At 39.3% G+C, this 123,483-nt stretch overlaps 8 protein-coding genes across 15 annotated transcripts; 6 read left to right on the top strand and 2 right to left on the bottom strand.

The window, feature by feature from the left end:
• Window positions 1–6,480: 6,480 nt before the first annotated feature.
• Window positions 6,481–10,602, top strand: hspb7 (heat shock protein family, member 7 (cardiovascular)). Its single transcript, XM_075476284.1, has 3 exons — window positions 6,481–6,854; window positions 9,754–9,878; window positions 10,008–10,602. Exons 1-3 carry the CDS (start codon window positions 6,689–6,691, stop codon window positions 10,185–10,187), a joined length of 471 nt encoding a protein of 156 aa, XP_075332399.1. The 5' UTR covers window positions 6,481–6,688; the 3' UTR covers window positions 10,188–10,602.
• Window positions 10,603–12,124: 1,522 nt separating this feature from the next.
• Window positions 12,125–20,787, top strand: zbtb17 (zinc finger and BTB domain containing 17). Of its 3 annotated transcripts, none has more exons than XM_075476282.1 (15): window positions 12,125–12,232; window positions 14,221–14,473; window positions 14,578–14,748; window positions 15,119–15,424; window positions 15,778–15,867; window positions 16,093–16,409; window positions 16,553–16,695; window positions 16,802–17,102; window positions 17,202–17,289; window positions 17,937–18,053; window positions 18,170–18,290; window positions 18,613–18,743; window positions 18,874–19,137; window positions 19,279–19,368; window positions 19,565–20,787. In XM_075476282.1, the coding sequence occupies exons 2-15, from the start codon at window positions 14,269–14,271 to the stop codon at window positions 19,981–19,983; spliced, it is 2,763 nt and encodes a 920-aa protein (XP_075332397.1). In that variant the 5' UTR covers window positions 12,125–12,232; window positions 14,221–14,268; the 3' UTR covers window positions 19,984–20,787. The 3 variants fall into 3 exon arrangements, with proteins under 3 accessions (XP_075332397.1, XP_075332398.1, XP_075332396.1); XM_075476283.1 differs by having other exon boundaries at window positions 12,133–12,308; window positions 15,122–15,424; XM_075476281.1 differs by having other exon boundaries at window positions 12,133–12,308.
• A 382-nt stretch (window positions 20,788–21,169) lies between these two features.
• On the top strand, window positions 21,170–27,567 carry ddost (dolichyl-diphosphooligosaccharide--protein glycosyltransferase subunit (non-catalytic)). The gene is made up of 11 exons (XM_075476280.1): window positions 21,170–21,423; window positions 21,902–22,012; window positions 22,118–22,204; window positions 22,307–22,410; window positions 23,609–23,703; window positions 23,983–24,076; window positions 25,547–25,695; window positions 26,130–26,277; window positions 26,405–26,525; window positions 26,613–26,719; window positions 26,951–27,567. Exons 1-11 carry the CDS (start codon window positions 21,189–21,191, stop codon window positions 27,098–27,100), a joined length of 1,401 nt encoding a protein of 466 aa, XP_075332395.1. The 5' UTR covers window positions 21,170–21,188; the 3' UTR covers window positions 27,101–27,567.
• A 448-nt stretch (window positions 27,568–28,015) lies between these two features.
• plekhm2 (pleckstrin homology domain containing, family M (with RUN domain) member 2) lies at window positions 28,016–42,446 on the top strand. Of its 2 annotated transcripts, XM_075476278.1 has the most exons (21): window positions 28,016–28,105; window positions 28,494–28,560; window positions 30,179–30,285; window positions 31,168–31,277; window positions 31,385–31,484; window positions 31,629–31,716; window positions 31,806–31,980; window positions 32,723–32,782; window positions 34,391–34,667; window positions 34,749–35,519; window positions 35,596–35,665; window positions 36,212–36,302; window positions 36,600–36,664; window positions 36,926–37,014; window positions 37,222–37,354; window positions 37,963–38,153; window positions 38,670–38,735; window positions 38,859–39,018; window positions 39,428–39,607; window positions 40,193–40,309; window positions 40,441–42,446. In XM_075476278.1, the coding sequence occupies exons 2-21, from the start codon at window positions 28,501–28,503 to the stop codon at window positions 40,576–40,578; spliced, it is 3,048 nt and encodes a 1,015-aa protein (XP_075332393.1). In that variant the 5' UTR covers window positions 28,016–28,105; window positions 28,494–28,500; the 3' UTR covers window positions 40,579–42,446. The 2 variants fall into 2 exon arrangements, with proteins under 2 accessions (XP_075332393.1, XP_075332394.1); XM_075476279.1 differs by lacking the exons at window positions 28,016–28,105; window positions 32,723–32,782 and having other exon boundaries at window positions 28,404–28,560.
• Window positions 42,447–45,574: 3,128 nt separating this feature from the next.
• On the top strand, window positions 45,575–63,651 carry ano11 (anoctamin 11). The gene is made up of 24 exons (XM_075476277.1): window positions 45,575–45,948; window positions 46,100–46,245; window positions 46,799–46,925; window positions 47,031–47,224; window positions 47,318–47,425; window positions 48,374–48,510; window positions 48,600–48,657; window positions 48,727–48,837; window positions 48,918–49,083; window positions 49,723–49,813; window positions 52,096–52,192; window positions 52,293–52,436; window positions 52,722–52,859; window positions 54,315–54,413; window positions 54,604–54,706; window positions 56,542–56,653; window positions 56,748–56,802; window positions 56,951–57,048; window positions 57,369–57,505; window positions 57,597–57,802; window positions 57,899–58,035; window positions 59,231–59,321; window positions 59,766–59,949; window positions 62,593–63,651. The coding sequence occupies exons 2-24, from the start codon at window positions 46,114–46,116 to the stop codon at window positions 62,622–62,624; spliced, it is 2,757 nt and encodes a 918-aa protein (XP_075332392.1). The 5' UTR covers window positions 45,575–45,948; window positions 46,100–46,113; the 3' UTR covers window positions 62,625–63,651.
• Window positions 63,652–65,239: 1,588 nt separating this feature from the next.
• arhgef19 (Rho guanine nucleotide exchange factor (GEF) 19) lies at window positions 65,240–86,743 on the top strand. Of its 2 annotated transcripts, none has more exons than XM_075476276.1 (16): window positions 65,240–65,693; window positions 79,468–80,170; window positions 80,256–80,747; window positions 81,339–81,471; window positions 81,553–81,638; window positions 81,746–82,002; window positions 82,852–83,012; window positions 83,114–83,266; window positions 83,545–83,674; window positions 83,876–83,950; window positions 84,039–84,128; window positions 84,229–84,392; window positions 85,649–85,807; window positions 85,896–85,969; window positions 86,057–86,161; window positions 86,284–86,743. In XM_075476276.1, the coding sequence occupies exons 2-16, from the start codon at window positions 79,489–79,491 to the stop codon at window positions 86,436–86,438; spliced, it is 2,916 nt and encodes a 971-aa protein (XP_075332391.1). In that variant the 5' UTR covers window positions 65,240–65,693; window positions 79,468–79,488; the 3' UTR covers window positions 86,439–86,743. The 2 variants fall into 2 exon arrangements, with proteins under 2 accessions (XP_075332391.1, XP_075332390.1); XM_075476275.1 differs by having other exon boundaries at window positions 65,241–65,693; window positions 85,890–85,969.
• A 1,386-nt stretch (window positions 86,744–88,129) lies between these two features.
• Window positions 88,130–98,446, bottom strand: LOC142390657 (putative pleckstrin homology domain-containing family N member 1). 3 transcript variants are annotated; one of them, XM_075476274.1, is made up of 11 exons: window positions 97,869–98,446; window positions 95,765–95,891; window positions 94,961–95,107; window positions 94,665–94,751; window positions 92,937–93,024; window positions 92,708–92,844; window positions 92,462–92,611; window positions 90,968–91,054; window positions 90,673–90,748; window positions 90,473–90,549; window positions 88,130–88,575 (listed from the first exon to the last, which is right to left on the bottom strand). In XM_075476274.1, the coding sequence occupies exons 1-11, from the start codon at window positions 97,961–97,963 to the stop codon at window positions 88,444–88,446; spliced, it is 1,203 nt and encodes a 400-aa protein (XP_075332389.1). In that variant the 5' UTR covers window positions 97,964–98,446; the 3' UTR covers window positions 88,130–88,443. The 3 variants fall into 3 exon arrangements, with proteins under 3 accessions (XP_075332389.1, XP_075332386.1, XP_075332388.1); XM_075476271.1 differs by having other exon boundaries at window positions 95,759–95,891; window positions 97,869–98,445; XM_075476273.1 differs by having other exon boundaries at window positions 92,465–92,611; window positions 95,759–95,891; window positions 97,869–98,443.
• Window positions 98,447–98,901: 455 nt separating this feature from the next.
• On the bottom strand, window positions 98,902–122,222 carry ttll10 (tubulin tyrosine ligase-like family, member 10). 2 transcript variants are annotated; one of them, XM_075476269.1, is made up of 13 exons: window positions 121,900–122,222; window positions 108,800–108,900; window positions 107,967–108,276; window positions 107,608–107,734; window positions 107,266–107,384; window positions 107,014–107,134; window positions 105,451–105,536; window positions 103,833–104,019; window positions 103,219–103,390; window positions 101,808–101,948; window positions 100,656–100,772; window positions 100,487–100,580; window positions 98,902–99,638 (listed from the first exon to the last, which is right to left on the bottom strand). In XM_075476269.1, the coding sequence occupies exons 3-13, from the start codon at window positions 108,265–108,267 to the stop codon at window positions 99,118–99,120; spliced, it is 1,986 nt and encodes a 661-aa protein (XP_075332384.1). In that variant the 5' UTR covers window positions 108,268–108,276; window positions 108,800–108,900; window positions 121,900–122,222; the 3' UTR covers window positions 98,902–99,117. The 2 variants fall into 2 exon arrangements, with proteins under 2 accessions (XP_075332384.1, XP_075332385.1); XM_075476270.1 differs by lacking the exons at window positions 108,800–108,900; window positions 121,900–122,222 and having other exon boundaries at window positions 107,967–108,316.
• Window positions 122,223–123,483: the final 1,261 nt, after the last annotated feature.

Genomic DNA, 123,483 nt, shown 5'->3' with positions numbered 1-123,483 from the left:
GAAAAAAACATTTTCATGAAGCACAGCTGTTGATACATTTTTGTTGATACCATCAGAAGCAATACTAATGTAGACATTAGGGATTAATTAAGTATAACCATAGCACTGATCATATACTTAGAAAGCTATTATTATATGAAGTCAAGTCCAGATATTGTGGCCTATACGGCTAGTATTCACCATTTTCTTGTTCTCAAAAAATCTCTTGATAGAAATGTCTTCAGGTATCTTAAAATCTCTTTTTGTTAAAAAGGACCTCTCGTCTCCACCATCGCCCCCCAGTCTTTGCTTGCTCATGATTGGGGATTGAATTGATTTTTTAGCTTCTTGAGCAACAAACTGTCATTAGGTGCATTATACTACAATAGATTTGGCAAATTTGGATTTAATTTGATCTTAATGAATTGAATTGAATCAGATTATATTCTGATTAAAGTGATTTGGATTGTAATTGGATTTAATTTGATTTGTTTTAACTGCTCCCGCCTGCTTGAGCGTTTGCATTTGGACGGTGCTGTCCTTTGTACCCACCCGTGATGAAAGTTGTAGGCAATAGAGAGCAAAGAATGAGCCTAAACCTCATTTTTCACATGTTTATTCTGTAGACACATGTTTTTTTTTTCTAGCTAGCCTTATTTTCTTGGTTTGGTAAGCATTTTGCTGCAAATCTTTGGTACTGCTGATTGGTAGAGTAATTTGATATGACTCAAAATACTGGTCTACAGTGTTATTAGTGGTCAAGTCCTGCAGGTTACCTTGAACAGCTTCAGAAAGAAAAGGCTAGTCGAAAGATAACTGCAAAGTTGTAATATTATTAAACAAGCTTCAGAGACAAGGTAGGGAATTACAGGTTTTATCATGATTATCTGTCCTCTGCTATTGCTATAAGTGTGATTCTCTTTTACAGATCAGATTGTGACGAATGGAGGACGTTGCTCTGACCTTCCTGCCAGTGTTTGACTTCAAAGATCCTCTTTTTAAAAAGTCCCTCGGAGGCAGAAATGACATTTAAATAGAGCAAAGTGTCAGAGAACCTGTAGATCTTTGACACTTTGCAGGAAATCAAGGTTTAGCTCTGGTAACCTGTGGAAGGTTAGGGAAATAATTGTTCATATCCTGAATCAAACACACAGATGCATACACACACATGTGTACACGCACAGACTTTATATAAGCCATTAGTTAATGTTTATATTCCTCAGCTATTTCTCCGATTTGTGCTTTCAATTAGCACCTGTGTTATTTTTAGAGATTTAAAGTCTGCATGCTGTGAGTATCAAGCACACCATCTCTCACACATGCTTATATACACATACACAAACACACCAAATGCTTTTGTGAGTGGCAAACTTGTTTCCATGGGAACAGCACACAGAGACAACTGGAGAGTCAGATGACAATTATTTTTGAGGACCTGAGAAGTTTCCCCTCTGGCAAATAAGATAACAAGTTCATGAAATGATGTAACACACGTTCCAAATCCCAAAGTAGACGTTTGAAAATAAAGATTAACCTGTACTTAAGAGCAAAAAGTCCCAAATTTGATGTCCCAGAAACTTTATAAAAGTCCACATGCAACACAAATTTGATCTGTAATAGTTCTTCAGAAATATTTCAATGAACCAAAATGGAAGCAAATTCTAAAAATCACAATTTGCTGCATATTTGCTGTAATATGAGTAACTATTAAAATATAGTATGAACACCGTAAATACATATACATGTACAGTATATGTCAAATAATAGATTTTTTAAGAGAGTGACTTTTTATAGAGTAGTGTTAATACCATAAAGGTTTTAATGATACACTATTTATTGCCACATAAGCTGTCATCTGTGCCATCTCAGTCTATCTGTTGGTAATCTTATGCTGAATCACATCTGCAACTGCAATCACAAATAATCTGCACACATTGACATTATGGGGACATGTCTTCACTATGGGAACAAATAGCAAGTCTGTACAAACAAGGAATGTATACCCAGATTCCCACCAAAAAAGGGGAGCAGGTGGTGGGCCAAGCAATGAGTAAACAATATGATGAGGTGCAGCAGAGCTTGAAACAACACTTATTTGGTGCAATAGATGAGGTTAGATTGGAGCCCTGCAGTGTCTGAGCTGTTCGTTTTCTTCTCTGACAAAAAGAAAGTCTCTGTAACGTGAGTTATTACACTTTAAAGGGAAAATAAATCACATGTCAGTATTTGTAATCATTGGGAGGGAACATTGGTGTTCAAGCAAGCTGGAGAGTGAAATGAAAATTAGAGCAAAGGATCACAGTACACAAGTACAAAGCTGTGAATATGAAAAAAAAGCAGTAAATCCAAAAAATGAAGCCATTTGCCAATTGTTCCACCGTGGTGAAGTTCTACAGCACAAATTAATATGTCAATACCTCCTAACAACTGTTTAAGAAGGTGTGCATTGCAGATTTTATGCTAAAATGCAACTGCCCACCTCTTTTCTTTGCCAGTGTAAATGTAACTGAGCTCTACCTGTTCAAACAGCAGGCAGACCAACAGCCTTTTGACTCAGGCAGACAACAGAGGGGAGAGAAGATTAGAGAAGCCGTCCAGAATCCCACCAGAATCTGGTCCACAGCACAAAACTTTGCAGTTTAATGATAAAGGTGCAAAAGTTTTACTTTAAAAAAAAAAAAAAAATTGTTTTACTCTCTGTTTTTGTACTTCTGACAATGATTATAACTCCATAAAGTAACTTTATGAAATAGTAGTTGGCTGTTGCATCACACTAAATAGGCATAAACATTGCACATTTGGAGGTCAGAGGGGTTGTAGGCATTACAGTCAGGCATTACACACCTGACTGCCCAGTGGCAGAGCCTAAATTGATTCCTATCTTTTCTACTGTTGCCTTCAAATACCTTTACTTTTAAATGTCATTTTTGTATTCAGTCATTTAATTTCCTTGCCCTTTTCACTTAATGTTTTTTCCCTTCTCTCATTACAAACTACTTCATTAAGTTTAGGTATTAAAAACAAGATGGTTGAGGTTAGGTATTAAAAGTACTTGGTTAACTGGATGAAGCCTCGCACAAACAAGGACGTTTGATATGTTGCCATCTCAGAATTTCTAACCACGGACTGTGACACTGCTTCGTTTTGGGGTTGTGGACAAACGTTCCTGTTCCATATTTTTGCGGTAAGACAGGCAGTTTTATGGAAGATGGAAAAATAAGAGGGAGAGAGGGGAGAGGCAGGGTCTCTGCAGAAAAATGCCCCACCACTCACTTTTATCACGACTGTGGATTGCGAGAGACCCTTTTTGAAAGATGTATTTGTTGTTTTTGAAGTAAAATATGTCACATTCTATGGTGAAGAAATGTTTCCTATTTACTTTTGGAAATGTGCTGGCAACACAAGCAGCCATACACTGAACCAAGGTCATAATGGTAACCATTTTGTTTCATTTGCTTAAGTTTAAAAAGTTATATGCGCAAACAGTTTAATTTATCAGACACCTAGATCAGACACTTTTCCATATTTCCACGTATCTTTGGTCACTTTTGCCAGTCAAATAATTTGTTAGCATGAAGTTAATATATTTTTTCTTTAGTTACCTCTTCCTGGGATGTTGCCTGGCTTGCCAGTGAAAGAAGTGCAGATGCTTTAAATCTGTTTGAGTAGGATACCTAATTGGACTGTACCAAGTTCTTCAAGCAGAACAGGGAAGGTTTGGGTTTTTCCAGTGCGTTTTTGATTTTTTTCTTTTCTTTTTACCTTTGACTAAGGTAGTCCTGTTTGTTTTGGGTTTTTTTTTTGGGGGGGGGGGGGGGGGGGGTTGTCATAAATTACTACTTAACAAGGTACTGATCAGTTTTGGTGTTAGTTTAGTTTATTTAAGTGGTTCATTTATTTTCCCGCCCTGTGATGGACTGGCGACCTGTCCAGGATGTACCCCGTCTCTCGCCGATGACCGCTGTTGGATTAAGCGGGTACAGAAAATGAACGGATGGATAGAGTTTATTTTCCAATTATGTGTTTGAATGGCTTGATCAGCCAGTACATATGCTCCCCTCATGTCTCAGTTTGGTTGATCAATTAGTGCTTGAGTTTGCTTTGTTGGTGCCTGAGTTGAAGTTTGTATTGTTGATTTCTTCTATAGGTCCAAATATGATTGTCATAGAACTTCATTTTCTTTTGGTTTGTCAAAAAAATTAGAAATGTATTCTATAATCGCCGTGTCTCTCTGTCTCCACAGTCCCTGACAAAACACTGTTTAGGTTAAGTTTAGCACATAAGATGGAGAAAAATCATTTCTAAAACGAAGAATCAAAAGAAGAAGCCGAACTGGATCAGTGAATCTGATCCAGTAGGAATCCATGTCGTCTCACCCCTGAGTCAACTCTATTCCTGTGTGTTTGTGTTTGCATTCCATTTGTGCCCACACACAGTAATACACACAGTCATATGTCATAAACGTCAGAGGAACGGAAACTTACTCTAACCCTAGTTACAGTAAGTACCAACCTAACCACAGGAAAAGCATGTATCCTGGTTTTAACCTCATGCAGTAGGTATGTGTTCATTTCCATTCACTTGACCTACATGTAGAAATGCCTTAAGGTGGAAGTCATGCTAGATTTCTGATTGAAGATGTGAAGCTATGATCTGTTGAGCTTCCTAACATAAGCCTCTGAGATTTGGAGCTTCTTTAAATCTCATGTTAATATGCTTACTTACATTACTCCCAATTGCTCTTTTCTTAATAAAATTAACCTAGAAAGAGCAAGAAAAAGAGCAAAGAACTAACATATCTGTTTAGATTAAATTCAACCCAATTTATGTTCTTACTAATTTCAAATTTGTATAACTTAAAAACATTCAGTATCATTTGAGCAAGACAAATTGTAAATATTATTTTTAAGTTTCTTTGTCTGAACTGGTATCCCACCTTTAAAAAAAACTTTTAAATGACAGCTTAATTTAAGGCTGCAACAATGCTGCCTGTCTCTGTTGCCTCTGCAGTGCTTTCCAGCCCCCCACCTCCCTTCCTCTTTCATTTTTCCGCTTTGCGTGATTATCTCCTGCCATCGCCCCATCTGACAAGCTGTCATCTTTCCCAAGCTTTTGACATTTCTCCATAGGTGCTCATCTGATTCCTCCTAGTGGAGCTACATGCCCTGGAAGTAGCCTGGTCTTAAGCTTTATATATTGTTAATACTACATGGTTGATTGATTTTGAGGATCTCATCATTTGCATTATCCCAGAAAATGGTCTTGATGGCAGCTCCATTAGATGTGCACAACACTATAGCCAACGTGAACCAACAATATTACTGTTACCAGGGAGCTGAGGAGGTTCTGTGTACTTCCTAACTGGGAGGTGCTGAGTTGCTGGGCTGGATTTAGACCTTAAGTAGGGGACTATGTGCTCTGAAGTGATAAGACTGGAATCAAATAATACTCTGTGGTGTAATTTGTAACATACAGTGATCTTTTGAACATCAAAATAAAATAGGCTTACCATTGACTGCAAACTGCTGTCACTTTTGGGATGATTATAATGGCAGTTATTTAATTAGGCTCTGGTGAAAATAGCTAATAAATCAATAGGTATTTTGTCCATATCTAAATTAAAAAGCACCTACTGTTGACTGAAATGAAAAAGCAGAAGTGAAATACACAACATTATGGAGCCCACAAATGGATTTAAATGGATTAGCTATCAGCGGCTTTAATTAGAGAGAAGAGCAGTGAGTGTTTTCTTATCACGATGGGCTGTGCTGTCCGTGCAGTTATTAATAGCCACAAAGCAATGTCACCACTAAGTCCCCTGTCCCTCCTCATGGCTTTGTTTTCATGCACATTCTTTCCATCTTTGTTTTGCTCTTAACTTATCCTCAGAGATATGAGGTAAGGTTCCTTTTTCACTTTCCAGTTCGTTTTCTCACTTCATCCAACCCAGCAGGAGGAAAGAGAATTTGATCCTTTCAGATCATTTGGTCCTAATGTTCTGTGCTTAATATATAAGGGATTGAATTAATAAACTAACGAGGGGAACAAAAATCCTCTCCAATGAGATCAGACCATGTTGTGAAAACAGTGGGCTTGATGTCTTTTAATGGTCGAACCATGTGAGGATCCAGTTTCAGGTCAAAGACATACTGAATATTAAGAAAGCTGAAGAAACACACTGATGGAGTGATGGAGCACTGTGGGAATTAAAGGGGGGACAGGAAAGCTATTTAAGGGATGGTGTGTTTGAAACGACAACTGCTGTGCCCCCCACCCCCCTGTTCTTTTTCTACCACTCTCTGTCAAATCCTACTCTCCCTCCCTCTCTTAACCTAAGGCCCTTCATTGCGCAGAACTTTTCCAACCACAGACTCTCCTCTACATCCCTCTGTAGGTCTTATGATAAAAATAGAACACTATTCCCCTTTTCCAATGAGCTGTGACACACGTGCCACCTCCCAAACATGCATGAGGCTGTACAGAATATAAAGGCCATGTGGGAGCGGCTGCAGGAGAGAGGGCCAATAAGCGGGGTTCTCATAAAACAATAAAAAAAGAAATAGAAAAGGAGAGATTTTTTTAAAAACAGCTGTGTGAATGATTCAAGCCTTTGGAAGACTCCCAGGGCCACAAAAAGAATCATCTCTCTCCGCCTGCCTCTTCTCTTCCTTTACTCCTCCTCTGCCTTACTCAGCACTTGCAACCATCCATGAGTGTGACCAACTCCTCAGCTTATCGATCGGAGCGTAGTTTCCACCAGACTTCATCCTCTACTTCGTCCTCTGGTAACCCATACATGGAGAAGAGCCGGGGACTGTTTGCCGAGGACTTTGGCTCCTTCATGAGGCCCGGGAGCGACACTTTGGGTTTTTCCAGTAAGTTGAAAGCTTTGGAACTCATTTTGTAAACAAGAGGGTATGAATTGATGACAGAAGCATTTTTAAAGAGACAGCTTTATACATCTAGTTGGAAGCAGTTTGAGTACTGTGTGCTTTTTTTCTTCTTCTTCCATAAAGTGGTGATAAAATATTTCAGAAGGGACATTTTAGAAGAAGAAGACAACAAGCAGGACTGAGTCTATGAGGCAGACGGATTCTGGTGGGGTTGATTTGTTAAGATAAATGTTCTCAAAAACAAGACCGTAACCATGGTGCAGTAGATGAACAGAAAACTGTACAGTATACACAAGAGAACACGCTTACTTACAGATTACTGAACCACCTTTGCGTTTAAAGTACATAGTGAGATCATGAGACATTTCACTTTACAGTGCCTGATTCATCCTCTGGCTCCGTAATATGTCCAGTTGGTGTGAACTGCTCTGTATCACTTCACCTTTGGTGCACACAGAAGTGTCAATGTCTAACATGTGACCTTTAAATAGACTCACAGGCTGTGTTGGGGGCAGAGCAGAATTGTTTTAGACCCATGACTGGTATACCTTCAGGAAGAGTGCTGCTAAAGCGAAATCAACACACATACACATGCCGGCAAGCCGGGAATGTTGGCCTTACTGCCAGCAGTCTGACTTCACACACTGAGTATCTGTGATGACACCTGCATTAGGAATGATCAAATGGTTGCCCGGTGACCAGTGCACACACACAGAGTAGGAATGATGTCACTAATGAAACTGACTAGCATATGTGAAGTCGGAGCACACACACTCACAACGCCACACTGGAAATGTTTGTCAGGTACTGCCACAAAGTCTAGTCAGAGAATCCACTGCGACATCTCGAACAGCAAAGAAATCAGACAAGTCTGAGTTTTGTTGTGATAATGTATATAGTTTAATATTCACAAGTAATGTAATGCCTCTAAGCAACCTCATTTCCACATGTGGCAGGCAGCTGCTTCCAGGGGCAAAACTCTGAACAACCGAGGTAGACATAGAAGGGGGAGGAGGGAGACAAAAGCTCTTTTCATTCTGCCCGTTCAAGGCGGGATGAATGTGTCTTTGTTGTAAAACGCCGCCCTGTTTTTAAGGTACAGGGGCAGAATCAGGGATTGGAACTGATGTGACTGTGAGTTGGCAGTTACAGAAGTACATAGATGAATTGCAGTATTCTTGAGAGACAGCAGGAATAGTGGAACATGCCTGTCCAACCAACACTGTTGTCACTCAGTTGATTGGTGCTGACTTGCCCCTAGAAGCCTACGCTATACGGCTTTAAGCTGCTGCTGTTTGGTCTTTTGCGCACCTACATAGTGTGAAAAGGGCTAAAATTAGCACCTGACTGTAGTAATGAATGGCTATGAATTGAATTGAATTGAAATTAAAGAGGACATACATTTTCTAAGCAGTTGGGGACCAAAACGGAGCTAAAAGGAAAGTAAGTGTCATAGTTACATCAATGTATAAAAACAATGTCCAATAAATGACCATCCCACTGGCTTTTTTAACTGTTGAAATTGTAGTGTCACTTTAATATTTTGATCTTTCTACTGTCCCAAGTGTCCAATAAATCGTCATAACCTCAAAGGATTAGGTCTAACACAGGTGTTAAATAGTAAAAGTTCACTTGGATCCGCGTGATGTAAAATATGTCGTCAAAGGGTGTTTGAGAGTGTACGTTCCAGTTTGTTATGACTATACGCTTTATCAATAGTGCACATGCACAGCTCACCTCTTTCCGTCAATGATGATCTACTCTGCTTGTATAAAACAGGGTTTTTCAATTTGACTATAAGCTGATGTTAAAACAACAACAATTACACGTGGTGTAGCAAATAGGCTATAATAGGCCCTCACCAGTCATATCTTTCCCTGATTCATCCCTCCATTACTACATGTCAGTCATGATGGAGCAACCAACCAGCTGGTCCCCTTATACAACAACACATGCATGTGCAGAATACGTGAATGATTACATGTAAACATGTTCATGTGCATGCTCGTATAGAAAGACACTATTTATTAAAGCACCAAAATGCTGATATGGATAACAGTTGTTTGATAAGCAAAGTGTGAACTTTCTTTAATGTTGTATATAGTTAGTTGGGGAGCTGTCTCTTAACTATAGCCACAAACTTATGAAATAATTCAGAAGTGTAATAGCAATTCAATGACAATTCATGTTCATATTCCAAAATATGTAGCCATTAATACTTGCAGCATGCAAATGTGTTTCATCCATTTTACTCTTTTTTTAGGATAAAAAGTTGGTTGTTTGAAAACAAGGAAGTGAGGATCACATTTCTCCCTATTTTTATATTAAAAATAATCTCTCTTGAAAAGGCACTCGGTGCTCAACAGATCATTTTTCACAGTGTAGCAATGACTCTGCACATGACTGTGACTGGAGTCAAACTACTTCAGAGCTATCGATATATTATTTACTCTTTCAATCTGAAGGTATAACAGCATGTTTAGATGTAGATTATTTTGCTGATCTTTACAAACTCCAAAACACTGACGATGGAAGATTAATTCAAAATGTTTTAAGTCTTTTTACACCAGAATCTGTGATGTGTCAGTTGCTTTTCATGACATGATTTAATGAAATCAACATAATTGTAAATCTTCCTGTGACATGATGCATCCTTTTAAAATCAGCGAGCACGTATGGGTAAGTTGAAACCAATTCAAAATGAAACATCAAATGCAACTATTTCAATATTGCTTTGACAAATGTGCAATTTCACACTGAAGTACAAGAAAAAAATACTCAGCAGCAAGAAGTGTAAATAAAAATTCAAGGAAAATGAACTGGCTAAGATATTTAGATATACTGAACTGTACTTTCCTTTTTTGTCTTGTGGTGGTTTCAGGCGGAGCTGGAAATATCAAAACTCTTGACGATTCCTACCAGTTCACAGTCGATGTGAGGGACTTCTCTCCTGAGGATGTGATCGTCACCACATCCAACAACCAGATAGAAGTTCATGCAGAGAAGGTGGGCAGTGTTCCTCTTAATCAGAAATATGAACACATTGTAGATTCTTTAATGTGAGCAGAAGGACCTCGAATCAGTCCTCCTCAGTAACAAATCATCCAGTAATCTATGATAGTCTCTCTGTTGCAGTTAGCCCAGGATGGTTCGGTGATGAACACTTTCACCCACAAGTGCCAACTACCTGAGGATGTGGACCCCACCTCAGTGACATCCTCACTGGGTGCAGAGGGGACCCTAACAGTCCGGGCACGGAGACACCCAGCAAAACATGAGCTCGTACAGACCTTCCGCACGGAGATCAAAATCTAGAGAGGGACCAGCTCTCTCACAAACCCCACACTTCTTGTGTTTTTCATGTTACTCAATGTATTTCTTGTCTTCGCTGTAATCATCGTGTCAGCCTCTGCTCTATAAAACACGTCCACATCCACCTTCACTGACAGCAACATGGCCTGTTGCTGCTCATTTATGTTTTGAGTTGGTTCATTTATTCTCTATCTCTAACACACACATTGAATAATCAGTTTCCTATTTCACTCCTGTCCTCAACACATTTCCAAAACTGATAAATCGCTTTGATAAAAATTGGTTCTCATTAATCATAATTTATTACATATTGTTACTTGTGTGAATGAACTGACATTTTATGACATTAAACACGATTGACAGTAAATATCCTGTTCTGTCAAACTCTTTTGAAGAATAAATCACCAAATTAATTGTACTCATTGTGGGCTTGGAGTTTGAGGGGAGAGCTTTTCTGATAAATCAGAGTGTGAAAATATTAACAATAGGATGAGGATTAATTTTGGTTTGGATTGATTTTTATGTTAATTTTAGGTCTTTAACCAGAACACATTTATGTGTTTTATAATCCAGTGCTGTATCTCTAGCCATTTTGACTTTCATGAGGATGGTGACGGCTGCATTAGGGTGACTGTGACCCCAATACCAAAATTGTTATCTATACATTATGATTTATTGATACATCCATTTTTTTTCTTTATACCTGCTTTATACAGTTCACAGTCCTTCACAGGAAGAAGGAAAACATGCAAACTCCCCACAGAAAGCCCCCTGCTGACCAAAACTGTCTTCATTTTACATGCTCGTCAATTATATATGAAGATTGTTTTTCAACACATATTTGGATAAAATCCCAGATGTGACCATCACAAGGCACACTACTGTCGACATAAATAAGAAACAAGGTTAGCATTCAGTTTGAGGACACAAAGTGCATTTATTCAATCTTGGAACCATGTCCTCCTTACATTGAAAATAATTTCAAAGAAACAACTTAAGTAACATTTTTAAAGTCAGTGTATTTGTGCCACGCTGTGATGTGACTTCAGCTCAGCAGGAAGTGCAGTCATCTGCCAAGAAGAGGATTGGTGGGTCGATTTCCTGCTTCCCCACACCACGTGTAAAAGTGACTTTGGGCAAGACACTGAATCCCATGTTGCCTCTGATGCATTCACTGGTATGTGAATGAGTGTGATAAGAAAAAAAGCCCAGCATAACCTCTAACAGTGAATACAATAAGTGCTGAATGAGTGTGTGTGAATGGGTGACTGTGACGAAGGTGTTTTGAGTGTTCGACTAGACCAGAAAAACCCTCTATAAATACAGTCAGTTTACCAGTCATGCTGTAGCCTTTTATGAGTTTCAAAAGACACTGGTCTTGTGTAATTTGTTTAAATCCCTTCTTATGTTGCGTAACACTCACATTCACATATTTATATGCAAAGATCAAAATCTAGGATTTGGTATAAAAAAAAAAGAAGAAAAAAATAGAAAAAATAAAGATTATTGCAGTTAATTCATTGAATAAATAGCCATATGTACAATATTTTTGAAGAACGTATTTTTTTTTATTTGTTTTTTTATTAAATCATGTACAAAATACATGGCTTACGTCATCTTACATTTTAAAGGAGCAGGTGCATATGAAGAATGCAGAACAGAAAACGTGAAAATAAAATCTTCATAAAATAAATAAAGACAAAATAATGTTTCCTAGGGGTTTTGTCGCAAATCGTATTTTTCAAACAAACTAAACAGTTTCATAGCATTTTTACTTTTTATAATATTAAGGGCTTTGGTAAAGGAAAGAAAATCTTCATGAAATACTGAAGAACATGAAATATAGGTTCCTGGTCGTGTGTTTTATTAACTCGGGCTGCTGGCGCCACCTTGCGGCCATCTTCGGCTCCAACATGTGTTCATACTGCGCATGCTCCGTTGATACATCCGGCTGGTCCCTATCAATCGATCAGAGAGAGGAAGATGGCGGCGGATGGAGTCAGCGGGGCAGGATCGATCACCGAAAAACTCGATTGGGTTGGTTTCTCGTAAGTGAGTCAGAAACTACGTAACACCGCGTTATCAAGCTTTGTTAACCCGGTGCAAGGAAGCGACAACGAGCAGGTAATTATGGAGGTGGTTTGTGTAAAAATGGCGCTTCCTTTGGAGCTATTGAGCGAGCTAGTTGTGAAAACAACAAGAGATGAAGACAGGCCCGAGTCGCCTGTCCGCCATCTTGTCCCCCCACTTCATGCATGTAGGCACGCTAAATTAATCCCTGATAACAAAGCTACAAGGATGGAGGAATTGTAATCGATGCATTGCACTGTCAAACCTCGGTGCCAAAACTTGTATAAAACTTTAAGTTTCATTAACTAAAGATGTGCATGACCACCAGGACATACGTGAAGCGTAATATATTGTTACTGTTGTTGAATCTGACAGCTCGAGGAGTCGTTAGCCAACATTACATTTCTTTATATCATGTTGCATCGCATTTCGCTGGCAGAGTTTCCGAATTAATGTAGTTTTTATTTTGTTGTTAAAGTGACACTTTGGCTGAAAATCTTTTCGTGTTGTGGGTGTTTATTGATGCATTGTTTACCTAAAGAATAGAGGCCTACTATCCAGCTACATGGTCAGACTGCTGTCATAAACAAACCTAAAAAGAAAAGAAAAAGAAAACACGTACTGTTAATTAAGCACTGGTTACACAACCCAAGCTTTTACCCACGAAGTATTGCTACTTGTAGATTATCCTGGTTATAGAATAATTTATAAACAGTTGGCACATACTCACTGGTGGTAATATCAATTGCTGAATGAAGTAACTTTATCTTTCATAAACTTTTTACAGTGCTGAATTAAAACAAGGACAAATGTGTGTTTCTTTTTTTAGCTTGTTAAGTGCCAATTTGATCAAATCTTTGGAAAAAGATGATGGTTTGTTGCATATAAATGGGAGACACTCCAACTAAAATTTAATGATGAAATAGATGTTAGTTATGATTATTTGTAGATTTGTAGATTTTTTAATGAGACAAATCATTATTTTTGTTTTTTTTGCATTTTCTGGCTGAAAAGCCGATATTTTGGGTCGCATAATGCCAAATAGCAGTGGGCTCTTCAACAGTGCGGACACTTTTGTGTCTTTTCCACAGTTTATGCCTGGATACCACCCACTCTCAGGGATCTGTGGACAGTTTTGTCGACTTCATTGTTAGGTTTTAACTAACACTCGTCATTTAACTGCGAGTCTTCGAAATAGGTGCCCTGTGAGTAAAGTAAAGCACAGGTGGACACCAGTAATGCTGTGAAAGTGTAATAGACTATGTATGATGCACTAAACCCCTGTTGTGCTACAGCGTAGGGTTTGAACACCTATATAAATTGAATATTTCAGTCTCTTTATTGAATTAACAAATGCAAAAAAATAAGTTTTATTTTGCACTGACATTGTGCAGAAGAGTGTGCAGATTGTAGAGGGGAAATTAATAGATTCATAGATACTGTTTCTTAGTTAGAAACGCAGTTTGCAGGAAAAGAAAAACTTGAAAGGATCAGAAAGTTTGGCTGGTGGTGTAATTATATTAAGGTTAAACGATATGGACTTTACTGGAAACTCACATTATATATGAAAAACCTTGCATGGTTTACTGGCTTAGAAAACCATATAAATTCAAGATTTTCTGACTTTTGGTTGAAGTAGCCTAAGCAATACCAAACAGGGACAATATGTAAGTAAGTAAGTAAGTAAATGTTTATTTTTTATAGCACATTTACAAGTGGCAGAGCCGCACCAAAGTGCTTTACAGTAAAAAAAAAAAAAGAGCTAAAAATAAAAATATGAATCAATCACAGTATGCACAGATGAGGGTTTAATTAGTTGAATTCATGTGGTGAGATCACCTTGAAATTTAAGTAGTTTGAACTGACTGAACAATATACTTTTTAGACCCCCCCCCCCACCCCCCTTTCAATTTGGGCTGCTGAAAAAGCTAAAATAAGGAATCCTTTCTTGTACTTTAACTCACAGAGCCCGTGCCTGCTAGCTTTGCACACCGTCTTGTAACCCTTCAGGACGATGGAGTTCCCATGGCACAGCGCAGAGGTTCTGGAGCAACTTAACCGGCAGCGCAGGCAGGGCCTGCTGTGTGACTGCACTTTTGTTGTGGATGGTGTGGACTTCAAGGCCCACAAAGCCGTGCTGGCAGCCTGCAGCGTTTACTTCCGCACTTTATTTCTGGATCAGAAGGATGTAGTGCATCTGGACATCAGTAATGCAGCAGGTGGGATCTGGTTGAGCTGCAATAATTTTCCTGTTCCAGTGCTCTCTTTTTTTGCTTTTTTTGCTTTCTAACCAAATCTGATGTCTTGCTGGTTACTGTTACAGGTTTGGGTCAAGTCCTGGATTTCATGTACACTGCCAAGCTGAGTCTGAATTCACAGAATATTGAAGACGTGTTGTCTGTTGCCCACTTTCTTCAGATGCAAGAAGTCATAAATGCATGCTCTGCATACCAGTCAATGTCAAATTCGGCCCTCGCACTGGATTTTGCAGTTGGTAAGTCAGCTCTACAAATATGTTTATGGCCTTTTTTTCCGCGTAGTGCTGCAGTGAATACTCAGACTAATTAGCTTTTGCAATCAATGCATCATCTCTGACTTAAAAAATAATTTTTGGGGAAAATGTCTTGAATGTTTATTTTCTTTTTTTTTAGTTCATTGTGATATTGAACCTTTTTTATATTGGTGAAGTTATTAATAAATTGTACATTTCTGCAGAATTGTTTTACTTTGGTTGTTTATTAATTATATATAAATGGCAAAAATGTGATTATATTCTGTGTTGTAATCAAAGTGTGAAATATTAAATACAGAAACTGTCCACCATGTTCTTTTGTTTTAAATTCAGCTGTCTTTCTTTGACAAAGCAGATGAAAAAACAAGTGAAAAAGAGCAGAAAGAGGACATTGAAAATCACCTGTCAGAAGTTGCAGCACAAGCAGAAGAGCGTCCTCCCACCACTTCCGTGGAAGAGTCCAAACCAAGTCAGGACATCTCTGCGGACACACAACAAACTGTTTCTCAGCCCAACTTCTCCAGAACGCACCCGGGTCGCGGACGACCCCCCAAAACCACTCTGCTTTCTGCTCAAAAGAAAATATCAGTGAAGAAGGATACTGAAACTGCTGCACCCAGATTTAAGGATGACCCATCTGATGCAGACTACGCTCCCAGTAAATATAGATTTATAGAAAGTCTTCTGAAATATATAAAGCAGCGATGTCCAAAGTTGGTCCTCGAGGGCCGCTGTCCTGCAGGTTTTAGATGTTTCCCTGCTTCAACACACCTGATTTAGATGAAATGGATCTCTTCAAAAGATTGTTAAGTTCTGCACAAGCCTGCTAATGATGCCTTGATCTGAATCAGGTGTGTGGAAGCAGGGAAACTTCTAAAACCTGCAGGACAGCGGCCCTCGAGGACCAACTTTGGACATCCCTAATATAAAGTTTTGAAGGCCAACATGTTGCCAAGAGTGTTTATATCAAGTGCTGCATCGTTATTTGATGATTAACGATTTTATCTACAGAGTCACAGCTGAAATCTTCAGGCAGCTCAACCTACATAAGCTCAAGAGGGAGAAGAATCAGAAAACCTCCTCGACGAAACTTCCCACATGGTGAGCAAGACAAAAGCCCCTTTCTTTCAAAAACTTTTGCTAGAAAGGGAAAGCCAAGGAATTATAAAAGAAGCACCTTCAAGATTTATCAACCGAGTTTGATAAGATGTTCCTTTAGTTTTTCATAGTCTACATCTGACAAAAAATGTTTCTCTATGACCTGCTGTGACCTTTGCTGTTATTACTGTTTCCAGATAAGGTCTGTTGTTATCATTGTCTTTATAGAAAATGACTCGGAAGATGAAGATTCATCAAAGGCAAAAACTGAAAAGAAGGTGGCAGAGACGGACGAAGTGTCTGAAGGACTGGAAGATGACTCCGGGGAGACCTGCGATTTAGAGGCTGGGGAAGAAGAAGATGATGATGATATTGATGATGATGATGATGATGATGATGATATTGATGATATTGATGATGAAGATGATGAGATCAACCACCAAGAGGAAGATTTGAGCGAGACAGATGGAAGACAAACCCTGTCATCGTCTATGAGCGGCCGGTCTGAATCAAAGCCTTACAGCTCTGTGACCCACAAATGTGAGGTGAGACGGAGGAATGTTGTGGCAGGATAATACTCAAACAAGCAAATGTTGCTGATGCAGGAAATTCAGTGCAAGTGTCAGTTATGTCAAGATTTCGTGAGCTGCCTGCACGACACTATTTATTATATTCAATCTCTTTCTAGGACTGTGGGAAGAAATTTACCCACACGGGTAATTTCAAGAGACACATGCGTATTCACACGGGGGAGAAGCCGTTCAGCTGCCGAGACTGCAACAAGGCTTTCTCTGACCCCGCAGCCTGTAAAGCCCACGAGAAAACACACAGGTGAATGCATTACATATTTATTAAATTACTTCTACTCATTTTTACTCACAGCTGCCCACTGAGCCATATCAATTCTGACTTAAACCGAGCTGTTGTTGCCCTCTAGTCCTCTGAAGCCGTACTGCTGCTCTACTTGTGGAAAGAGCTACCGCCAGATCAGCCTGCTCAATCTGCACCGCAAACGCCACACAGGTGAAGCGCGGTACAGCTGTGATGTGTGTGGCAAGCTTTTTACAACATCAGGGAACCTGAAACGCCACCAGCTGGTGCACAGCGGTGAGAAGCCGTACCACTGCGACTTCTGTGAGAAGTCTTTCTCCGACCCGACAGCCAAGATGCGACATCTGGAGACGCATGACACAGAGAAGGGCAACAAGTGCCCACACTGCGACAAACGCTTCAACCAGGTAACGGCATGTAACTGGATCACTTTGTGATGCTAATAGTTGCATCTGCAGCTGTACTATGAAATTTTATTGAATATTTTTGTTTTGTGTTCTTTCTAGATAGGAAACCTGAAGGCACACTTAAAAATTCATATCACAGATGGGCCTCTCAAGTGCAAAGAATGTGGCAAACAGTTTACCACCTCAGGTAAAACAAGGGTTTAAAATTCTGCTTTCATCTCTTATATATTGAGCATAACTATGAAGAAACATTCAGGTGTGGAGGTTTATAGGCTTCAGTCTCTGAATGAATAGAAATGATACCTGTCAAGATATCTTGTTGGCACGTGGAGAAAAAAACGGACCTACAAAAACTTGTTAAATCAAGAGGGATAGATCAGTTTAGTGCTTTAGCTACCCACTATTTGGCTTCTACTTCTACTCCTCCTTATTTAGTTGGTATGTACAGAGGTCTCAGTTAAAAAAAAAAAAAAAAAGCGATTTGGACAGAGGAAAAATAATGCATCAAAGTAAATACAAATATCTGGGATGTAGTTTTCTGTCCATCCACCCAACTGGTCGCATTGCTGTAGCTCAGCTGGTAGAGTGGTTGCTTTCCAATCAAGAGATCGTCAGTTCGATTCTTAGTGTGTTCAAGTGTCTTCAGACAAGACACTTTTTCTCTAAAGTGACACCCATGTAGAGCATGGTGAGTGGACCGTTTATCATTTAACGCGTTTCCACTGTTTTCTGTATAAGCAAACTTTTTTCATATGGCTGCTGTTATAAAGAGTGGGTGTTTCTTTACTTTGAGTCATTTGATTCAACCTTTGTGTGATGGCGCCTCCTTTTTAGGAAATCTGAAGAGACACCTGCGGGTCCACAGTGGGGAGAAACCGTACGTCTGTGCACACTGCCAGAGAGCTTTTAGCGACCCCGGAGCTCTGCAGCGGCACGAACGCATCCACACAGGTTCTCCCATCACATTGAGACTGACTTTTCAGTCACATCTTCAAAATTTCCAGTGTGAAAACACAGATGATTTTTATCCACTTCTTATGTAGTTGTTACACTTATTCATGTTACAGGAGAGAAGCCCTGTGTCTGTCTCATCTGTGGCAAGGCTTTCACCCAGGCCAGCTCCCTCATCGCACATGTACGCCAGCACACCGGAGAGAAGCCCTACGTCTGTGATCGCTGTGGCAAAAGGTCAGTTTGACAAGACAGAGTGGATACATCTAAACTGCAATAATAGGCCATGATTCAAACCTACCAGATTCTGTTAATGAGGAACAGAATCAGACATTATTCAATGATTATTCAAATATACGAAGAGAGAGCAGAGAATGTTGGTTAAAGGTTTGGGCTTGCTTAACGAATAATGGGAATCACAGACCATGTGTATTGACTGCTCGATCATGACTTCATGTTTGTGATTGTGAATGACCCTGAATGACTACCTTTAGGTGGTTTGTGCTTCAAGAATCCCACATAGGAGTAAACTTTTTCCTTTATATTTCTCTGTGGGCAGATTTGTGCAGTCCAGTCAACTGGCCAATCACATTCGCCATCACGACAACGTGCGCCCACACAAGTGTCAGATGTGCAACAAGGCATTTGTCAATGTGGGAGACCTGTCGAAGCATATCATCATTCACACAGGTAATGGGCAAAATTAGTGTCTAATAATCAGGCTAGTGGGACTTTCTTTTACTACCACAATCCACGTCCAACAGAGCTCATAATATTCTCCCAGAAGTCTTTGGTTAATTACTTTTCTGTCTTGTTTTAGGGGAGAAACCTTTCCTGTGTGATAAATGCGGTCGAGGGTTCAATCGTGTGGACAACCTGCGCTCCCACGTCAAGACCGTCCACCAGGGCAAGGCCGGCATGAAGCGGCTGGTCGTTGCTGGTGGAACTGTAGTCGAGGGGGGTGACGAGTGCGCAGGGACATCAAACTCCGACAACGAGATCAAAATAGTCACAGTCACCACAGAGGACATCGTCACCCTGGCAACAGAGGCCCTGGCAGCCAGTGCTGTAGCTCAGCTGACAGGTCAGACAGCTTCTTTAAGGCAAAGTTTTTAGGGGGGGAAATGACAATACACTGGGCCTGACTTATCACAACCAGCATCCTTTGGCTAGAATAAAAGAGATTAGACTGTTTAACGGTTGTTTGTCATGTGTTGGTTAACAGTTGTTCCAGTGGCTGCCTCTGTGTCTTCAGATGAGACAGAGGCCTTGAAAGCTGAAATCACCAAAGCAGTAGAGAAAGTGCAAGAAGCAGGTAAGAATTCATAGAATTAGAAATTTGTACAAACGGCGAGACTTGAAATGGTGCTTGTAAACCAAAAAAATATATATATTCCATTCCGAATTGACCAGGATTTGGGTTGATGCGGTGTGGGAGAGGGAGAGGGAGGTGTGAAGTGAGAAATAGGACTGCAAATGACTTACTTAGTCAACTCTTCTTCTGTTCACAGACCCCAACACCCAGATTTTGTACGCTTGTGATTCATGCGGTGATAAGTTCTTGGACGCCAGCTCCCTGGCTCAGCATGTGCGCATCCACACGGCTCAAGCCTTGGTCATGTTTCAGGCGGATTCTGACTTCTACCAATACACTGCAGCGCCCACCACCGAGGGGGATGCTGCTGCAACATGGCAACCCACGGCCGAACAGGTCATCCAGGAAGGAGAGCTTATCTTCCGGACTGAGGATGGAGAGACAAAATCAGAAGAAGGGATAGTTGGAGAAACACAAGAACCGCAAGGATCAGTGAGGACGATTTGTGTAGGGGAGGCAATGGAAGAAGGACAGGGAGAAACTCACACTGAGCACCAAACAGATGGGAAAGAGGAGGAAAAAGAAGAAGGCATAGATTGTGAGAGTCAGGCATAGTGGGGCAGATTTAATGATGAATGTATAAAATGTTATGAACTTGTGCAGAAAGAGGAAATACAAGATAATAAGTGTCCTATTGAGGCTTCAGTTTAGTCACACCTTGATGTTAAAAATAAATCTAAACTGGATTCATAACATACATTTTTTGAATAAAAATAGATTTATTATTCGTAAATCATGTATTTGCTGACTTAATTACAGCACAACAAGATCCAGTGATGATGATGATACAAATGTGTAAAGTTTGTTTATTTTTAGAGTGAAATGTAGGAGTCCTTTATCCTTCATGTAAAACATTTAGATCACAAACCTTTCCTAAATCTTGTCTAATATAACTTAGAAAAAAAACTCCTATTTTTCAGTGGTCAAATATGTACATTTTCCCATAACAATCAAAATATTTTATTGTACTTTGTTAAAGATATTTCATGCAAATTAGCTACAGGAGCATATAGATGTACTAAAAATGTAGGTGAAAGACAATTAACACATTTCTATAAAGGTTAATTGTATATATTTTTGTGTTTTTTGGCAAATATCGCAGATCCTGTGCTTGTACAATATTTGTATATATGTGTCCTCTAAGAAAAGTCTGAACACATCTTATGAAAGATAAATATATGTGGCGAAACAATTCTGATTAGCATATTGATTTAAGATTTCTGTCTCCGATGTGTTTTTGTTTATTTTTTTCCTATTTATATTACGACCTGCAAAAAGCTGCATTAAGGATCTGTAACCTTGCTTAGAGTCCCCCTGTTTTCCTCAAAAACTCATTAAAGAATATTCCCGGTCAGATAAGCTTTGTCCCGTGCTGTTATTAATATAGCGTAATAAAAGAGTTAGGAAGGGTGCAATGCTGAAATGTAAAGCGATAACATGTTGATGAAACCTGGGAAATCAAGGACCAAAGACATGTATTGCTTTGGTTAAAATTATTCTTTTAGCCAAATTAATAGCTCCTATATCTTATTGTTATGGATTATCATGAAAAAAAAAGATTTTGATTATCACCATTCATAAAAAAAGATCTGTATATAGGCCTGTATTTAATTTCCTTGTCTATCGCGGATGTCAATATAGCCTTGCTCCTATTGGTGGAATGGCAGTCAAGGGGACGCGTTCCTCTTTGTGATTGGATGGAACTTGGGGTCAGAGTTAAGTCGAGAGTTGCTAACGCTGACGTCGACTTGTGCAGCAAAATGGCGGCGTTGACAGCGGTCGTGCAGACGAGCTGGTCCGTTTCTTTATTATCATCCCAAAAACGATCCGCAATGAAGACGCCAAGGCGGTTAAGACTTTTGGACAGCAGTATTATCTTACTCCTGTCGTTTGCCTCTTTGCTGCACTGTGCTCAGGGTGACGGTAGGACTTTGGTGCTGCTAGACAACCTCAACATAAGAGACACCCATTCAATCTTCTTCCGCAGTCTGGCAGGTCAGTAAAAAAAATCATATGGTTTCCATATTTATTTTTACCCTCATAAATATAATTATTAAGTCTACTTTACCAGGTGTATAAGGTTTCTGTCAGGCTATATAGAGTTACATGGACAGCAGGTGGACTTCATGCAGCACAGCAGGCTGCTAACATTAGCTTAGCTGAAATATGTTTTCTGTGTCTCACCAAACCTCAAAAAATTTTTGATGGTTTGGTGTATTGTCAATATATATTGTCTACGTGTTTAGCGGCTTTGGATATCAATTCAAAGCAGTTAATCGAAATAAGTAAAGAGAAATTCGGCTTCACTGTTTTTACTGTGACTCACTTAATAACACAATGTCCCAAAGTAATAGACTATTAATTTACCTATGCATCTTAATCTGTTTTGTTTGCAAACAGGTGAAATAATCGAGCACTGTTTCTTTCTTACAATTCAAATCAGCATCACTGAAATTATATTGCTGTTTTGCAGATCGTGGCTTTGACCTCACAATCAAGACAGCTGATGATCCATCCCTATCTTTGATCAAATATGGCCAGTTCCTTTACGACCATTTGATCATCTTCTCCCCATCAGTTGAGGGTAAGTTCCAGATTGTTAATTCAAAATTAAAGTAAAGTTTTTATGGCTTGTGTTTTGCTTGATGAAACACAGTCTGTAGAAATAATTATTTTTGGTCATCTGCAGATTTTGGTGGGAATATAAATGTGGAGACCATTACATCCTTCATCGATGGTGGAGGCAATGTCCTGGTTGCTGCCAGCTCAGATATTGGTCAGTTGATTTATAGGAGATTTTTTTTTTTTACAATTGTCGCATGATTTATAAAGTATTTATAGAGTATTGTCATTTACATATATTTTCCATGTTACACAGGTGACCCATTGAGGGAGTTGGGCAGTGAATGTGGCATTGAGTTTGATGAGGAAAAAACTGGTGTCATTGACCATCACAACTATGATGTGTCTGATCCTGGAGAGGTACAGTGTTTTGTCTTTATTCAGAAGACATATTAACTTTGAGGCTGTTCACGTTTGGTGCTAATATCCATCTTGTGTAATCTGATCCCAAGTTGATAGCAGTAAGTACATGTGTTCACACCTGGCTTTACAATCTAACTGCACATGTCCTGGTTGACCACTTGTGGTCAGATAGTTACCCGTGGCCTTCGTCACAGTCACAAAAAAACCAAATATGTGATATATGACATTGCACAGATCATCTGTGCATCTCTCACGCATGGAGCCTTAGCCCTAGCTGCCCTAGCGTTTAACCCTCTGAAATCTGAACTGCTCAGCAGCTGACCTTCCGCAATTTTCTACACAACTTTGCTCGGCACACAAAACCTGCGAATAAGTGAATGCACCTGCATTTTACGATAAGGTGACCACAGAGGGTACAGTCGAGGCAAATTAATAAATTACAGGTCACTCTCCTTGGTATGAATCTCCTGGTAATGAATTGATTGATATTTTCCCAGTTCAGTGAAACTTTTAGTGTAACCTTTGCATCAACTCCGATGTGCCAGCAGTTGTGCCTAATCTTTCACCTATTCTCTCGTTAGTCAAGTTTGCATGTTGACATTCTTTTAAACATCGATTTCAAAATATAGCCAGTGTCGTTAGCTTTTGACTGACACCTCACTTGAGACTATAGGTGCTACCATGTTGTCTTCACATGCAACAATAGCCAACTGTCCATCAAGAAAATGCACAGCCCCTAATCTGCCATGTAGCAAGCTTGTTTGGGTTGAGGCCCGTTAAGAAGTGACTCCCAGGATTGACAGCACACATCTGGAGCTTTGAAGCTGGGCTCACATCCGTTTTGTTCACTTTTTATCCTCTGAATTTGACATCAAAGATGAGCAGGAGGTTTTCAGTCTATAATTCATTCTGTAAGTTTTGACGCTGCTTTTTGCAAAATGTAATTTTTCCAAAAACTAGCATCCTGGTTATAACTCAGCTTGTTGTGTGGAGTCAGGTCAGTTCAGTAGGTGGTCCCAGGATGTGTTGCCAATATGGACTGTATTCAGATTATCAGAAGAATGCTGTCCACTTATGATCCGATCACCAAGAACAGATGTTAGCATCATTGTGAACAGCCCATTTGCTTCACAAATCCAAATTTGAGACCTGACACTCTATGTTGATATTTACCCATTCTATTTTTTGTCTCCAGCACACCCTGATTGTCGCTGACCCAGAGAACCTGCTTAAAGCTCCAACTATTGTTGGCAAACCCACCAATATGCCTGTTTTATTCAAGGGTGTTGGGTAAGCAGAAATTGTAACAGAAAACCCAAGATTGTGACGGTATATCCCTAAATATTTGCTAAATATGCAAGGATGCTGGCATAAACAAATGTCCCTCACCTGGTTGATTTTATGAATCTTATCAAAGTTTTTCATTGAACAGCTCCTTATTTTGTTTGTGTGGTTAGCTGTACCAAGGAGTTGTCCTGGAAGAAGCAACAGTCTATATTGTACCTGTTTGGAAATGGTCCAAATTAAATGTAAAACCCAATGCAAACTATATCAAAATTCTTCTTCTAGCATGGTGGCTGACCCAGACAATCCTCTCGTCCTGGACATCCTAACTGGCTCTTCCACATCCTACTCATTTTTCCCTGACAGGCCCATCTCTCAGGTAGCATCAATAACTTACCCTCATACTGTTTGCTCAGATATTTTTCTTAAATTAGATCTTCAGGACAGTGTGTCCACACTGGTTTTTACAAATGACCCGATATGTCACATATAAATTACAACATAAATGTCTGTAACTATGCAGCTATGCCAATGACATTCCAGCTTTACTTCACCCCTGTGTGCCAGCAAATATAATTTTAGTATATTATTTATACAGCAAAATATTTCTCCTTTTTTAGGATTGATAAAGTATTATTCAGTTCAGTTCAATTCAGTTTGTTTAATTTATATAGTGCCAAATCACAGTAAATGTCATCTCAAGGCACTTCAAAAATAAAGTCTAGTTCAAACCAACTACAATGCAATTAAATGTAAAAAAAAAATTTAATTTAAAAGAAGGTTACCTAGCTCAGGAAACCAACAGATCGCATCAAACGGAGAACAAAACCAGGACATTAAGATAAAAAAAATACTTGCTCAATGTGTGCATTTGTTGATGAAATCGTGTTCTTTTGTTACTTATTGTAATTAGCCATATGGAGCTAAAAGCATGCTAGTCTAGAGAAAGCTAATTGTTTTTTCCTTTTGTCAGAGTGATGTATAACTTTGTTGGTATAACTTTAAATAAGACACAAATCTTTGCTAAAAAAAAAACCCAAAACAATCAATTCTAAACTAAACCAAAGCTTTTGAGAACCCTTCATAAAAAAACACTTTGTTTGCAAAAATCAGACTGTGGCCTTTTTCATGTTCAGACTTTCTCAAGTTAATCTGGATACACAGAATACATGATTTGGACGGGTGGTCTAAAAAGTCCTAAACTTCCTGTGTGTTTCCATTTCACACAATATAGGCTAAATATTTCATAGAATGACGCAGATGAGAACATTTTTACTTTCAAATATAAAACTGAAACATTAACTTTTCTCCATTTTTCTATGAGAATTTGCTTTGGTGAAACCATTCTGGGTTAAAGTTGGCATCCTGAGGTTGCTGATGTAGCAATTCATTTGACTTGTGATCCATGTCTATTAGGGAACAAAAACTTAACACCAAATGAATCAAACAATATATTTTCTGTTCTGGGTTGATCAAGGATACAAGGGATATTTTTATAAACTGGAAGGTAGCTAAATCTCCAGACAAATAAGGCTGGTTTAATGCAATGTTTGAGTACTTGCTTGGTTGATTTATATTAAAAATTTTTTTTAAAAAAAGCAGTAAAAGAAGAAGTGACCACACTTTTTGATTGTGTGGTCATTGATAACATTGATAGTTTTTTACCCACTTACATACGAGTAGAATGATTTTCTTTTTAAGTTTCACTTACTCTTGTTCATAGATTTGCGCTGAGAGCCCTGCTTAGTTTTTTTTTTATTTTACTTCGTTAAAAATTCCCTAAAAAAAGCATTTTTTTGCAGTAGAAAATAACTACAGAGGTAGTAACAAGTGTTTCCAAACACTCTAGTACCCCCATGCCGTTGGCAAGAACACCCTGCTGATTGCTGGACTCCAGGCCAGAAACAATGCTAGAGTGGTTTTCAGCGGCTCCCTGGACTTCTTCAGTGATGCCTTCTTCAACTCGGCCGTGCAGAAGGCCAGGCCTGGTTCACAGAGGTACCGCACAGTATTTCTCTGTCAATTTCCCCACATGTAAAAAAAAAAAATTACTACTAATAATCAAAACTGTCATTTGGTAACATGCTGGTTACTTGTCTTTTTTTTTTTTTTTTTTTTTTGCTTAGTGTGTTGCCTTTAGCCTGCAGCTGACACAATGTACTATTAGACTTATAATTCTAATGTCTAACTTTCAAGATTGAAACAAAAATATTTGTTCTTCTCTACTGACCAGTTCTGAAATTTCTGGGGTGACAGTTGATGGCTCATATTTTTATTTTATTTTGGTTGCTCTGTAACATTTACACATATAGGTCAAGAGTAATTGTTCTCACCAGGTGGAAGACTTTGGCTTGGCTGCTTCAGATTGTTATTAGGAACACAGACATGAATGCTGTCTGAAATCTTCTCCTGCTGCTTGTTGGCTTTGTCAGGTATGAGCAGACGGGGAACATGGAACTTGCTGTTGCTCTGTCTCGCTGGGTGTTCAAGGAGGCTGGTGTGCTCAGAGTGGGAGCTGTTGCCCATCATCCTGTAGGAGAGACCACCCCACCTGCAGCATACACCGTGACTGACCTTGTGGTGAGTTTGTCATCAACGCTTTAAATGTGATTTTTATATATATATATATGTATATATATATATACATACACACACACATTCTGAATGATGAACCGTTTATCTCAATCAATAAAACTTTTCCTTGCAGGAGTACAACATTGTCATTGAAATGTTGTATGAAGGCCGCTGGGTTCCCTTTGATGGAGAAGATATTCAGCTTGAGTTTGTGAGGATTGATCCCTTCGTGAGAACTTATCTCAAGAGAAATGGTAGGATGTTTCGCTAGTTATCATTTGCATTATTTTAATATAGTTGCTTTTCAGTCTAAATGTATTGTTTGTTTTTTCTTTTACTAGGAGGAAAATATCGTGTCCAGTTCAAGTTGCCTGATGTGTATGGAGTCTTCCAGTTCAAGGTGGACTACAACCGTCTGGGATACACACATCTCTACTCCTCCACACAGGCAAGTTATACCAGTTCACTTCACCTGGGTATGCCCAAATCAAGGCACTAGTATTTTTTTTTTTTTTTACTATATGTTTTAGCAGATTGAAACATTAGGTTTTATTTACTAGGTGTTAAAATGAACAGAAATGGAAAATATATTGTCTTAGCTTAACATTCATAATTCATTTCACCTCAATAATTTACTGTTTGGCTTTTTGACTTCTACAACTGTGTTACTTCTCCACAGGTATCCGTGCGGCCGCTGCAGCACACTCAGTATGAGCGCTTTATCCCATCAGCCTTCCCATACTACGCGAGTGCCTTCTCCATGATGACAGGACTCTTTGTCTTCAGTGTCGTCTTTCTGCATATGAAAGAGAAGGAGAAGTCAGATTAATGCAGAAAAACATTGGGAAATGGGAAACAAGAACATGGAATTAAATTATGGCACGAAGAGTTGAAATTCAGTTATGATGGCTTGTGTTCACCCGGGGACTTGGACTGTTTCTGTTGGACTGTCAGGGGTTGTTAATCAATTGGGTCTGGGGGTCAAAAGGGGTACTTACTGCAATTCAATGCAGTTTATTTTTTTTATTATTTTTTTTAATGTACTCTGAAATCACCTAAAGGCCCATATGTTCTAAAGTCTGTCAGAAGTTTTATAAAGTTGCTTTAGAATTGATTAAATTGTCTCTGGGGAAAACCCTAGAGCAGGAAAATGATAAACCTACATTTTTTTTTCAATTAGAAAATGTTAATGTGGTAACAACATGCACTGAATATGCTAACTGTTCTTTGTTTTTTTATAAGACTTTGATGTTTCCAAAAGAGCTGGAGTCCTTAATAAAACACTGACATTCCACACATTGGGAGTCTTTGTGGTTTCTGTCGCAAGATTAATAGTGCTGCTTTTCTACTGCAGATTGAAAAGTGTGTCCTACTATGCTGTGCCAGTTACCGATGGCATTCATGGTTGTAAACACCGAAGTAAAGCAGTAAAATACTTACTTTCATCAACAGCTGCTTGGAAAACGGGGGAAAGAACGGCACATTTCACGTTTGCGTTCTATAAACACCTCTGCTTAACTCTGGGAGGACGATGTGAATCAAACGAAAACAAACAAAAATATGAATGATTAAGGGGAAACAGAGTTTCGCACCTGACGCCGAATTTATCAGTTAAAAATGACTTATGGAAAATGCTTAATTGGAGTTGTTGTATTCGGTATTTGTTCAATGCTAAGTTGAACCCCCCCCCCAGATTTAAGACTTTTCAGTGGCAATCAGTTGCAGCCGTGTTGAGGTTAGTCCGGTGACGTAACCCGTTGTGTTGGTTGATATCCTGAGCAGATGTAGCAACTCAGCAGCCGTTGATCAATTAACCTCAAATACGCAAAAAAAGGTAACCTAAAGTAGTCGACGATTGTCAGCCAGTTTAATGAAAGTATGGTAAACAAAACTGCTGTGAATGTAATCTTAGTTTGGGCACGAAAACTTTATCGCTAACCTCAGTCTAGCGTTTATTGTACAGTGGCTTAAGCTAATGTAAAAACATTATTTGGCTAACAGGAGGTTTAAGTAACATGCAGCTTGCTGCGTATTAAAAACGTGGTCGCGAACTAGCGGTGCAGTCAAATCCAGTTTTAACAACAGACATCCAAGGTTGTATCATTAGTTTGAAAGCCAATTGTAGTGTAGCTAGCTAATGCGGGCGGAGTTAGCGTTAGCAAAAAAAAAAAGAGCATTGCTTTGGGAGAGTCAGCTGACAGGCTGCTGTAAACTGCCCACAGACCAGTGATGGATCAACTGAAAGTGAAGGATCGGATATTGGAAAACATCTCCCTGTCCGTAAAGAAGGTAAGGTCTTCTGGGTTGGTCAAGCCTGTTTTAATATTGTCAAACAATTTACCTAGGGATTTTTCACATGCTCGACTCATTGCAGATTGACGTTAGGTCATCTTCTGTCTGCTAAAGAGGGCAACTTTGAAGTCGGGAGGACATAACCCGCTCGCAGTCATGGAAGGGCCTTGCCCTTTGCTGATATAAGAAATTAGCGTATCAGCGCCTCCTTATGACTTCTCAGTCATCTTAGGTTTTATAGCTTAAGTTTTCAATTGATAGTTATTTGTTTTTTTCTTTTATTTGTTGCCCACAGTGAACAATAACGCTAACCTGTGTGTCGTACACACACCTGCAATCATACCTCTGCAGCACAAGTTAGCCGATCGATCTATCCCCCTACTTTTTGTTTAGGCAATTATATTTAAGAGTATGTGTCCACTTATGGTCGGTGTTGTGTGAAAGTACCTTTACAACAACTTAACAGGCAGCATTGTATCTTCCTCCTCCTTTCCCTGCAAGTTTTTACATACACTTTTCACACCATGTGCATTAGTTTTCATTTAGCAAGACCGCTTCTGTTGGTTGTTTCCCACTCCAACCCACTTGTCCCATAATTGGGGGATTGCATTGGAAAGCTCTTGGTGTGCATTTAATGCAGTCAGCCAATTCCTGTGTTTTACCACCTTTATCTACACGTTTCTTGACCAGTTACCCTAATTATTTCTCCTCATGTGATGACCGCCTGAAGACTGTTGAAGTGTTTGAACTTTTGTGCCTCGAGTCACAAACTAAGTGTACAGTGTTTACCTCAGGCAAACATCACTTGATCATGTGGAAATGCTCATAGGACATACACGCCTTGGGAGTTTCAGTGTTGTCTATGGTTATGTTCAAAGGGGCTCTAAGGATCAGTTTGGGACAAATGGCAACAATGGCACACTTAAGCTGACATTAACACTTTGTGTGTATGTCAGTAAAAATATGTGGAATTTTTTTTAAGATGCAGAATTTGGCTTCCTGTGCCAGCACATTGGCTTTGTCATAAAATGATAACTACACCAATGACAATTTCTATTACAAAAACAAAACATGTAGAAATTGTTGCCCTTATAGCACTCATCGTCCCCCACTTGTGAGGACCAGAAATACTCGCATATCAACTACTTTGTGGGTTTCCTGGTCACTGACGTTCTGTCAAGTCTGTGCCACTGACAGTTTCAGTTAGTGCTTGTTTCATGCGCTTTGCCTTCAGTTTCATTTTAAATCATGAAATGCATACCTTGCAGGATTTAGCGCAGGCCATTGGCTTTACTGCTGATTGAGAGCATTCATTTAAATTAATTCCTTGGTTGTTTTCTACTATTTTTGTCCTGCTGCTAGAACTTGTTTTCGCAGTATTGATATTACCATCTGCAAAGACTTGTAAGGCCAGCAAGCAGTTTTTCAAGCTTATCTTCACTTTTATCTAATTTAAATTGAATTTTCTGTTGTATAGAGTCTTGTTCGAAGGATTACTGCAAGTGAGCCTTTCTAAAATGTATTGCACAGCCTTCCTGAATGGCAACTGAAAGGCTTTAATTTACTCTGTGAGCGATTGTACTGCAAAACAAACTGAGCAACTGTGTCTCTGTAGTTGCAGAGTTACTTTGCAGCTTGTGAGGATGAAACTCCAGCTATCCGAAATCATGACCGGGTCCTTCAGCGTCTCTGTGAACATCTTGACCATGCTCTGCTGTATGGGTAAGGGATTTATCGTAAGAGAATTGCACACTGAACAAGGGAAGTTACACAGTTCAAACTGCATGCAGTTTGTTTTGTTTGGATTTGTCATGCATAAGTTGTTTGTATTATTCATGTAAACTTGCATGTGCAAGGTTCATCTTACTGCGTACGTTCACAGCACGAGCTTTCTTTTTATTGCATTTATTTACTCAATCTATAAAATACGATATACTCTCTATATATATGTATATACTTTATAGCAGTTATTGTCAATCTTTTCTTTTTAAATGTGTACCACTCAGGGTTTGAAATAGCTCATTCTTTTGTTAGATCTGCATATTAATAAAATTTCACCTGCTGCAATGTAAGTGTTCAAACCGCTGAAGGCACGAGACAGACAGACAGAGGCAGGGAAAGCAGAGGGAAGTTTTGATTTGAGTGATTGATGGGGTATAAATTGTATGGACAGAGAGAGAAACTGTGATGCATAATATCACAAGTGATTACGCACTTGAGAAAAATGTGTAACAACTATCCCTTTGTAATATAAGAAATCAATACCAGTGGATGGTTAAGGTCTCTCTCTTTTTTATTTTTATTTTTTTTTATATTTACTTTCAGTTTTATTGAGTCCAGTGTTTCAGTTGAAGACAGCCGAGTAAGGCTTTGTGGATTTAGTCAGTCAGGAAGGATATTAAGGTTGTCGTTGCTTTGCCAGGAGGTTGCAGCAGAGCTTTAGAGGAAGTGAATGAATGACCAAAAAGGTTCTTTTTAGATCACACATTGACAGTTGTGCTTTATTGTTAATATTGACTTTGGGTACACATTTGGTTTCATGTAATCTCTCACACTATGACACCCCCTTGACCTGTTTGGGCTTCATCCACGTGATTATTTTAGTCTACAGGACATCTCTTCAGGCTACTGGGTCCTGGTCCTTCACTTCACCAGGAAAGAAGCTGTTCGACAGATAGATGAGCTTCAGCACATAGCAACAAACCTCGGTCGAAGTGAGACATCTTTTCTTGCAAAGTCAAATACACTTTACACAAAGTAAAGCATCATTCGTTACTTGGTGGGCTATATGCAAGAAAGAGCTCCTCTCTGTTCTTTGTAGGCCGTGCATGGTTATACCTGGCATTAAGTGAGAGCTCATTAGAGAGCTATCTGCGCCTCTTTCACGAGAACCAAGGACTGTTGCAGAAGTATTATTTCAAGTAAGTCCACTTTTTGTTATTATTCTTGGGATTTTAATAGTATATTCTTATATGTTGCTTTGGCAGTTATCAAACACTGTTCACATATTTTTGTGGTAAGCTACGGTCACTGGCACTCACTTAACTGATATCCTTCACTGGTAGGAACGCATTGGTGTGCAGTCATGACCACCTCACGCTCTTTCTCACGCTGGTGTCTGGCCTGGAGTTCATTCGCTTTGATCTGGAGCTGGTAAAACTTTCTTATAAGATTAATAGAAATCAGCTCCTAAATGTTTGCAGCATGTCTAAAACATTTCATGTTGGGTCCTGCTCGTTCAGGATGTGCCCTATCTAGATGTGGCCCCTTACATGCCCGAATACTACAAACCACAGAACCTGCTGGACTTTGAGGAGAGACTGCCCAGTTCAGACAGCCTGTCCCTGCATTCGTTCACCTCCCTCAACTCCACCAACTTGGAGTGGGATGACAGTGCCATAGCTCCCTCCAGTGAAGGTAAGACACACTGGTTGTTCTCTTAAGCTTTTACTCCATAACTCAATCCATGAGTTCCAGTCTCCATTTTATAATAATGCAATTTAGAAATGAGGCACAGACTCACTGGTTTTACGGTCATCTATAACTTAAGTGATGTTTTATTCTTAGTTATTATTGCCCAGTCTCTGCTTTTCTCATTAAAGTAGCCCCATCAAATTTTTGAGTTTCAATTTTATGTGGTCCTGTGTCTTGAAATGGCTGTAATCTGGCACTTTTCATTCGGGGAACGACAGTTGGGGAATGATAGTTGTTATTTTTGGGTTCACAATGTGACCAGGGCTCGCTGGAATGTAACATTACATATGTTTTGACAGAAATTCATACATTGATGTCAAGCTAATGGCATGGTGAAGTAGTTGGTATGATTCTTGTAAAGTCTTGTGACTCACACATGCTAAAAGGCATTTTTATCAAATGGGTCAGTTGGCACGCAGAGCCAGATGATTGCAGAGTGCAGTCACTGGAGTGATTGCAGCACTCAGGCAGTGCTTTCCCCATCACTCCCCACAGATTATTGAGCCAGTTCCCCTGTTTTAGTTCCCACTTTTCTATTCCCCCTCATTGATTTCTCTCATTGTTAATACGTATTCCATATATCATGTTTTTTTTTTTACTGTTTCTGTGCCATTGACTCAATCTCCTCTCTCCTGTTTCCACTCCACCTCTCTCTAATGTTGAATGTTGTCCCTCCTTTTTTTAGATTATGATTTTGGTGACATCTTCCCCGTGTTGCAGTCATTGCCAAGTGCAGACTGGGAAGGTGGGACATTGGTCAACCCCCCCCCCCCTCCTGCCTTTCCATGTTCTCTCCCTCCCTCCCTCTTGTCAAGCATGACCACAGTTTGTGCTTAATGCATGCTGGGTACTTTAGACTGTGAAACAGCTAACTGATGCAAACTACTGTATCTGAAGATACAACTACAAGCTTGATCCAAGGGACATGGATAAAAGGGGCTTGATGTTTGGGAATGAATTCAGTTTGGAAGATTTGTGTTTGGTTCTAAGTATAGTTGCTTATGACTATGATTTTTTTTTTTAGTAAAAAAAATGGATGTGCTTTGTTAACATCAACAGTAATATAGAATAACTTAAGTTGCATTTGACTGATTTCTCTGTCATTCTATTAGATGAACATCCTCAAGGAATCCATTAGATTAATTTATAATGAAACCAAGTTTATGTGAAGCAACCCTCCTTTGAGATCAACTATGACACATGAGGACTAATTGGAAGAGAAATGGTTGTTAATCCCGAACTTTGGTGTTTTAGTTGCCAAATTTGTTAGTGTACTTAAATTATATTGTTTATTTATCAAATATACGAAAAAAAAAAGTAATTATAAAAAGATATACACATTAAGGTGAGTGGAGAGTTTGGGTCATTGGGGAATTCTTCATTGGGTGGGTTGTCTGTTATATTCTGCATGTGTTACTTATCTGGGGAACGATCCGTATACTCACTCTGCCTTATTATTTACCACAGCCATATGAATGCCTGAAGCAGCTGGTACTCACCTCGTCAACTCTTGCCTTCATTGTACTGTGTATCTGTCTGCATAGCAGTGTTGTGTAGTCTTTTCTTCCTCTGCGATGTGTTGCACTGGCCTAGGTTCAGCTTAACTGTAGTATGAGAAAACAATCAACAATATTTGCTAATTATCATGAAATGTGGATTCCCTTTAAGCTTAATTTAATTAAAGTGTTCATAATAATCTTGTGCATACAAAATCATTATTGTCCAAATCAGTTTTGACATAGTTTCCAACTGATTTCATGGTCTAAACAGGGAAAATTGTCATGGATCGCAACATTCAATTCTAGTGGTTGTAGTTTAATGAAAACAACTGGAAAGAGCTTTGGTCTGTTACTCTTGAGGAATATGAGTAAATATAGATTTTCATTATTTAAATACTTGTTGGTTCATTAGCTCTGGCGGCCATGGTAGTAATGCTTGACCTAGGCCTGTGTCTCTGCGATGAAAACAAAATGCTGCCTGTGTACCTATCTGATGTCTTACTCTTTGTCTTTTGTGCCTTATTGACACTGCCGAAGAACTTCAAACCATACTGCAATCCCTAACCTTGACTGTGCTATGCCAATGAAAGAATACAGTGTTTTTTGTGCGCTTGTTTGGTTTGGCAATATTGTAACAATAATAATAATAATAATAATACTATATATAATTTATGATTAGAAGCAACTCTCCTTGAAATGTTTCTTGAAATTGAAAGCCAACCTAACAAAAAGCGTGCAGAAGAATTCTGTGTATTTTTTTTTATTTATTTTTTTTATTATTATTTCTATAGAAGTAAATTTGGTTAAGTGCTGTTTTTGCCTTAACTATGTCTTTGTGTGGCTTTTCATGGTAGAGGGTGACTTGACTGATCAGGCCAGCTGCCCACGATCCAGTGGCTCTGATCCCCAGACGGTCATCAGTGACACGGCCGTACAATGTGGCACAGTGAAAGGAATGGTAGCCGCTCACCTTCCTCCACACAGCCCAACATTCAGGCACAACCCCTTCAACGAGGACTCGGACACAAATACCTCAGCAGACGTCACACCAGTTCATACGGCCAGCCGCCACAGTTCCACCACCATTGGAGATGAGACGGAGCTCTACAGCAATGAGCTTGAGGTCATCAGGTACAGTAGCTGAAGCTTCAGGGTTGAAGTATTACATTCTGTCAGAGCTTAGAAGCCAAACTAACCTCTCTGTTATTCCAGGATGGCCAAACGAAGAAAACCAGCCAAGAAGAGACGTGGGAAGGGATCCACAGATTCCAGCAGCAGCATCCATAACTCTCTCTCCTCAGAGCACATGGAGAGTGACTACAGTACCCTCACTTCAGATGATGTAGATTCAATGAACTGCACTGTAGTGCAGATGGATAGTGAAAGAGGGCTTGGAAGAAGCAAGGCCGGATCAGAGGTTGGGGAGGAAGGGGTCGAGGAAGGGGTAGAAGGCCTCTTACGACTCCCAGAGATGACGGACACCTCCATGGATAGTGTTGGCCAACCCCTTCGTGACGTCATGGACCGGCTCAATGGGACTTGGGAGCACCCAGAGGTGGATGAAGACAAAAACAATGAAGGCTGTAACCAGACCTCTAAGCCTCCCACGCAGCAGCCCTTTCGAGCGGACTCAGGGGGCAAGCCACCTGACCCAGCTCCAGGAGAGTTGTCTGGCTTTACTCTGGCCAAAAGCTCCAACCTCCTGCAGGCCTCTCCTGTTTCCGCAGACTTGTGCTGCTTTACCCCCAGCAGTCCAGGCTCTGCTGACTCGAGTGGTGGCCACAATGACTCTACAGAGCAGAGCCAGTCACAGACTATTTCAGGTAGCCTTGAAGATGAAGGAGAGACAGAAGCACCAGCAGGACAGAAGCCCAACATGAAGGAAGTTGGGGAAACGCACAAACTCACATTTATAGCCGAAGAAGCTCAACAACAAGACGAGAAGCATAGTCCCTCTGAAAGTTCTCATCCTGCAGAGTTTAAGTGAGGAGTTGAAAGTTGACAAAATTAGTTGTTGTGTTTTTCAATGTGTGTCTAATGTTCTTCATTCATATTTCAGGGTGGACAACAATCACTTGCTTCTTCTAATGATTCATGTATTCAGAGAGAACGAGGAGCAGCTCTTTAAGGTGAAAACGGATAAATTTATATTTATTTTGAAATGTTTAGAGAAAGTTTAGAAGTATTTTTTTTATTTGATGGATGAAGTATCACATCTAAAATTAAATAACATAAAGAAATGAAGCACTACCAAATTGTGACCTTTTAACGTGGGGGTGGCGGTTTTGGTATTGTCAAACTCGTACTTGTTTTGACATCGGAGAAGTGGTTTACAGCCGGTTGCTCTGGAAATGTTGCAAGGCTCAGTTTGTCAATGGCCTTTTATTCTTTTTACTGATTTTTCACAAGTTGTATAATTATATCTGTTAATGTCTTCACACCCAGATGTTAAGATTAGCTTTTAAATTGTTCTTTAAAACAATCACAAAGCATGAACAAGAAGCAGCTCCTTGTGGAGCGTATCTTCACAAAATAAATCTTTGTATTTCACTGTCTGTTATATCTTAACACTATGTTACAGTGTGCTGTCTAATTACCAAACTCACAACAAATTAAGATTTTATCACCTGCAGAAAGGTTTTTGGAGACTTGACCCAATTTATCTGTGTTTTCAGATGGTGAGGATGAGTACAGGACACATGGAGGGGGACCTGCAGCCACTTTATCTGCTGCTCACTGACTGTTACATATACTTACTAAGAAAAGGTAAGAGGCCAAAATTGTCTTTGTCTGGTAATAACGAATGCACAGTACACTCCTAATTACTATCATTAATTTGGGACATGATAATATTAGTTTTAGTTGTCGCATTAGATTTTTGCAAAGATCAAAACAGGGGCTTCCTGTTTTGTAAACCTGAGTTTGTATGTTGAAAGATTCCTGCACATACTTGTTTCTGTCATCAGAATTTTGTTATGTCAGTCATATAAGATCTGTGTAGAGGAAGATAGATGAACATGCACTAATTGCTTGTCTTTGTTATGCTTCTGTATTCGTCCATAGGTGCAGCAGAAAAGCCATACACTGTAGAAGACGCTGTTTCTTATAATGAGCTGGACTATCTTTCTGTAAGTCTTCTGAACCACAACAGTTTGGCTCTTTTTTTGTTTGTGTTTGTTTCAAGTGCATTTGTTAAAGATTCTTGAAGTTGAAAAACTCTCTGAGCTTTTGAGTATATGTTTTTGTCCATCTACACAGTCCACAGTGTGATTCATGTACCATTACTTACATTATGGGTCACGGTCATGTGGTATTTACTTGGATGTGATAGCAGGGATGATGCGGTGCTGTGTCTCTATTAAAGTAGTGATAAAATTGTTTCCCAACAGGTTGGACTTGACCAGCAAACAGTGACGCTGGTTTGCACGAACAGACGAAGGAAATTCCTGTTGGACACAGCTGATACTTCTCTGACTTTGTGAGTGTAACTTAGACTTAGACCTAGATTGATTTCCATCTGCAATTATTGTGTCGTTGTGTCCCTGTCCTTAGACACAGAGTGCTCATAGTTTAATCTACTTAAGTTTGTATTGAATGTTAGAAATCAAATGGTATGCATTGATCTGAGGAGTGCTAAATGGATGATTGTCTCTCCCCTGACCTCCATTTTCTCCCTTATTTTTAGATGGTTCCTGTCTGTCCTCAAGTCAGCCATGGTTCAAGGTTGTCGTGAGCCTCCCTATCCCTCTGTTCTGACAGATGCCACAATGGAAAAGCTGGCTCTCACTAAGTTTGTCTCCCAGGAGTCTCAGTGTGAGGTACAGTAATGTTGAAAATCAATTGCACTAGGTCATAGGTCTGGTCTATTAATGACATGGACACATGAATAACAAGATGAACTCAGTCAGAGCTCTATGTTTTCATCTGTTCATGCTATACCAGCCCTTGATAGTACTTACTATCCTAAATATATTATTTTGCCTTAAATCTTTAACACAGTTAATTTGGCAACCCAATAAATGTGTGTACTCCTGTAACACCACTGCACAGCATTTGATTTTTGTGTATTTAAGATTTAACTTGAGTAACACTGCCACTTGAAAATGTAATCTGCATGGCAATGCAGTGCCAATTTTATGGCCTCCATAGACTCTATCAATAAAGATGCATAAAAAATTGTATTATTTTAATGTCTAAACCTTCCAAATTATAATATTGTATGATAAGAACATGGAAAATGTGCATGGGTAGGTAGAACACGGTGTGGAAATCTGTAAGCATCTGTGTTTTGTTTTGTTTTTTCTCTCTACCAAAAAGTTGCTTGGGTAGTGAAAAGCTCTGCCTTTACTCTAGTGTTCACTCCGAGCCTGCTGTTTGCTTCCCCTTCAAAATCAAATGTCAAATTATTGCTTCCCTGTTTGTACAGGTATCTGAGGTGTGCATTCAACTCTATTCACTGATTCACTGGGAGGATCCTATGGACATTGCTTTGTCTCCCCAAGGTGGCACACCAACCCCTGGGGCACCTTTCAGCACAAAAGAAGGGATTCTGCAGTTTATGTCTGGAACCACATACCTGGGTAAAGAGCAGTGGAAGAGCTGCTACCTCGTTCTCAGGTATGTGCAGGTCATACACAATAAGTACTCCTCTCAGCTCTAATAGTATGTTCCTCCTTACTTAAGGTTTGAAACGTCTCTTTCCTTCACAAACACACTGATACGCATTCATGTCACTGTCATTATGATACTATATTGCATTTAAGCATTGAGTGCCCTAAGTGTAGATCACATTAACCATATACCCAACATTCTCTTTCCTCCTTACTAAATGTGGTGTTAGTAGAACGTGTCAAACATACTGGAAGTGATATTTTCTTGGCTTTTCAGTCCTTTAACCCTGTTATTACAGGACATGCTGAAAGCTTGGGTTTTGTTTTGTGGACAGAGAAAATGCTGCTTTATATATAATGTAAAGCACATGGTCACCATGCAGACAAATAATAATCGCGTCATACAGATATTGTGCCTTCTCTATGATATGATATGTATTCTTGAAATTTTCAGCCTACATAATGTGTGTATGTGATGTGTTCTGATTCCATGAACTGAAATGTTTGTTCTCTTTTCATACAGTAATGGGATTCTGTACCTGTATGCAGAAAGAACAGATGTGACACCTCTGCTGTCCGTCACCATGGGGTAAGCCTCAGTCAGCTGAAAGCTGAAACTGGAGATGACTGGAACATTTTGAGGCATTAACAGCTTGAAAAGCACGTGGAAAAAAACACTTATGTTCACTGTAATTATTTTGAACCTTAACAGAGGAGAGCACTGTGGAGGCTGCCGTCGCTCAAACGGCACAGAGCGTCCTCATGCCTTCCAAGTCATCCTGATGGAGCGCCCCCCACTGGTGCTCAGTGCCAACAATGAGCAGGACATGGCTGACTGGATGCAGCTGCTTTGCCAGTCTGTCTCCAAAGGGGTAAGGAGAGAGACTAGGCAAAGTACACGCCATATCATTTTAATTTTGCATTTAATTTTAGACTATAGATTGTCATAGAAACAGGGGAATAATAATAAGTATTATACATCTTGTTCAGTAATGCAAATAAGGTTTTCTAATGTTAAATATAATGCAAGTGTGAACAAGAAGCTCCTCAAATGGGATCATCTTCCCTTTTAAGCTTACATTCAGAAATTTCTTTTACAGAAATTCTGTGGGCATACCTTGTGAATGTTTCCCTCCTGAAAAAGTGCATTAGTTGCTTCTCATTGTGTACAAGACAAATCAGGGTTTGGCTTCTTAAGTAATGTGGACTATCAAAATGGATTGATGAAAGCCCTGTTTATTAAGGCAAAGTGTAATGAAACTATAACCACCTTACCTCCAGGTCATTCCTCAGGGTGTCACCCCCACCCCGTGTATCCCATGTTGTCTGGTGGTGACAGACAACAAGCTGCTAACATGCCATCAGGACTGTCAGACGAGCTTTTTCCGTTCACTGGGAGGCGCTGACATCTGTGATGTCACAACCGTCAGCGTGGAGCCTGACAGAGAGTACTGTGTTATTGTGAGTGATCACCTGTTCTGCTCCTCCTTGTTCAGAATAAACAGAACAAAAGTTAAGGTCTACATGGGATCAGGAAACGTGAAGAATTTAGAAACTTCTATAGTTTAGTTGTTAACTGCTGCCTTCTACTGACCTTAAAGATTCTGTGTTAATGTTTGCATGACGTTAAGTTCCTCAAATAATTAAAGTTAATCAGTGACGGCTGATATAATCTGCAGCCAGCAACATCCATCATTCTAAAAGGAAAACTGACAGTAAGTGTTAGCTAAAGATTATTGACTAAAGGAATGTTTGTGCATATGTGTTTAATATGAGCTGAGACTTAGCAAAGTGTAAAAGAAAAGGTAACAGAGCTAAGCTCCATGGAATTTAAATTTGAATTCTGCATTTCCAGTCAGACATGTTCCCTTGCATTCTTTTACAACACTTGCATGCAGCACACTACAGTTTGGTGTAAAACAAACAAACTGTAAACTTGCTTTGCTAAGAGTATCATTCAACATGAGGATTTGAATGTGTTTTGTACTTGCACTAGAATAATTTGTGTGTTCTGATCTTTCTTTAAACATCTGTTTGTGTTGGTAGGAGTTTACAGCAGATCGGACCCAGTTTCTCCCTCCCTGGGTCTTGTACTTCAGTGGGTGTAAAGAGAGAGATCGACTTCTGCAGGCGTTGGACGGTGCATGGAAAGCCATTTTCCAGGTCGGAGGATAATCTAAACTGGCATTTACAATGGACAATTGCAATATTTACTGCACCAGAATAACGGCATAGAAGATCTGAAGTCCAACAACTACTGGTTAAACCCTAATGTATGTCATCTCTTCATGCAGGTTGACCTTCCCCACAGAGAAGTGTGTGATCCATTGGTGCAGAAGCGCTGTGGTGAGGCCCTCGAGCTGATGAAGAGTGCCTGGCAGAGAGCAGACAGTCTGGCTCGAGGCAGAGCTCAGCGGGAACCATGGTGCTGACAGACGCACGCCTATACAGCCATGTGTGTGTTGCCACTGGGAAAACAGTTATGGCTAAACAGCCTGACATGGTTCCAGTATAAAGCGTCGGGAAGAATTTTGGGTTTCCGGTTAGTTAAATAACGAATCAGATGTGTGATGTAATGAACCGGAGATTCAGAAATACTTATATCAGAGAAATCTGCTGAAGTTACAATACATGTGGAAAACAAAACATTGTCCTCCAGCAGAGTGAGAGTTTATTTAATCAGGACATGGTTCAATAGAGATTCTTCTGAAATTTAAGCATGTTGAACAAATATGCTAAACCATTGAGGTTGTCAAATGACTAACCACTGACTATAAATGAGTTATAGATACGACTGAAAATGTTGGAACTACATCATTTAGTACACTGAAGAAGCTGAGTAGTGGGGAGCAAGACAAGAATGATGAATTCCAATCAATTCTAATGCTTCTTATTGTGTAAATGGGGATAAGTTCACACTCCTTACCTTGACCACAAAGAAAAATCACTTAATTTGCTGCTGGTACAACACACACACACAGCTGTGTGAAGATGCAAGTCACTTTTTGCTGACTAATGGTGGTATGGTATAAGTGGTGTAAGTGTATTGGAAAAGTACAGTACGCTGTACAGTATCTGTGTATGATCACTGACAGTTGTGTATGTGTCTGACGTTCAGATTAGTTTTTTCGAAGGGCGCATACCTCTACACTGAATTATTCTCACATACACATTGTACGGTCGCTTGTGAGAATGAGGATTTGAAGTTTGTCTGGATGTTTTACACAAGCACTCCAGATAACATGCTTACACCTGTAATGTCAGTCTGAAATCTTGCTTTCGCAATTTTAATGTCACGGAGATGGAAAGAATATATCAGGAAGTGACACAGACCTGCCTTTTCTCCACTTTGTAGAATCAAATGGAGGTTTCCATGCAGACTTGCACATTTTTATTTATTTTATTTTTTTGCTGTTAATTGTCTTTTTTTTTCTTTTTTTAATTGGTACTAGTTGTGGCTTTACAACTTTTAATTTTCTTCTCGGAGTAGTGGGAACAGTTTATTTGGTGTTATTATTGACTTGGTGTAGACTTGTGTGTCTACAAAAGCAGATGTTTGCTTCCCCTAAAGCTTGGGAAATTGTCAGAGTAAATATTGAGGAATTTGTGAAGAATTCTTTTACACGTTGACCTGCATGTTGTCTTGGCTTCTCATTTTTCTGTTCCGTCAGTGGTTGTTGGCATTGTTAATCACAGAAGTGTAACACCCCTTTCTGCACTAGTAATCAGTGAGCTGTGTTGGACCATCTCAAGTTTATAAATTCACTACTTCTTCAGCCTAAGGCCAAAAGCTTGTTGTATCATCCAGTATTAAAGCTTCGAATGGAATGAGAATTGCAATATCCTAAATTTAAGCCTTTTTTAGTCCCCTTAGTGATTGGCAGACAGTAATGCATGTGCAACAGTCTGTTAATGATATTAACCTTGAACAGAGTACAGCTGCCTGTTGTGGCAGTGTGTGTCGGTGGTCAATAAAAGTAAGTAGATTCTTTTGCAATGAAAATGTGGCCTTTTTCAGCTGAAATGGATGAATTAGCCAGCTTGTTTCAACTAAATGAAACCTTGTATTTAATTTTTAGTTGATGCCTTACACTAAAATTTGGCTGACTGCATTTCAACGCTTAAACAATCATAAGTCTTTGTTGTGGCTCTGGATCAGTTTGAATGAAATGCCAGTGCATGTACTGTATGAAGGGCTGCATATGAAAATGTAGTATTTCCAGCATAGACTTTCCACCAGATGCTGCTTTTTAGGCCAAAAATGGTATATATAAGTGATTTTTTTTTTTATTTTTTTTTATTTTTTGTTCTGTTGTTTTATTTTTTGTTTGTTTGTTTAACCAAAAACTCAGTTGTTGATTATGCACTGTATCAAAATGCCACCCAGCCATATACATACGTATGTCTGTGCAAATAATGACACCGTTGTTCTTATTTTAGCATCGGTGCTTTAAGCCTTTCAAAGTGCCACTTGGTCTAACACTTCCGTTGCTCTTTTACAAAAAACTCTAATCTCAGGTGAAAAAGGTTCCAAAACCTTAAGACTCACCGTGTGTGTGTGTGTGTGTGTGTTTGCATTTGTTTTGTTACAGCAATTTTGCTCAGTACAGTATTTTTTAAGGCCCTTTGTTATTTTTTGGTTGTTGCAAAGCTCATTGCAGAATTCTGACATTATTTTGCACACTCAGAGAGAGCGGCAGAGTGATGGAGACGGTTGGAAAAGGTTTTATGTAAAATGTCCTTCAATAATTCACTGGGTTCTAAAGTAGGTTGTGTAGATGAAATCCTCTCACCCACTGAGTTCCCGAAGGACTTGTTGACTTGGGACAGTATGGACTTACTTGAACTGTTTGTTGGATTATCAGTTAAAGTGTGCCGTGCTCAGAATCGTGGCCTATGAATTGCACATAAAGAGGAAGTCAGTTGGTCTTTATGAGTAGTGGTTTAAATGTGGGACATTGCTGGCCAATGATGGATGCCATCTTTTTGGTGTTGAAAAATATGCTCTCTGATTTTGTTCATACATGTGTTCTGCATGTAATATTTGTAACATGTTTAGTAGTTTTATTAAAATGTAAATAAAGCACTAATCAACCTTAACGGTCTTTAAATTCCCACATGAAGACGTGCATGTCCAGAAGGTTTTCTACTGTTCGTAATGGAAGGAATGTACAAATGAACCTTTGTAAAATGGACTGCGTAACCAAATAAATCTAAATGAAACTTTGGCTCCTGTGGTAGCAGATCATACCTGTGTATTTGTGCTTTTAAAAACTGCTTTTCTCTTCTTTTTCAAAGTAGTGAAAATTAGGATTAGTCATGTTTCATTAAGGACTAGGGGTTCGCAGGTCAGAGTGGAGACGGTAAAATGTTTTTCCACAGTGCAACAAAACAATGAACTCTCATTGTGGAACTGTAAAATAGGTCATGTAGAGCATGTCAAACTGTTTTTTATTTTATTTTTTTTAGTTGTTAATGTGACTGAGTTATCCCCTACTTGAAACCCCTGAAATTTAATATCAAACTTTCACCACTATATTTAAAACGAAAAGGTGAATGCACAGTAAATTTATGATGACAGGGAAATCTTCCAGTCAAATGACACATTGGATTGTTACTTCAATATATTTAGCTTTTTCTAGTAATCGCAGAGATTTTTCAATGTTGCAATTCCCCTGATATATAAACTTTATTACAGGCTCAAGGCCCACAGTGGAAACATTATACATCATTAATACAATACATTACACATTCATATATACATATACTAAAAAAGGGGAGCTAATGAAGGCACTCATACCAGTGTTCCCAGATCATAGACATGTACCTTACAGCTACGACTAGGATCAACTGTGCAATAAGCTCATTTGTTGCATGGTCAAGCCTGCTCATGAACTTAAAAGTAAGATTTCTCAGCAGTGCCATGAAAGTAGTAAGACCTAGATTGCAGAATAAACCACTTGCTCTAGTACTCCTTGGTTTCTTTAGGAGAATCCTGAGACAGTCATTATAAGCTACCTTCAGTTTCAGCAGACTCTCCTTCTTGTATCTAACCCAGAGTGGAGCTGTATAAAGAGGGGAGCAGTAAGTTCGAAACAGGTTAACTTTAACATCTGTAGTGCAGTGATGGAATTTTCTAACCAGCATGTTAGCTTGGACATATAGCACTCTCCTCTGTCTGCTCATGTCAGATACACCAGTAGAGGTTATGTTTGTCCTGTAAATACAGATATAGTCCACTACTTTTAATGAAAATGTTGGAGATCTGCACTATTGTACCTCAGAATCTTATAAAAGTATAATATTTTTTCAGTTTTTTATATATATATATGTATATATCAATATGAATTCATAATACAAAGCAGTCAGACAATACAACATCTAACACAAAGCCATCTTCACAGCCTCTGCTATAACAGAAATTTTATGGAGTTGCTAGGGCAACAAGTTTCCACTGTTCTTGTTCAGATAGATTTTTATTCATTTAGAAGTATGCCATCCTATGTGTACCCATGCTGTTGCCATGGTTGCAACAAACCATTTACCCTTCTTGTTATCAGTTTTGTTTTTACTGCACACAACAATTCAAACTGGATCAAGAAAGGAAAATGCAGCAAGAGGCATAAGAAGTCAAAACAGTTTGAAGTTCATGTCTAACATGTAGAATGTGACCGAGTTGAAAGTCTCATCAACAAAACAAAATAACACTCAGAAAAGTGCTCGATTTTAAGGGCGTGAAAGGAAAATTGTACTCAGTTGAGTAAGGTGGAATCACTTGAGCAAGAAATTTAAAAACGAAGATGAAGATCCTCCCAGCTGTGGTCCTAAAGCAAGAAGAACTGTGTGAGGCTCGAATCAAAATCACTGTTCATTCAAACCTGCAAAGAGACTGTTGATATTAACAGTAAATGGATGGCTCAAATAGAAAGTCATTGCCAGAAAATTAAGGAGAAAACTGAATTCTAGTAGTACAGAGCACTTAGAGTATAGACCTTAGTCCTTAGCTTGGATCAAGTCTCAAACACTGTGTCCTCCTTTTCCCATGACGCCACCTGATGAAGTATTCAACAGACCTTCCCTGCCTACATTTCTCAGACTCTTTGCTCTTCATTAAAAAGTCTGAGATAACCCTGATGGCATCATATATGAAATTGGTTTATTGTTCCTGCAGCTTTGGCGATTTTTGCTTGTTCCTTTACCTCCATCCCATCGTACTCTTATCCAGCTCTGTTTGGACTGCAGCACTGCAGTCAACTGAGAGCCAGGTGGGGTGTCATCTATGAAAAGGATGCTTGTGGAGGCTGTTAGATCAGTAAGTCTTCTGATTATAAGCCGACAGAATTTTAAGGCTTGCACAGTTTGAGTCTTGTGACGGTGAGAAAATACAGTTGAGTGTGGTGGAGCTTTTCTGCTGATGCTGTTAATTTATGTCAATTTTTCTGTTGAAAATTGACTGTGGCGAACAAAGCATGTCTGGATAAGGAAATACTCAGTAGCATCAACCCCCTTCCTCCCACATGTAATAAGTCCGACACAATTATTCTTTCCTTTATAACCCCTGACTGATGATTGCATTATTTATGATGTGGGAATGTGCAATGTGTATTTCCCCTGCTGAGGTGCAGCAAAGTGCTGTACAAGCCACTGCCCACGTTCTAGATCCATTACGGTATTTCGCAGCTAATGCAGTGGAGCCAAGGAGCTTGAGGGATACAGAGATAAAGAAGAGGAAGAAGACAAGGGGAGCACAGACTGCTGCAAATCTCCACTTCAGCAGCAGCCTAATATTCACAACAGCAAAGGCACAGTACTCTATCAGCATCTATTTAAATTTTTTTTGTCTTTCTTACAGTCACTCCCATTCATGACATAATTTCAAAGACAAGTGCAGATTTTTTTTATGCAGAACAATTTCATGTGAATTATCAGTATGCTGTATGTGTCCATCCACAGGATCTTTTGCCATCATGTTGAGGAAGAGCTCGGAGGTGCCCCGGGGGGACAGAGAGGTCCTCCTGGAAATGGACAATGGGTGTGAAACACAAACCATACACGGCTATGGCAGTCTGCAGAATGGGGTCTTTATCCCACCACGATATGTAAGTACTATTTTGCTTTATTTTTCTACATTGCTGCTTTGTGTTATCTTCTCAGATCACATGAATTTTGAAAATAGCTGCACATGGACTGTGTCGCCATCAATTACTCTGCCCCCTCTGCCTTATCCTTTCACACCCGACTGATTTCAGACACATGGTAGTGAATCTGGAAGCTTTTATGCTACATGTGATATCCACCCGAGTACAAAATGATATGAGGTCCAACACATGAATAATAGCTTGTGATGAGACTAACTTTACTGTAATAAGAGCTTGTTTTCTGTTGTACTGTAGAAATCTCAGTGTGATCATTTTCTGTCTCATATTTCTGGGCTCATTACTGTAAAGTGGAGGCTTTTATCATGATGTGTGCTGCACAAAGGTTCATGGTCAAACCCCATCAAAAGACAATTAACTGTTCACATTCAGAGCAAAAAGTTTTCATGCATAACAGAGGGTAGTTTTTTTTTTTATGCCTTAAGAGAAAAACAACTACGTTTTCTTTCTGAAATGACAGATTTTGATAATAAACTAACTGTGCTGATGTTTTCAGTTCTCAGCCGCTGCTGCCAATGAAGATGTGGATGGCTATGATCCCATTTATGTTCACTGTAATACAAGAAGTGACCAAACAGTTCCACTGCTGGGAAACTACTTCAGAGATGGAAGGACTAAAATTGGTAGGAAGCCTCAGCACTTCACATGGTCTCAGCTGTCACAATCGAACTGATGGATGGAAAAGTCAGTCCTTCATTTAACTGTTTAGGTTTTTGCTCTGGGTTTAGACTTTGTGCTGGTATGGGAGGTTCGCTCAAGGAGGAAGCGGCGAGGGAAGGTGAAAAGTGAGGTGATCAGTAGGGAGGGAGAACCTGCTCCCACTGACGAGAGCAGCAGGTCTGAACGCAGGAAAGCACAGCTGGCACAGTGGAGGGAGAAGTTTGTCCAGAATCTGCAAAGTTCTGGATTAGTCATGGAAAAAGTACTGAGGTTTATTTCATTAAGTTATAAAAGTACAAATGATTTTTCCTGATTTATAAATCAACACTTTGTCTCTCTTCTGGTTCGTCATCAGGAGGAAACAGCAAATGAGAAGAAAACAATCTATTTTCTTAAACTTAGTGTTCCCTGGGATGTGTTGGTGTATTATGCTGAGGAACTGTGCCTTAGAGCTCCACTGCAGGTCAGCATTGATAATTATAATGCTTTAAATGTTCACTAAACTTTATTTTGATACCAGCTATGAATGGACCTCACTGATAAGCATTTTTAACTTTCACTAGATATGACTTTAGCTATTCCATCATCTACAGAACATAATATGATCTAAAGACTGAGAGAATCTGGAAACATCCCAGTGTGCAAGGGACACAGCTGTAAACCAGTCCTGAATGCTCATGATCTTCAGGTCCTTAGGTGGAACCATCTTTAAAATGATGTGATTCAGTCATGGAAATCACTGCATGGGCTCAGGAACACTTCCAGAGGTCTGTTTCACAAAGCAGGTTTAGTGAAAACTCTGAGTAGCCCTCCTCTTCCCCTCTGCCACGCTGACTCGTCGAATCGGGGCTCCATTTATGCTGGCTTTTTACAGTTGTGGTGCACGCGCTTGGAGTGCTCAGAGTTCATGATTAGACTCAGACTTTGTTGAACCTGCTTTGTGAAACGGACCCCAGAAATCACTGTCTGTGTACACAAGTCAGTGTGCCATCCGCAAAATTAGGTTAAAGCTGCAAATCAGGCAAAGAAGAAGCCACATGTGAAAATAATTCAGAAACTCTGCTACCTTCTCTGGGCCAAAGCTCCTTTAATTTATGGACATGAATTTAAACTCTTTTTGTGGATCTTGGACCCCGTGTCTTCCAGACCATATAGGAGAGGACCTATCCAGCTTGTCATTAGCACCTGGTTCAAAAGCTTGCAAATCTGATGATGTGAAGTGCATTCGTTCCTAATGAACAGGCAACTTGCATATCTAACCGGCACCATAAATGTAAAAAAAAAGAGTTATGCATTGAAACTGTATTCCCTGCCACAAGTAACCATGGGTGTTGCCAAATTACATTCGTATTTTGAAATGGGGTTAATGAAAATTATAATTATACTGAACAAGTGTGTGTTTGGCTCCCAGGCACAGCCACATCTGGACTTAAACACATCTGCTCTGGTCCTGAAAAGACTATGCATACCTAATGTATTGATGGAGTCAGTGCCCAACAGGCCGCTGGACTATTACACATGTGCCTTTCGCAAGTCAAAGATGAACAGGTGAGCTCTGGTTAACTTTAGTGAATAGCAGATTCTGATTGCTTTGAATGACAGTGTTTTTTTTTTCTAAATTAAAATACTTTCTTTAGATTCCTTGGATGTGAAGACCGTGAGAAATTCTTCACAAACACACAGAGGCACCGTGTTGTAAGTAACACACGTAGAGCAACACAATACAGTAAATTTGATGTATTAACTGTTTGTTTTTTAATTGAGGTGCATGAGATTCTTGCCCGGACAGTGTACGGCAAAAGGAAGAGGGGTGAAGTTGGTGTGGACAGACTGGTACATGAGGGTGCCTACACAGCAGCTTTCCCCCTGCACGAGGTGAGATATTATAACGTGTTCTGAAACCTGCATTATTTCTGTTTTCCCTCTCTATTTACAGTGTGTTTGTTTTCCTTCAGGGCCCTTTTCAGCTGCAAAGTTATGAGATCCGTCCCGATGAGCTGAACCAGAGGCAAGTTCTTTACTTCTACTGGGCACGTTGGTGTAAATGGTACAAGTATCAACCACTGGACCACATCAGGGAGTACTTTGGAGAGAAGATTGCTCTCTACTTTGCATGGCTGGGTAAATATTCATATTTATTTACACTTATTATCTGATCAGCACACTTCCACATGTGGAGGTGATTTTGTTAATTTGATTTGTTTAATTGAAAATAATAAAACATAAACTAAAGCAAACTAAATTTACTTTTTTTCTACCAATAACTCAGTTCAAGGGCTACATACTTCCTTTTTTGGGAAATTTCAACAGCATCTCATTATCTTCATCAGAAAATTGTCTTCTCACTGGTAATGTAAATAAGTAATATATTATTATAATAATAATATAATAATCAATAAAAATAAATGTTTGGGAATGGTTCACAAAATTTCCACACAAGAAACAAACAGTTTAACACTGCATTTGAGGCTAAGGCCGACTGGTTCAGTTATTGTTTTGGTACATTTCTGTGGGAATCCACATAAACCACAGAGGCAGATGTAATCATTTTGCATAGGAAGTGGTATCTATAAATCATAAACAAAGAGACTTGTGTGGCACACACAGCATCAGCAGAAAATGGAAAGACTTGCTTCAGACAATACATTTATTAACCTCAGCTTTAAGTGTACATTGAGCATCAGTACAGCTGTGTAATGGCACTTCCCCTCTTTGTATCAGCTGACAGCTGCAGTCTAATGGAGCTGTGTGTCTCTGCAGGTTTCTACACAGCCTGGCTTCTGCCAGCGGCTGTGGTTGGAACCCTTGTCTTTGTGTCTGGAGTCATGTCCATGGGTACCAACACGCCAGCGTGAGTCTGCACTCGCTTCACAAAATATGTGCTGAAGTACAAAGCCAGAGTTGACATGGAGCAGAGTAGCATTTCATAAGGAAAAACGCATTTAAAACATTTTTAATTGTATGTGACTGTAACATTTCGCAGAGGTTTTATGATATATATTGATCAAATATTTCAAAGTTCCCCCACCAGTACTACATGCAGAGCAGTTTACAGGACACCCTGTTGGCCTTTGGATTCAGAAAGCTCATTCAGAATGTTGCCAGTTCAGCAAGGGATTTTTGTTGCGTGCCATTTCTACACGGTAGCCCGCTTTGTGATTAAAAGCATAAAATGGACCTCTGATGCATGGGAATTTGTGACATGATGTTGCTCTCAGCCAAATTCATGTGCAGACATTAGCTCATAAATTGATGCTTTTATTTCTTGGGAATACGATGCAATTGCTTCTGACTATGTTAGGATTTGTATGAGTTTGCATTGATATATATGTAAGAGGTCTGTTTCAATCACTTGTTTTTAAGGGTTTTGTTGTCACAGTCAGACTGATAGACTTTGGTCATCATGCCTGTTCAGAAGCACACCTTAACCTGTTCTTGCACCGCCCATAGTGCAGCACTTAATGTGCAGACATGAGATTATTATCGATCTACTTTTCTTACACACAGAAAGAGTCATATGTCATAACTTTTCCTCTAAGGGATGCCATGATTTCTGGAGAAAATAAACTCTTTAAACTAGCCCTATACTATACTAAGTGTATATATAAATCAAAGCACTGTTTATTCTAGATATAAAAGCCCCATATATTCATGGGGTAAGTCTGTGCCAGGCTCAATATAAATATTTTATCAAGACAGGGCCAACACAGCACAGTTTATTTTGGAGTGAGTGAGTGAATGCTAGAGTGTGTGCAACCGTATATTGACTTTAGACTTGTTTACCAATAATTTTTCTTGGTATTATTAAAAGAAATATCATCTCACAATAATGTAACAGGTGGGGCTGAAAGAAATGGAAGAGATGCCAACATCACAGGAAGGGAAGCAACCAAATGTCTCAAATTCAGCCTCATTAAATCAAACTGTAGATTAAAGCCACTGATTAGAGTCAGTAGTTATGATGACGATGACTAACATTTGGAAATAAGGACCTGCAGAAGTCTTATGTGATTATGAACAATTAGTCCAGAATAATGATTAATTTACAAAAAATAAGGAGGATTGATGTCTCCCATTCAGTCCATGTTGTCAAGAAAAAGAAGGGGGGGGGGTTACACCTGTGATCTGCTCTACTAAACAAATACTGCAAAGGAAACTGAACCCTTTCCATATTCTAAATCCAGGTCACAGGTAAGCCACAGGGCTAAATATGATCAGCTTATCTGAGCCATGGTCTATATGTTGTATTAGGGATTGATTCTTAATGGAAGTATAGAAAGGAGGATCAGTTTTCAATAGTGGTGGTGGTTGAAAATCGAAAAATGCAGCCGGGGCACCTATAAACACTTCGATCAGTGTATTCTTATCTGATACTACCTGCCCATCAATCATCTGTTTTATTGCAAAAAAGGCTTGGAAAGATAAATGTATTCTGCTAATTATGGATTTCGGTTCAGAGAATTGATTTCCTGTTAGATCATTTTCAGAAGCAGAACACTGTTTGATAACAAATTTTGAGATATCAGAGAGGAAGTGAGCAGGCTGGACTTATCAGACAGCTGAGAGACGTGGGGTAGATGATAATAGCTGTGCCTCATTTTCCCCTTTAATATGATATGATAGAATATGCACGTCACATATTATGTTTTAGGTGAATTAGTATGATTTTGTACTGACTATTGTTGTGATCCAAATTGCCCCTCGACAACATTAAAATGTATGCAATCCAATTCCAGGCTCTGCCCTGCTAGATGTAGATGGGGAATGCGTGCATATTCTCATCGTCAAAAAATAAGGAGGATTGATGTCTCCCATTCAGCCCAGAGTTTCTTTAGATCTGATGTGTTTCTGTAATTCAGTGTGTGATTCAAACAAAAGAAAGGGCAGTAGCCCTGTTTCGTGGTAGCAAGCTGGGAGACTGATTTCAGCACCGTTCATGTCTTATATAAGTATCAGTGTATTTTGAGTTTTTGTGAAGGAAAAAGAAATAATTTTTAAACCACGTAGTCCCTTAATAACTAAGAGTACAGTGTGTGATTGTAAACCCCTGTATTTGTTTTTCAATCACTGGAGGAATAAAGACCTGCAACTCATGTTTTCTCAGCTGTTACTCATCTATGTGTCTGTCAGCAGGAAGGAAATCTGTAACAGTGGAGCAAATTATCTGATGTGTCCACTCTGTAAAACGTGTGAGGCCTGGAACATGTCTGATATCTGCACCATGGCTAAGGTGAAGAACAGTCAGCACTTTAAATGATAAACAACCCAGTTTAGAATTGCAATGCAAATGGACTGAGAGCTGATGTTTGTTCTGTGTCTGTGCATTGCAGCTGGGCTACCTGTTTGACCACCCGGGTACAGTGTTCTTCAGTGTATTCATGTCATTCTGGGCTGTAACCTTTCTGGAGTACTGGAAGCGAAAGATGGCTACTCTGGCTCATCACTGGGATTGCATGGACTTCCACGAGGAAGAGGTCTCATAATTACTTGTAGCTTCAGTAGGATTATAGCCATATTGGTTTACAGTCTCATGGCTGTATGGTTCTTTCTGTGACATGATTAAAGAAACTCAAATCTTCAAAGGAACATAATAAGTTTGTGTAATTTTTAACTTTTTCCATTTTTACACAAAAATTAACACTGTTAACAACTATCAAGAGTACACAACAGTAAACAGCACAGAAGCTAACCACATAACCTCTTGGTAACTTACTGTCTACCCACTGATTGTTCACTGTGTCATCGCTGTGTCCTCTCAGGAGCGTCCTCGGCCAGAGTTTGCAGCCATGGCACCGAGTGTGGAGGAAAATCCGGTGACCGGGGTTAAAGAGCCTTACTTTCCGGAAAAGGCCAGGTTGTCTCGTATGTTCACTGGCTCCATGGTCATCATATTAATGGTGAGTCACATTTGCTGTTTCTGAATTGCAGGTGTACATATATACATATATATAAGTTCTGGGGCAACAGAAAGTTCCCTTCCTGTGTCCAATTTGATGTCACCATAAACTCAAATCTATCTATATATATATCTTTCTATGTCACACTTCTTGCAGTTTACATCACCATACATTGTAGGCAAAGTGTTATTCTATGTTATTGTAATGTTATGTTATTTTAAAGATCGTCATTTACAGGAAAATTAATCTAAAAGCGATTCTGTGCCTATTGTCTTCAATGTTTGCCCAAAACTATAAATTCATACATGAACACCAAAAGAGCAGAATGGTGCTACAACAACAGTAACAGAAGGATGCAAAGAATGAGAGAATCCCAGAAAATAACATTGTTGTATACATTGTCAGATTGGTGATAACCACTATTGTGCCAATATCTGAAAGACGAATCAAGATATGATTTTTGAGCAATGGTGTCAATGTTGAAGGAGAACGTAAACCAAAGTCTTTCCTGAGTTGACTCCATCTTTTTAGCAAGAAAAGGCTATCATCCATTATTGTCTTCCAAGCAAACGACAGTGATCTCTAAGCTGTATAATGGGTATTTAATCCTATATATTTGGTTCCTGTGAAGGGTCTCAACCTCTTTTGAGCTTTTATCATTCTGAAAAGAAAAAGAAGGGTGGGTTTACACCTGTGATCTGCTCTACTAAACAAATACTGCAAAGGTAACTGAACCCTTTCCATATTCTAAATCCAGGTCACAGGTAAGCCACAGGGCTAAATATAATCAGCTTATCTGAGCCATGGTCTATATGTTGTATTAGGGATTGATTCTTCATGGAAGTATAGAAAGGAGGATCAGTTTTCAATAGTGGTGGTGGTTGAAAATCGAAAAATGCAGCCGGGGCACCTATAAACACTACGATCAGTGTATTCTTATCTGATACCCACTGCCCATCAGTCATCTGTTTTATTGCAAAACAGGCTTGGAAAGATAAATGTATTCTGCTAATTATGGATTTCGGTTCAGAGAATTGATTTCCTGTTAGATCATTTTCAGAAGCAGAACACTGTTTGATAACAAATTTTGAGATATCAGAGAGGAAGTGAGCAGGCTGGACTTATCAGACAGCTGAGAGACGTGGGGTAGATGATAATAGCTGCGCCTCATTTTCTCCTTTAATATGATATGATAGAATATGCACGTCACATATTATGTTTTAGGTGAATTAGTATGATTTTGTACTGACTTTTGTTGTGATCCAAATTGCCCCTCGACAACATTAAAATGTATCCAATCCAATTCCAGGCTCTGCACTGCTAGATGTAGCGGGGAATGCGTGCATATTCTCATCGTCATAAACAGCAATTCAGTTACGGTGTTATTTCTTTGCTTTTTCCATAGATACAACTAACCACATTCTTTTCTTGCTGTTCCAATTTCTTTCTTCTCAGTTGTGTGTGGTGATAATCTTCCTGGTGACTGTGGTCATGTGCCGCGGTATCATCAGTGTGATGATGTATCACACTGGGAGCCCTGTGCTGCGGACAGAGGTATATATATATATATATATATTAGAGCTAAACAGCGTGCATATTTAATTTGTTTCGTTTTTAATATTTTATGATTTGCTTGCACAATTGAATACTATGTTTAATAAAATATTCTGAAAATGATATAAAATAGTAAAACATATATGTTTGCCTGCAGTTAGCATTCATGCATGTGTGCCATCCTCCCCAGGCAGGGACCATAGCCAACATCTCCGGCAGTATTGTAAATCTGGGCCTCATCCTGTTGATGGGACAGGTCTACACCGCATTAGCTGAGCAGCTCACTAAATGGGGTAAGAATCAGTTATGCTCTGTAATACTTCAAACCTCAGTTTGTCAGCCTCTCACTTGATGTCCACTCAATAAAAGCTTACACTTCTTAAAGAGCAGATGTCCCAATGTCTGGCTGTAGCAATTTTAGACCCTATTCAGTTTTGCTCAAGCTCCCCCTAAATTTCATCTCAGCACCTCTATAAGAGAAGGAATTGGCCAATTATTATTTTATTCATGTTTCTCACACAATGGTATTATTTGGACAGGTTGCCCGGGTATATTAACAGCCCCACATATATATTTGGTGACCCATTCACACATTAATTTTTAAATTGTTTACTATATAAAATAGTAAGGTCTTCTTTTACTGTGGAGCTGCGTGCAGCACAGCGAGTCACACACTGTCACACACACGAACGGTAAATCATCCCCTCGCCTCTCAATGTGCCGGGAGGAAGGCGTGTTGTGTTGGTGGCCAAGTGAGCATTTTTGCAGCAACATTTAACTTTTTCTCAGGAAAGCAATGAGTGAGAAATTGAGCTCATTCTGCATGGCTTCATGCTCATGTATTCTTGTAATGGTGAAGATAGGGGCGCGCTAGAATTTTAAGGGCAGCTAATTTTACAAATTTACAACTGATTTGAAGCACGGCAGCTGAAAAGCATGTGGATGTGACAGGAAACATGACGTATTCTGTTGCTTCTTATGCAATGTGTACTGAAAGTATAACTGTAAATATACATATGAAATAGCCAAAATCATACACATCTTCTGTCAAGTTACATTTATTTCACTTTTCTGAGTCTCAGCATGGACTCATTTCATTCAAAGCATGGCTTAAAGTGGATAACTACCACTTCAAGATGACAATGACAGACTATAAACTTATTCACTGTGGGGACTCGAGTTTGTGTGCTCAGTGTGAACCATTTTCCATTCAAATTTTTGATCAGGTCTGAAGTGACTAAAGCTACATTATATTATACTTGTTTCAATGATTTATGACAGGTGGACTTTTCCATGTGATTCAGAGACTGAAATCATGTTTTTTACATTTCTCCTCATTTCTGCTTTACTGCAACTTGATCCTTTTAACTCCGACTTGTGTTTCATTGGTATTATTTTTTAATATATTGATTAGTAATTTAAAAACAATATTATTATTATTATTATTATTATTATTAATAATAATAATAATAATAAATACAATAGACTGACTTTTTTAGCTACTTCCAAAGTTAACATATTCAACATGTTTATTTTCCAGGTTTAACAAAATCAAAGGGGTTGAATAGAAGCTAAAGGGAAAACAGTTTCTACCTTACCAGTAGGTAGTAAATAGCAGTTTTAGTTTAAATTGAACCATAACAGCTTGTTAAATCCAGCTGTCATGCCCTTATGATGACAGCAGCAACAAATGATAACCAGTAAAACTCTACTTCTACTTTGAGGACATAGTAATAAGAATCTTGCTTGTCAATTAATGCAGAAAACTTTCCAGAAAACTCTGTTAACTTCTACAAACTGCAGATTTTAGGCTCCAAAGTGGTTACAAATAGCTTGCAAGGTCACAAACACTGTTTTCCTTAACAGTCACATTGATTCTTTTAAAGTCAGAGAGTTAAGTCACTTATTTACAAGATCATTGAGTCTTTGTCTTGTTTTTGAAATGTATTTATTCAAGTTATATTTGCATCTAATTCACTAAGTTAATTTCAGTGAATGAGGCAATATTGGTATGAAAAATCAGTTTGAGTTGAGCCAAAGCAATCTGGACGAGAAAATGAAGGCATCAGGTACAGTTATTGCCAACACTTTATGTCTTTTATGTTGTGTCTTTGTATTCACATTGCAGAGATGCACAGAACACAAACCCAGTATGACAATGCGTTCATCTTCAAAGTCTTCATCTTCCAGTTTGTCAACTTTTACTCATCTCCTTTCTACGTGGCTTTCTTTAAGGGGAGGTGAGGCATGAGCTTGTCACAGAAAACACATCACAAATTGATGATGACATCGCAACAAAGAGGGGCTAACTATCATTCTTATTTGTGTGACTAGGTTTGTGGGTTACCCTTCCAACTATGGAACCTTGTTTGGGATGAGAAATGAAGATGTAAGTCATGTTATTTCTTTTATTCTTTGGATATTTTTATATAAATTCCTCATGGAAAATTTTTGACGGGTCCCTCCTGTTGCATAATAATCTCAGAATGATAAAAATGATGCTCCTTGACTCTCATCTCCATGCTTTCATATTACAGTGTGGTCCTGGTGGTTGCCTCGTTGAACTAGCTGAACAACTCTTCATCATAATGGTTGGGAAGCAGCTCATCAACAACATCCAGGAGTTCATTATACCGTATGTTTTCACCTATACAACTCATAAACCAGTGTGCTTTTTGTGTTGTTGTTTTTCAAAGCAGCTTTGGATTTGATGGTTCTCTCTTCTTTACATTGGAACTTACTTTACTAAACCGTGTTAGATGGGTCAGAACGACCAAGTCTGTCAGACTCTGTATGATGAAAAGATAGAAACATTTATATGAGAATGAAAGAAGGTAAATTAGTAGATGTGTAGTGTCGAACTAATATGAAAAATATACACATGAAATTAGATTGAAATAAAACAGCAGAATCTCTACCAGCTCCACAGCAGTTCTTCTTTCTCTGCTCTGACAGCAAAGTGAAGGCCTGGCGTCAGAAGAGAACTTTGGCCAGTGTGCTGGGGGGTAAAGCATCCCATGAGCCTCAGCGCTGGGAGGAAGACTACCAGCTGGTGGAGTGTGGGGGTCTGTTTGAAGAATATCTGGAAATGGGTGATTATCCACATCTGTATCTGCTTTGGATACTTTCAGCAGTTCAGATGTCAGTGATACATACTGCTATGTTTGTTGCTTTGTTGGGCAGTGCTGCAGTTTGGGTTCATTACCATTTTCGTGGCGGCGTTCCCCCTCGCTCCGCTCTTTGCACTCCTCAACAACTGGGTGGAGATCCGCCTGGACGCCCACAAGTTTGCGTGCGAGTACCGCCGGCCTGTAGCTGAACGTGCGCAAAACATCGGAGTCTGGTTCAACATACTGGAGGGCTTGTCACATCTGTCTGTTATTGCAAATGTGGGTGGATCTCTAGTTATTTTCATTAGAGTTTATACTGATACTACAGAGAAGAACAAATATTTCCAAAAACATTATCGTTTTTTCTCTCCTCAGGCTTTCCTAATAGCCTTCACATCAGATTTTTTACCTCGCCTGCTCTACCAGCTCAAGTTTGATAATGATCTCCACGGATATGTCAACTTCACCTTGGCCTACGCTCCACTAAATTACACAGAGCCCCCCATGTGCAGGTACGGTGTCTGTTTGTGTAACATTAATGAAGCTGCCTCTTTTAAAAAAAGTCCATATGGAAAGATCTCACACTTCTTTTTTAAAGTTTTCCGTATTTTTTGTATGCTTTTACGATGTCTTCAGTTATTCTGTTTTCTGATAAATCCACTCACAGTTCTTCACAATAGCAAAGTAAGATACGTTCTTTTAGTAATTTGCAAACTTATTAGGGAATAAAAGACAAATATCTTATTTACTCATGTGCTAAAGCACCCTAGCATTCATAGTAATGTCAAGTTATTTTGGGAATCTGGAAGTTTCTCCTTTTTATAGGAAGAAACATTGAAGCTCAACAAGGCTGGATGGGGAGTATTTTCAGGCCTCTCAGCATCAAAATCTCAGAGTGTAATTCTTCACCTCTGTCTGAGATCCTGAACACACAGAAAAACTTTCTCCAACAGGATTTCTCTATATTTTCATGCATCCATCTCTCCATCTGTCTTTACTTGTCTCCCAGGCCGTGTTGCTGAAACCACAGAATGACACTGCCGTCACCCTGTGTAACTGTAGGGATGACATTAGGGATGTGATGCTCAGTGTCTCGTCTCCTCCACACACATAGTTTGGAGTTGTAGCCAAATAGTTCAGTTCATCAAACCAGAAGATTTAGCTTTCAATAGACTGTGTGTTATTGAGGAGCATTTTGAAAGATTCCCAACAGCCTGTCATGTTCTTTATTCATGGGGGGGCGGCTTACGTCTGACCAGTGTGCCATAATGACCTGGTTGGTGGACTGACACATCCATGGTTGTCTGTAAGGTTGTATTTTTGTTGATTAAATGATACTCCAATCAAGTTACTGAAGCATCTAAGTGACCGAGAGAAGAGATGTTTTCTTTGTCATTGTACAGTGTCATTGTACTGTGTTGGATTTATGAGAAAATAAATCAAAATGAGTAGTAAAAGAACCAAATGTGGACAATTCTGCCTGTAAATTTTATTTCAGCACCGAATCTTTTTCAGCAAAATCCTAAAATGTCCAAGAATATCAAGGTTTCATTTTGCTGACTTCAGATCAGCAACTTGACCAACAGAGGGTAGTGTTACTGATGTTTTAACATTCTTCAGGTTGATCATGTTATGCTGGTCCTGCAAACCACGCATCCAAATATTACTCAGAATGATCTGCAGTAACTGTGTTTTATCCATTTTTAGATATAAAGCATTCAGAGACAACAATGGAAACTACACTCTCTTCTACTGGGAACTTCTTGCTGTCCGACTTGGTTTTATCATTGCATTTGAGGTATAAAGGGAGCTGCTTTGTCTCTTGATCTACTTTCCTTTTGCCTTGTTTCATTGATTTAATTCACACTTTTTATTTATTACCATGTTTCTCTCTCACCTTTATTCTCTGTTATGTATGTTGCCTACTGTGTATTTCAATACTGGTCATTTGGATACTTTCATTGCGTTTTATTGTGTTTGAAAGATACATTTCTAGAAGTTGTATCAGTGCTTTTATTTAAATTCATCTGTTCTAATTTTAATGTATGCAAATGGTTTCCCATTTATTTGAATTAGATGGGAGCAGAGAGAGGTAGATTATGCTGTATTATAAAATTCAAATTTGAGACTCAGTCTATTGTGTGCTTAAAATCAAGTTCAACTTCACATTTTTTAAAATAGTTTCTTCAGTTTGATGACAACCTTCTTGAGTACCTTCTTCTCCATGTTTCCTTTCCTCCAGCATTTTGTCTTCTTTGTACTGCGAGCCATTGACTGGATCGTACCTGATGTCCCGGGGTCCTTGGAGCTGAAGATCAAGAGGGAGCGATACCTGGCAAAGCAAGCTCTGGCTGAAAATCAGGAGGCTCTGCTGGTGAGTCGAGGCCGAGGGGCCACCTGTGCCACTCCAGGCACCTTCAGCCCAGGTCAGTAAGAACATGGGACACACACACCCACATAATACCATGCAACACACACTTGTGCATAAAATCTGACAATCACATAGTTGAATGTTTTCTGCAAGAGCAAATTTTGACTGCAGAGGACTCAATAATTACGGTGGCTGAGAAGGGCAAAACAAAATTACAAACTCTGAAACACTTTTACATTTTGGAAAACAAAATAACATTTCCCAAAACAAATTAACATTTCAGAAAACAAATTAACATTTCAGAAAACAAAGTAACATTTCAGAAAACAAAATTACAAACTCTGAAACACTTTTACATTTTGGAAAACAAAATAACATTTCCCAAAACAAATTAACATTTCAGAAAACAAATTAACATTTCAGAAAACAAATTTACATTTCGCGAAACACTTTTACAAGTTTCGAAACTAATTTACATTTCGCGAAACACTATATCGCTGTTCATCTTGGATCACTATGAATTCAAATCGAAGGCTTCCGTTATAACTTCCGGGTCAACCTCGGAGCTTGGAGGTTTGGAACCTCCCTTTCCGTAATATTGTCGACTTTGTAAAAGTGTTTTGTGAAATGTTAATTTGTTTCGGAACTTGTAAAAGTGTTTCGCGAAATGTAAATTTGTTTTCTGAAATGTTAATTTGTTTTCTGAAATGTTAATTTGTTTTGGGAAATGTTATTTTGTTTTCCAAAATGTAAAAGTGTTTCAGAGTTTGTAATTTTGTTTTCTGAAATGTTAATTTCTTTTCTGAAATGTTAATTTGTTTTGGGAAATGTTATTTTGTTTTCCAAAATGTAAAAGTGTTTCAGAGTTTGTAATTTTGTTTTGCCCTTCTCGGCCACCGTAAATAATTAACTCAAAGCACCCTTAATTTATAAACATGTCAAAACTACATGTTAGTTACCATATTAGTAAAGTAATAAAGAGATCTTTGAAAACCTCAGCATGTGAATATATCTTCACAGAAAAGCCTTTCTGTTTGCAGTTTCCTATGAAAGATAACGTGTTCCCATGTTAACATCATGAGACCTGAACCAAATCAAAGAAAAACACAACAATTTGCTGCAGTATGTTGTTATCACACTGTATTATTGCGTACAGGGGATCCATGAAACAATGCACTAGCACTGTTCACAGGTTATGTGTTAAACCTGTCACTGAACCACTTTATCCCCTGAAATGAAATTAATAAATTTGAATGCTTTTAAAAGCTCAGTCTGCACACTTCCACAGAGAATTTGAAAAGCACCTGCAGCTTGACTAGCTGTTGGAAACTCATTAGCCTACACACAACGTGATCATAAAAAGTCATTTGTGTGGGATCTGTGCCAAATATATCTATGCTGATTACATGCACAAACTATGCGTGTTGATCACGGTTGGCCTAATTTGTTATTGTCTCTGTCAACACCTCAGTTGATGTTCAACTTGGTGGAAATGATCGAGAACAATAAACAGTAGAGCAGTTCAAATACAACTTCTGTCAGAAACTATGTTATGCTCACAAAGATAGCAGTTTATACATTCACAGCTCATGGAGAATGCAGCCCAAAGTGTGCAGATACATCCTCACCTGTGTGTGTGTCCCTGTCCTCTGACCCATGCTGTTGTCTTGTGTCATGTGTCGTTAATGTTGCCAGATGAAAGCACGTAGAGTAGAGTAAGTAAACGCCATTTTCAAGAAGAACATCTTGACCTCAGTCAGAAACAGCATTTAGCACAGCAAGCATACAGCACAGTAATTACTTCCACTTGTAATTTGTAGGGAACAGAAACCACCTGTTTTTATCAATTGAAGGGTGATGATTTAGCACATGCACGTCAACATAATGCGTAAAACACTCAGAGTATTAAATTCCCGCTGGAACTGCCTGTCCCTTTTTTTGGAGCTGGTTGTTATGAATATTGTGGCTGCAGTTACAGTTTATAATAACAAAAAAATATTAATTTGGACAGTTTGATTGAGTAAAGCAATAGCATAGTATGGTAATAGTAACAATATATCTCTGTAAGCTATTAGTAAAGATTTGAGGCTGCCAGCCTTGCTCTGTTCAAAGTAAAAAGAATAAATATAAAATAAATCAGAGAGGGAAGAAATTTTAAAGAAAAACATGGGATGCTCTGCCCGGCTGTTGATTATCAAAAATAATAAATTCTAGTAAACTTTACGGTGAGACAACTAGGAAGTAGCTCTTGTTTCCAACTATTGAGCCTCAACCAGAATTAATGAGCTTTATTAGTGTATTTGTGAACTTTGGCCAGAGCCAGGTTATTTGTTTCTGTTTCCAGCCTTCGTGTTATGTGAGGCTGAACGAAGGCCAACTCTAGTTTTGATCCTAACACACGTGGACTTGGCTCATTCTCGCAAAGAAGCATATCCTCCAAGGACTCAAACTAATTGGCTTCACTAGTTGAAATCTTTTGTTTGTATTGTCAGCGTCTCTTCCTGAGCAGTTTAAGAAAACAGAATTGTAGCAGCTAGCTTTAATTCGCTGGCATGTTCCAGCAAAGATTGTCTGTGTCAGCCTTTTTCTTCCACCATACCGCTCACAGTAGTCAGCCTGACACAACTAACACTCTCTACTGTCTATCTGCTCTTTCCTCATTCAATGTCCAAACCCAACTGCCCTGCCACTTCTGAAGCAAGCGACGTGTCCTTTGGACTCATGAGTTAGGACTCCTCTGCAGGAAAAGGAAAGGTGGGAGGGAATATCGGAGGAATAGGAGACTCTGCTTTGCATCTGGGACAACATGTGTGAACTTTTTCCCCACGTGGAATACTGTCTTTGCACTATCATTGTTTTTCATTTTGTAAATGCATATGCTGATGCACAGATGAAATGGTAAGCAGACGTGTAATGTAAACCAAACTCACCTCAGTTTACTCAGCTGTATGGATAATACATCTTGGGTTGTTTTAGATTATTTCACCAAATGGGTTCAAATGTCTCCCTGTTGGATCAAGGCCATGTTATGATAACGCATAGATATATATGTAATGAATGTTTAAGCCACGTCTGTGTCAGAAAGTTATCATTTTAACGGCTACCTAAAGTTACAGCATGTATTTGTCAGTGCTGTCAGACTGCTGCCAGTCCCTGTTGGGTCCAATTAGATTTCACGCTGGCCTGAGATCAAGCCTCCAGTTTGTATGTTTTTTTTTTTTCATGTCATAGGTGTTTATTGACATTAATAACAAGTCGTGGGGTATAACAAGTTTTGTGGAGTTCCTTTGGAGGATCCTTGAGGTGAAAATCTGATTCCACTTCATTTTGAAAACTCTGTCAATCATTTGTAGTCTTTAACCTCAAGCACAGATAACCCTGATTTTCTCACACTTGACAATGCTCCTCCAAAGCTTTGGAAGATAACAAACATCTGATATAATGGGCTCAGTAGAGTTCCTTGCGGGTAGAAAACTGACTTTGATGTGTAAAATCGGTGGTGTTAATAGTGACCAACTTGAGGTCAAAGTTGTTCCTTTTATCAGGGGCTGATACTGTAAGATGGGGAAAAAAAGCACACAATGTTTCTTTTGTTTTTCTGTTTAAAAGGCTGATTGTATTGTTGTTACAGAGATTTCCTGTTATCTTTTCACTCAGCAATGCTTAGCATGCCAGTCTTTTTTTTCTACCTGAATGCTCTGTACAGTATTTATATGAACTATTTCAGAGTATTGATGTACAATACTAAAAACAGGAGTGGAGAAAAAGTACCTCAATAGGTCGTATTTCATGCGTGAGTGGTTTTGCATTTTTTGACATTTCAGACCAAAATCAGTTTACTTTGATGAACGCAAAGTGCTCCTCAACGTTGGGTTGTGAAATAATTCTCAGCTGGGAGATACTGTACCAACTACAGTGCAGGGATGAACATTAACATTAATCATTCCACTCCATCAACCATCTCGACTTTCTTCTTCAACTCTCCATATCATAATCTTCTCCAAGAGACAGACAAGAAGACCCTGATTTATTACGAGTCAGAAACAGACAGGTGTTCGTTAATGATTTCTCTCTTCCTCTCCCTCCTCCTCTCACACGATCTACCAATGGCTACAGCCCCGGGCAACTTTTGACTTTTATTTGATCTCATCTCCTCCCCCTCTTCCTCCTCACCCCTTTTCACCCCTTCTTCTGTACTCTCTCCTCCCTTTTTTCTGTCCTATTTCATTCCTGCCAGCCTAACTTTTTCTAATACACCCTCCTCCCTCCCTTCTTCTCTTTTGGCCATGTTCATCTTTGAATTGTTATGATTGCTGTGCGTTCCTCTGCCATGGCCTGCAGGAAGAGTGAGTTAGTACATGTCAGCGAGCACAGGTATGCACTGTGGACACTGGCTGGTTCCTTCGCCAACTGCTGGAGTGAGAGGGGAGACGCTTGCATGCATTCAGAGGAAGGCTCCACTCCAGCCTGAAGGTAACGAAGTAGCAAAGCAGACACGGCGACATGGCACGTGATGGGGGTGCACGTGATGGGGGTTCACCTGAAAGACACAGCTGGATGTTTAAAGCATTTCTGTGTGGTTCACCTTATATACACACTGGCTAAGATATAGGCAATGCAACTTTGTTTTTAGGGGTACAAAATGATTTGCCATTCAAACCTATGACTACTTTGAAATCATAATTTTAACACACCTAATGCCTTTAATCTGGAAGTAGTTTTTACGTTAAGTTTTTTTCACAGGAAAGAAAATCTCAGGCAACTCTGAACCTTTATCAACCCATTTTCCATCAGCAAAAATGCGAAACAGTTAGACGTTGACCACTGCTGGTAAAACTGCTGTCCTGAGTTAACCTACCACCATTTCTTTATGTTTGTTTGGAGAACATGGCTGATACGGGAGCAAGCAGGCAACAAAAGAGATGAGAGTCAAAGCAAGCCATGGCAGCTTCTTTCTTTCAACACCTCACAGTCTGACATTTGGTAAAGGCTGCAAGCAGGCGCACACACACAGCCAGGGGCATTGATTGCAGTCGATCTTCTTGCATGGTGTTGCAGATGCACACATGCACAAAGACTGACTTGCAAATGTGCACTTTTGCAATGCAAGGATTTGGACTTGTTTTGAAATCTGTGTGTGTAAATGCACGTCTCTCACACTCAAATAGCTCACAACCCATGAACATGCGCAGAAGACACACTTTTGCCAAAAAGGTATATTACTAACACATTGTTTCTCTTCTACGCACTTCCATAGAGGACCAACATTTACTGTTTCCAAGTCTGTCCGACTTTTGTCCCTTTCCATGTAAAGGCAGGTGCTGAAATGAGATACTAAATAACTATTAGAGGAAGGGCAAGAGAAGGGGAGGAGAATAAGAGAAAATAAGAGAGCACTTCCCCAACAGTAGCAGAGAGACAGAGGGAGGGAGGGAAAAGAGGCGAGAGGGAAGGGAGAGCAGAGGAGCTTAGAGAGGGGATCTGCATTGTAAGTAGCTCTGAGAGCAGCAAGTGGTGGCAGTTTTTTTCAACCTGTTTTTGTTTTCGTGAGAAAAGGAGCAAGAAGAACAAAGAGGAGAAGAGCCAATCAGAAGACACACTTTTGAAAAGCCTGTGCTTTGTTTTGTTTTTTTATAAAAAAAGAAACGCCAAAGGAGGAGAAGGGAGGAGAGAAGCCGGGAGGAACACAAGGCAGCAATGGATAGCATAGTGGCTCAGCCTGACCCTGGGATGGCCTGGATTCACACACTGCTGCTGGCCTTCATCCAGCACAGACACTAGGCTGCGAACGCCAGTGAGGTACAGTACTTAATAACCAGAAACAATAACTCTCAAATGACAAATTAAGCAATCAAATCTACCTTAACTTTCTACCGTCCTTCCAGCAAATGTTATTGGGGAATTGTGTAGCGGTGAGTGAGAGTTGAGCTGTGCTGTCTGGCTGAGAGTTTAGGCTGTACTTTGTGTGGTGCACTTGCTGAAAGAGTAACTGGAGCTTGTCAGGTGCGCTGCCTTTATCTAACAACATAAACATTTGTATAAATTGTTTTTATATAGGATGGTGTATTTTCTCTACCATCATGAATAAAGACTTTCATATGCAGGTATTGAAGGGCTGAAATATTAAATTTGACAGTTGTATATTTGACAAAGGCTGCATATTGCCAACTACTCTGCTCAAGTATATACACGTATCGTGCCCATGAGATTATTAGCTTCTCTATTCATTTATTCCCTTTGAAGAAGTTGCTTCTTGCATCAGTAATGTTTCCAGCAGCTCCCTGGGCATTGAGCCTTAAATGTGATGGTTACAGTGAAGCAGTGAGTTGTTGCAGAGCAGGGCAGGTAAGTGCATGTCTGGAATATGTTAGATGAGGGGTTGTTAAAAACTGTACATGGCTGAAACTTGGCGCCGCAGCTCACACACTCTGCTTGCTTCTCTTCTGTTGGATATTTTAGCATAAGACTCAAACACATTTTTTGCCTGTGGCACCAGGCAGAGAGATAGCCTCTGATTTGCCTTTGTCTATGTGAGTGTGCTTTGATGCTTGTATTAGCCACTGCCTTTAAATGTGTAATTGTTCACGATATGTGATACTTTGGAAGCTTCTTCTCATTGTGTCTCATGTCTGAAGCAGCTTGCACACCTACTCTTAACATCTTCCAAACACCACCAGCAAGTGGGTGAGCTGAGGTGAGGACTGCCTTTCTGTCTGTCTGCCTGATGACTAAGTGTATTGTCATGTGAGATGACTGCTGCTGCTGTGTGTGTATGGATAGTCTGGTGATACATATTTTGACTGGAGCACAATAAAGTAGCTGTGAATGTCTATATTATCAGATTTACTATGGTGGGACTATATATATGGGACTAACGCACTATCTGCATGTTGGGTAAATGTGTACCAGAACAAACTATAAATCAGGACTTTGAACTTTTTTATTGCCATTTATGACAAGCGGGGGATCCCCTGTGTGATAGCAGACATCTGATAAGATTTTTCTGAAGAGTCATCACATTGGGAAGAAGAGATTTAAGACGACTGGTGTCCTTTAGCTGTGATTGAATTTCCTCGCCTCCAGATTTAAATTCACTCTGCATGCCTGCTCACATCACATTCAAATTCATAAATCATCTTGCCACAGGAACCCTCCCTCTTCCCACTTCCTCCTTCCCTCACAACAACTATACACCTAGAGAGCACCTGCCCCATCACCTGCCACTCAGACAGCAGCTGTGTGAGCAAATGAGTGTGTGTATGTGCCTGTATGTGTGGGAAAGATAACCAGGATGCTTCACATCCCCCTCATCCCATCTCATACCACTCCGAATTTGTCTCGCATGCAAATTCTTGCAGTGCTCGTTATTAGTTTTACATCCATGTGCACACACATGCGCAGCAGCTACCCTTACCCTGACTGTTTTTTCTCTTTTCTCTGCTCTGGCCTGTTTTCCTGTAAACTGGGCTAATATCATGAGGCATCACTGACTTGAAACAACCTGCCATTTAAGCATGAGTGAGACTGCTATTTTAAAGAGACTCAGTCACTTTCCTACCCTTTTTGTTTGTGGCCTAGATAGCAGCAGCTTTAAGAGTCTTTAATAGCAGCCCTTGCTCCTGCACGTGTATCGCTGAGTTTCTGTGTTTGTCTCCTGCCTCAGCTTAGCAATTTCAGAGGAATGAACATGCCAAGTCATCCAGGGAATGTGGAAAAGTGTCTCTGTGTATCAGAGGGTCTCATCTATAATGGTAGCTGGACATGAACTTGTCTTGAAACCTAAACTTTAAAACAGACCACCTACTGATTTAAAAGCCTGTGCATTTTGTTAATATCAATAAAGTTTGATTTTTAGATAAAGAAGTTTGATTTGTTAGGCAAGCTCTTATTCAGCTCTAACTCCTATAAAAGCATACCTTTTCAGACAGCAGTGCACAGGTTCAGTCATTTATTAGTTAATCTGCTTGTCAGGGAATATTTGGCTCATGCATGAAGGTTAAAACGGACAGAATTTAGAAATTTGAGCCTGCGGTCATGTATGCTGAGCATCGCCTTGCACACCTGTCTAGCGCTGGAGCCCTCAGGCTATTTCATATCATGACTTGGCCAATATAACACAGTATGTGTTTCACATTTTTACGCAAGATAATAAGTTTCTGGTTTTGGGGGCTGAAGAATGCTTCTTCACTAGAATATTTTTTTTGTGCCTCATTGCTCCTCTGAAGGAGAGAAAAAAAAGCTGAAACCAGGTGTTGCTCTCACATTAAGCAGCAGAAACTCCTTTTTTTTCTCCTTTTCACAGTCATTTAGCTCACTATCAAATCATCACTCTAATCCCGATGAGGCTGCTGGTATTCGTTTTGAATAGTTTATAGCTTTAGGCCCTGGCTAAAAAGGAATCATCTGTGGATGGTCATTCTTGGTTAGGTGTGTTCCACTTTTACTCGATCACATTTCAAAACAACATATGACTTGTCCATACCTGTCCAGATAATAAAGGAGAGAAGTGGAGTAGGGAGGTGCTCGTGCTTCAAAGGGAAAAAGTAGAGCAGAGACTTAGAAAAGAGTAACAAAGAGCGTGTGAATGAAGACACGAGTAGATGAATGTAAGAGATGCATCAGCAATTTGATATAAAGTAGGTCAGGCTTTTGAGGGCATCAGTAGCAAAGAATCAGATTGGAATCAAAGCGCTTGGACTGACAGTTTGAGTACAACAAACCCAGCTTCCTACTTTTTAACGGATCAAGACCAGAAATGAGGAAAAAATCTAAATAAACCACAGCAGGGCCTTCTTTTAATGTCACTTTACTTTCCAACTAAAGCACTTTAGCAACTTAGGTGCTGAAGAAAATGAATAACTTGAAATGAAATATTTAAAGGAAATAGTTGATGAAATTCTCTTCTTGTTGTCAAAAAAAAAAGCCATTACGTCTGTTCTTTTTTTTTTACTCAAATTCTTTTGGTTCCCATAAAAAAAAAAAAGGCCTACAAAAAAAGCCTTTAAAAAATGAATCACAAATAACAGTTAAATATTTTTCTAAAACAGTTAGGCGCTCTCTGGTTTAGCAAACACTAATTAGAAAACAAAACAGCATTTATTGGAGACTATTTTCAGAGGTGGGGTAATACTGTGTTTAGTGTTCTGGTGTTTACAGCATCAGGATGGTGTATGCAGTCAAACTACATGTTTATGGTAATGAAGGAACATGGCAGCCAGCACAACAGTGGTAGCACTCATGAGCTTTTAACATAGACGGTGCAAAGGATCACAAAGTCACTGCTAAAAGTGAAGCCGATGAGGAGGTGTCTTGAAGTGCTCTGACATGTTATTGCCATTGACATGAGTGTGATTCACTTTCAAACCCTAGTTTTTCATGATGGCATTACATTGGCCTCCAGTTCTACTGTGAGGAACCTAACTCACATGTTAAATGTGTCATTAGTGACTTTCTTTCATTTGAGCAATAATACCAAGATCAGAGGCAACCTGTGATTTAAGTGATGCTGGTCTATACATTTATCTTATTCAGGCTGGAGTACTGCAATGCCATCTTAGCTGGGTGTCCAAATGGTTTCCTGAACATGTTTCAGCTGATCTCAGACATTGAGTCTGGAGTACAGACTGGTACCTTCAGGAGAGATCACATATCTCCCGTTTTGGCCCTTTCTACATCGGCTCCCCTTGAAGGTTAGAATGCTATTTGGAATCTTCCTTACTACATGTAAAGCTCTAAATGGCTCCATTTCATATTAAATATCTAATAGTTCCCCTCAACCCCATAAGATCTCTTCATTCCCTAAATACAGACTTACTTGTGGTTTCCAAAATTTTTAGGTCCAAAATGGGAGGCAGAGATTTCACTTTTCAGGCCCCTCTCCTGTGGAACCAGCTGCCAGTTTGGATCTAAAACTTCAGTGCTGGAACAAAGCTTAAAACTTACCTTTTGTGCACTCCTTGTTGTATATTTTTTCTTTTGGCTTTTCTTTATTGTTTTATTGCTGTTTTCATTAATTAGTTAATTGATTCAATAAGTATGATCATTCTTTTACATTTTCATATTTTGTTTTTATTCCTTGTTTTTTTTATTTGCTTTACATGAACAGTGCTATTTAGATAAAGATTGACTGATTTATTGATTGATCTCTGGCTCTAGAAAGATTAAGATAATAACTGAATCATAGTCAGTGGAAAGCTATAGAGCTGTGTGATGCAGAGGGACACAGTTTAACATGTTTTGCATACATTGAAAATGTTGTTATGTTGTCATGGGACAATTTAGTAAAATAACAGTACATATCGTGTTGTTTTTTTGTGTGTCATGCAGAATCTCTAAAACATTTAGCCCCCAGTTTTTTATATGTGAATATTGGCTGCTCACTGTCTGCTTCATATCTATGTCAATTAAATATATCTAAGTTTTGGACTGTTGGTTAGACAAAAGAAAACTTTTCAAGATATCCCTCTTGGCTCTGGGATGTACATGATGGGTATCCCTTCAACATTCAAACTGTATCATTCATGCTTTTCTATGTTTAAATAAGGGGAATATTTAATCTCTTGGTTTTAACTTTTCAAATGTTCATATAACTTGCCAAAACATCCTAAATCAACTCTTCTCTTTTAAGAATCTCATTGTATACGGATAGCTATTGTCTGTCAGAAAGTACTGATTATGAGATTTTCTGGATTTACTACCCTTTGGATCCTCAGTTCTCCATCAACTTGGCAGCTTTTGCTACTTACGACAAAGCACCATAATTAGATCAGGTTATTTCCATAAGTTTTGTCAATAGGTCCTTTGTGCCTTCGTCGACCTGACTGTGTCTCTCCAGTGTATGAGCTTATCTGACTGCAGCTGTCATGGTGGAAGAATGAGGTGAAGGAAGGGGGAGGTTAAAGGTCCAAAAGTTTTGGTGTTTACGTGTGAGATGGTCACCATTTTTTCAGCCTTTTAAATGAGTGATTGCTGTTTGTCCGTTTCTGTTAGCAAGAATGCTGCCGGGCTAGACAAGGTCAGGAAAGCCCTCAGTGCTCCTTGTCGCTTTCAATCAGAGACGGATAGATACTCATGCACAAACTCTCATCCAGGTGGACCTTGTGTGGCAAAGCTTTGTGCAATTGTAAGCCAAGTTGTCAGCATGCACCCTCATGATGTCCCAGAAGGTCGTGGGCAAGTTGCCTGAGGCTTTAGAGTAGGATTAGGAGGACCCACACCATGTGTAAACATTTGGGTAACCCTCCCACCAGCCTCCTCTGTAGCCTCTGGGGTGCTCACCTGTCTCTGTATGTGGAAGATAAACGAATACCAAGGAACTCCAAGACCTGACACAACTGAGACATGTGATCGCACAAAAAAAAAAAAAGTACTTCACCTCGGCACCTGGTGTGATTTCTCTGATTGGAATTATTTATTATTTATTTTGGCTTTGAAAGCTATTACAGTACCACATATATACTGCCTTATTTCAGTGAATGTATTTGCAATGTAAATTTAAAATGGTGAACAGAATTAAATTCAATGTATCCTAAATATCCATTAGCTCCGTCAGGGCAAATCTTAACTGGAGTGCATTTCAAGTGATACCAGTAATATCAAAAGTACAACTAGCTAGAAGAAAAACCTGCTTACACATAAAATAATGAAAATCTTTGAGTTTTATCAAAATGTTCCTAGTTGCTTATAATTGTTATAATGTAAATATATCATAGTATGTCAAAAAATTATTAGACTGATGACATAAAGAACATAAAAGATACGGTTTGGAATTGAAAGTTAAAAACCATCTTTTTTTGGCACTTTAAGAGAATCTCATCACTTTTCTTGTGCTGACAGAAAATGTTACACTGACTACTTTCACAAAAAACAGAGAGCTCAGGGAGAGTGGTTTTCCCAGAAGTGACGCTGAATGATGTCATGTCTTGTTTCTGCAGACAATGCTGGGCTCTTTAGTCTACTCTTGGCAATTAGTGGTCTGATGTGACTGAGTTAAACTACGATCTCGCACATACACATGAGCTGGTCACACCACACTGTTAGGACACTCCAGTCTGTCTGACCAAACACACTAGACTTGTGCTCATGGAGAGAAGTGTGTATGTGGTAGGCAAAAGAGCAAACTGCATGACATTCTAAAGGGTTTACTTTTCTTGTGGTAAGACTGACAGATGTCCACTGAAAACAACTAAAAATTACAAGTAAATAAAGTTAGGTTTCACATTCATAAGAAAATTAGCAGTGCTCTGCTCTGAGACGCTGGGGACTATGTACACTGAGGACCCTGATTGACCTCAGATCTCAGACAAGCTTAAATGAACCACACTAATTAGACAAACACATTTTTATTTTGATTGAACCCACTGCTTAGATGCTAAATCTAAAGGGTATTTTTTTTTAATCAAAGCAGACAGATAGACACGCAGTCTTCCAAAAACTTAACAGTGAATGGGTGACGGGGACGATGCTACAAGTTGGTTGAATGCTGATTGGCTGAAAGTAAACTTGAGCTGACAGGGGCCGAGAATAAATTTCAAAACAAAGAGAAAGAAGTGCCAGAAATGATCAATAGCAAAGAAGCAGAGATGATAAGCTCAGACAAGAGCTGTACTGGACAATGTAAAAACACTGTTTAACTCCTTGTTAAAGCAGATCTTTGTCTTTTGACATCTGCATCTTCCAAATCATGGCGAATCACAGGAGAGGTTCATACCTCAGACTGTTCCACATATTTATGAGACTGTCCCCAGTTGGTGGCAAAATGCTATAACATGTAGACAAAGATTTGCAAAGCCCCAGTGCAGAGAACTTTATTTATCTTTATTTTGACCTCTCTGTCTGTTACTCAGAGAAAGCAAACAGAGTGGGAGGGTTTGTCACAAGGGTTTAACAAAGTATTTCTTTAATCTCAATGCTGTGATTGACTTATTGTCAGAGAGTACAACACCTGATCTATCCATCTAAAAACACGTTTTTCAATTATTTTTGTCAGCTCTAGGCTTCAGAGCTGCATGTTTCTGAGCTGTGGTTACTGGACTGACCAATCTGTCAAGTGTCTGTTGGTTGTCGTTGCCCCTTTCCTCTCTGTTTCCATACTTTCAAGGCTGATGTCTGCCCTCCATGAGTCTAGTTCTCCTGGATATTTCTTCCTATTCAAAGAGTTGTTTTTTCTTCCAACTGTGACCTAATGCTGCTCAAAGAGAATAGTTGAGTCTGTGTTTTGTGCCCTGAGAATACCTTTTGTTGTTAATTAAAACTATTAAACTGAAATCAATTGACCTTGATTTAATTAAACTGAGGGGTAGTCTGGTGGTTTGGTGATTATCTGTCGTCTAACAGTGAGAAGGTTCTCAGTTGAAATCTTTGCAGGAGTCTTTCTGGGTGGTTTTTGCCTTGGGTTGTTGAGTTGTGCCTATGGGTTCTCTCCATTTACTCCAGCTACTTTCTACACTCCAAAACAGGCATCCTAGGCTATTTTGTAATTCTGAATTGGTGAGTGTGAATGGTTGTTTGTCTTGTTTGTCTCAGTGTTGGCCCTGTGATGGGCTTGCAACATTTCCAGGGTTTACCCGGCCTCTCTTTTGATTGTAGCTGGGATCAGCTCCAATACTCCTGCAACCCTAACTAGGATAAGGCAGGTTTTGAAAATAAACAAATTAAATTAACAGATTTTTTTAAATGGCATTTTTGTTTTGGTCGACATCTGAATAAAGCTTTTTATAAGAGGGATCTCTCTTTAAAAGCTTTTTTCCCTGGAAATCATCCATTTAAAATCATTGCTCAGATCAACATACCCTAAGCAGCTTGTTCCGCAGAGCAAGACCAGAGAAACTTAGTCTTTGATTAGCTTTTCTGGGGACTTTTTCTTATTTGCAGATTAATAAACTTTTAGTTCATAAAAAAAACACAATCTGATCACCTGAGCAGTGTATTTTAAATATTAGAAATTTCAGTGTTTTGTCAGGATTAGTAGAATTTTAAAGTAAACTGCAATTCAGGAGAGAGTTGTGATATGTAGTGGAGCTGCCATGTTTTGTGAGATTAAGAATCAGAGGAAACACTTAATCTCAGCCAGACTTCTGGAGAATTTGTCTGGGAGATGTTCATCTTTTTGTTAATGAGGTATGTTAATGTCTGATCAATTGAACCAAGCAAATATCTACTACCATCTTTACAACAGTGGTTGCCACGACACTCCCAAACATTATTGTAAACAGTGCAGAAATGTATGTCTTCATAAACCACAATCAGCTTCTGCAATGAATCTATTTGTTTTAACATCCCTTTCCCCCCCGGCAAACACTAAACAAACTTTAATTATGTGATTACACAACATTTGGTTCTGTTGAGGAGCTGAATCAGCAGTGGGTTTATGCTCATATTCATGTGATATACTCCATTGAAGGATTATTCTGAGACCTTTAAAATGAAAAATACCACAATTGAAAAGATGTTCCTCATATGGCTGCTGGCATTAAAGTCATGCCAGAGTGCCATTCATTAACTTCTATACGCAGACACAGCGTCTTAGAGCAGCCTACTGAAATTACAGGGGAAACTCTGGCAGCAAAGTCCATAACAATCACAAATAACACCCTGCTATGACAAGGGAAATTACACGTCTTAGGAATTGAAATTTTAATAGCGTGATATAATTGTATCAGTGTGAGGAATGTGCAGTACAGTTGGATGCTTTCATGTTTTGGTAAATATGATAGTGAGGCTTGTTGTCAGTTCTTAGGCTCTTTGAGGTTCTTGATCAAATAAGAAGATAACTAATTTTTTACTAAGCGTGTTGATTTATGATGACTTGGCTGTTGGTGGAGGATTATGCAAACATCGATTATTAAGATTGTGATGTAATTATGGCAGTATTGACTCTTTTTTTGTCTTGAAAATGCACTGTAAATAATTAATATTTGATCTCACGTGACAGGCTATACATAAAGGTAAGTCCAGTTTAAGCAATGCTGCATATACAGCAAGATTATACCATAAGCAGAAAGTAATCACATGCAGACACCAATAAGCTTGAGTCATTATACGGCAGTGGTCTGGATGTATTTATATGGCTCACTGGCTGCACTATATGAGTGGATCAGTATAAGCAGTTCCCACACCCTCTCAGGTGTCCTGTGCTCAGGGCAGCCTGGCCCAGGTACACAGATAAAGACTGTCTTTGTTTGCAGCAGGGAACAGGTAACCATTTGTGCCTGCCTGTGTGTGTGTCTGTGTGTGGTGTGCGTGTGTTTGCGTGTGCATGCATGCATGCAGACGTGTGTGTGTGTGTGTGTGTGTGTAAGAGAAACAGAGAGATAGGATTGACTGGCTTGCTTACCTTTGCCGCGAGAGCAGGTGTGGCTTTTCAACTCACATTCACAGCGTACGGCACATGTGCAACCGATAAAAAGAAAGGTAAACTGTGATTTCCAGTTTGTGATTCCTCAGGCAAACAAGGAACGTTGTCTGTAAAGACGTATTTTCATTTTTAGAAATAATTATGTATTTTGAATTGAAGTGTGCTCTCAGATGTCAGTATGCAGACAAAAAGCAGTTTTAAATGTAGTTTTGACAGATATCACCATCTCACAATACTACTTTAACAAGGCCCATCGTCCAGAAATGTTTGTGTCACGTAATCAGCAGCTAATGCAAATAAAGAATGAAAAAAATAAATAGAATGTGAGACAACTGGTTAACCTAAAGTATTATTGAGTATGTATTTGTTTTTTTTGTTTTTTTAGCACCTTCTGAAATTAAAAAAAGGCACCCCAGGAGGAAAATAACACTGAAAGTGGTTTATTGTGGCCAATTTTGAGATGCTAATGGATAAGCTCAGTCCTACATAACCCAGTGCTTTAGCTGGTAACAAAAATGCCAAAAAAGTTAACAACACATGAAATACAGAATTAGTATTTGAAGTCTTGTAAACCAAAATTTAATTTACAATAGATCCCAAAAAGCATAGCAAAAGGGAAAGTGAGACATTTTACTGTTTCAGGAAAAACAAAAATATTTGCTCATCTTAAATCTGATGGCAACCACACGTCTCAAAAAAGACTTGGATGGGGCAAGAAAAGGCTGGAAAAATAAGTAGTGCTAAAAAGAAACGTGTTGCAACTAATTGGGTTAGTTGCCAACGGGTCAATAACATTTCTAGTTATTAAAAAAAAAAAAAACTCAATGAGGCAGAGTCTCTCAGAAGTAAAGATGGAGAGAGGTTCAGCAGTTTGAAAAAAAATGCTTCTAACAATTGTAGAACAATTTCAGAATAACTCAACTTAAAATTACAAAGATTTTGAATATTTCATCATCTACAGTCCAGAATTCCATCAAAAGATTTGAAGAATCTGCAGATTTGTGTGCAAGGGACCCGGCCGTAAATCAGTACTGAATGCCTGTGATCTTAAGGGCCTCAGGCAGCTCTGCATTAAAAACAGACGTGATTCTGTCATGGAAATCACTGCATGGGTTCAGGAACACTTCCAGAAATCACTGTCTGTGAACACAGTTCACTGTGCCATCCACCAATGCAGGATAAAGCTCCATCCAGCAAAGCAGAAGCCCCTCTCCTCTTTAGTTAAAAAAATCCTGCATCTCTGATGTTATGGGGTTACATTAGTGCTGATAGCAACTTGCACATCTGGTGAGGAACCATCAATGCTGAAAGGTATATACAGGTTTTACAGCAACATATGTTCTCATCCACATATTGTTGTCAGGGAAAGCCTTGCATATTTCTGCAACACAATACTAAACCATACACTACATCTATCACAACAGCATGGCTTTGTAGTAGAAGAGTCCAGGTGCTGGACTGACCTGCCTGCAGTCGAGATCTTTCACCAGCTGAAAACATTTAGAGCATCGTGAAACGCAAAATACAACAGAGAAGACCCAGGAATGTTGAGCAGCTAGAATCCTATATCAGACAAGAATGGACAACATTCCTCCCCCAAAGGTCCAGCAACTGGTCTCCGCATTTCCCAGACTGTTGTTAAAAGATGCTATACTATATGCTATATTTTTTAGATGTACCGTTGCCATCAAATTGAAGATGAGCTCATATTTCTAATGATAGAGTAAAATACCTTACTTTCAGCAACTGTTATGTCCTACTGTTAATTTAAAAAAAAATCTTTTTTGAGATTTGCAAATCATTGCATTCTGTTTTATTTACATGCTCGAGTTTCACAGCTTGTTTGGAGTTGGGATTGTATAACAGAACCACCTGAGGGCTGCCTGTGAGGAAGTGACAAAATGGAGAAAAAAAAAGATGAAAGCCTCACTCTGTATCCTGCTCCTTGCATATCATGCTATATGTGTTGTATGTCAGTGTACCTTTACCAGGTGTTCAAGCCAGAAGTTGAGGATTAGCTGTTCAGGAAGCTGGAGGGTAAAAAGAGACGGAGCTCCACTGGTGTGTGTTTAAACAGCCTTCAAGGACATCTAACTTTACGACCACTGCTGGGTTTTAACAGGCGCACACTGTAAACATTCAAACAGAAAAGGTGCCTGCTATGTAACGTGGATTCAGGAAGGTAAACTAAAAAGCTGAACGATAGCTCAGTATGGATCTCAGGTAAAAGGTGAGAGTGCTGAGGATGAGCTCTCTTCCTCTGTCTGTCCTTCTGTTGTGGTGTTCTGTCTGGAGTTGATGTGTTGCTGTGTGTGCCGAGATGTTAAATACAGGGGCTGAATGCTATGTGGAGAGAAGTCTTTAATTAGTGCAGGAAGACACAGCTCAGGAGACACATAAGGCTTCAGTGTGTGCGAAGACTGGTCTTGACTGTTAAACATCCTGCATGTGTTCATAGTTTCTTGGTTTAGTCCAGAGGTGTCTGCTTAGTGAGTATGCCTTTGTGTGAGGTTTCATCTTTAAATGAAGCCTCGTGAAGCCACTTCCATGAGCGAAACATCCCCAGTCTGCATGAATAGTTTATTAAACTTTGTTAGAAACTCACTGCTTTTCATTCTAACAGAGAATACTGTGAAAGTATGTGGTGTAAGCAACAAGCTGACCGTGCTTGATTACAAAATATAGTGGTTTGTTGCTGTTTTGGTTTCTTCAGTTATGAACTGAAGAAACCTTTCCGATGAGAGAATCAAGAATTCGAAGCCCTGTTGCCCTTGTTTATGCTCCTATAATTACCATGACTTGGATGACTTAGAATCTACACCCACATCTAATGCACAAGTCTGTTTCTTGAGGAAGAACATGTGTACTCCTCTGTTGTATTTATATGGAAATACACACATTTTTCTAAATAGTTTTAAAGTGCATGTTGGTCCACATTTGTAATCACAAAACTTTTTTTGGTAGTACACTTATTTGGCAGCATTACCCAGTCCTAATATCCTTATTTTAAAGGTCACAAAACAAGACCAGGACCCACATATTATTCATAGATTAGCAGTCACACTTCAAACATAACAAGTGATATAAAAACCTGTTCTTCCAGTTTGATCCACTCAGATACTACCCTGTTTTCTCAAAAAAAGCTGAGATGTTATGTACAATGTAAATAGAAAAAGAATATGTCACATATATGTTTAAACGTCTCAGAAGAATTAGGTTAACTGGCAACAGGTCGGTAGCATTTTTGGATTAAAGAGCATCCAAAAGGCTTTCAGAAGGAACGTTGGGCAAAGGCTCACAACCTTGTGACAGAGTGTGAAGAAAAAGAATTTAGAGTTTTGAGAATCATATTTCACAACATAAGATCATATATTGTAGATATTATTAGTAATCTCTAAGACCCACGTTTTGAATTTGTTTGCATTTTTAATTTCTCTTGGTTACTTGAGATGAATGGGACATATTAAGTTTAAAATCTAAGCGCTGTCTTTCAACTAGAAAAATGATGTCCTCATATGGTCACCATGAGTTCCCATAAAAGTAATATTTAGAGAATCTGTACGCAAGGGACAAGGCTGAAAACCTGGACTGGATTCTGTGGTCTGGAACACAATGAAAATCATTACCGGTGAACACAGTTTGTCACTGCATCCACAAAGTCAAGTCAGAACTTTACAACATAAAATAAATGTTTGTAAGCAAGATTCACCAACGGCACCACTTTCTCTGGGCCTGAGCTCATTTTAGATAAAACCGACACAAACAAGAAGATTTCTAACTTTCAGCATTTTGAGTGTTGTCTGTTCTGTTAAATTAGAAATAGGGTACTTTTTATCTGCAAGTCGTTACATTCTGTTTTTTATTGGATTTTACACAACATCCCAACGTCTTCAGAACAGAGGTTCCACATGTCTCTGCAAGTAAATCCAGCCCACAACAATAAATAGTTTTCCATGTGGATTTTCTCAGTTTTGTTTTATAGTATTTACTTCAGAACAGTATGACATTATGGTCTTTTGTAAAAAATAATTTTAAAAAAGACATTGAGGGAAAATACTAAGATCAAGGTTCAGGTTTATTGTCTTAAAATATTCTTGTTTTTTGCTTTGCAATATCTATTAAAGGCACCAGTACACTTTAATATATCATTATCCTGTAAAACATTTTTTATGTCAATTAAGTGTTAATAATCATTTTTTTCCCTGTCTGTGGTTCCAGCTCCCATGTGCCTGTTGAGCCATGCTCCCTGGGTATGGATTCTCACATTTTCTTAATTTCCAACCCCACCTTCACGCTTTTCACTGCCAAAGAGAAAGGCCCAGCATGTGGATCCCAGGCTCAGCAGAGTCCCAGGCTGCTAGTGAGACCCAGGAGGGCAGGCCTCTCCTGCACCCATGTCATCACAAACACGTCGCTGTTTGCCAACAGGAAACGTTGGCTTTTATTGAACTACAACCATCAACGTCTCCAAAATTAAACGGCTTTGGCTCTCGGAGACCAAGCATTACTTCAGACGCACAACGAACAGCACGCTCTCTACCACTGAATGGTTTCAGACAGACGCTAAATGACCTGAATGACATGCAGAGGGGCTGCCACAGAGCAGGCAATGACCAAGAAATAAATTTGAACTCTCCTACACATACCGAGGATGACGTTGAATGTCAAAATGGCGTCAGGACTTCTTTGCAGGAGCAAACTGAGAAGCCACGGACGGTCACGACCGTTTGTCGTCCTCTCCACGCAGCTCTCAGCCTCCCTCTGTCCCTCCCCCTGTCCTCTCTATACACAAACAGAGACTCCTGGGAATCTCAATTACCTTGTTCCCCGTCCTCACCTGAATATCTGGGTTTTCAGGGCCTAGACTCCTCCCTGCCACAGAGGAGAACTTCACAAGGATCACTGAAAGAGAAGTCTATCCGTGAGTTCATTGAAAAAAATCAGGCTTTACAAAATCTCAACATGTTTTCTCTCTAATCTAATAAAGTTTTTTTTCTTGTCCTCAGGGCGAAAGATGCAGGTTTATTCTCCTGACAGTCCGAGCGATGAATCAGTCAGTAGCCCAATTCTCGAGGCGGACTACATCTTTCCTGGACCGTTTGCAACTTTCCTGGAGGAGGACCTCAGTGGATTATCCTCCCTGGAGGCCATTTCAACTCCTTCATCCACGGACGGAGCTGCAGATCTCCCAAGCCTCAGTCAGGAAGATATTTTCAATGTACCTGCAGAACCACTGCAGATAATAGAGGACTCAGAACCAGGAGTGGGGGAGGAGAGTGGGAGCATAGAAACATCACTTCCCTCAGGAGGGACCTTTTTGTCCCGCAGCCGTCAAGGTGACCAAGAACGGCGTCGCTTCTCAGCTTCAGAGCTAATATCAAGACTGCAGCTGTCTCAGAGGAAGAACTCGTTCACCTTGAAGCTTGGGAAGTCACTGTCTGCTCGGGTGGCCTCAAGGGACAGACAGGGCTCCAACAGCCTCAGCCCGCACCCTGACTGTGAGTGGACTATCATTAACTGAGATGTAGTCCAGGTGGATCCTAAGATAAGGTCAATCAGACAAGGACTTATTAAGGCAACAACCACAAAACAGCTTCAGTGTTGCAGAAAATGGTTGTCAGTTGTCAGTATTCTAGATAGTGACAATTTCTTTAGTGAATACAGAGTTTCCAATTTCATGGAATACACCAAAAAGAACATGTTTGTGTAAAACAGCTAACAAAATCAACCTTGTCTTAGTCAGTGAGCACGTGGTAAACACTGCAAGTCATAAGATAAACTCAAGTTCAGTTTCCAGAAAAAGTGCTGAGGATCCTGCACTAGCAATTATGTGATGAGCTGGCTCATGAGTACAGTGAGCTGCAGATGCAAGGGTGGCAATCTAATGCAACTCTCAGCAGGTTTGCCTTTTCTCCACACCGTCGCAGGAGCTGCCAGTGTGAAAGTGTTGGTCAGATTCCAAACATCAGCAGACCTGATTTGAAGTAGTGGCTTGTGCTTTTAGAGGAAAAAAAAATAACATGTAGAGGCAAATGACACTCTACCAGTCATCTCAAGATCTCAAGTCATCTTGTTTTTATTATCCATAGATAAGTCAAACTGCAGGCACCGCAGCTCAGGAGGCTCTAGTGATAGTGACCCCCACAGTCCTGTCGGACTGCCACCTTCACTGCCCAGCAGTGACAATGGGATGGCTTTACATCGTTGGAGCACAAAACTTGGGTAAGAAGTAGCTAAGTTTTCTACACAAAATCTGTCAAGATATAACATCATATGCTCATGTAATTTCACTTTTCTTCATAGAATGCGAAAGAAATCCATAGAGGAGGACGTGAGCACACTTCCATCTGTTCACTGCTCAAACCGACTGTCACGTTTTTTACCGAGTTGTACGTTTGCCCAAATGGGTTTCTTCTTTGCCATAAATCATTGAGACAAAGTCTTGCTAGCTTTTTCCTTGGAACAACTTTTGTGTGTCAACTTTTTGATTTTGCAGCGATCCTCTACCAGGAATACAGCGACGTTGCCATCAATAGAGAGATCCAGAGGCAGCAAGGGAAGGAGCCCGGCACGGAGGAAGAGGGGCTCAGGGATGAAGGCTCAGATGGGACGCCGTCTCCATCCAATCTGTCACCATCCAGCTCCTTTCGTTCCTCACGAGGCTCTGCTTTTGCACTGTGGCAAGACATACCAGATGTTCGAAGCAGTGGTCGACTTGACAACTTCAGCAACGAGGAGAGAAAACTACAGGAGGTGAATAAGAGTCTTTTCATTTACAGGGACGGAGCCATGGGGTTGCCAGGGTTGGCTATGGTTTTCATGGCCATCGAATGTAGCACAATTCACTTTTTTGAGTAAGCTAAACACAGTAGAAACAGTAAAAAGAAGCATAAAAAACAATACTAACCAATCATCCACCCCACCCTACCAGATCCCAACTCAAACCCACATCCAAGCCCAAAGCACATAATAGATTTATGTAATTAAAAACAAACAAATCAATACAGAGGACAATAGAAATGAGAATATGAGTTAAACAGTATAATATCTAGATCTATGAGGAAATGCCAAGGGCAGATAAAAGTACAGTAAAATTGTTCAAAATGGAAATAGTAAAGAAAAACTGACCATAAACATACATAGAATTAAATATAAGAAAAGATAAATGTGCACTTCATTAGAGATTAGATAAAAAGATAAACAAATAAATGAAAATAAATGAATAGATCAAGTAAATAGAATTCACTCAGACACCAGACAAGGAATTTGTTAAAAATAAACCCTACCAACAAGTAAATCCAGCTAAGACAAATAATGAAAATTTGAGCTAAGCAATGCTTATGTTTAGTCGTCGTATGCAGTTTGAATGTAACATGAATGTTACCTTTACACCATGCAAACACAAAGTAATAACCAATGGGATGATATTGTTTCTATCTTTATCAGCAGTTTAGAAAACTTAACATTAGAAACTGCTCCTGATTTAATTTTGCTCAGTTGATGGTTACATAAACGTGGTCTAATTAAGGTTTCTATAGATTCTCATTTTGACTGCTCCAGCTCTCCAGGAACTTGAAACACTGTGTGTTTTTCTCACCCAAGGCAAAGTTTGAGCTGGTAACGTCTGAGGCGTCATACATTCGCAGTTTGACAATTGCGGTGGACCACTTCATGTTGTCCCAGGAGCTCGCTGAGTGTCTTGGAACTCAGGATAAGCAGTGGCTCTTCTCAAAGCTGCCTGAAGTCAAAGATGTCAGTGAGAGGTGAAGTGACGTGCAGCTGATTGCCTTTGTGTCTGTGTTTAACCCCTCAGATACCAGCTCTCTTTCTCTAAGCGTACTTTCTCCACACACATTGTCTGTAGGTTCCTTCAGGATCTGGAACACAGGCTGGAGGAAGACATTCTCCATTTTGACGTGTGCGACATTGTCTTTGATCACTGTCCGGCTCTGAGAAGAGTTTATTTACCTTATGTAACCAACCAGGCTTATCAGGAACAGACATACCAGCGAATGTTGTGAGTAATAGTTTTTACTGTGTTTTAAATGTATCATCTATTGGAGATCTGAGCACACATCGTGCATAAAGTTCAATTGTCGTGTGCTGGAAGTCCAGCATTTCCTGTGAGGGTGTTCAAAGGTTACGTTACACCTGCATGACTTAACTTGCAGATGGTTCATCTTGAGTAAGCTGAACATTTTTTTTCTCAGGGTAAAAAGTACGCTGGAATTTTGATTCACTTTCATTAAAAGTCATTGAGAGGTTGCTCTAAATGTCCTCGCCTTGTCCTCTCAGGCACGAAAACCCTCGTTTCCCAGGCATCCTGGCCCGCTTGGAGGAGGATCCCATCTGCCAAAGACTTCCTCTGACCTCTTTTCTAATCCTCCCGTTTCAGAGGATCACACGGCTTAAAATGCTGGTGGAGGTACATGATTAAACACTCAATGCATAATTCATGGTCACACTTAAAGCCATGTCGAACGAAGCTGCAAAAAGAGAAATACTGGGACTAACTAAGCAATTTGCAGCAGCATTTTTTTCTTTTTTTCCTTTTTTTCCCACAACAACATGTGACAAAAGTATTGTTTACTCTTTACACATCTTCAAAACCATCTTTATTTTTCAGAATATCTTAAAGAGGACAACACCAGGCTCTCGAGATGAGGACACTGCTACGAAAGCTTTCAATGAGCTAAAAAAGGTGGTGATTATCATCTCTAATAGCCAGTTGGATGAGTACAAGTATAACAGTAATACAGTAATAACCATGTTGGTGTGCGTCCTCTTAGATCATCAAAGAATGTAATTCCAGTGTGCAGTCAATGAAGAGGATGGAGGAACTCATCCACTTAAACAAGAAAATCCACTTTGAGGGCAAGGTGACTGAATTTTGACTGTTCTTATCTTTTTGAACTTTTGTCAGTGTTCATGTATCTGATGTGATTTATTACAATACTCTGTAACTCTGTCTTTTTGCAGATCTTTCCTCTGATCTCTCAGTCCCGCTGGCTGGTGAAACATGGTGAACTGTTGGAAGTGGACACTCAGACGATGAGTATTTCTGGATCAAAGCTCAAACTGCCCACGAAGCCTGTGTACCTCCACTTGTTCAATGACTGCCTGCTGCTGTCCAGGAGGAAGGAGTGAGTGATACAAACACAACAAGCTGAAATAGTGCTCTATATAAAGACATGAAAAAAAAAGATTGAATGCCTGTTTTGCTTGTCATGTGAGCATGTGAGAGTTGGTCAAGTTCCTGGATCACTGCGATGATTTCTGAGCTTTGATAAGACAACCACAGTCTGAGTCTGAGCCACAGACAATAAAAATATGTTACACATATTAAAAAATGTTTGTTACAATTATATTTTAAACACGAGATATAATTCCTTTGCTTATTTGAATGATTTTCTTTGCACATTTTTATCTCGTTCATTTATTTTTTTCGTTTGCAGTCCTTTAAAAAACAAGAGGTAATAAACAGAGTGAGAACAGCAAATCAGCTTTTTACAGTGATTTGACCCCTCCTTGGCCTCGAAGGGACTCTGTTGTTTCCAAAAATGTTTCAACTATGACTGAAAGTTTAGACTGAAAACTCTTTGTATCTCCAGAGACTTATGACTTATGACAAGATGAGGAAATGACGTCTGTAAAACTCAATTTAGGAGCCTTTGAAGAGTAACAAAAATGGTTAAAAAAAAAATTATAATATCAAAATTTGGGAATTAAAATCTTTATGTTGGTTTCACTTGAATTGGGAAATATTTTGTAAGTTTGATTTTCAATCAAAAAGTAAGTTCTGTGCCCACAGTACAAAATACTTTTAAAATACTATCTGTCACTGCAGATTTGTCATTTAACATATTTGAAAACCATTCAAAACATGTGATACTTTCTGTCCAAGGGATGTGTCTGTAAGTCTTAATGGGGTCAAGACTTGTGGACATATATTACATATATTGAAATGTATATATACAGAGAAGTGGAAACTGGATTGTGTAGGTTGACACATTTGTTTTCATTCAAATCCATGCAGCCAAATATGATTTATGAAGTTTTAGCCTGTGTACACATCAGCATCAACTTGAATGAGATGTATCTGGTCAAGATATCCCTGAAGTATTAGCACTACCTGAGTAATGTATGCTCAATAAATTCCTTAAATGATCCTGAGTCAGGCTTTGGATGATGGATTTGACAAAATGTTGAAAATAGGTTTTCGAGAAAAAGAAAAAAACAGTAACAAAGAGACCAGGAGCAACGATGCAGATACAAACGCTAATACAAAAGCGTTTTAAAAAATGACAAGATATGGCTTCAGAGGTTCAATGTCATAAATGTGAAATACCTAGCAATGTAATTGCTAAAATGTGTAAAATGACATCTCTTTCCTTTCCAGTACTTGGAAGTTCATGGTGTTTGTACATGCCAAGATTGGAGAGTTGAAAGTGAAGGATCTCAGTCAGAAGCTGCAGGGTATCTCAGGCTTCATCTTCCACCTGCAGCTGTGTGAAGGGCAGCACCTGAAACATCAGATCCTGCTCAAATCACACACTGAGTGAGTAACTCTGTCAAATCACTTGTCAACAGTGATTCTTCAGGTCACTCTAACTGCCCTTGTTGGTTCTGTGTCCATCAAGGAGCAGCAAGCAGAGGTGGATCACTGCAATGTTCCCATCTGACCCACTTGAAGACATTGAGCAAGCCAGTGAAAATGAGGGTCAGTAGAGATCACAGGTGCACAATTAATCAGTGTAAACCTCTCAACCCTCTCATCCAAGCTTCTTCTAATCTCTTCTTCTTGCAGATATATCCCAGGTTCAGTGCATCAAAAGCTACCAGGCCCAAGAGCACGATGAGTTAACGCTGGAAAAAGCCGACATTCTTCATGCTAAAACCATCACAAGTGATGGTAAGAGTTTGGAAAAATTTTACTTTTCAGATAAACTACATTCCAAACTTAATCAAAGCAGCTTATGTTTATAAGATGTGTAGTTGTGGGTTTGATATCTAAGGGCTAATGTGTTTCACCAGGCTGGGTGGAGGGCATCAGACTGTCGGACGGGGAGCGGGGCTGGTTCCCCAAATCCTACGTGGAGGAAATCACAAGTCGCAGTGCGCGCCTCCGCAACCTCCGAGAAAATATCCGCATAAAATGTGTCACACAGAAACTGAAAGGGGAGGATTAACATTTTTTTACTGCAAAGACTCCACGTGGCAAATGTGCATTTCAGCGTTTTTAAGCTTCGGGATTTTTGTTTTAATTTTAGATGGATGTGGGGCTGGTGTGTAGCGTGCAGGTGCTAAAACAAGCCAACAGGTTTCATCATTCTTTGCATGGTTTCTAAACTCAGCAGTTTCCTTTAGCAAGCTAGAGAGTGCAAGGCTTTTAATGCTAATATCACATTTTAGTTTAAAGAGGTTTTTAACCAGTAAGAGTCTGTAGACAAAAGTCCACATCCAGAACATTTTTAACAGTTTTGCTACACTGAAGTTTTAAGTTGAACAGGCTTTCAATTTCATTTGAAAGTCTGACAACAAGTTAAAGAAAACAATAGAAGGATGCCATTTCCAAAATAGGCGAGAATCTCCTTAAAACTGTCTGCAGTGGTGTGAGAGGAAATTAAAATCTGATTACATTTTTTTTCCATGATTGAATCCATCCAGTGGTGCATTACTTATTTCTGGTCATTTGACAAAATCCTGACATAATTTATCCCTCTCTGTTATTATGTGTTCAAAAACTGTTATTAAAATCTATAATTTATGATTGACTTCCAGAGTGACATGTTTCTCTATTATCAGCAGTATGAGTAGTTCCTCTGAGTTAGTCTCACTCACATCATCCAACTTCGTAAATATTAACCAGAGCTCCAAACATCTATCAGTTTGCTTAAAATAGTCCTCAACCCATGCACTATTTTGTTTCAGTATAATTTGATGGGGAACTACAAAACTACAGTGCACACCTGCTTAGAACATTTGTGAGTCTGTCAGACTTTTGAGCTTGCCTGTTTTTAAAAGATTTACATCCACATTATAGGTCACAACAGTTGGTTGACGGTAACCACAGAAAGCGGAAACATATTTCACTTTTCAGGACATTTTCTGATTGTGAACAGAAGAAAATAAATCACACTCTGTGCCCTTTAAAGCAGAGAGCATGACAAACATACCTTTTTTGGCAAATTTACATTAACCACCTGTGTGGGAAATATGCATATTCTACTTCACACAAACTAATTTCTAAACTTTTGTCCCAGTTTAGCACCAGTTGAAAAATGTTTTGTTATACTAATAACAGAATGAAACAGTGCCCTCACATGCTAAGCACTAATCACTTTTAGGTCATCGTCATTCGCCTAGTTTCACTTGGTCAGTGTGAAAATCCCCAAATGATTGAAAGCGCAGTGTAACTGAGCTGAGACCCGCTGTTAATGGACCACTATAATCATCATTAAAGTGTAAACTCTTCCAGTGGCACATGACATGTTTATGACCCTACAGTTTTTTTATAGATAAGTTGTTAGTTGTAATTTAAATGGTTGCTGCTGCAGCGTGTATATTTATATTCCTCTAGATTCTGATGTAAATGTATTTTACTGTAGATGGCTTCATGTATAAAGAGTAGAAAGTGGTTCATTTAAGAGTGTAATTTATATGAACAAAGATTTTACAGATACTATTACATTTCATAGGCGTAAACTTTGCAGTCGGTTTTAATTCTGATGCCACAATGAATATAAATGCTGTCATACACTGGATGTTCACTGGGCTTCTGCACCCTTCTGTAAATGTTTAACCACTGAAATAAATACAGATACTTACATCATGTTGTATGTGATTTGTAAAAAACACAAAAGTTTATTGGTGAAGCGCTACATACAGTTATATACAGTTTCTTCTGCCCCATTCTCTGCTCTACATTATGCACATCTAACATTTGTGCAGCTGTGTTCTGATCTTAAACGGGGTCATGGCCTCATTTCTGTCTGTGCCCACATGATAGAGAGCTATAAGTATCTTCTCAGCTCTTCCAAGTGACGAAATCACCCAAATATATCAAATATATCAGGGTGAGAACATTTCCTCTCTGCTGTATCTTCATATTGTGACACAAATCAGTGTAATACATATATTATTTACATGTTTTGCATTACAGTGAATTTTGAAGCTTTTTGTCACTCCAGTGAGTCAGCTGCGTCCGTTAATGTGACGCTGGTTGGCTGTCATGATCGGCTCTTGGGACTCCTTCCTGATCCTCTGCAGCTTTGGCATGATTGGAGGTGGAGCGCGACTCACACTAACGTGGCTGCTTTGGTCTGGCTGCAAAGAGCAGAGAAAATATGCTAAAATATTCTATAAGTTGCTTCACATTCACGGTATCACCTGAGTGCATGAATATTTCCTGTAAACACAAGCAATTCAATTAATTTCAACTCAATTTATTTTCTAGCTTGGTGAAATCTTGGCCAGTCGTCTAGCTGGTCGCACATAGCGTCTGCAGGCAACACAGGTGAACACCGACAGAAACTCAGAGCCAGTGGTCCAACATCTAATGTGCGGAGATGCTACTGTACTTTGCAGTAACATGTCCAGGACTACACCATATATTGTTAACGAGCACTGCAATCCCTCCTCTTTTACTGTTACCTCTCTGTCTGCAGTCTATCTGCTTAGAGCCTAAAACCTTTGTGGAGAGATGTTAGAGTCGTTCTAGCAGCCATATCTTGATGAAAAAAAAGACACTGCCTTCCCAAAATTCACAATTCACTGCATCCTTGGCAGGGCTCCAAACTCCTTCATTGTATCTGACCGTGATCTCACATTTCCCAGGTGGTGTTTTGTTTTCTATCCAAATTAGATAACAAAATAAAATATAAATCAACTGAAAAACAAGTAAGAACTTGAGGTGTAGCAGAGATGAAGGTGTGGTAGAAAATCTTCAGAGGCCACCATCATGGGTGGGGGTGTTGTTTTTGTTGCTTGGCAATACTTAGCTGATGATGTCACACCAGCAGTTTCAGCAGGTAATACAGGTGAACTCTTTCAGTAGACAACATGGACAGGAACTCACAACCAACAGTTCAACATCTGGGGTGCAGAGACGCTCTCAGTGACATTTCCAGGATTACATCTGTTGTTAACAAGCTCTGCAATCCTCCTCTTTCACTGTTACCTCTCTGTCTGCAGTGTCTGCCTGCCTGCATAGTCTTGAAGCCGAGTGGAGAGGTGTTAAGTTGTTCTTGCAGCCATGTCTCAATGAAAAAAAACAAAAAAGTCTTTCCTGATATTCCTGCTTTGTCCTCATCGGGGGTCCGAGCTTGTCCATTTTAGCTCCCTATGATCTCACACTTCCCTTGATGATTAAGAGAAGAAATGTTTAAACTTCCTCCTATTTCTCTGTTTTGATCCTGCTCTGCATCCTAGATAATTTGGGGTCCCATTCCAAGCATTACTATGGCTTTTGGAAAGCTGAAACAACTGCTCTCACTTGCAAACAAACTTCCCTTTTGCCATGGTTATGCATAATAACAGATTTCTTTTTTTAAAAATGCCAGCGGTACCAGCAGAAATCATTCCAGCAGCAAAACAGCTCAATAGAAAATTTCAAGAAGATGCAAAGAAAAACACAGTAGGTCCAACAACTGCAGCAGGCTGCTGATAGTTGTTCTTGTATGTTGCCAAACTATGAGCACAGTCACTAAAGAATAAGAAGTGTCCAAATGAGCATAACAATGTATCTGCAGCAGAATTGCAAGAACCCTCAAGATCTTTGCTTTTAACTACTTTTCCATGCAGCAACCACAACACACAAGCAAGAATAAAATTGAACCATATTGTGTTTTTAGTCCCAAACATCTTTGTTTTTAATCACAAAGCAAAACAGCTGGGGGACAATAAATTAGGAAAATTACATGGGGCTGAAAAATACTGCAAAGCTTTGGTTAGTCAACTCTTACAATAACTTAAATACACAACCCACATGAAACAGAAAATACCCCCAGCAGGGAAACATAATGCCCAATAGTATACCGATACTATATGTCTGTGCTCAATGCTCATAGGCAAAGCACCGGAGCTAGAACATGCAAATCAATAGTTTGGTGAGGACACAATCCAGTCATTCCACTCAGCCTATTCAAGCTCATTTTGTTTCTGCCCATTTATTCCACAGATCCATGAAGGCATATAAGGTTTTATAAACACGACACTGTCTAACCTGTTGTAGCTGAAAAATCCAGTTCTGATAATCCTCCAGGCAGATGCAGGAGACCTGCAGGGGCTCCACCAGCTCACCTACAACAAAAACAGTGATTATATGAAGTGAGTCACTACGCTCAGTTTTGCCAATTCAGGTTAAATGCTACAAAACTATGACATTCAGCTAAAATGCACTGATGTCATCCGTGTACAGTTTACCTATCAGCTCAAACTCCAGTCGTCCAGGTTGGGCACAGCGCTCCACTGCTTTTATGCTCTGTCGCGCCAACCTGCCCTGTTAGAGATGATACAGAAGAAAAACTGATTTTCAGGAAATTGTGTAGGTTCATCTACTTTAATGTAATCAATCATACATTAACTGTATGGTAAATGATTAAATTAAGTTGCTCAGTGAAAAACACTCTGATTACTGATTACTGGGACACAGAGTTGTGCCACAGTGGAGGTGGAGGTGTTATTATGGATATTTCCTTATAGAGTCATTTTACATTACCTCATATTTTACATTCAGCCGCTGACTGTCAACAGAAAGCAGCAGAAGGTCGTGAGGAAAGAGAACCATCAGTCTCTCTTGGAGTCCCTACGAGAACAAAGCCAACAATGTCTGTATTAGTTCAAACACTACAGTCTAAATACACCAGAAAACTAAAGTGATATTCTCCATCAAACCCTATAGTCACTTCACTGCATTTAAGTTGCATTTTAAAGGATAACCGCAGGAGATTTCAACTTGTGCCTGGTTCTTGTGGTTTTGGTCATCACAGTCTCAGTTTCACACCATAGTCTTTAAGTTCAATGCCTAGATATGCTAATGAAGAAGCCAGAGATGGCTACAAAGAAAACAAAAAACAGTCTGAACAGTCGTAAAAGCATCCTTCAAGTCAATTCAAATTTTTATCCTCAGATTAAATAGTTTAGGAAGCCTGATAAAACATAGTGCTTGATCTAACTAAATTTTTATCTTAACATCGGTTAAAACCACTAATGTTGCACTTAAGTGGTGCAGTGTGTTAAATGAAAACAGAAATTAAATTATGTCAATGTCATCGCCCGCAGGGTAAAAGAAAAAAAACCTTTCAAACAAGTTTCTTAGCAACAGAAGAGAGAATGTGGGAAATGTGGATGTGGTTTTCAGACACTCTCACATCTTGTCATATGTAGCACTTATGTGGAAGAATATGGGTAAAAAGGTAGATTTATCATCTAAACATTTCTGTAAAATGAATTAAGTTTTGGAGGTGACAAATTATTTCTTTAATTTGTATAAGTGAAGTTACTCAGAGCAGTCGCAGTTTTCGTGGCAGGTTTGCGGCCATGTTTGCTGTTGATTTCTTCACACTATGTTTCTCTCACCACAACTGTCCCTTTCCAGTGACAGAAATCGCAACAAAACAAGAAATGGCTTTTCAGAAATTACAATGTACAAAACAAAAAACCACAGCCCAATGAGATAAACAAACATGTATGTGTTGTCTGCACTTTGTTGCTTTTGGTTTGCATCTAAAGCCCACCACATTGTCCCTTTCATAAATTTGCCATACATCTATGAATACAGTGAACATCAGTTTTCTAGGACAATTTGCATTGTACGTCCTATCTAGTTTGTTTAACCCTGTTTAGTTAAAGCAGTAACTAATTACTTTAAGCACATGTATAATTCTTTTAAGAACATGAATGACTCATTTGCGCACCCATTATTTTTTGCCTTTGGGGCACTTCCATTTCGGCCTTGTGCAAAGAAATTAAAAAAGGATTCCAACAAAACCGGCATTTTTTTTCATGATCATTAGATACTAGTTAAGTATCCTATTCAGTGATCTCAACATGAATCATCAAGATATTCCTTCTTTGTTTTAGTCAAACATTCAAACTAATACAAGTTACATCTGGTCCCATGTGGCTCACGACAACTGACATGTCAGTATGTCAAAGTTCAGAAAACTAACATAATAAATTCAAACTGCAGATAGTGTCAGAGAGTACTTACTACCTGTCTCTGTGTGTTGATGATATGAACAATAGATATGTATCCTGGCTGACCCATGTGCTGTATGGGCGAGCCCTCCCACTGCCATATTGGAGCTTGCAGTAAGTATTTTTTCAGCTCCTCTCTTTTCCAGAGCTCATCACACGGCAACTAGTAGAGAAAGACATGGACAGAGAATTAACTGCGAATGAACCTAACTTCATTTTATGCACAGTTGTACGCTGATGTGCAACAGTAAATCGTTACAAGGTAGGAGAGAGCGCAGTGGGGGGGACTCATAGGTTGCATCACGGATTTGTATCTTCTGTCTTCTATATGTTGCATCCATTTCTGTAACTCTGCAGCGCTGGAACATATGAACACCTTGGAGTCCACTACTGGACCTGGATAAAAGAGGGAACAGCATAAATCCTGCTCAGTACTTCACACTCTGCAGCCACAGCTTAGCTGAACTTGGTAGTTTCCACTGACTCACTGCTGATCTCAAACATGTGTGGTGAATGTGATGCATCAGGGCCCAGGGAGACGGCCTGGAAGGAGAGTCCAGAAAGGGGAAGAATGCCCTGCAAGATAAGAGAAGACAAACCTTAAGAAATTAATGTCATTTTTCATAATGCTTCAGCTTCAAACAAAAAAAACCTCAACATAGATGATTTTGTAACTTTTTTGTAACATTAGTCGTGCTCATTTGCAGAAAAAATATGCTCATGATGTCCTGACATGTTTGCAAACAACACATTTTTGCAAAAAGCCTGCTTTGCAAACTGGAATGTGGAGTTTAAAAGGTATGGACAGTTGTCAGCAGAGGGGATCAAAACAGTTGCATTGAAGAGCACTTTTGGAGCTTAACCTAAACCAGGAACTAAATTTAGATATTTCAGCCTTTGTAGCACCCATTTCAACTAATTCATTTGTGTCTTCTGCAACTCAGTGGAGCAATACTAAATCACAGGATGCTTCCTTTGAAGCCGCTCATCCTGATTAACTTTTGTGTCAGAAGTTAAGCTATGCAGTCTCATTCTGACAACAGGGTGACCACTATGTCCTCTTTTATATTAGGTCTATAGTCACTTTCACAGAGTTTCCCAGAGGTCACTATTTTGTTACCTTGATGGTATGCTTTGGATCATCTAGTTGAAATGTACACTTTCATCCAAACCTAGGATACTTGGCACTATGTAAAGGGCTTTCACTTAGTACTGCTCTACATTTCCATCTTTTTCTCCTTCCTGACTCGTCTCTCGGTCTCTGTCATAGCCTGATGCAGTGTTCTTTGGTTCTTTAAATGCTAATTTCTTGTTTCCTTCATCAGATCTCAGAACTGTGCGTCATCACAGTCCTACAGTCAAGATGCAAAAACACCATTTAATGGATTCTGTACAATTGGATGAGAAAAAAAACTTTACGGATTTACTTTTAAGATGAGTTTGAAACAACAAAATGTGGAAAACATTTTCTAAAGTCTGAAAGCCGTCTGTCTGTGTACCTGATAAATGTGAGTCCAACATTCTGTTTACGTTTGGTTTTTGGTCTTTATCAACTATGTGTATAAATCCCTTCTCTTGAAGCTCTTGTTTATTCACAAACTTACCCGATAACAGACACGTGGGCCAAATCTGGGCTACTTTTGGCACATATGGCTGAGTTATGGCACTGGCAAGCCTTATGTTGGTCAGACGTGGCCCAGACGTCATGAACTCTGGTTATGTCATGTGTTGTATGAGCCAGATGTGGTCCAAATGTCTTAAACCAGCTTTGGAGCTTTGCTTGGTTTGTGTTGTGAGGGACAGGTGTGACCCAAAAGCCAAGAAAATTACGATTTGGGCCATGTCTTGTAGATTCATGTCCGAGTGTAGTCAGCCACACTCATCCTCACTCAACCTCGTCATTGGAGGCCAAATGTGAACCAAAGAAAACTGCAGATGTAAGTCATGTTTGGGCCAAACATTCCTTGCTATCTGGGTGTCTGCTGCTTTTACTGTTGGCAGTTCTTTATTTCATTTCCAGCAGCCTGCTGCTTTAATATGCAGTATCAGCTTTGTCTGTTCCAAAACATCCAACAAAAACGTATCATATCGGTGTGAGAACAAAGACGTTTCTTAGTTTTCCAAGTACAGGAGCAGGATTTCTTTTAGCCCGGCTGGCATGGACCCTCTCATAACTACATATTTAAGCAAAGGTGTTGCCGAAGTGGAAAGAGTACCTCATATATAAAGTCCTGGCGGGAGTGGTCCAGAGAGAGGATCAGCAGGTGAAAGTAGAACAGCACCAGGAAGTGTTCACTTGTCTCCTGTGGACACAAACATAACAGAATTACAATCTAATGGTTTAGCAGTGTTTATCTGTTTTCTGTCTGATAAATTTTGAGGATCTCCATGAATCGAATAAGGTCACTTTTACACCCAACAAATTCTTAATTTCTTTCTGGTTTTTAGGATGTATGTGCAGTGAACTGATACTTAATCTTCCAGATGAATCCTTAGTATGTTGTCACATTACCTTTGTGTAGCTGTTGTAGAAAGAGACCAGGGAAGAGTGTAGGATTTCTCCATAGATATGGGCAGGTTGGCCCTCCCAGCCTCTGATTGGCTGCTGGGAATAAATCCTGTGATATAGCTCATCTCTGCTCTGGCCCCACAGCACCACCTACAGACACAAAAAGCATGAGCCCATGTCTGCTGACTATCATAAACAGTTTGTATATTTAATCTTTAATGAATTTACTCTTAAAAATGTTTTCCTTTTATACTTTTCCAGTTGCTAGTAGCTTCCCCTTTTCACCCTCTCATGCAGTGTGAGTCATGTATTGCACAGCAAATTTAATTTTGTTGTTTTGTTGCCTATGAGCAAAATGTTGCACAACTAGAACAGTCTCTCATGAAAACTCAATAAGATTTGTGTATAATACATGAAGTCGGATGTAAATTACTAAATTCTCCTTTAATCCATGTTTCGAAAAAGTGTGGAAACTCGTATTTTTATGGCAATGTCTCCTCCTAATTTAATTTCCTGTAAAGTTTGAATCACACAGAACAGGGTATGCAGAATATCTCACTCCTATCATGGAAATTCCCACAGTGTACACACAGTGTGTCTGGCCTCAGCACAAATAACAGCGGAAACTGTTGACATACACCAGATAACACCTCATCTCAGTCTGCCTGAGCATCAAAAAGTGTTAAACTTGTTACTTGGAGTAAGCCACGTGCTGTGTTCAGGCTGTGAAGAGTGCTGTTTCGGACTTTGTTGCTATCTTACACAACACAACACACATACACATATACAGCACAGGCTTACAGCAACCTCTTGTTCCAGGTGTCGTATAGGAGGTTTTCGTGCTGGTGGTGGTGGTGGTGGTGGTGGCAGCTGCTGCTCATCACTGCTGTTCCTCACTGGCAGCTGAAGTCTCATTTCTCCCAGACTCCACATCCTGAAAACACACACACACATGCATTAAAGCATGCTATCAGAAAAAGAGTGTCACGTAGCAGTTTCTGTACTGAGTGCACAGCAGCTCAGTGCTTTTCTTTATGGTCTCTTTAATGCACAGACATGGGTTCAGATGCGGGGCTTCCTTTGCTGTGTAAATGTTAAAGTGACTCTTTGGTGGCTCTTAATGTTCAGAACTACAATTGTAAATATTTGCAAAACAGGCACATGCGTTGGCAGGCTACAGCCCTCGTTATGTGAACAGGAAGATAGATTAAGAAGGAACAAAGTTGGAGCTCAGTATGAATGACATGTCTGCCTCCCCCTGCCAACCAGCGGCAGCCAGACATAATCAGATTATAATAGTCAGAGGGATGTCAGACCCAAATACTCACCCCTTACTGCCAGACTTTGTAGTATTTGCTCAATAAAGATAGAAATGTTGCACCAGGTCAACACTGCATGTTATAGTAAGTTAGTATAAGACTGTCAAAAGCAGTGAGAAACAGCTCCCCACCAAGGTCAAACTGAACAACCTTGGGGGTCTATGGGTAAGAGAGTCTTTGGAGGCTGCTGAAACAAAGCAAGTCTCCTTATCTTATCACCAGGCGAGAGTCAGATCTGAATATATCCTGAAAAAAACAACTTTTACGAACACAGCATCAAAATGGTAAGTTAGTTATACTGACTAAAGTTATTTATAAACCAGTTCTAAATATTCTTAAATGCAGGACTGACAAATTTGTTGCAGCAGAAAATAAGCACAACAAAGGCTTTGAATGTGCCGTGCAGCGTAGACGAGGTTAACTGAGTTAGTGGTACTTCTCAGGGTTTCTGGTTCAGATCAGTATGTGTTACTTTTAATACATTAACCTTTTTTAAATTGGTGGCCTGTCACTGACTTTTTAAACTTTTGTTTGTTTTGCGCACTCCTGGAGACATTTTGTTATTAATTTGTTTGGATAATGTGACAGATGCATGAGACGTTATCCCTTTGAAATGAAATTTCACTTGATAGTTTCTTTCCAAGTCTTCCACTAAGAATGATGTTGGTCAAAATCAGCTCACCACGGCAGTCAGTCTATAATCTAAACACTGAACAGCTGTGACCAAGGCTATGGATTTGTCTGTTCATTTGGATCACAGACGCATACAACGCACATCTATATATATATGCAAATTTGACGGTGCATCTTAAAAAGACATGTATTTGTCTGTGTTACAGATTCCAATTAGAAGCCACCTGCTGCTATTAGTTGTACCAATTAAACCGTCACAAATAAGATTTTGCTCTTGTTTGTGATTAACCTCCTGCTAATCCCCATGCCCTAAAGTAAGCAAGGATTTGTCCCGCCTTTACTCTGTGTTAAACCACTCCATGCTCCTGCCATTGTCTTATAGTAATCTGTTAATCACATCAGTGCAGCCTCACTAACTTGCCAAGTTCATATTGAGTAAATAGGAGCCAATTAGTTCTCCCCTGTTGTTTAGATTCTGGTGGGTAGGAATCCCACAGATGTCATCTGTTGTTGCGCATGTGCTTTTCATCACTCAGAAACTCAAAGTTTTCTGTCTGAAAATACAATGTGTTGCAATTGGAATGACTGAATATTCTGAATAAAGAGGCACTTGTGCTTTACATTTTCAACCTCAAAACATGACACGCGAAATTCCACAGAAAACCACAAAAGTCCTCTTTTTCACTTCAGAGAGTGTCACCGCTTCCTCCTCCAGAACTCACAAAACCACATTTTAACATTTACACTAACTTAAAAGACACAATCTCTATGAATATATGATTAAAATTCACATTTTCAGATGAGACAATCTTGTGTCCACGTAGCTCAACTTATTTCAATTCCAAGGTGTTTTGCCAGGCTCAAAATACAGTGTCAGATGTGTGAATTCCCCTCCGTTGTGTCTTTATATTTTTGAGCAACTATCTAAGTTAGACATACAACTTGTATTTGTGTCTTACCCTAAATTGTCCCCTGAGAGTTCCAGGAGTTCAATCTCGTCAGGGCCCACTTCATCCACTCCAGTATGCCTCTGGGTCACACTGCAGCATCCCATGACCGACAAGCAGTCTGTCCCTCTCAGACTCTAGTCCACACACTGAGCACCATCTGCCGAGGCAGTGATCCAAACAGTTTGTGTGTGTGCCACATTAAAACCAAAGAGATAACATTAAAACGGGGGGTGGATGGGTTTAAAAGAGGATATTGAAAAGAGGAGGAGGCATGGCGACAAAGCTCGAGTTCCTCCTTTCTGCCTGCATGTATATTTCCGTAGAGTCCTGTGAATAACAAAAAAAACAAAAAACAAAATGTAAAAGCCCTTCAATAGAAATTTAAGATAAAAGTGGCAAGTTTTTGTTGAGGCGCAGCGTAGTAGTTGTTCCTTCCTTCCTGTCAGTCGGCTGTCTGCAGAGGGCTGAGCAGCTTCCTCCGTTTGGTTATTTTACTCTTTGAACTCATGCAGGGAACCTTCTGATGCGTCAGCATGACAAATAAAAAGTGGTTGGGTTGTTGCTGAGAGACAAGCTGACCGAACGAGGGCAGAAAAAATATTGCACCTCTTAATGTTGATAACACAAGCTCCCTGATGTCCTCAGCCTCCTTACTGAGAAGCATGTGGTTAAAGCAAGCATCCTGTTGGGAAAGATGTGGCCATGCCTGCCTGTGTGTGCATGCACCCAGACTGAATATGGACAGTAAAGGGAGACAATTATGACTTGTGACACAGCGAGGTTAAGTGCTGCAGTCAAAACAAGCTGCAACAGCTGTGGAATCCAGTGGTATGTTGATCTTCCTGGTTGGAAAAGGGTGCAAAGGTTTGCATATCATCTGCCTTCCCTGTGAAGTGATGCAGCTTGACGTAAGATGACCGATAAATGTATTTCCACTTTGACACTTACTGTTGATTTGACGATGATGGTTGTTTGAATGAAAGGCGTTCTGCCCAAACAACAAGAGCAAAACATTTCAATGAACCCAGGTAACATTGTTGAAGATAAATACATTCTTTATTGTCGCATTAACTTTTCCAAATACTTCTCAAGCAGAGATTTTTGGACCACATATATTTCAGTGCATCATAGTTTCTCTTTTCTTGTGCACTCTCATTTTGTCTCATTTTTGTGTCCTTTTTTATCCCTTTTATGTGTTTGTCTGTAGTCCTAGAAGGTCCAGGAGGGAATTTTGTCCTAGGACAGCTACAGACTGAGATCACTCAGGGTTGGTGATGAAAGAGACACGATGATCCGTGTCCTCTGGATTATTCATCTCATGTGCAGCCTTTAAATGATGATTCAGAGTACATTTGCTCAGGTTGAGTACAACTTGAGGTCTGGTGTTCTTCCTCCTGACAGTGCCTGAGTTTTTGCTGCTGCTGTGTAAATACGAGGGTCGCCCTAAAGATACAGTATTTTGATGGAGAGGTAAGGTCACAGTGGAGGTGGTGGGACAATGGCCAGACTTTGAATGATTCCTTTCTTCAACAGTCACAGAATTATCAGGAGATAAGGACACACGTTTGCCCTCTGCCTCAGACTTATGCCCTCTGTGTTCAGTCTTTTGGCCCTTGGTGGTTTTTTGGAAGCACGCACTGTTTGCATTCCTGTTGCTGATGGCATGCGAAGAACCAGGAGATGAACCACCATCATACAGCAGCACAAACTCCCTCTGACTCCCCAAAGGAACGATTCTCTGCCTGAGACGACACTTGTTGAAGATCTCCAGTGTTAAATCTAAGCAGTAATAGAAGAAGTATTCATATCCTTTAATTTAGTAACTGTGTCAATAAAGCAACATCAAAACATTCTGATAAAAATAAAAGTCATGCAAACATTTCTTATATAAAAGAATAAGTATTAGCAGTAAAATATATATATATATAAATCGTTAAAGTTAAAGGCCCCATTTTGGTTCTTATGACTACCGATATCAGTAGTAGTTACATCAGTGTCTAAGCAACTCTTGTAGCTCCTTAAGTAGGAGTTAATTTGAACAATATGATATACAGGTTTATAAACAGAGATAAATCTAATGTGTTGTCAGATGATCATCAAGCAATGAAGAAAGATTTTAAAGTTCTGGATCAGAAACTTTTCTAATCTTTGATTTGCCGCCATAATGGATCAGCTGAGTGTTTATTGAAATTATACAAAAAGTTTAGAGGGAAAAACAGTATTTGGTGTTGCCTTTATCAGCTCAGAAACATCTGAAATGTCACCCTGACAATGCACTGCTTGTTATTGTGTGTTTGTGAAGACAGAAAGGATACAAAGCACTGGTTTTATCCGCTTAACTCACTGCATAAAACATTGATTTTGAAATTAATTAATGACAAAAGCTGTCAAGTAAATGTATTCAATTATTTTCTACCACCGGAGAGGATAATGAAACAGAACATAAAATAAGTTTAGGGTGGTATCACACTTCAACTTTTCAAGCAAGTAAATTAATAAGCTAACACTTTTAAAAGAAGGAACTATGACTGTTAAAACAGTAATAAAAAAAAAAAGATCACAAGCTAACTTGGGTTTCTGTTCTGTAGAACGTGTTAAAATTATGGTGATGAGAGGTCTGAACTAACCCAGTGACTCGATAACAGTGCTGGGTATCACCTTCTTCAGCACCTCACAGTTTGTGTGGAGAGCTGGATTACAGTTCATTTCCAACAGCCACACCTATAATGACCACATGAAGACACAATTAAAACACATGCAAAACATAAACCACAGTTCAGATAGTTTGAAACCCACCTTGAAGTCCTCATCGATCATGAAGTCACAGCCAATCAAATCAAAGAATCCTAGACGGCAGTCCAACTTGGACTTGACTGCAAAGAAGCACTGGGTCATGATCTGCTGCATGCGCTTCTGGTGCATGAAAAGGAAAAGTTGTATCTGTCATACAATAAAATAATTCACCAGGGTTCAGAGTGACATACTATGCTGACCAGCCATAGCATCAAAAAGCACATTTTTACCTTGTATACAGGTTCATAAAGTTAACTTGTGGGTCTACTGAAATAGATTTAGATGATTCAATGTTCATAAAATGTTAACTGTACATTACTGCAGCTCGTGATATCACCTTCTATCTGAAACACTCTGGTGGGTGCCCCAGCAGAATAATGCCAGCCAGCACACCATGGAAACAGCCAGTGCGTAGTTCAGTGACCACAAGCAAGTGAAGATGTTAACCCCTGCATGCCCTGCACAGGGGCCCCACTCACGCAACCCTCGAAAGTATCTGCTACCACTGTCCATGCCAGACAACACAGACTAAGGCAGCACAAGGGAGAACTACACAGTTTCAGGCATGTGGGTTTTTAAATCTTAGAGCAGACGTGCGTACACAGCTCAATCTGTGGCAGCCATGTAAAAGGTCTCACTCTGTATGACTACAACAAAATAAGTAATTGTATTATATCAAGAAACGTTTGAATTAATTGATGATTTCTTTACTCATGACCTCACTTATTTATTTGTTATGAAAGTCATGTAACAAAGGATTTCTATATGAATATAATGTATTTCAAATAAAAAACACAAACCCAATAATCCGTTTGATTTGCATCTAGATTTGTACAGTATTCATCTTTTTTTTTTTAAAGAAAAAAAGTGAGCAAAGGATGAGCACTGTGGTTAACTTTTAGTATGTCAGGTGATATGGTTTCACTTTGACGGGTGAAGCCACAAAAGTAATGTGCACTCTATTTGTTGAACTGCACTGCACTATGAAGACAAACAGCATGTGTATCATTTGATCTTGAATTATAAGATGATGCATCCTTGGACAAGAATGAGCTCATGCAAAACTAACCACAATCTTTATTAGCTACAAGTGCCAGCAACCATCCTTATAATAGTAATTGGTCCCTGAGAGCTACAACAAACAACAGCACTCACTGCAAAGACTCCAAGCACCCAGTCCCTGGGCAGACCCTTGGCAACCTGAAACATGTCGTTGACGTAATTGTTGAAGCTCTCCATGGACCACACAGTATCCTCCTTCAGCAAGTGGTAAAGAGGATTCTTCTTCTGCATGTACTGGAGATGGACAGTAGGGGGACCAGAGACACGTGAAACAAAGGAGACATAGGGGAAGATAGATGTCAGTACTTCAACCAGCACCAGATATTTGTTATCACTTTGAAAATAAGGGGGAGAAATATTGTAAGGAGTATATCTAACACTGACTAATCAAAACAACGACTTTCCAGTAGCTGTCTGTTCAGCAGATTGGATATGTAACAGAACTAAAGAAGCTAAATTTTGTATCACGGTAAATTGAAAATAATCGGAACTCTTCATCAGAAACATGACGTCAGCTCTGTTTTACAGTAAAATGTACTTCAGTCAGTCATGTTGAAGCTCATTACATGTTTCTGAAATACTGCACAGGATACTAAGCACAAGACTTGATATCAACACACTTTTTAGTCTTAACCCTCATTCAGCCATGGATATCTCCGGCTATCGAGACTTCTTTTACCCCAAGCATTTTAGTCATTTGGTTGAAAAGACATGAAAGACATCTACATGGTCTATACATCTCTAAACCGGGCTAAATAAAATTCTAAAGTCAAACTATATTAGATATTTAGGCCTATTTGAAAATGTTATTTGTGTAAAAAATAACCTAGGTTATAAGGACTAATTTGCTAGTGCTAAAAATAGTCTACCTTTAGCCTGAGGTATCCATGGCTAAATGAGGGTTATCACTATATGTAACCTTGAAATCATGTCTAGTGCTCACTGGGTTGTACAGTTTCAAACAGAAAACCAACCAAATGTCCATATACTGCCTTCTTATTTGAGATTCTTCTCTTTATTTTGTGTAGACAAACTGAAAAAACTGATAACTCGATTACTGTAATGCTCTTTTAACTGGACTTCCCAAAAAGAGCATTAAACATCTGCAGCTCATCCAGAACGCTGCTGCTGGAGTTTTAACCCGGACTAAGAGATCTGAACACATCACAGCAGCTTTAAAATCTTTACTCTGGCTACCAGTCAGTCAAAGAATAAGCATAGAATAAGCGAGAAAGTAAGCATCTGTCTTTTAAACTCAATTGCAGTTCAAAATTACTGTATAGAATTTATGATTATCTGAAATCAAAGCCACATTAGATCTTGTTTAGTACCACTATTGGAGTTTTCTAATTTGATCACATGATTCAAGAAAGAGTTTTTGATAACTGTTTCATTTCCAAATAGCAGGTAATCGGAAATCCGTTCAAGCATTCTTGCTTTAAACTTCAACCTGTCAGTTAAACCTTAATATTTTGGACGAAGTTTGTTGACTGCTAGAGTCTACCTGATTGGTGAGATGGGCAGAGAGGTTTTTGGAGCTGGGGTTGTAGACGTCACAGGTCAGTCGCACGTATCCATGGCAAAAAAAGACCATGTAAGGTGCAGTGCAGGCGAAGAGAAGGTATGAGCGCACGTCAAACTTTCTCCCTTTCAGTAGCAGAGGGTTTTGGATGTAACTGCGGGGAAAATGGGAATCTGCCTTTAAAATGTCAAACAACTTCACATCTGTGAAACCTAAATAAAGCTGTGAATTTTTGCAAAGGCAAACTCACTGCAAGCAGTCCCTGTAAGCGGGTCTCTTCTCTGAAGGCTGCCTAGACATGTTCTAGACATTACCCTTTTTTTTTTGCTGTTTTTGAGCCTCTTCATAATTTGCATCTCTTACTTATCTTAGTCTCCTACTTACTGTTATTACCCAACAATACGGCAAAATGAGGCAAAACCCCCAAAAATGCTGCTGAGAGCTCCATTTGGTGGGTAAAATGATTATTTTAGTATGTCTGTATTTAAATAAGTGCATCAAACCTTTCTGAAAACAAAACAAAGCAAATAGAAATATGACATTTTTAAAGTTGCATTTGTGGAGACAGAAAATACTCTGCAAAGATGTTCACCCACTGTTGGACAATGTAAGCCTGCGCCTGGCGTTGATGCGGCCTCCTGTTGGCCTGACTGTCCTCCATGCGCTGCAGCTTCAGCCTAAAAGCAGCCACATCCTCCTGACTCTTGAGAAGGGAGATCCCTTTGCCCTGGTTCATACTCGTCGGCTTACAGATCCACATACGAGTCTCACTGTTGCTCACACCTAGCACCAGTAACAAAGTTACATATAAATGTTACTCTGCTACTTTAATTGCTCTCCATTGTGCTATACTATTTTTCAAAACGTGTTGTTTTTAATCCAATGTTGAGGTATTTGTTCATATTATTCGTCATTTTTCTCTCTTTAATGCCTTGTACAGGGTGAAATCACTCCATTTCTGCAGCTAAATTCCTTATATTTTCTTTTTACCGCTTTAAGGTTTCAAATCTGAAAGGTGTTTAGTATTACACAAAATCAAATATAATAATTCTGGGAATCTACTTAAACACTGGACTTCACTTTTCGGAAATTGTACTGATACATTTTTATTTATCACTGCTATTGAAACAATGACCTTATACATCACACCATTTCACAGATTATTATGAGGATATACAGGATGTACTTAAAAGGATAGATTAAAGACAAAAATATGGCAATATCTAATTTATTAAGCTACCAAACTGTATATGAAATTGCTTATTTTAGATTTTGAATAGAAATTAGATTGTAACTACTTACATGTTGATGTATGAGTAATGATGTTGCTCTTATATAAAATTTCCTGGGGGGAATTGACTCTCTGCTGCAGCCCAAACATCTAACATCTTCTGAAGGCGAATTATGAAAACTAGATTGGATCTCATTTACCTATTTTCTCTCTTCTGTCTTTCACTATGATGGAACAACATTTCAGTCTGTAAAGCTGATTATTTCAGTGAATGAATGAATAAATGACAGATTTCAGATTTGATTATTTTGTATTGAATATTTCTGCTCCAGTCTGCAAGGTTTGGATCTGTTTCAGCTTATTTTCTCCTCTCTTGTCTTTTCTTCCATGAATTCATCCATCACCCAGAGATCTAAACCAGCTGTCTGCGTCTTTCTCCTGTTTACTTAGTGATAACCATGTTTGTCAAAACCAATACAGAACTTTTTTATAGGGCTGTATCTGTATTTAAACCAATGAATATAGAAATCAGTAGTTACTTTGATCTCCAGTCTATCCTTTATTTTAAAATTATTCTGAAGTTTGAAATTAACTTTATTTAATTTGGCTCAGCTGCAGCAGCACTACATCCAGATCCTGCTGAGTGTTTCGCCTTGTTTGTGTCTGCCCTCTGCTGACTCATCTCCATGGCAACACCATGCACCCCAGGTGATTTTATCAGAACCTTATGGGAGGTGAAGTGCATTATTTTCCAACGTTCTCAACATCTTGATTAAACACTCACCAGGGCAACTGTCGTCTTAACACTACCTAGAACAAACTTATTATCTTTATTGCGTGATGCATGACCTGTTGAGTTTGATTCATTGTTTTAGAATAAAGTCCACAAACGAACGACAAATCCAGTCGGACCAGCGTTGTGTTGCATCATGATACTAATGTGTAACAGGTTTGTGAAGGTGAAATGTGTTTGGCTGTTTTACCCTCCTGCTGGGCAAAGAATGCTTCTCTCTCTTGCCTCACATCCATGCGAAAGGTGATGGGGATAAACTCTTCCATTTTCATTGTCCTGTAAAGAATGATTGACAGTTTTATAACAGAAAGAAGCAAACATGAATGTCTGTTTGTCCTAAGCTGCCTGAAAACACTTTTTGTTTCCTTTGAATCATGAAAGGTTTTATGTTTGCTAAAACTGATTTTCATCTCAGCAAGTTGATTTTTTTTTTGGAAGGTAAGAGGTTTACCTGGAAGGTGAGTGGAATAAACTATTCCTGTTCTACAACACTAAATACACACTGAGATTGCAGCTCACAGGCAAGAAAAATTATTTCTTTGCTTTTGTTCCAGTATAAATTTAACATAGGAGATAAAAAAATTCATTGATTGATTGAAATTGATTGATATGCTTTTTAAAGTTGGCTAATTATTTCTTTTACCATGTGTTTTCCACTGTTTCCAGATGCTAAGATAAACTATTGGACTGCATGTAGAGACATGGGGGTGGCATCCATCGACATCTAACTGCTGACAACATATTTCCAAAACTGTGAAACAATCCCTGATAACATAACAAATACCTCATTTCTTGCTCTTGCACATACTAAACTAAACTTTGGGTTTATTGCAAACCAGCACATACACACAAACAGATATATGCACACACGCACATATATATATATATATGTATATATATATATACATATATATATATATATATATATACATAAATAAATAAAATAAAATAAACTTAGAAACGTGTGGCTGAATACAGAGGAACCAGGTCAGGAAACACCATCACAGGAGGCCATCTGCGCTGGGTGCTGATCACAACCCACAACCAGGACGCCTACACCCAGGTGAACACCAGGCTATAGGCCAGCGAGGGGCCCACAGCAGTGGAGCACTGCCGCAGACCCCCCACCTGGCCAAGCCAATGCTCACCGCGAGTCAGAGACATCCCAGCCAGAGTCGATCACAGCCCCAGGCACAGACGGCCCCCACCAAGGAAACACTGGGAATATGGAATAATAACATAAAACTACAAAGGCTAAGAAAATTAAATAAATAAATAGATAAACTAAAATAATAATAGGAAATAGCTAAAATAAACTCTGTTGTAAAAAATAAAAAGAATAAAATAATAAAAGGGCTAAAAATATAAATTGACTAAAATAACTTTTAGCTGGAAAAGGCCATATGCAAAAGACAATGTGTGTTTAGCTTGGATCAATTTCTATTGTTTCCTGTCGACTGTGCCAAACTTAAAAACGATAACTGCAATACTGTGTTTATTTAAATAACACACACCAATATCTGTTGCATTGCTCATGTGATTTAAAGAGAAAGATTGACTTCTCATGATACAATTTGACCTTGCCTACGAGATAGTATCACAGGCTGAACTGTCTTTCAATCAGTATTCACAGAACCGAGCCTCTCCTGAGCCACCATGATGGCACCATGGGGATACGATTTGTAACACAATATCAGAATCTGTGCTGTATTTGTCTGCATGTAAACTGCTCTGGAGAAGATGTCCAGTTTACCTGCGTGCATGACCATGTTTGACTTTGCTGCTCACTCGCTCGTACTCCCGCAAACTGCTGAGGAGGCCAATCTTAGTGGTGAGCACTTTGTTGTTGGGAATCTGGTATACCAACTGTTCCCCTGGAAACAAAATGTGGATTTCTGTTTTTACAATTTCATCAAAGTTCATGATTTTTAGAAAAGTTTTACTGTTGGGGTTGTAAATGTAATGGAACCCAGTGTTCAGGTTACATCCTGTGCATACGGTGTACCTTCTCTGAAGTTGCTGTAGGTAGCTGGTGATTTGGTCTCACTCCACTTGAGTTTGAAATCCTTCCTTTGCTTGTTGTAAATCCTCCTCCATCCTCTACTTTTGCAGTAATTGCTCACTCTAAAGTAAAACAATCACATTTTTTCTTCAATCACACCCCAAACTAGAGGTCACGTGTAAAACTAGATTTAGAGTGGGGAACAAGCCGAAAATAATATGAATCCAGCAAGTCATGTCTCCTGGTAGCAATAAATCAAACCCTCTCTGTAGTTGTTACCTTTTTAAAGGATCTATTTTTTGTTATTGGGTAAGTTTACATTTTTATCTTAAATTTTTAACTTACATTTCAGCTCCATTGGCTCCTCCAACGAAGAAGAAAGGCCCGGACCCCTGAGGTTCCTCTACCTCACTCTGCCTCACTCTTTCTCCATCCAAGCCCCTCAATTTGGACCTCTGAGGGTGATACTCCACTATTCACGCACACGATGCATTTATGTATACAAACACAAGGAAATCAAGCACAAACAAGGTATAAAATATCACTGGGTTACAGCTGTTGCATTTGGGGAAATAGTTTATTTTTTTCATTTAAAATGTTGAAATGTCCAGATTAATAATTTACTATAGTGTAATAAAGGACAACTATGTGAACAGAATGATACATGAATTGCCTCTTAAGATCTCTTTCTTCCCCACACACACCTTTCCCTCCACGCTGTCTCTTCTGGTCGGAATATCTCATTCCCTCCCCCTGAGTCTGTGTCTCCTCCCCCTGGAGCTGCTTTGGTCTACCTTCCGATGTCACTTCCTGTTTGTCATTGCAGTCAGGTGACAAAGGTTGTTCTGTTCCTGGCTCCTCCTGCTTTTGGCTTTCTGCAGGCTGGTTATTTCCACAGACAACCTCCGTCCCCTCCTTTTCTTTTTCCTTCTCATTTTGCCTCTCCTTTCCGGTTCCCTCTGTCTGGCCGTCTCTGCAGGGCTCCCTCCAGCACTCAGATGACATGACTTTGCCCTAGTGCAGATCACTGGGGACAGTTATAATTGATCTTGCATGGGTGTGTGGACCTCTTTTGATTTGCTGTGACTGTGATGATAGAATGGAAAAAGGAATTTGATGTTTTTTGGCAAGAATCAGAGTAAACTGATGATTTGAAGAAGTAGTACAAGAAGAGGAAATCCCCAGACTAACTTTTTATTAATAGTTCTGTCCAAGCTTAGTATATGTAATGTCCCCTGAAATCATTCCGACACACAGGCCAATCTAAACTAACCACAATATCAGTGTTAGCTGATATTGGTTGTTATGTGATCCTCAGATATTTCGATTAATAACATCAGTTAAATGTTCTAATGCGCATTATTTAACACTCATTTGTCTTGTTTCTGTCTTCAGAGTTTAAATGTGAAACAACCCTAACACAGATATTTAACCGTGGGATTCAGAGTGTAAAACATTTGCGTCGTTTCAAACTAATGTCGGTGTAGTGCTTTGTAATGCATCAGCTGAGCTACAGCACTTTCTTAAAGAGATGTACCTGCAACTCCAGCGTAACAAATACTGCAGACAGTCAGACTCCATGAAAAACTCGCTCAATCTATTCTTCTTCAGCCATGTGCACCCAACCTTGTAGCCCAACTGCAAGACAAAAAGTAAACTCACAGACTTTAAAGGGCTGAAATCACATGAGCTTCCTGAAGTTTCGTCCTCTAAAGTTGGCCGTACTCTATCACTATGAGCCTGAACAAACCCACTAGACCAATGTCAACAATCACCAGTTACTAGGGTAATGGGACCCTTGGCAACAGTTGCCAGTTGTAGAATGAATCTTACAACAACAGCAGCTCAGGACAAACTAACAGCTCCAGATTATGTATCTCTCACCCAGCCCACTTCTATGTTTAGCTTCATTCAATATTAAATGCCTGAAAGCCTCTGTTGTGTGAACTCATAGTAATATGAGAGGAGGGTGTCAATCAGAATGGATCTGCCAGTTTCTTAGGGTGTTATATGCTGGCAGACAAGACAAAATAATATTTTCAACTAGCGCTCTCGTACATTTTGCAAAGAGTCATTAAGAATGTGAAAATCTGCATATTGGGGAGGTGTAATTATAGATACTGTGAAACTGGTATCCATCTTAAACTTGTTTACTGGCCCATTTCTACACTGGAGCTCCATTATACCCAATCCATGACCGAAGGACTTTTTATCTAATGATATCAACCTTTTATGACCAGGAGCGACATATGAGTCGTTTTACCTTTCAAGCCTGGAGTAATTTTAAAGTCTCACTGTTCTAATTTTCAAAGAATACTGATAAACATAAGGACAAAGTCAGAATTTTACAATAAAAGCTGAAGGTTTAACCTATGTAAGTGTGTTTTTTTTCATTCTTCTTTTATTTTTTTCATTTCATGTTTCCAGTTTCTGTAGAGACTTAGAAATAAAAGACTTTGTTTGAAAAGGCTGTTTCAAGTTTTCCAGAAAACCATCAGGTTGTTAGAAGGCTGTTATAAACTAAGCCTTTTGTCTGAATGGGTTGAATACTTATTTATCCAAATGACTCATTCTTGATTCATGCAGACATTATCATTAATCAATGTATTTTCCCAAATCCAGTGACAGGTATGCAGTTGAGCAACATAGCATTTGTCTGCTCGCATAGTAAATCCATTAATCACCAACTGTCTCGGTGATTTTGACTCAGGAGGAAACACCCAGGCCCAGCTACAGTCGGCAATTATGCACAATCTTGTCTCTTCCTCTAAACAGCCTGATAATTGACAGGGGTTGGTGCCTCTTAGACCCTGCACCCTCGCAACCATGTAATTATACATCCAGTATGAGCAACACTTACAACTAGTAGGTGGTTTAAACATACATTCATACAAAAGAATAGTGCACTTATTACATATTTGGAGAATGATAACAATAAGAAAGGAACTGAATCTCTGACTAATTGGACTGTCATTTTTCATATATAAGTACAGAAAGCTGTGCTAAAACGCTAGACTTTATAGATGTAAAGTCTCTTGTAATGTGATAATGTAATGTAAAAATGTAATGGTAACAAGAATAAAATCTAAACTTCAGCTTATTGAATGCAAAATTCAAGTCAGATTTAGTTCAACTGCCCATTATCATTTTTACTTTTTTTTCTCAAGGAGCTTGTGAGCTTTAGTGTCATTTAGCACTTCCTTTAATGTGTTTTATTCTTCACCAGTCAGTTAAGTCATTGTACACACACAGCTGTAAATGTCTGAGTGCAAAATGGCAGCAATAAGAGCGAGCTGCTTGGCAGTGATGCGGGTCCAGCCACAGCTCCCCAGTTATTAAAAGCAAGCCTACCATATTCCTGTTTAACAGAGCTTTGTGTGGAGCCAGTGTCAGCCACACCTTGATAAAGAGCCGCCATCTGATAGACACACTGTGCAAAGTGCTGCGTAGGTGGACAAAGAGAACAGGCTTGTTTTACAGCCCCATCGACCTCATGGTTCACCATCTGCCAAGAGGTTATAGAAATTTGTCTGTTATATGGGAATATATGAGAATACATACACACTTGTGTAAATATACAGCAGGTTCCTTTTTTGTTTTACATATTTCACACTTTAAAACTTATTTAACAACTTCCTGATTTGGATTTGATCTCCATCTGTTGGTGAAATGAGGGAGACTTTCTTTGCTTTTTCTTCATCTTAATAAAGTTTACTTCTCTACAGACGATCCTCTTCACCTACTCATCCACAGCAGCCACCACTATTCATACTAGTTCTTCTTTTATTTAATCTGTGCAAATCAAGCACATCAAACAGAATACATCAAAACTAACATCCTGAGAAACTATATGAACTTCTAAAGGAAAAGACTGTGGGGGAAATTGTGAAACAGGATAATGTGCTCTCTCTATATTCAGTTATGTATATATCATTATATGTAGAAGTAGGTGTGTGTGCCTTTCTGTTTGTCTCTGGGCTCTTACACAGTAAGTTGTGTGTGTTTTTAGAGACGCGCCCATTCTCATGTCATCTCAACTGCCTGTAACCAGGAAGTGCTTAGCAATTACAGGGATGCAGCCTGCAGCAATGGTGTCCCAACACAACCCATTATTTGGAAGGATTCTCCTTGTCAAGGTGTCATATTGGAAGAAATGGAGTTAAGTTACCTTGTAAAGAAAAGCCTGTGTCAGTGGAGCTTCTCTTTCTACTCCTATTCATGATTTTCATACAGAATTACACCAGTTAAAGCACAGTGGGGGTTGTTGTAGTGGGTGGGTGACATGGTGTTCCCAGGGTCTGTATCCACTCACTCACACTGGTGACAAATCCATGATGAAAACACAAAGACCTTGAATATCACTGATACCTGTACTGACAGTGCTATGTTCAATTTTCATCTCTAGCTTCACACTGATCTGGTGATCTTTCAAATATGTTCACAAGCTCCCTTCCATCTTCAAAGATCTATTGCTTATTTTCTGGGCAGAATTTGTACAAATAGTAAACTCCTGGATTAACGTCAGTCAGTATGTTGGTTACACCCTAGAGCTATGAAAATATGGAAAATGACTCATTGATTACAACAAACGACTTTGGCAAGAGCATGATTGAATGGGCACTTGGTGTTACAGAGACAGGGAGATGCTCCAGTTTTAGCAGAGCCTTCAAAAAAGCACCAACAAAAAACAGAAAAACAAACTACTCACAGCGGGCCTTGACATTTCTGTGCTTTTGTTTTGGATTGTATTCAGTAAATAAGGTGAGCCCATTCAGCTACTATGGAAAATGACAAAGAATAGAAAAACACCCAACTCTGCATAAAGGCCTGTTAAAGAGGATCAAAAAGAGAAGTACAGCCAAGCATTGTTAGTTCCATTATTGTTCCCAGACTGGCTTGTGTACATAAGCTATACTACATTGTCTATCTGTCGGTCTTCATGTCTATTAACAACACAAATTCAACACACCTCATGTACCAGAAATATGGTCAAATTTACAGAACAAGAAAGGTCAGGTGGTTGCTTTAAACAGTCACATTATGGCTCTTCAAGCAAAGTGGCTATAACCGTACTAGCTTGCATTAGCAACAGTAGAAACCACATTTATTTTGAATGCTTATAAGATATACATTTATGTAATCATTTTAAATAGTATGTAACTTATTTCACTATGATTCGATTCGATTCAATTCGATTCAATTCAATTCAATTCAATTCAATTCAATTCAATTCAATTCAATTCAATTCAATTCAATTCAATTTATTTATTTTCAATTCAATTCAAATCAATTTAATTTATAAGATAAGATCAGATTTATTGTCATGCATACACACGAAATTTGTCCTCCGCTTTTAACCCATCCAGGTTGGCACCTGTTTACACACTCATGCACAGGGTCACACTCATGTAACAACAAGTGTTATCTCAAAGCACTTCAAAGACTCAATACAATTTCAATACAATTAATTTTTTCAAATTGGTCCAATTCATACATACAAAGCCATTTTTTTTTTTTAAATAAGTAGCCTAGCTAAGAAAACCAACAGATTGCACCGATCCAATTCCCTTCGATCCAATTCCCGTCCTGAGCGTGCATGAGGCAGGCGACTGTGGAAATAAAAAATTCCCCTTTAACAAGAAGAAACCTCTGGCCGAACCAAACTCGGGAAGGATGGCCATCTGCCTCAACCGGCTGGGGGTTTGGAGGACAGAAAAGAGGAAGCAAAAATGTGTTCTGTGTCAGTAAAAAGTAAAAGCTGTTCTGTTTTATTTGGTTATCATTTGGTTTCAGGTCTGCCAACTCCACACCGGCACGTGTCAGCATTGTCAGTTTGTCATATCTTTATCTGAGTTTGTTTAAATGCTGACATACGAGGGCAGTCTCATTCTGTTGCAACTAAATTATGGCTGAGTCATTGTAACAATTTCCATTATGCAGTCCAGGCGTCCGTATAAACGCACCATGCACTTCAGGTGTCTGTATCTACAGTTTGATGGTGAAGTGTACCTTGTGTTTTCTCTTCCTCAGGTCTAATGTGAATAAAAGTAATGTTAGGTAACTTTCAGTGCATCTCTAAAGTCTATCTGTCCTTAGGTTAATATAGCAGGTCTTGGTCTGTCTGTCTGTTACTTACTTGTTAGCCTCTTATAGAGTTACACTCTGGGACTTTTTGTCCAACATAACTGAAAGTGAATGACAACTATTTTGAATTTGATAAACTCTTGTCGTTTATAAACTGCAGGTCAGAGAAGTGTGATCAAGTGTTCTTATGCTTGTTCACAAAATGAAACCCTCACTTTCCTGCAGCATCTTCTGTTGAACTCTGCCCAAACAAGAAATTGACTTTATTTCATGTGCAAATTGTCAAGTCCGAGGGACATCTTGATAGAATTTTTATTTGGCCATCGGGGTCTGTGCTGATGCTGCCTTTAATGTCTTTCAAAATTATCAGAGCAGAGCATTATCACCCTATAAAACTAAACATGTTAATATGTTTTAGTTGTGGATCGTAGTTGAAATCTAAATATTAAAACCAGTTCAGATTGAATAAATAAGAATTTTTAAATAATATATCTTCAGTTTACATATACTAACCACACAACACCACATCTGAATACGTTTGTGCACAACTTAGTTTGTTTTTGCACATGGACATTAAGTCTGGTTAGGGAGCCCTATTTCTGCAATATAGGACAAACACAACAGCAGCTCTTCAAAATACCTCTTCAGTGTCCTTGACGCTGGCCTACTTCCTACGTTCCATATGTGGTTATGACAGTGCTATAACCATTTTTTCTTAAGCGGATAAATGAAATCTAACTGACTCGAGAGTGTGTCAGCTCCTCATTTTTACTGTGCGTCAGCACACCCAAAGGTATGGCACAGCCGTTTAGTCTCTGTTGTGTTCCTGTTCCACTTCAGTGGCAAACCCAGCTAAGCCAATCTGACCTCCTCATCCACAGCTGGCAGAAACGCAGGAATCTAGTCTGACTGCACGAAGCATGCACAGACCAGTGCAGGAATCCTCTACAGGCTCTCTGCCAGCAAGGAATGTGGTTCAGTGGTGTGATGTCACTAAAGGAGAAAGTAACTAACAACATTTTGTGCTGCTTTGAGGATGTTACATTTCATTTTACTGACTCAGTTCAACTTGCAGTATAAATCATAAACTAAGAAGCAACAAGTGGTTGAAAGATCCATTTTAGAGAGATATGTAATAATTTATGTAAACTAAAAATATATGAACGCATTCTGTTTTCAAAAGCTATATATCTTACCTTTGAAGTTTTTCAAAATAGGTTTGCCCTGTTATCTATCACAGATTACATAGTTTCGATAAATAGTACCGCTGATGTTAAGTAAAGAAAAGTCAGAATATATTCTCTTTTTTTTCTTAAAAAAGGTCAAAGAACGTGCAGAAGTTTGTTTTATTTACATTAAAACAACAGCTTTCTTACAATCAGTCGAAACGTAGTTTTTACTATTAGGATAAATGATGATCCATCTGAGACAAATTCAAATTTGAAAATTATTGTTCAATAACTATCACTGGGGCATTTCCCAGTAACATCTGAGAGTAATGTATAAAATAATACTTGTTACATACTGAAGTAATTTATCATTTACACTGTTTTATCATTCGGCAGCATTTTACAAAGGATTCTGCAAAAAAAGGACTTGGTAAAATTATATTTCTGCTTTGTTGTTCTCCCTAAATAGTTTTAATAGATACTGAGTTTATTTTAACCCAGTGAAAGGTGATTCTGCTGTAAATGCTACACAGTGATCAATTAATTAATTGACTATGTTGTCATGATTATATTATTATATGTTATTAAACAATAACAGGAAATCATTTTAAACAGAGGTCATGAGGATGTACCAGAATCAGTATCAGGAATGCTTTACTTGATAAATGACTTCAATAAAGAAACATTCAGCCAAATTAAACATAAAAAAAGAAGATGCACATATTTCCTTAAAAAAGCTAGCAAATTAACACACTTAGCTTCCTAAAGTGTGAGATAGTACTATGAGGGTTGGGATGTATCTGGGAAAAGCTAACTCTTTCTCCAGCAGGGGTGATCAATAAGGCCTGGGGGCTGTTATTTCAAATGCTTAAATGGTTTTTGTGTTTGTGTCCTGATAAAATCAGAGCTGCGTTTAACCAGTCAGTTGAAACCCTGAGCTAACAGACCTAATTAAACACTTGATCTATACTTTAGGTTCTGTGTGTTTGTTGCTTTAAGAGGACAAGAGCTGTGCTCCAAAAAAAAGAAGAAAAAAGGCAACTTTCCTGATAGTTTTACAAATGTAACCACGGCCTATACAGAGTAAAGGTAAGGATTTCTCTTAACATGGTCGCCTGGGATCTGGCAGAGAAAACGTGCCTTGTACTGCTCGGTTTATCAAACTAGTCTACTGTGTGCCACCATAGAGTTCAACACAATGAGGGCTTAGCTGATGGAGGGACCTCATGGGTAAATTGAGGCATTTAAAAAGAAGCTCTGTTCAGTGGTAACCTGATCCACACCTGACTGGGGCTCAGCATTCCGGTGTGGCCGAGGGAAGAGTTCACAATTACCAGAAAAACTGCTACAAAGGGCTCGCGCTCTGGAGACAATCCTCAAAATGTGTTTAGAAAGAGAAGACGAACAAGAGGAACATTTTTAGTTTCATCCCACTTTATTGAGTATAAATTCTTGCATTACAAAACATCACAGTAAATACAGTTAACACTACAGAGTATACAGCGTGTCGTAGGTTTTTCAAACTATGCACATTGTTCATCTGTTGGTGGAGAATCGTCAAGCTCCTAGAAAGAATTCAGTTGTTTAAAGTGAGAGGAAAAAATGTCTTTTAACAGATAAAAGTTACAGAATTTTCTTCAATAATTTGTAAACATGATGTTTACATTTTCAGGCCTGCCTGAAAAGAATTTACAGAAAAGCCAACTCTCAGTAGACCAATCTTATACTGGACTGCTGCTCAATAAAGAAACTCTGACTCGTGTCACATGGAAGAAACAACAAGATATCAATCCATCTTCCAGTGCAAGGATCATAGTTCCATGGTTATCATAATCACTCGACCCTATCTGCCACTACTATTAATATGTTGACGTGCTTCCCTGGACTGCCTTTTGTCAATACAATGCATGTCAGATGCATAAGAGCAAGAGGAGGGGAAGTAAGAGAGCAGAAGGTAATGCCATTTAATGGACGGCATTACCAGACAGTATTAGACACCAATAATTACATCTAACCATGTCTGGTAAGACGCCTATCAACAGGCTGGAAGGATGACCTCTGACTTTTCACCTGTGCAAAGAGGAAGACGACAGTTGGGAGAAACAGAACAGCGTAGAAACAGGTTGAAAATTTGCAGTTCCTCAATTGTTGATCATAGATTCTGCACACACTAAAATATACTTTCTGTCTTTCATACATTCAAACTGGCCAAGCATGCAGAGAGTAAGCAAAAGCATGAGTAAACAGACGAGGGAAAAAAGAAAAAGTAAGCCTGATTAGCATAAATATTTCTGCTGCAATCTTTCCACGTCATTACATTAATACAAAATATGGGACAACAACACAAGGAAAAAGGATGACTGGAGAGATAAAAAAAGCAATTTCGTGTTTCTGGGGCTTGGATAATGGAGCAGCGCAGGCAAATAAAGGAGTGGCTCGATATTTGTGGGGTATATCTCCCTCCTTTAACAAACACAATGTTCTGTTTGACTATCATTTGCTTTTTCTGACGTCTCTTTTGTGGCATTTTCCATTAATTTTACATCTCTGTCCAGATTACGACATTTGTCAAGGGTATCATTGTGTAAAAACGTATTTCCATTGTTCTCAGTTAATGTATTAGATAACACTTTAATACACCATTTAAATTCAGTTTGTTGTAGAAGCAAGGAGAAAGGCAGAGTTTCTGTAGGTCTTCTTTCCCCTCTTTCTTTCTTTCATTCTTTGTTTTTTGGGCAGCAAACCACACTCAGGTGAGCTCATATGTCAGTTTCAGGATGTGCCACGCAGGTAACGTTAGGTGGACCAATCACTGCCGCACAACACAAAGACCAATGCTGTTCAAGGGAGGGAACAAGGAAATAAGGCCCTGCTGAACCGGTGGAACCATCAACCGACTGCTATTCTTTAACTTGGGTGGAGTGGGGTTGCCATAGAGGTTTTTTTTTTCCTTTAAAAAAAAAGGAAGGGAGTTATGTACCTTTTCTTTCTAACAGCACTATATCTCTCGTGAAATTACTCAGGGTGGGAAAAAAAATATTCTTTTTAACAACACTTACTGCCTCATCTGTCAGTACAGTTGACAGTTTGATTAATTAACCGTACAGTGCACCACAGCCTGGGGCAAACTTAAGCGTAGTTTAAACAAAAGATACACCTCTCTTGGAATTAGCTAACCAGTAAATTGCACTCAACCTCACATATTTGAACTGTCATTAACATTTTGAAGTTTAAAGAGGGTACTTTGATGTTCAACTATCCCGCAGTCAAGCCGGAGACACGGAGCCGCCCAGAAAACATCGTTACCAGACAGTGTTAGAACAACAGTTGTACAATCCAGCACTGTCAGGTAAGATGGATCCTAGGAGCCATATCTGTCACTGCTCGACTATTTGACCAGATCCAGGGCCCAGTCCAGGAGCTCATTGCTCCTTGCATTGCTAAAGAGGTTTGTCTGGTTGCAGTATGCAGATGACTATCATCATCATTACCAGGCAGTATTAGAGAGAGTGATGATATCCAATGCTGCCTCGTAAGATGGAGATAATCACCCAAAAACATCTCAAATCTACACTCATAATGGCAGAACTTACGTATACAAAGGCTGTCATACATTTGCACGTAGACTTTAAAGTAATATCAATGCCGTTTAATGAAGGTTAATTAAAGGATTAGTGTCATATCTACTGTGATATCTAGCTTTAAAGACCTTGTCAAAGAGTAAAATAATAGAATAAATGTACAACAAGAAATAAAGAGCCAATTTTTCATATAACTCTAGTTAGATTATAGTTTTCTGCTGGTAAAGTTGAAGGCAAAACTGAATAATTGTTACATTCCAGCATCATAAAAGGCATCACAGTTGGGAATGGGAAAGTCCATATGTGGAGACCACGTCTCCGTTGTAAAACTGCTGAACCCTTGTTGTGGTTGGGGTTTTCAGCTTAAACTTGCTGTCACAGAAGACTGGGCCACAGTGGTTGTTAATGATTGCCAAAACCTGTTCTGACTAGTCTAAATCTATGGCATGGCAAGGTTGGGAGGGCCGCTTTTTACACAATACACGGCTGTAAGTCATTTCAAAAGTGCCACCGCGTTTAAAGCACGTCACCCCTTGAAGACACGTTCTGCCATGTATCACACTGAATCCCAGCAGATGGATTTTTCAACATTTAAATGGCAAATTAGTATTCTAATAATGATAAAGCAGCTTTGTCAGGTGTGTCATATCGGATGTCTAATGGAATCAAAGAATAGAAAACGCCGTTTTTTTTTTTTGTTTCCGTTGGTGGACCTCTCAGGCCGTTGTCTTTGTGTTTGCTGTGTGATGAAAGGCTGATGGAATGCTGCTCAGCTCGACCTGAGCCAGTGCCGTGTGTGCAGAAGGTCACTGAAACAGCCCTAGTTTATTGAATAACATGGATCATTCACAGGTACAACCCGTGAAATCCTCACACCCGTCTCTGGCATTTCGAAGTTCATTCAAATTTAACATTCAAGTGTTTTAGCTATTACAGAGACGTGGAAATGTCCCCTTTTAATCCAACAGAGATCTGATTAAAAGTAGGTTTTTGTCCTTGTACAAATTTACTAAAATCTGATAACCCTTTTCAATTTAAATAAAAAAATTACAGGCATTAGTGTGTTGAGGAAGAACAGGTTTCTAGTCATCCTGTGTAAGCAATGCAAAAGTAAAGTACAGAGGAGGGGGGGAGGGAGAGAGAAAAGAGTATAAAGGAGGGAAAACTTTGAGGGTAAGAAGGTAGAGAAGGAAAATAAAGAATGCACCTGTAACCTTACCGTCATGAAAGGTACCCCAAGGAAAGAATGTAACAAAACCAAAGTAAAGTGAGCATGTTTAGAGGGAAGGGGTCGAAAAAGAAAGAAAAAAGATCTTGAATTTCCAGCCCGCTGCCTGAGAACGTTCCGTCTTCCTCCCGATCAGGCAGGCCCCATGAAATGAGAAAGTTAAGCAGACCAGCTCTCCTAGACTCTTATTTAGTTAATCATCAGCATTATAAACCAGTGCTGCAGGGCCTCTGAGGAAGAAAAGAGGAAGAGAAAAAGAGAAAGAGTGAAAAAAGATTAGCCCAGAAAATTCAAGCTCAAAGAGACAAGCTGTGAAAACTGTACCTGATCCAAGAAGAGCAAGTTGTGCGTCTAGTCAACTACTGCGTCCTCTCATTTTGACCTCAGTTTGTCCAAATACTTCCTCTTTTGCTCATAGCTACTTTTAAATACTGCAGACTTTTTCCCATTGTTGCAAATAGTGCTCTGAGCAGTGGGAGTCTCAACCGCTCATGGCTACCCACGCTTCTTGCTGGTTGGAAGTGAGGCGTGATCAGGTAACTCTGCCCTCTCTGCTGGAATGTGACTCTGCTGTGAAGTGAACAACCCAATAGGTAAACTGGCCAGGCCCTTAATCAATAGTTGCTGTCTTTGTGAGAAAACAATGGCGGAGAAACCCAAAACTTTATTTAACTCCAGGGCCTTATCTCACCACCACCTATCTGGCCCTTCAGAATAGTGAGGAGCAGTGTTATTTAGGCCATGGTGCTGCTTATCACCCATGTGCTACTAAAACCTATTTGGCTGTGCTTTTAAATGTATATTTAGTGATGGAGTATACTGATATTTGTCATTTGGTTCCTTTTCCCCATACCCCACCCCTGACTGAGTGTCATTTCATCTCAGTACTTTGAATATGTCAAATGAAGGAACATGGTATTCAACTAATTTGCCTTTTTAAACTCCTCCTTTCTATTTTTGCATACTACGTATCCATCTGCCCTCCCAACTGTCCACTTTCTTTTTCCCTTTATCCTCTAATTTTTAAAAGGAAAGCAGATTAAAAAAGGGAAGTTTGTAAGAAACTTTAAGTAAACATAGATTATATACATATATATATATATATATATATAATATTTGTACTATTGTTAATAATTCAATCAGCGCATTGTCATCTCCCTGGAGGCACAAAAAGTAACATTACATTCTTTGAATGAAAGCAAAAAGTTTTTTTTTTTTTTTTTTTAATTAATTTCAGTTTGCTGTTTTCAGTATTATTGCCATATCATTGCTCCTCAATAAACAAAGTGAAGTGTATTCTTTGGCAAAGCTTTAATTTAATTTATTGGCCCTGGAACATAATGCTTTGTCATTCACCCTGAATCATCCTGCAGCTTTAAGTTAACCTCTCACCCTCTGAGGTGAAAAGAGCTACACTTCCCTTTCAGTTTAAACCTGTGACTCAAACTCGAACAAATACTGTAAAATAAATCCACTTCTTCTGGCTTCCTAATGATTAAATGGAACCCTGTTGAAATTCTACTCTGTGCTTCCCGCTCTGTTGCATAAACTACCAGTAGCACTCATGTGACCAGCAGCTATTCAGGTGAATGAAAGAAATGAACTAATGTTTCTCTTTCCACCAATCACAACCCTCCACCTCGCTCTGCTGTCGCCGCTGTACAGTACGCGGTCGACATTTTCCCTCCATTTTCCCTTCTCTTTCCCTGGCTTCCACAGTCGTTAGCTGCTTTAAAACATCTTTAATAGCAGCCTAGAAAATGTAATAATATACACCTTCTACCTCGTGGAAATTCTCTGCCCTGTTAAGCCCAGCTCTGCCTCAACTTGCAACCAAACCTCGGAGGCAAGAAAAATGGATGAGCAGACATTTTACGTCCGATTCACATCCGCTCCACAACTGAAAATGCATGAAGCAAGCATCAAATCTCTTTGCTGAAAAGCCAAAACCAACAACAGGTCAAAATTAGTAACAAACACTAAATACTAAGTGAACAGATAGAAGCTTTACAGCTTAACGAGTAGAAGAAAAAAAAGTTTAAAAATAAGTTCTAAAACCATATGAGTGATAACTTATTTAGTACTTATGATGTTTGTTAAACTAATCAGCTATCTTTGTCAGGAAATTAACTTGTAAAGCTGTTTCATACCGTAATGCCGTGGATTTCACCTTGCAAAGCATATTCTAATGGTCTTAAAAAAAAAGTCAGCCTCTGTCCTCATATCCTTTGACAACTCTGGCAGTTTGCCTTTACCTGCCCCAACTGGTCTATCCAGTTTAGGAATGAGCGTTGGCTTCTATTGTTTCCACTTCTTTCTCTTTGGTTAAATGGAGTTGGAATTTGATACACATTATTTTCGCTTCCCATCGAAACTACCTAAACCCTCCTATACCGGTACACAATGGCAGAGGGCTCCATACAATGACCTAATTTGTCTGCCGTACATTTCCTGCTTTTAGCAGAATGTCCTTAAAGTTTTAACTGTGGTGGCGCCGAGCAACAGGCTACGACGAAAGATCAAGACTTAAAGATGGAGAATGAAGACAAAGAAGGGATCACATTTGTGAATTTACCCAGTCTTTCCCAGGTGCGGTCACCGAGCCAGAAACCCAAGACAAGAGGCATCATTGTATGAGGGCTCTTGACGCCCTGTTGGCTAGTCTTCCTCTTTCCTGCTCCTGCTGAAGGACAATCGACCTCTGGGGTGCCGATTAGGGTGAAAAAAAAAGCTGTCCCTCTCAGGTAGATGAAGCCGTAGAGTGGGAAGAAGAGCCAAGCCCCGAAACAAAACCAACCAGTTTGAAGCGCGTCACTTATCTTCCTTCAGCCGGAGAAAAACTTGTTTTTTTCCATGTGCTTTTCTTGGCGGTGTGAAGCGGTTAAGCTCCTCAAGAAGACAGACGCTGAATTTGTAAAGGGCTTGGTTTACATGTAGCCTGACCCCCACCCCCCCACCTCCGCCTCTTTTCCCCACAGGTGTAATTTTCAGGTCGCAGCCAATCTCCTTAGCCTCTGGCGCTTACAGGTGTGTCCCCCGCACTGTCTTCAGCCAATGAAGAAAGAGACGAAACCTCACCACAGCCCCTCCCTCCCTCCAACTCCCACCTCACCGGTTCGCTCATCTCCACCCTCCCCAACGGCCCCCAGGTACCTTGTTGTGTGTTTTTTATGATGTCAGCTCAAGCTTCTGTGGGAACGACCTCCTCTGTTCCTATTACAATATAGACAACAACTAAACTCCATCACCCTCAACTGCCAAACACACCCATCCTGTCCAAGCATAAAAATTAAATCGTGAGACACGACACAATACACAGGTAAGCATTCAAAAACATATATCTTTAAGGTATTATTGCATGCATAACCCTCTACCCACTTCTCAGCTCCATGTGGCCTCTATAACCTGAAACACCTGCCCTTTGCGCTCATGACTTCCCTCTGCCTCTCTTTGTGTCCACACCATAACCTGATTGAGTTATAACAAGTGCGACAGGTGAACAAAGTGCAGGTGAGTAAAACCTGGTAAAGACACACCACCAGTTTTAGGTCAATTTTAAGAGAAGGAGGTGGGGGAGCAGTGAAAAGGGGCCTTGTGGGGCTTTTTGGCCCCTAAGGCCCAACGGGGGCCTAATCCAAAAACCGGCCTTAGCTTGGCTCGATGTTGGGCAAGGCAGTCACTTTCAGTCTTGAGGTGTAATTGTCGGGATTAGTCCCTCAACAATGAGCACAATGCCAGAGACATATCCTGTTTCAGCAGGGGCGTGGCACAGGGTGCTGGAGAACTACACTGGCAAAGATGGAAGAGGGTGATTGTTTGAATCTGTAAGCCATAAAACAAACAGGTGTCCCTGAAGCGCAGATACAAACTAAAAATAAAATCGTTCAGTTACTCATTTAGGCTTGAAATGATGACAATAAAGCTCTACGTTGAACCTCCGTTCAAACTGTAGCATAATTATTGAGTTTGTTTGGGCTGAGCAGGTCTCTTTCTTTGACAGATATCCTAATAATGACTGTTATACTTCTTTTACTGATGTTTTTTCAAAATGAAATGAATTGAATGAAATGTGAAGCATCAGGGTGGCTTCATTTAAAGTCAAGCTGAAGATGAAAATCCTTAACTGCTTTGTATGGTAATGACAGAAACATGTTCTAAG

This window comes from Odontesthes bonariensis, chromosome 10 (genome assembly GCF_027942865.1).
Source record: "Odontesthes bonariensis isolate fOdoBon6 chromosome 10, fOdoBon6.hap1, whole genome shotgun sequence".
In the NCBI taxonomy this organism is placed as follows: Eukaryota; Metazoa; Chordata; class Actinopteri; order Atheriniformes; family Atherinopsidae; genus Odontesthes; species Odontesthes bonariensis.
The sequence above is the reverse complement of the archived record's forward strand: the minus strand, read 5'-3'. Positions and strand labels throughout refer to the sequence as shown.

What these genes read in the sequence shown, in the direction of transcription:
- LOC142390657 (XM_075476271.1), bottom strand. Translation starts at nt 97,963, where the DNA reads ATGGGATGCTGCAGTGTGACCCAGAGGCATACTGGAGTGGATGAAGTG. An exon ending in GCCAGGACTTTATATATGAG is followed by an intron (nt 93,025 to 94,664) that starts GTACTCTTTCCA and finishes CTTATCTTGCAG; the next exon opens with GGCATTCTTCCCCTTTCTGG. An exon ending in ACTGCGCTCTCTCCTACCTT is followed by an intron (nt 92,612 to 92,707) that starts GTAACGATTTAC and finishes TTTCTCTACTAG; the next exon opens with TTGCCGTGTGATGAGCTCTG.
- ttll10 (XM_075476269.1), bottom strand. Translation starts at nt 108,267, where the DNA reads ATGTCATCTGAGTGCTGGAGGGAGCCCTGCAGAGACGGCCAGACAGAG. An exon ending in GGAGCCAATGGAGCTGAAAT is followed by an intron (nt 107,385 to 107,607) that starts GTAAGTTAAAAA and finishes GTTTTACTTTAG; the next exon opens with AGTGAGCAATTACTGCAAAA. An exon ending in CTACAGCAACTTCAGAGAAG is followed by an intron (nt 107,135 to 107,265) that starts GTACACCGTATG and finishes TTTTGTTTCCAG; the next exon opens with GGGAACAGTTGGTATACCAG.
- zbtb17 (XM_075476282.1), top strand. Translation starts at nt 14,269, where the DNA reads ATGGAGTTCCCATGGCACAGCGCAGAGGTTCTGGAGCAACTTAACCGG. An exon ending in GCACGAACGCATCCACACAG is followed by an intron (nt 18,054 to 18,169) that starts GTTCTCCCATCA and finishes TTCATGTTACAG; the next exon opens with GAGAGAAGCCCTGTGTCTGT. An exon ending in TGCTGTAGCTCAGCTGACAG is followed by an intron (nt 19,138 to 19,278) that starts GTCAGACAGCTT and finishes GTTGGTTAACAG; the next exon opens with TTGTTCCAGTGGCTGCCTCT.
- hspb7 (XM_075476284.1), top strand. Translation starts at nt 6,689, where the DNA reads ATGAGTGTGACCAACTCCTCAGCTTATCGATCGGAGCGTAGTTTCCAC. An exon ending in CGACACTTTGGGTTTTTCCA is followed by an intron (nt 6,855 to 9,753) that starts GTAAGTTGAAAG and finishes TGGTGGTTTCAG; the next exon opens with GCGGAGCTGGAAATATCAAA. An exon ending in TAGAAGTTCATGCAGAGAAG is followed by an intron (nt 9,879 to 10,007) that starts GTGGGCAGTGTT and finishes TCTCTGTTGCAG; the next exon opens with TTAGCCCAGGATGGTTCGGT.
- plekhm2 (XM_075476278.1), top strand. Translation starts at nt 28,501, where the DNA reads ATGGATCAACTGAAAGTGAAGGATCGGATATTGGAAAACATCTCCCTG. An exon ending in AATGAGCTTGAGGTCATCAG is followed by an intron (nt 34,668 to 34,748) that starts GTACAGTAGCTG and finishes CTGTTATTCCAG; the next exon opens with GATGGCCAAACGAAGAAAAC. An exon ending in AGCTGCTACCTCGTTCTCAG is followed by an intron (nt 38,154 to 38,669) that starts GTATGTGCAGGT and finishes CTTTTCATACAG; the next exon opens with TAATGGGATTCTGTACCTGT.
- ddost (XM_075476280.1), top strand. Translation starts at nt 21,189, where the DNA reads ATGGCGGCGTTGACAGCGGTCGTGCAGACGAGCTGGTCCGTTTCTTTA. An exon ending in ATGTGTCTGATCCTGGAGAG is followed by an intron (nt 22,411 to 23,608) that starts GTACAGTGTTTT and finishes TTTTGTCTCCAG; the next exon opens with CACACCCTGATTGTCGCTGA. An exon ending in AACTTATCTCAAGAGAAATG is followed by an intron (nt 26,526 to 26,612) that starts GTAGGATGTTTC and finishes TTCTTTTACTAG; the next exon opens with GAGGAAAATATCGTGTCCAG.
- arhgef19 (XM_075476275.1), top strand. Translation starts at nt 79,489, where the DNA reads ATGCTCCCTGGGTATGGATTCTCACATTTTCTTAATTTCCAACCCCAC. An exon ending in CCTCAGCCCGCACCCTGACT is followed by an intron (nt 80,748 to 81,338) that starts GTGAGTGGACTA and finishes TATTATCCATAG; the next exon opens with ATAAGTCAAACTGCAGGCAC. An exon ending in GTCAAAGATGTCAGTGAGAG is followed by an intron (nt 83,013 to 83,113) that starts GTGAAGTGACGT and finishes CATTGTCTGTAG; the next exon opens with GTTCCTTCAGGATCTGGAAC.
- ano11 (XM_075476277.1), top strand. Translation starts at nt 46,114, where the DNA reads ATGTTGAGGAAGAGCTCGGAGGTGCCCCGGGGGGACAGAGAGGTCCTC. An exon ending in CAGCTTTCCCCCTGCACGAG is followed by an intron (nt 48,838 to 48,917) that starts GTGAGATATTAT and finishes GTTTTCCTTCAG; the next exon opens with GGCCCTTTTCAGCTGCAAAG. An exon ending in GCCCTGTGCTGCGGACAGAG is followed by an intron (nt 54,414 to 54,603) that starts GTATATATATAT and finishes CATCCTCCCCAG; the next exon opens with GCAGGGACCATAGCCAACAT.